The sequence below is a fragment of the Rhinolophus hipposideros genome (genome assembly GCF_964194185.1).
Source record: "Rhinolophus hipposideros genome assembly, chromosome: 19".
NCBI classification, from domain to species: Eukaryota; Metazoa; Chordata; class Mammalia; order Chiroptera; family Rhinolophidae; genus Rhinolophus; species Rhinolophus hipposideros.
This window is the reverse complement of record NC_138065.1, coordinates 8,431,962-8,576,140: the sequence shown is the minus strand read 5'-3', so window position 1 is coordinate 8,576,140 and position 144,179 is coordinate 8,431,962. Positions and strand designations below refer to the sequence as shown.

The following is a 144,179-nucleotide window of genomic DNA, read 5'->3' as shown; positions in this document are numbered from 1 at the left end:
CACACACACACACACACACACACACACACACACACGGTCTGACAATTAAGTTCGCGAACTTGTTGCAAAAATGTTGCTAAACTTTTTTTTATTAGAGGGATTATTCATTATGAATTTATACCAACTGGACACACAGTTCACCAAGTTTACTATTTGGAAGTGCTGAAAAGGCTGCGTGAAAAAGTTAGACGACCTGAACTTTTCCCCCAAATTCAAGGCTCTTGCATCACGACAGTGCACCAGCTCACACGGCACTGTCTGTGAGGGAGTTTTTAGCCAGTAAACAAGTAACTGTATTGGAACACCCTCCCTACTCACCTGATCTAGCCCCCAAAGACTTCTTTCTTTATATGAAGATAAAGGAAATATTGAAAGGAAGACATTTTGATGACATGCAGGACATCAAGGGTAATACGACGACAGTTCTGATGGCCATTCCAGAAAAAGAGTTCCAGAATTGCTTTGAAGGGTGGACAAGGCGCTGGTGTCGGTGCATAGCTTCCCGAGGGGAGGACTTCAAGGTTGACTGTAGTGATATTCAGCAATGAGGTAGGTAGCACTTCTTCTAGGATGAGTTTGTGAACCGTGTGTGTGTGTGCGCGCGCGTGTGTGTACAAATTGACATCTTTACATTATTCAATCGTGTGGAGATTCCGTTTCTTCATTCATATAATGGGGTTGATACTTGGGATTATTTTATGAATATTACAACTAAATGAGATGATATATGAACAGGATCCAAATCATGAAAATTTTTTCCAAGCTAGTCAGAAGTTATAATTTTAAAAAAATTGTTGACAGTTTGACAGATTTAAAAATGCTATTTTATTTAGATTTACATTTCTTTGTACTGATGAGGCTGAAATATTTTCAAAAGCTAATTTTGCAATTTGCATTCATTCTGCTGTGATTGGTCTGTTTCAGTCCTTTATTAAAATTTATTGGCATTCTAGATTTAGTATAATTCAGGTGCTCTGGCCCCACCACCTTGTGACTGTAAAATAAAGTCCCATTTACTTCAATATCGAAATTATCACTCTGAATCAGCACATTCCAAATTCATAAGATATTAACTCTTTTCCAGTGTTGTTCTCCCCAGCCTTCCTGAGTCCTCTGAGTGATTTAAATGCCGGTGCTCATTACTTACTGCCCCCTGCTGGTAGATCAGGAACTTGCATTCACTCCACACAAGAGGGGCGGCCTGGTGTGGTGGTCAGAGACTGTCGTTTCTGCACACCCTCCTGATGGCCGCACCGGCTGGTCTCCCATGCCTCCCACGCGTGGCGGTCACTGGTGTGCCCGACACCATGATGAAACCTTACAGGCCTGCAAAGATGGAACCCAGCTGGACACTTCCCTCTGCCTCTCCTAGAACCCCCTTTTATTCAGTTGCCTCCGGTGCGGGAATTAGGCAACCCTCCCTGGAGGAGATGGATCTTTGAAATAGGACAAAGACCTTCGTATTCAAGTCAATGAAAATTGTCCCACAATGAAACTCCAAAAATCCAAGTGAGCCAGCTCTTTAGTGATACATGTATACTTAGTGATTTTGTATACATATCATGCATTGAACCCTTACTGTGTAGCAGATATGGTGCTCAGGACTTCATATAAATTATTTCATGTTTATTCCTCATAATAATTTAGGAGTTAGACACGTTCTTATTATAATTCCTATTAACAGATGAGGCTTAGACAGAGGGATAGATAATTTGCCGAAAGAGATGGAACCAAAAATCGACTTAGAACTATTAGTCCTCAGTGCCTACATTCTGCATAACTAAGGTATTTCTTTTGTCAGTTGACATGTACTGTGGTCATTTCCTCCACTGCATACTTGGATAGAGTAGGTAGCATCTAGGTGCAGACCCTTTCCTACGATTGGCTTAGGAGCCAGCATAGTTAATTCCGTCACTCTGGTGTCAATCAGAGCCGCTGAAATCCATCAACACATGTTTCTATTTTTAAACTTCACAGTGGGGTGGGGAGGACGGAAGAGTCAAGGTCCTGATCTTCTCCTAACAGAAGACACTCCCACGCTTAATAAATCCTGTACCTAAATGAGAACTCTCCACCTCATTCCCTCTGCTCTGTCTTTCCCAGGATCTCACAGCTGGGTGACCTGTGTTGGCACCGTGTTGCCACCCACCAGCCCTTTGTGCCCTGAGCCAGTTCCTGACTGAGATCCCGTGTGTCAGAGACCTCAGCTCTCTGTCTGCCTCCCGAGCTAGTCATCAGGGAATTTCCTTCTCAGACCTCATCTCAGAAGTAGGCATTGGCTCCTGGGCTCTTCCCCCACTTTCTTCCCAGCATTCACTCCAGGTCTTCTTGACTGCATGTCAGCAGCCGGGTGTCCAGCTCCCCCTGCACCGCACTGAGACGAGGACTGAGCTCTCACTGTCACTAAGGAGGACGTTTCTCCCCACATCTGCCCACCTCCCCACATCCCCACCTCGTGGACACTCAGGGAACAGGACCAAGTCTACAGACTTGGCACCTGGTTCTTAGATCTGACTGGTTATGCTTCCTGGTACCCTCATCCCTGTCCACAAGGAAAGCATGGGTTGGGGATCTGGGGGTCCTCAGTGCCCTATTTTACTATTGCCATCTGGGCCTGGATCCTTGCCCTATTGTCCATGGGTTCTCAGACCTCTGGATGTCAGCTGCCCACATTCCTGACGTTAAGGACTGACCACTGTAGCATCTCTGGTCTAGCTGCCCAATGGAAATCCTAGTTCCCAATGGAAATCCTGAATCTATTTCCTGATCACACCTCAACTCACCCCATCCTTCAGACACTGTGACCTCCTTGTTTACTTACTTACTTGTGCCTATGACTGGGCCATCTGCTTTGCCCTGGTACCAGGTTCTGGCCTCTTCCCTGTTCTGTCCCATCCTCCTCCAGTTGCCCTTCCTGACTGAACCTCACGTTCTGATGTGGACGATAGTTCAGTTAAGGGGATTCCAAGGGGCTGGGATAACCAGGTCCAGAGAGTAGACCACACCAGATAAATGTGTGAATTCCAGATTGTGATTGAAAGGACCAGGTTTTCCTCATCTTTGTAACCTGAGTCCTTTGTGCGTTCACTGGATAAATGAATATGTATTTGATGAGTGGGCATAAAAACCAATGAACAAGCAAAGCTGGGGGAGCTCACTGTAGACGGGCCATGGGACTTTCTCTCCTTGACCCTGCCCCGTTCAATGTTTTCATCAGTGGCTGCATTTTGTGAACACCCAATAAATGGTGCTATGAAGGATATGATTATAAAAATGCAAATGACGAATGCGAGAGTTTATTAGTACCATATTTCACTCATTCTAAAATGCACATTTTAACATATCTAAATTCAGATACACCACACAATCAATCGCACGTCATAATTTCATTAGTAGTATTTCTTTCTCTTCATGGTAGTAATTTTGTTTTTAATGGTGCGTCTTACAACACAAGCAGTCTTGTAATGGATGAAATATGGTACATTGGTTGATGTCATCCAAATCAAACGCTATCAACAGGATAGAACATATGAGAAGGACTCTGGCAAGATGGAATTTTCTAGTGATAAACAACTCAGTCCTGCACTTAAGTTCAAAAAATCAATTGCCCAAGTAAAAGATGAAGTCAACTTGGCTTAAATTCAGTTCCTGTCACAGCGGCAGGAATAGGTTTGAGGACAACTCCTAAAGAAGAGTCAATAGCCAAGTCGCTGCCCAAAAAGCTAATGCAATTACAGATTAATGCATTAATAGAAATACAGTGTCCCAAGGCAGGCAGCAATATCTTGTCATTTTCTCTGGTCAGATTGAGTCGGAAACATTTTATTGCTGCATTTTAAGAGGCACATCAACAAACGGGAGTGTATGCTTGTATTGAAATTGTGCTTTGGAGGAAAGACTTAGATCTGCATAGAGAGATGACTTTATAAGAAACAGCTTGAGTGAATGTGTTATGGAATTTATCAGAAGAAAATTGTTGGGTGCATTGTTCTTTAGGACTCAGAAATTTTCGTTCATTTCCAGATCCAGGAATGGCTGTGTTTCCTGTTTGCTCTTAGGGATACTAAATTGTATAACTACCATGTCTCCCTTATGGCCTTGGTTGCCAGTAAGTTCAAAAGGCAAATTTAGGGCCTGTGTCTAGGCAAGGTCAGAGATCTCGTGGCATAGGCCTGTGTGCTTTGTTAGCCTTTGGCTAATATTTCCTGCATTTATTTTCCCTTCTCTAACATTTCCTCCTTTCTTCTTGCTCCTGCCACATCATTTATGCTTTGCAAGGTCCTTCAAGACTCTTTTGAAATAAATTGGGGCTATGAATGCATAAACACCGAAATAACTATGTGAACAATGAATGCTTATTCAGAGGAGAGCAACCAGGAAGGCTAATGAGGAGGAGAATTGTTCCCGAGTGACAGGACGGAAGAAACTGGGACTCTTGGAAAGCCGAAGACTTACTGGGAAATGAGAGCAATCCTAAAAACCTTTACAGGCCTGTCATATTGGAAAGTGATCGAATTTATTCTGTGTGACTCAAAAGTAGTAAAATCAGTGGAAGTTAGAGATAGATTTTTTTTTCTCAATTATAAGAGAAAAACTTGTTAAAAACTCAAGCTGCCCCTTATGAGAATGGCTGCCTTGTGAGGTAATGCATTCCCTGTGTTGGGAAATGCTCAAGTGGAGGCTGGATGGCCACCTGTCAAGGATGTGAAGGGTAGGATTCCCGAAGGCTCTCGGGAAGTCCCATCTGCCAGTGAGTCAGCTTTTTGCGACACGGAAGCCGAAGTGAGGAAGAGGAAGCCACCTGCCAAGGGCCAAGGAGTATCCAAGAACCTTGTGCTTGTGGGGTGGGATTCAGGAAGGCAAGGGCCTGTAGGGAGAGAGGCCACTTCCCAGGGAGGGCTGTCTGCCAGCCGCATGGGGACATTTTCCCAAGCACACTGAAAACTGCACAAAGGGAAGTTCGGAAGACAAAGATTAACACTGAGCAGCGTGGGCTTCCAACTGGCCTGCTCTCTGCTGTTCTCCGAGTCTCAAGCGGGGTACAAGAATGTGGCACTCTCAGTTCCCCAGGGGTCTTTTCTCTTCTCTTTCCTCAGTTCAAGTTCCATCCTTCACTCTGATTGGCCAACAATTACCTCATTGTTCCCTCACTTGTTAGGAAATCACATCTGCCCTCTCCAGGCCTCCCTCCTTTCCCAATTCTTCTTGCTCCAAAATGACAGAGAGTATTTCCCTGGCTGTGTATTCCTCCCCGCAAGTTCACAGCTCCCCATTGTCCTCGACCTGATGTCCCAGGGCTCTCAGCGGGCTCTGTCCTGCTTCATTAGTCATGCAGATTTATGCGGCGCTTCTCTCAGCCCTCCACCGTCTTCCCTGCTATGCTAATATTCAATGTTTCTCTTCTCTCAACTCTGCTTCTAGCAGATCTTATTCCAAACTGCCTCAGACCCTTTCTCCCAGCGTGGTGGGGCAGCCGCCTGGGGTAACCACAGGACAGTCCTGTGGACAGACTGAACTGGCCTAGGGGACAGGAGAGCCCCCCACCTGGGGCCAGCTGCTCAGATTTTTAGCTTAGAGTAGGAGGAGGAGGAATGAGACAGTCCCACCAGCAGAGACTAAAAACAGACCTGGCTGCTTCCGAAGGTTCCAAAGACTAAGACCCTCTTCCTCCCTTCTCCATTCTTGCCATCACTCCTCAACAGCTGAATTGCAAATCACACAGCTCTGTGTGGCTTCTTTGCCCATCAAGGCCACTCAGGATGTTGATCTTAATTTGATTTTGACAAACACAAAGAAGAGGGGGAGGAGGGAGCCCACAGTGCTATATGACCTCTGCCCACCTCCAAGGGCGGCCTGGGCCCAGTTGCAAGATCTACAGCTTTGGGATAATTTATAGCCTGAGACCTCAGAAGACCGGAACCAAGCCAAAGCCATAAACTTTGTTCAAAGTGCTGTTTGATAGTTCACGGTGAAGGGCAAATGCCACTTCCTGGCCCTGGAACTGCCCCTTTATTACAGGGCACCCCATCTGCCACTCTTCTCAGTGTTCACAGGCAGGTGGCAAGCAGACAGGGTACCTGTGTCCCGGGTCCTCACACAGCCAGGTTCACGCAGACCCAGGTGCTCACACATCCAGATCCTCGCACACCCAGGTCCTTACCTCCCGGGCTGTCAGGTACAAACAGAGGACAGGGTCACAGAGTGGGCACCTAAAGCTGTACCGGAGTAGGGCCATCAGGAAGCATGGAGGGGCCTTCCCTAACCCCCATTTTATCTACTAGGAAAATGGTATGCAAGTGAAATTCAAGAGCGCCTTGTGGGAAAAAGACCAGAAAATAAGAAAGGGTGGGGAGGGAGAGGCAGGGGTTTGTGGTGGTGAATGGACAAATTGTATGCCAGAGTAACCAAAAAGTGCTTCGCCAGCATTTGTCTAAACAAAAATGTCACATTTCTATTTTAAAACTAGTTATTGAAACTATCCCCACTCTCTTTGGCTACAAGACACTGGTTTCCCCCCACCCCGCATGACCCCCATGTATTTCTGAGAACCCCTCAGAATTCTTCCCTGGTTGGCCCAGCTGCCTTGGCCAGGCCCCTGCCTCCAGCCATGCTTATTTCCCTGAAGGCCCCTCAACAACCCCACCGCCGCCACCGAGGCTGCTTTATCCTGACTTGGTCCCTCATGCTGGGCGCAGGCCCCCCCTTAACTCCCCACCATGAAAGCAAAAGGCAGACTGTAACCCTGAACAGATTCTTATCTAAAGCTGAGGTTAATGGCATCACAGCCCATCCCCAAAATTAACATAAGCCTCCACGCTGGACTTTGTGTGTGTAGGGGGGAGGACACAGAATCTACAGGTATCCTTACTGGATACCACCTGCCCACCTTCCAGCCTGATTCACTCAGGAAGAAGCCAACCTTTCTCTCTCCAAATCTGAGCTTTGAAGTCACCGCCCAGCTCAAGCCTGTCCCCTGCCCCACCCCACACACACACCTTTCACAAAGCCTGGGGTGTGATCCCAACTATATAACGTTCTGGAAAAGGCAAGACCATAGACAGTAAAAAGGTCAGGGGTTGTCAGGGATTAGCGGGAATGCAGGGACAAATAGGCAGAGCACAGAGGATTTTAAGGGCCGTGAAACTATTCTGTATGAACCATAATGGCGGACATGTGTCATTACACATTTCTTCAAAACCATAGAATGTACAAGACCAAGAGTGAACCAGAGGTAAACTGCGGACTTTGGGTGATAATTAGGTGTCAATGAAGGGTCATCAATGATAACAAATATACCCCTGGTGCTGGGGGGGTGTTGGTAATGGGGGAGGCTGTGCATGGAGGGGTGGCATGGGGGGATATGGGAAATCTCTGTCCTGTCACCTGACTTTGCTGTGGATAGAAAACTGCTATAAAAATAAAGTCTATTTTTTAAAAAATCCCAACTAACTTCCTGTCCTTCCTTCGCACCTGCGCTAGTATGCTCTCGGCTACAGTTCCTCGCCGACACTGAGACACGGCACGTCTCACTCTTCAGCAGCCCTTCCTCTCTTCACTTCTCTCCTCATCCAAGGTAGATCCCAGAGCCCAGCCTGATACACACTCCCTCACCAACCACTCCACCCCTGCTCCTTTCTTACCTGGCAAAACTCTCTCACTGTCACTGAACCTCTGTATCTGCTTTCTCCCCACCTCTGCCTACGCCGCTGGATGTTTCTAGAGAAAATCTTACACCAGGCTCATCTGTGCCGTTTAAATTCATGACCACAAGCCTGACCCGGGGTGCTCAAAGCCACCCACCATGCCTACTGTTTCCCACTGTCTGGGTAACTACCTCGTATCTCCTTGTTCTTGTCTCACGCTTTGCACACTTTCTGCCACTGCACGCTCCTCCACGTGTGAGCTCACCTCCTACTTCGTGAGAAAAGAGAAGCTCTCAGATAGGAAGGCCCTCATCCTCCCATCACCACATCTACAGTCCTACCTGCATTCCCACCAGCCACCCATTCTTCTGGCCGGTGGAAGGGTTCTTCCTCTAACCAAAGCCAATCCCTTGGCTTGAGGTCTAGACCATACCCCTTCTCACTTCTCTTTATGGGCTTTGCTACTGTAGAGACCCCCAATTACCTCCTGTATCATCGAGCTGTTTCTTTACTAGGCCATTGGCAACACTTTATAAACATACTCTTGTTTCACCCACCTTTAAAAAGAAAAAAGACAAGATAAGATACTCAACGTTATCAGCCATCAGGGAATGCTGATCAAAACCACAATGAGATACCGCTTCACATCTACTGGGATGGTTATAATCAAAAGGACAGACAATAACAAGTGTTGGTGAGGATGTGGAGAAATTGGAATCCTCTCACACTGCTGGGGGGAAGGTAAAATGGTACAGCCACTTTGGAAAAAAGTCTGGCAGGTCCTCAAAAAAAACTAAACATAGAGTGATCATATGGCCCAGAAATTTCACTCCTAGGTATAGAGCCAAGAGAAATGAAAACATATGTCCACACAATAACTGGTACATGGATTTCATAGCAGCACTATTCATAATTGCCCAAAAGTGGAAACCGCCCAAATGTCTATGAAGTGATAAATGGATAAATAAAATGTGGTACATCCATACAATGAATATTATTTGGTAATGAAAGAAATGCTGACTGCTGACACATGTCGCAATGTGGATGTACCTTGAAAATTATGCTAGCTAAAAGAAGCCGGACACAAAGGGCCACACATTACATGATTCCATTTATATGAAATGTCCAAATAGGCAAATCCATACAGAAAGAAAGTAGATGAGTGGTTGCCCAGGGATGGGGGAGATGAGGAAATGGGGAGCGAATGCCAATGGGAATGGATTTCCTTTTGGGGTTAGGAGAATGCTCTACAATTGATTGTGATGATGGCTGCACAACTCTGTGAAGATACTGAAAAACACTGAATTGTGCACTTTAAATGAATGAATGGTATGGTGTATGAAGTCTATCTCAATAACGCTATTATTGAAAAAAGGAAAATGAAAATCTGCTTTGAACCCTCATTCCCCGCCATCTACTACCCCATTCTTTGTTCCGCTTCATAGCAAAACTTTTAAAATTGTTTTTATCTACTATCTCTACTTTCTCAGTTTCATTCATCATTTATCACCATTGTGATTATTTGCTATTATTGTCATAAAATTGCTATTTACTTATTGGGGGCTACAGATGCAAAGAGTTGAGTCATTCCCACTTCTCAACTATGTCATTTTTAGTGTGGCTAAGGCCCCTCTTGTGTCATTACATGGTCTTCCCTTCATTCCTGATCCCAACTCTCCTTTCCCTCTCCACCAGATACACACACACTCAAATATGTTCTGCCTAAGTCCTTGAACAGGCATTACTTTTGAAAAACAATGGTATTCTTTTGTGTTTGTGTGTTTTGAAGGTACACAAATGGTACCGTGCTGTTCTATTCTCACTTATAGCCAGTGAGTGCAATGCTGAGCTCGGCCACTAACTCACCAGCTAACTTTACACAAGTTATTTGATCCTTGGTGCTTCTACCCCATGATTGTAAAACGAGGACTCATTCACCAAACAATCATGGAGGGCCTCGTATGGGCCAAGCACTGTTTCAGGCACAAAATCCCTGCCTTCATGATACTTCCACCTAGAATTGCTGGAAGGATGAAGTAAATTAGAACAGGGAAAATCCTGTGTGTTATGTTTTCTTTTCTTTTTTTTTTTTTAACTCAACATCATATTTTAAAGTATCTGTGTATTATTGTATGTACCTCTACCTTTCTTATACTGGCTAGTAGTGTTCCAAGGTTGACATCCACCACGTGTCAGAGAATTGCCTGGTGGTACTGGAAAACACACACACAAACACACTCACACACACACACACTCACTCACACACACACACACACACACACACGTTGGAATTGGGTTTAGAATCCTTTACAGTGGGAAAAGATATCTGCAACAAAAATGATTGACAAAGGGCACAAATTCAGAATATTTAAATGCCTACAAATCAACAAGAAAAAAGTGGTAGAAAAAAGTACGAAAGACTTGATTAAGCACCTCCCCTCCAATAAAAGAAACTCAAATGGCTAAAACCATGTGAAAAAGATGTTTGAACCAGACTCAAAGAAGGATACATAGAATCTCAGTTTGCTCCTTGAGATTCATCAAACATCCCCTCTCTGTGGGGAGTCCCACCAGAGTTCAGAGAAAGGAGGAGAGTGAGGGCAGGGTATTTTTCTCTTGGTTTCCTCCCTGAGAGTACTTATCTTGGACTAAGGTACAGTCTCCTGTGTAGGTGGCCTAATCGATGGGAGTCTATGGCCATCTTTTTGGCCTAAGGGTAGTAATAGATTCATTGCTGCTAGCCTGGAATTTCTGTGGTACCTTCAGTATTTCCCTACACTAGCCCACACCTATATTAAACTAGTGTACACACACACACACACACACACACACCACACAATGGAGCAGAGTATGTTGATTATGCTGTCTTTTTCCTGTTGGGGCTCTGTCTTACACATTGCTCTATCTTATTATTGAAAAGTAAAATGCATGGAACTACCATGCAATCCAGCAATTCCACAATTCTAGTTTGAAAAGATATACTCGTATGCTCCCCTTTGTTCATTGTAGCATGCTTTACAATAGCCAAGATATGGAAGCGACCTAAGTGTCCATCAATAGATGACTGGATAAAGAAGATGTGGTGTGTGTATACACACACACACACACACACACACACACACAGAGGTGAGTGATATTCCATTATTATTCAACCATAAAAAAAGAATGAAATGTTGCCATTTGTGACAACAGAGATGGACTTAGAAGGTATTATGCTAAGTGAAATAAGTCAGACCGAGAAAGACAAATACTGTATGATCTCACTTATATGTGGAATCTAAAAGACAAAATGGAAACAGACTCATAGATACAGAGAAACAAACTGGTGGTTGCTAGAAGGGAAGGGGTTGGGAGTGAGCAAAATAGGTGAAGGCACAAGCTTTCAGTTATAAAATAACTGAATATAATGTACAGCGTAGGGAAGATAGTCAATAATGTTGTAATAACTTTATACGTTGACAGATGATAACTAGTCTTATTGTGATGGTCATTTTGTAATGTATATAAATATCAAATCACTATGTTGTATACTTGAGACCAATAGGATATTGTATGCCAATCATACATTATTACATTTTTTAATAAAAAAAAAAGAAAGTGAAATGCAAATTAAAGCCAAAACAAAGTACCACTTCTTACCCACCAGAATAGCTAAAATAAAAAGACTGACAAAACTAAGGGTTGATAAGGGTATAAAAAAACAGGGACTCTCATGCAGCACTGGTAAAGTGTAAATTAGCATAATCACTTTGGAAAAGATTGATTTTATCTAGCAAACTTGAATGTGAACCCAGCAATTTCATCCCAAGATATATATCTAGAGCATGGTTTTCAAACCTTATCCTGCTATTAGCACACCTTTTGGGGGAAGAGGGAGAAACTTGTTGAAACAGATTGCTGGACTCGTCTCCCCACATTTCTGATTCAGTAGGTCTGGAGGGGGAGTCCAGATCATGCATTTCTAGAAAGTTCCCAGGGGATCTGATGCTGGAATCACATTTTGAGAACCACCACTGTAGAAAAATTCTGTCACATGTCCATCAGGAAACATGTACAAAAAGGCCATAGCACCAGTGTTTTAATAACAAAAAAATTAGAAATAACCCAAATGCCCATCAGCTGTAAATTGGACAAACTGTGGTATATGGAATACTATTAAGCACCACAAAAGAATAAAATACAGCCAGAGACATCAATATGGATGAATCATGGATCAAAATAGCCAATCAAAGAAGGATACATAGAATATGATTCAATTTAATTAAAGTTCACAAACAGGTAAAACTACGAAAATGGCCTTTAGGGACACAGATGTTAAAACTATAAAGACAAGCAGTGAAATAACTGTCGCACGATCGTGATGGTGGTTCCATCACTGGGAAGGGAGGAGCCATGATTAGAAGACCCGTAGAGTACTTGATCTTGAAATCACTGTTCTATTCTAATAGACGATTACATAGATGTTTGTTTTATACTCGTAATTATTCTTTAAAGTGAATATATTTATCCTTGGACCAGGCTCTGAAGAACACTACTTTAGAGCTTCCAAATGAATCCATCAAAAGCTAAAAATTCTATACCAGTACTTCCCCCACGTCTGGTTCCCTTATTCCTGGAAAGGGAGAGTGACATAAATAGCTGTGTCTCCAGCTCAGGGTAAAAGCTGGCTGGCCTGGCCCTATAGCAACTGTACACATTTATGCCGCCACAAGGACAAGTCATAATATTTAAATAATGCTTGTAGTCTAGACCCACATTTAGGAAAGAAACGTTTTTCTCCCCAAAAGATAATTAATAAAGATGAAACTTTTCCCACAAAAAAATGAAAAATGTTTGTCATTATTATGCAACGCAGTTTAGCTCTGGAGAGCCAGGTTCTGAAACCTGTTATTCTAGAAAAGGGTCATTGCTCCATATTTGCATAACCAGAGTTTCTTTAAGGGTTTTTTTTTTTTTTTTTTTCTTTTCCCCACAATGAAGCAGTCTGCTTCAAAATTAACCCACGGCAGAAAACTTCCAACCCTCAAAAGAAACCAGAATATGTTGTTACTTCTGTAGAGAATCCTCTGGTTTTTTTCCTTTCTTCTCTCCCTCTCCTTTCTTTGTTTAAATAAGCTGTAACTTCCTTCTTCACATGAGAGCCACCTCCATTTGTGAATACCTTTGCCCTGTTAGAAAGTTCTTTCTTGATTGAAATGTTTCTCACCTGGAGCGTTTAGCCAGTTGGTTCTGTTTCTACCCGGTGAGGCCAGAATATAAATCTACTACCTCTTCAACATGACAACCTTTCAACTAGGTTAAGACATCTACCACATCGCCCCTGAATTGTCTTTTGCTCTCGTCCCTGGGCCATCTCCCACATGGCACTTTTGAACCCCTTCTTTACCTTGGTTGATGTTTTCTTAGGCTCCATGTTGTCTCTCCCCAACATAAAGGGGGAGCCCAGACCTGAAGGCAAGTTCCAGTTGTAGGGGAGAAAAACTGTTTTCCCTCTACCTATCGTAGGCGTGGCAGGCGCCCCGTTCAGAGTAGACTGAGGAAAGACCAATTCACAAGAGAAAACCAAACAGAAGTTTAGTAACATGGGCATCGTGCAAACACGAGGGAGAGCTGCTCAGTGGTGGGTAACTCTGAGGGGTGGTTAGAACTCAGGCTTCTCGAGCATCTTAACAAAGAACAATATATTTTTAGAGAAGTACTAAGACAAAGGAAAAGATCTTTGAGCTTCTAGAGCGGCAAATATATGGGAAAGCTAATGGTAGATAAGGGCCAGTTTTAGCAAAATTTTGTTATGTAGAGATCCCTTTGGTGCTGGTCTCTGGGCTGATAAAGGTCTGGAGTTGTGTCTGGTGATTGACTTCTATCTTTCCTGGCAGAGAGGGGAGGAGGGACACCTTTACAGATTTATGTCCTGCTTTTAGGTAAATGGAAGAGGGCAGAGAGATTTTTCTCGTTATTTCCTTCTTCTCCGTTGCTTCAACTCAAACTAATTCTTGTGTCACAGTGGCATATTTTGCTACCCTTCGCAGTTGTAACACGACCAGCCTAGATTGCCGCAGGATTATGGAGCCCCTCATACTAGATATTATACGCCTATTCATGCCACAGTTTTAAGGATGATAATGTGCCTGGCATCAGAAGCAATTTTTGACTGCCAACTGTAGGTACTGGAGGAGAAAACGAGCAGGCCATTCATTTGTCTTTTATAAAGCAAGAGCTAGTGCAGCCATTTTTGTGAAATGTTTATTATTGATGCCTAGTTGTCATGCAGCACAATAACAGATGATGTCAACCCTAAAGGGCTGCCAAACAAATAGAGATTTGTCAGATTAGATTAGCCATGCATGGGATTTGACAACAGGAGTTAACCCCAGATAAGTGGCCTCGGTCCTCATCAGGTAGAGCCCATTGTATTAGTAACAGATAGACCACAGAGGCTCAGTGATTTAACACGATAAAAGTTTATTTCTTGCCTCTTGATATTCAATGTGGCTCTCTCCCAAGCAGGGATTCAGAGATCCAGCCTCCTTTCCTGCCGTTGTCAATAACCTGTTCCCAAGATTGTCCTAGGGAAGGGGAGCCATTTTCATTCCAACCAGCCAGAGGGGGAAAGAACACGGATGGGCACCCTTTGGGCCAGGTTTGGGAGTGGAGGGCATCACTCCCGCCTATAACCTATGGGTTAGAACCTGCTCACGGGGCCAGCCTAGCCACAGGGAGGCTGGGAACTACAGTCTAGGCATATACCTAAGAAGAATTTATTTCTTATCTCTTAATAATCCAATGTGGGGAGGGGGAGGATCCTCAAGTATTAAGGCAAATAGTGTCTTAATATTTATGTGAAAAATTGTTTTGACCTCATGGGCCCCTGGGTCCTCCAGCGGTCTCCAGACCACACTTTGAGATGACCGCCTTAAATGACCCTTAGGTGGCCTGATTTCACGATACTGCGGTATGACATTGAAAGGACTTGCCGTCATCTTTTGCCTTCCTAAACATTGCGTAACCCAGGTTACAAATGCCCTTCTTCCGTTTTCTGCCTTCCCCAGGCTCCATCCTATGGGACTTAGCTAAGTGCCTCCCCTCCATATGAGGGGCCTCTCCACGGGCTGGGAGTGACCTCAGTCCTTGATTATCTCAGTGCTACGCTCGTGTCTGCAGCCTATGACCTCTTCCCATCTGTTTCTTTCAGCTCAGACAGCGTATGGCCCTTCCTGAAGCAGACCTTGGCAGCCTGGCCCTGCCGACGCAGCTCCCATCTCTCCTCCTTGAAAATGACCACAGAGGAACATCCACGCTGTCCTCTGACTCCCAACAGGACGTCCACCCGGTACCCCGTGGACCAGCATCCCTTCTCCTGGGCTTTCCTGACAGGCATGGCCCTCCCACTCGGCCCCAACCAATTGGTCCGGTCCCTTCCCTCACCACTCAGTTGCCTGGGGTGCCTCATGCCTCAGTAGCCTGTGCAACCCTCTCTCCCCTCCTCATGCCCACCTGGCACAGGTATACCTGTGCAGCTTCCAGCACTCCAGACAGGAGGCTCCCCACGCGCCAAAGCATTTCCACTTTAGATCATGTCCCTCCAAGTCCTTCTGGTGGGGGAAAAGGATGGGGCACGCCGTATAGCTCCTGCACTGTTCGTGGAACTTCCAGAATTCTCTCCTTCTGTTCTCCTGCCAGTGATCTTTCTGGAGGTGTGTGTCTGAGGTGGGGAGGGCACTCTGGACAGAAACCTGTTCTGCCTATTTGTGCTTCTGTTCAAAGTCTCTCAGTCTCACTAGAGATAGTGCCTTTTGAACCCTGAAGTCAGGAATCGGGCACGTTTTCATAGGTCTAATTCTTGCCTGACAACCATCCCCCACTCCCACCCTGGGGCAAATGACAGCCTCGTAGCTCAATGCACCAATGCCAGTTGTGGGGGAGAAGAAAAACTAAACACTGTGGTTAATGTCCCCACTTCTTAGTCTGCTGTGTACTAACATGAGCACAAAATGGGTTAAATGGTTTCAGGCCAACAATTAGACTTTCGGGCACTTTTGAGAGAGAAGGACTTATTCCAAAGGCATGGCTTTCAAGTGGGCACTTTGGGTTGTTTGTACCAGCCTGCTGGCAGCCCGCGGGGTCAGGGGGCAATGTATTTAGAGAAGGCAAGGAAAGAAGTAAGCAGTAACTCTGAAAACGCCTTGTGTGGGGAGATGAGAAGAGCTAAGTGCCCCCGAGGCCATTTTGATCTGGAAAAGTCTTTGTTCCCAGTCCCAGCTCCTTCCCTTAGCTCCCCATTTTGCTGAAGCCCAAGCAGGCCTTCTTCCTCCAGTCCCCGCCTCCTGGGGTTCTTCCTTAGTCTTGACAGGGGCAGCTGTTAGGTAGAGGAAACCCAGGTAACAGAAAAGCACCCCTGTCCTCATGTACCACGTGGGACTCAGGCCCAAGGCCAGAGGAAGTGTCAGTTAATGTGTTGTCATGAAACCCTGATTTCTGAACACTAATCAACACCTGTTCCCTGACATATTCTCTCCTGGACCAGACTGTAGTTAGGCTCCTCTCAATGCTCTTCTCCACTAGGCCCTGAATTTGGGGCTTCCATGTTTGTCTCTGCGTTGTCCGATTTTAGCAAAAACCCTGCTAAATCCGTTTAGCAAGAACCCCTACTCTCAATATCTGATCAGGTTTCTCACCGTTCACCATACCCCAGGGGACGTCTGATCACGCTGGCTGCCCTCAGCAAAAATCCTGACATCGTTCACTGAGCATAATACCCTCTAGGTCCATCCATGTTGTCACACATGGCAAGATTTCATCCTTTTCTTGGCTCAGTAATATTCCATTATACAGATCGATAACCACATCTTCTTTGTCCAATCATCTATTGATGGACATGTAGGTTGCTTCTACATCTTGGCTATTGTAAAGAATGCTGCATTGAACATGTGGTGCAGATAGCGTTTTGAAATCGTGTTTTGGATTTCTTTGAACAAATACCCAGAAGTGGAATTGCTGGGTTACATGGTAGTTCTATTTTTAATTACGCTAAGTGGAATAAGTCAGACAGAGAAAGACAAATGCCATATGATCTCACTTGTACGTGGAATCCAAAAAAACAAAATAAGTGAACAAACAAAACAGAAACAAACGCATAGACACAGAGAACAGACTGATGGTTGCCAGATGTGACGGAGTTTGGAGAGCTGGGTGAAAAAGGTGACCAGATTAAGAAGTACATATTGCCAGTTATAAAAATAGTCATGGGGATAGAAAGTACAGCACAGGGAATATAGTCAATAATATTGTAATTACTCTTTATGGTGTCACATGGGTACTAAACTTATCGAACTGATCACTTCGTAAGGTATATAAATGTCCCATCACCGTGTTGTACACCTGAAACTAATATAATATTGTATGTCAACTGTAACTGAAGAAATTTTTTTTTTAAATAATAAGAAAGAATCCTGGTATGTCAGTTTAGCCAGACCCTCCCTTACTTCCGATGTTTCCTCATAGCGATTTTCTATCCCCGGACTCCCCCCTGCTCTTTGGCTATAAATTCCCACTGCTCCTTGTATTCCGAGATGAGCCTAATCGGTCTTGCCCACTGCAAAACCCCACTGCAATGTTGTCCCTACCCTGTCACGACAGTCCCCTGAATAAACTTTGCCTGACTGTGTGCTAACGAGTGTCACGAATAATTCTTTCTTTAAAAGTTAGAATAATGTTTGTTCTTCAGCATCTCATCCCCAAGAGCAGAAACCCTGAAACCCAGAAGGCCCCCGAGGACTCGCAGGGAACATACACATGAGCTCAAAATAAGTCTGCTCCGAGGAAGCAGGTTCTGGGTACACACTCTCGGGAGCCCTGGGTGGCTTTGTCATAGCCAGCAAGACAAACCTCAACACTGTCCACCAGGAGGCCACCAGCTCTGCTGCCCAGCTCCTGGACCCACCAGGAGCAGAGCCTCGGGGGAGAGGCCCAGCCTTTTGGGGAGGCTAGGAGGTCCCAAAGGCTGCAGGGAGGATTAAGACAAAGCCATACACAGTCAACCTGTGGACACGACTTCTGTGTTGCCCACACGGAAAGGAACTTAAAAGAGTAGAACTGGGATTTCTATGAATACGTCACAAACACTGGAGTACCGTATACCCTTCCTAGCTGTGCCACCAAATACAGAGTTATGTGTAAAACTGAGTTATCATAAAACCGACAATGTGTTTTGTAGCAGCAACAATACGTGCGCGTGCGAGGGAAGGCTGAGCTGAGCAGGTAGTGGGATGTGGGGTAAGATTGAGTACAATTTGCTGCAAAAAAAAAGAGGCAGAGAGCAAGGCTGTGGTGGAGACAGTTCTCCTTTGGATGAGAACAATAGATGCTGCTACCTCCTGCAGAGAGGGGTCCAAGCAGGGCAGTCAACAGTTGTACTCAAATAGTGACCCACGATAAAGGACATCAAGGGATGAGGGCAGGAACAATAGATGCAACTGAATTTCTCCGTATGTGTAGCAACGCTAGTATTTAAGTGTGCCAGGCTGCTGACTCGGGTGTTATAGGGATGAAAACAATCAGACGACACTGACATTATCATGACCTTGCAGCAGACAACTTGCCGCTTCAGGAAGCACTCCATACTTGGCAGCACTGTTCTGAATGAGTGAAGAATGTCTAATAAATGCATATTATTACTCAGTTTTTCTAAAACAACCAACAGAGTAGTCAAAAAAAAAAAAAAGACTAGAAGTAAGTAAATCAAGATGTTAACAACGGTAATTCCCAGTGGTGAAACTATAAGCGATTGTTCTTTTTTTTTTTGTACTTACTTTTTTTTTAATTTTCTAAAAATAAAACGAAAAGGCATAAGAAATAATAAAAGAGCTCAAATAGGTTGAAACCCCTAGGTTTTCATAAGTGCGATCCTATTGAATCCTTCTAAGATCTCTATGGGACACAATGATTTTTCCATTTTCAGATGGGGAAACTGAGGTTAATGCTGTTCAATAATTTCCTCATGTTCACACAGCTAGAATGTGGATGAATCTCAACTTGAAACCAGGGCTTGTGACTCTGTATTCCATGCTTCCTTCTGCCACTTCTCCCTGCCTCTCAAGAATAGTCAATTCCTCGGGTGGCTAAAGCAACAGGCTACATTAGAAGGAGACCCACTGGTCCTCTCCTGCTATAATATTACCCAGAAGGAGTGACACAGCTGCAAATCCCAGTGAGTGACCAGGAAAGTGGACAGGTCCATACCAGACTAGGAGACACTCAGGGGACGTAATGCCTATCAAGCTATGACTGAGGCTTGCCCGTGGACTCAAGGAATCCTCAGACCAGAGCTTAGAAGTAGGCCCCCATCTTTGAAATCTCTGCAGAATCCCTGTAATCCATAGGCCTACACACAATCCTGATTTGTCACCTGAACAGAAAAGGCTTCCAAGGCCTTTATTTCAGTTACTACTGCTGAGTTACAAATCATTCCAACACTCAGCCCCTTAAAACATCCATATTATTTCACTTAGGATTTTTTGGCTCAAAAATTCAGGAAAGGCATGGCTGGGCGGTTGTCACGTGGGGTCTCTCTTATGGCTACAGTCAGATGTCAGCTGGAGCTGCAGTATCTGAAGGCTCTGGGCTGAACAACAGAATAGCTCATTCACAGGGTTGGTGGTTGATGTTGTCTGATGGGCTGTTCACAAAAGAGCCGAGGCACGGTCTCTCCGGCACCGTCCACGCGGGGTAGTTTGAATTCACACCTGGTGTCTAGCTTCCCCCAGAACAAGCTTCCCAAAGAGCCAGGCAGTAACTGCAGGGCCTTTTCTGACCTAGCCTCAGAAGTTATGCAAGACCTGTGCACAGCGAGTGAATCATTAGACAGACTAGATTCCAACGGGGAATCAGGCTCCGTCTCTTGATAGAGGCATGGCAAAATCACATTGCAGAGAAGCACGGAGGGTGAGAGAGATCGTTCCAGCCAAGTCTGGGAAATAAAATCTGCTTCAGCCATTAAACCCAATGCTTCCCAAACTTTGTCACCTCGTAGCACACACAGAAAGCATGAATATGTGTGCGGCTTATGGTACATCAACAGGGAGGTTAGGACAGGCTAACCATTTATAATTAACAAAGCTTCCTTTCCCTACTATACAGCAAGGTTTCCCTCAGGCTTCATGGTCATTTTGAGCCAAAAGAAAAGAAACTCCTAGTTCTGATTCCTCTGTCCTATAGATGTCACTGCTAGGAGGATTTTTGCTTCCAAAAGCTTCGCGATAGTTTTTCATCGTACGGCTCCTAAACATTAAAGGAGAGAAAACATGGATTCCGTATGCATGGCATCTGTTGAAAATATATGCTGCCAATCAAAAAGAATAATAACTGCAGTGGATGGAGCACTTCACATACGTTAAAATTCATGAGTTTATAATGATTTCCAAACAACAATGACAACGATAGAAATCATTATGGCAATCTTCAGAGGTTTCTAGGGCACTAACTCGTTCAGAAAAACTGGAAAATAAAGGGAAAGGACAAAGCGTTTATCCTGCCTGTCCTACATGAACTGTATTGCACAGTGGGAGGGAGATCGGTGTATTGCGTCTCAGCTCCCAGCCCACCCTTCTTGGCCCTGCGTTGTGATACTGCAGCTGGACCCTGTCAACATTTCTCCTCTTGCCACCTGTGAAGCTTTTGTCAGCAGAGGAGGCCGGAAGGACATTGCAGGAAGAACGGGCATCTCTCTCTGGACCTGGTATCCTTTCCTACTTGTTCCTATGAAGCTGTGGCCAAGAGTGGAGGGCATGCCAGTGAATTTGAACAGCACAACTGTATACAGCTTTCTACCGAGCTTTGTCAGCACTCCAGGGGACAGCTGCCTGCTCTCCAATCTTAGCCGAGAGTACTTCAGTGAACTTCCTCGCTATCCACTGAGCTACAGGCATGCTCTCTCCACCCCTGGTGCTGAGGACACCCTCTTCCAGTTGGTCACTCCCTTGGGTGCTGTGACACAGCTCCAGAGGTGTGGCTGTTCTCTGTACCTGCGACTCCTGCATTCTTTAGAATTCCTTAACCCCCTATTAGTCCACCCGATATTACTGGTTAATAATTTTTTGTATTACAATTTTTTCTGTTCAGATCACTGTGTTGTTTCTGTTTCTTGTCTAGATTTTGACTGATAATCAAATAGTTGACAAGAGAAGCTTCCTTTATATACAAGAAGACCAGTTAATGCATATGCAAGGAATGATAGACTTGGAATATTTTACAGTGAAAAAAACGAGGTCTAAGCAATGGTCCTCAATGGATGCTACAGCCATTCTTTGAAAGGTTCATGGGGAATCTAATAACGGATGGTTCAGGCTGATTTTACCCAAATCCAGAGGCGGATTTTTGGGGAGCTAACACAGTGTAAGCTTCAGCGCCCCTCCCTTGCACGGTCCCCTTCCAAGAACTAGAACCTAATTTTGTATTTGTAATTTTTATTTCTTTCTCTTAAAGGAAGCTCCTCAAATTGGAAACTTCATTCTCCACCTACCTGGATCATGTTCAAGCTCAAGTTCACAAAACGAGAGACAACCAAACGTGATGTGTCTCCTGATGTGAAGGAACAGGAAATGGCACCATCCGTGAAATACATACCTTTGCCAACAATTTAATCTCAAACTGACTGAACCTCCAGATACAATCACTAATTTATAGAAACACTCAGGATAAAAGAACATATTAAAGACACCAAGAACATATTAAAGACGCAAAATCCAAAATATGAAAGATTTTTATACCCAGTTTTTTTAAAAAACAAATAAATAGCAAGTAAAAAAAAAAACACACACAAAAAAGTTAGGGCAGGAAGGGAGACGGCCATGGGTTTTAAAAGACTGGAAAAATGTCACCAAAAGCAATGTGCGTACTTTGTTTGGATCCTGATTCAGATCAGATAACCACGTAGGAGATCATCAAAACGTCTACGCTGACTGGATCTTAGATGGTATTAAGGAATTACAGTTAATATCTTTTAGATGTGGTAATGGTATTGTGGGTGTAGATTTTTTTTGAGTTTTAAAAAAAGATGATAGTTTCTTGAAAGCAAAGAGTCAGAGTGCCCTTATCCCTTCGATATACATATTTAATTATTTTTGAATGAAGTGATATAAAGTCGGGGATTGTCTTAAAAAATAATCTAACAAAGGGTCCGATAGTAGAGGTTATAGAGAGAGTGCAATTGATCTTATGTTGATAAATGATGGAGCTGGGCGATGGGAACATGAAGGTTCATCATAATATATTCATTATATTCAGACACACTTTCGGGGATGTATGGAAGTGTCATCATAAGAAGTTCAATGGAATAAAATGTAAGCTACCACAGGTGGCGTATTATCTGCATATTAATAATAACCAAATTAATATTGTATGTTACAGTTTACAGAACACTTTTCATACATAATTTAATGTAATCTTACCCTCAGGCCTACAAGATAGGTTTTATTGTCTTCATTTCTCAAGGAACAATTTCAGAGTGGTTAAGTCAATGGCTCACAGGCCCCAGAGCTCAGAGGAGGCAGAAATGGGATTCAGGTCCAAATCCTTGATTTCTACATCCCCTACTCCTCCTGATGAGGTAGAAGAAAAGCTGAGTGATCCGGGTTAAGTCACTTAACTTCTCAGCCTCAGAAAAATGGGAATAATAATACTTGCCTGTCTTCTTCTCAGTTGTTGGGAAAATTCAAGTCTGATGATTTCTAGAAAAGTGCTCTGTGAATTGTAAGCTGCCTTATAAATTTAGATCGTCATATATAGACCAGTTTTCTTACAGGGGCCTCTACAAAAATGGAAGAAAGTAGACAACTCGAGGGCTGGTCTTAAGCAAATACAACCTCCTGTCCCTTCTCTACAGACCTCCTCATATTCCCAAATCCGTCTCTCACATCAGCACTAACTGGTAACGTGGTTAAGATGTTTTTCCTGTGGCGCATTTGAATGCTGGCTTATCCCTGGCGTAGTGTGTTGTTACAGAGCGTGTGGGAACAGAGGCTCCACAACAGCTGTTTATAACTTAAAAGTTTTATGGCTTGTTTCGGGGCTAGTAAAATGGGTATGAGACTGTGTGGCATTTTTCTGCTGTTGTCCAGAAGTCTCTATTAGATTATTTACACGAAGTCATCGTTACCTATGAATTTTCATCAAGCAACACTGGAAAACAAATGAGAGACACTTTCAACTCTCTGGGAAGGGGGTGGGGGGTGGAAATTGAGAGGTACAGTTAGCATGGCTGACATTAAACAACAATAACAACTACAAAAACAAAAAAACAAAACTGCTTTGGAGACTCGGTACAGACGTCAAAACAACCATGTCGAATGGCAGCTTCCAAACAACCACTCCAAATCACCTTGTCCTAAAACACACATTCAATGCTTGCAACCTAATTCTGCCAGTACATTCTTTAAATACTATCAAGAGCACTTAAATACAACTACTTACTTTGTTTTCAATATATTCCACCAGCTATTTCATTTGTCAGTATTCCTTTTACAGTAACAGTTTAGCCATACATAACTTTGGAAGCCCCATTACCTCTCCGGGTCTCAATTTCCTTAGACATAAGTTAGGAACAATAATAATATTGATCTCACGGGTTAATATTAAATAAAGTGTTCATTGTGCATTGCTCAGGGCCTGGCACAAAGCAGGCACATGTTAGTGTCTCTTTGAATAGAGTTACTTATTAAATTGTGCATGCCAGTCTATAATCGCCACAGGAGCTCAGGAAAGGAGGGCTTTGTGGACACCATGGTACCAGCGTGTGGTTGCTGAGCACCCAGTGATACTGGAAACAGGGGGCTGAACATGTCACAAAACAGTGTGGAATGTCAATTTCAGCACCTCGGTGCTGAGTATATGACTATTCACTACACATTTTTTTCAACTTTTATGGATGTTTGAAAATTGTTATAATAAAATGTTGGGAGACAAAGTTAAAAATAAAATCTGGTTGCCCCTCCGAGCTGTCACAGCCACGAGCAGCCTCAGCACAATAAACAGAAAGCAACTGTCCAGATCTATAAATCCAGGAAAAAGGGTGGGAGAAATGAAGGTGGGGGGCGGGGCACTGGGGGTGGGGAGCCCAGGAAGTAGCTCCTGCCTGATGGGTGGACAAAGTGATGGAACCCCAGCTCACAGAGGGTCTAGCCAGGAATGTTTGCATGACTTGGAACTTCTGTGCGAGACTTCTCCCGCCAGACAAGCCGTGACCATTTCCAGTTCTGCTTCCAGCCTGCCTGGGGGAGCAGCATTACAAACAATGACTCTGCTTTCAAAATGGAAAACTTCAGTCCCAGGATTTCAACAGGAACTTCTGGAGCTTGTGAAAGGTACCCTGCTCCTCAAGAGCTGAATTCAATGGTAAAATTTCAGAATTGCTGCAGAAGTGAGTCACAAATGTCCTGAAAATAACGTATGTGGGTGATTTGTTGGAACGCGAATGTCTTGTGTTGGTTGAAGGGATTGCACAGGACATTGGTTGGAAGGGTCTGGTACAATACTTAGGCCAAACACAGAGTTGGGGGCTTGCTAGCTACACTTCACAATTGACTGGGTGATTAAATTAAAATTTAGTCAACTGAGAGTATACACATATATCTTAACTCTGGACAAAGGTTTAAATATTTTGAGTATTATTGAAGCCAGTAAATATCCATTGAGCACCTCTTATCCACCATGTGACTGTTATGAAGTACAGCAAATATTACTGTTTCTATAATGCGTAAATTATGGAATTCCAGGAATATGTCACATTCAAGCCTTTTGCAAGCACGGTCTAGTCACGTGTGCTTCTCTGTGAAAATATCGTAGTCTTTCTAGTCATGAAAGTATCCCATTAGGGGCAAAGTTGAAACTGTACATTCAGCTGGTTAGGAGACATCATTAACGATATCATTTTTTAAGATAATTTTTCAAGTAAAAATGCCAATGGTTTGAAAGGCCATAAGCTGAAAACAAAGTTCGCCTCCACACAACACCCCCAACCCACTCCCCAGAGGTCACTCTGATAACAGATCTTTGCATGCACTTCTAGAAAATTTTATACATATGCAAGTCAGTATGTATGGGGCGCCAATGCTGGCTGCCCACCCTACCGGCATGGCTGACTCTCTTTGGGTCCCATGTCTTGCTTGACACAAAACTCAGTCCCTGGATCAGCATTTACAAGAAAGCCAATCATACCAAATGCATTCTGATGTTTAAAGTGTTATTACAGACCGATGGGGAAATAGATACGGCGCACTTTCATGAACAGGACGCTACTGGCGACATTCTGAGGCAGGAGAGAACGTGCTGCAGTTGGCCCACCCAAGAGGCAAAGATGGAGTAGTATTTATCCACCAAATTCTGTGTGCCATTCCTCAAGACCACATAATTCACACATTATAGAAACACTAGAGAAGGGTCACATTGCCCAGCATCAGCGTCTCTCTCCTAAATAAAACTACAGTCAACAGGCGTCTCCTCAGTTGTCTTGCCAGCCCAGACTGGGCATTCTCCTTTTTGGCCCCTGTTCACTGCATCCTGTCAACACACACACACACACACACACACACACACACAGCCTCAGTAATTCTGGTCAGGCCTCTTCCAAGAAGATTCATGGGTCCCTGCTGCCAAGGTCAACTTTCTGTCGTCCTTTCCCAGCCAATTGCTTCAGGATGGTTTGCTGCAGCCACACCAGACCCACACTTCCCTGCTGCCCCATCCCTCTGTAGCCCCTTCGCTCAGGACCTCGTCATTTCTTGTCCAAAATGTCACACATTTTCTAAACTACTCTCCCTGCCATCAGGGCGCCATGCATTCGAGTTTATCCCTTAATCATTACCACCTCAACCCCTATCTTCTACCAACCATCCCAGTTCAAATGTATTTACCCAATCCCTTTTTGATGGATTTTTAGGTTGCTTCTAGTTTTCTCTTGCTGTCTGTCATAGTTAATATCATTGAAGATACAACTTTGCACACATGTGAATTTGTTGTGAACTCTCAGAAGTACAATGTCTGGGTCGAGGACATATGCATTCACAATTTGGATACATCTTGATAAATTAATCTTTTAAAAAAGACATGACGGTACATAAATGTGTGCTTCCACCGTGTCTGGAAGCACCTGTTTCCCACACCTGGGCCCACACAGAATATTACTAACCTTTGTCATCTTTACCAACCTAATTGCGGAAAAATAGTTCCTCGTTATTATTTTAATCTGCACTTCTGTCATGATGAGCGAGATGAAGCATCTTTTCATATATTAATTTACCATGGATTTTTTTTTTTCCTGTGAACTCATCTCAGTATTGATACCAGCAAAACATCTGCTCCTTCTAGAAAAGATCTTTTCCCTTTGCTTCCAGGACACTTCCAGCTTTTGATTCTTTAGAACTTCTTTCTTGTCCCTTTACTCACTTCTGGAATGTTACTGTTCTCCAAGGTTCCTGCCTCATCCTATGTCCTTTGCCCTGTACACTCGCCCCCATGATGTCATCTACTCACCCAAGACTAGTTACCTTTTATTGACCACTTATTATGTTCTAGACATTCGACTAGGCATTCTAAATGCTTATCATAACTCTATGAGGTCATCTGCAAGTTTACAAATGAGGAAAGTGAGATTACAGATGGTCTTGCGTAAGGCCATACCACCAGTAAATAATGGAGCTGGGATTTGGTGCCAAAGCTGTTCCTCTCCAGTACCCAAACTCTGTCACTTGGCATAGCTTCATCAACAGGGAGAGAATCCTAAGTCTATATTACCTCTCCCGGCCTCTCCCCTGGTCTCCAAACCCATATACCTAATTCCTCAATAGAAATCTCTACCTGGACATCTGTAGGAACCTCAAATGTAACATGCTCCCTCATGAGCCTGCCCTTCCAGTGGTCCCTTTTATGTTTAATGGAGTATTTCAGCCTCCCAGCTCCAGCCAGTCAAGTCCCATAGAAACAGCTCAGACATTTGAACTTTTCTCTCCTTCCCTCTGCTGTCCCTTAGCTCAGGGCCTTGTTATTTCTTGCCCCGATGTCACAGACTTCCTACACTGTTTTCCCTGCCATCACACTATTTGAATTCTAGTTTATCCCCAACTCTGCTGCCAAACGTAGTGTCTCCAAAAGGCATAATAATCCTATAATGCTGTTTATCTTATAAGCGTCTTACAAGGAAGAAGTGAAGTCATCTATGTAAAATATATACCACATATTAATTCCTCAAGAAACATTAGGACTCCTACCTCCCTCCGAAAAAGTGAATCTGGGAATATAATCCTTTGGCCTGCATAGTAAAGTCTAAAGGCCCAATGGCGTCCAAGAGTCTGATCTACCAGCCCCATTCTGGCCTCACACCCTCTGCTCTAGTCAACCAAGTTCTTTACTTGTCATGTCTCTGTGCCTTTGGATAGACTGTTCCCTCAGCTTGGCATTCCCTTCCCCATACTTACTCCACTAGTGAGCATTTTTGATTCTTTAAGATCTATCTCAAACAGACCTTTCCCATGGTGTGGTGGCCCTGATTTCCTCCGGTCAGATTTCTGGGCCCCTTCTCTATGCCCCTTTATTGACTTGCAATATCGCATGGCAATTGCTTGTTTACCTGCCTATCTTGGTGGTACGGTTGAGAACAAGGGCTGGTTCTCATCCATCTTTATGTCCTCTGTGTGTGGTACACAGGAGGGGCTTTAAAAATGGGTGTTGAATTGACGTGTTCCATACGTTAAGAAGCACCTGTCTTACCCTCCCCTCTTCTGGAGCTAGCGTTATGGAGAAAAGGAATAAAATCAATGCAGCATCCTGACCGTTCTCTGCAGGCAAGACGCACAGCCCCACCTCTCAGTCCCTGCCCGGAGGCGTGGAGCTGGCTGAGTGACGTAAGCCCTCTGAAAGCCCACCTTTAGATATCTGTGGAGTCAGTCTCAGCAGTCGCCTGGATGATTGGCAAGGTCAAAGGACATTCCCGAGAGAAGACAGAATGCAGTCAGGATGCAAGTTAGAACTGGTAGCCAAAGCCAGGGGAGGAATAATCATTTTAAGAAATGGAGTGATGCCTGGAAGGAATGCAGGCATCGGAGTCAGAAAAACTGAAACTCACTGTGTTATCTTGTGGTAGCAAATTCACCTTAAATGTTGTTGACGTATCCCAACAAAGGGCTTGTTTCACTTACCGTCCATGTCCACCATGGACGTCTGTCCTCAGGACAGGCTCCTGAAGTCTCAGTCCTGGGGATCCATACTGATGGCATGTGGCAAGTTGGGGTCCCCACAAAGCAGACTCTGAAAGGAGATAACACACAGAGGGTGTTAGGAAGTGCCCTTGGGACCAGCACCTGTGGAAAGTACAGTGCAGAGGGAGGAGATGAGCTGCACTGCAGGCCTAGCAACAACCTTGGCCTAACCGATGGGTCGCTGCAGCTTGACTAGCCCTTCACAGCCATCCCGAATTGGGCCAAGAGAACTGGATCCTCATACCTCGGTGTCAATCAGGGGTGGACCACGCTGAGGTGGCTCTCTGCAGTGGAGGTAATCCCTGCAGGGACAGTGTCTGCAAACAACACTCCCAACCCCCAGGACACCAAGTCTTTTGTGGAAGGAGACACAAACAACGCGTGACACAGCCCCCCTCCCCCCCCTGTGCAGAGGATTATATAGGAGTCCACCTTTGGAACACACGCCAAAGTATCTCAACGTGCGTTCTCTCCCAGAGGCCGAACCTCAGCCTGGGACGTGAGTGCAGGCAGCTTATTGGGGAATATGGATGTGAGACGGGAAGGAAAGGAAACCAATACGGAGTGCTGTCATGAACAGCATGCTGCTGGCGACTCTGTGAGACAGCAGAGAACGTGCCCGCAGTTGACCCACTCAAGGGGCAAAGACGCAGTGGTATTTACCCACCGAATTCTGTGTGCCGTTCCTCTAGACCACACCAAGAGGCCGTCACCCCCTGACAGTTCCAACCTGCCTGGCCCAGTTGAGCAGAGTCACAGGGTGACTGCAGGAAGAGCGGGAATGGTGAGCGCCAGTGGGATGTGGGTCGAGCGCTCTACCTGGGAGCAGAGAGCCTGGGCAGCCTCTAGCAATGTTACGCTGCCTGAGCCCAGAAGTGACACAGTCATGCATCCGTGGGGAAAGCTAGACATGGCCCATGTGAGGGGCTGGGACGAGGAGTTCGCCTTGACACCAGGAGGGAAGGAGAAGTGGATATGGCTGAGCTTCTGTGACATTTACCACACCACCTTGCCCACCTACCAGCTGTGTGTGACTGAGACGTGGCTTTACCTTTCTGAGCCTCAATTTAATAATCTATCCAGTGGGGAGAATAACGCTTACGTCATAAGATGCGAGAAGTGAAACTAATCTGCCACAATGCAACAGCACTGGGAACATTCTAGTTCTACTAGTCTTGAGTCACGTGATAAGTAATGTATTACCTGTATTCTTTCTATGCACCAACTACACCATTAAAATAACAAAGGACAGTTGCTTGACATCATGTATTGTTGCGATTCTAAGACTAATTTCAAATATAATAAACATCTGTATACATTCATATATGTATCAACAATCTGTCACAGTTTCTAGTACCTAGCAGGCAATTAGTAAATGGTAACTATTATTACCTGGGAATTACTGACAATCAGTCTCATTAATCACAAGCAAACAATGGGTTTGGAATGTGAGTTACCCAGACAAATCATCAGCTCAGGGTTCTACTTGGAGAGGAGAGATGACCTATGCCTGTTGACTCACTGTGTAAACACAAGCCACAATTTACTAACAGCAAGACCTCTTTCCTGCTGAGAACTTCCAGCCCAGGCTCCAGAGCCAGACACGGGGGAAGAGGTCAAACGTGGTCGCATGGAATCTGTTTCCTTTTCCATTAACTTCTGAGCCTGCGAGAGGCTCGCAGGCTCGCGTGTAGCAATGTCATCAAAATGAGACATGGAAATTCCTCACCTGCCACAAGCTAGACAGAGCTTTTGAGATGCAAACCATATACATTCTCAGAGGAGAGGATTCAAAGGGAAGAGAAAGTCACTTTCAAAGAAACAGCCCCCTGCCTTCCCCCTCCACACAAGCGAAGTGCACAGAATTTTTGCAATCTGCAACGAAAACAGAATTTTAAAATAAACCCTAGGCTGTACTCTCACATCAGAATTTAGAGGAAAATGGATTTCTGGAAGGCGAATTTGTTCTCCTACATTAGTTTCATACACAAACACACACGAGCGCGCACACACACACACACACACACACACACACGTCCATAAGATGCAGCCTTCGTTCATAGGGCAAACAGAGAATGAGCAAGTTCACCTTCAGTGGGAGAGAGACATTCAATAATTACAAGGGCAGGCTCAAAGCTGCACAAAAATAAAAACTCACAGAAGCCAGCAGATGGCACTTAGTCATAATTTTTCTGATGATTTCTATTAATTGTTAAACATTCTTCATTCTGGCTTCCCAATAAGACAAATGATATGCTACGATGGCATCGTAAGTAATGTTTACCCTTTGAGACATTAAACAGGCCTGTTACATAAAACCTCCCCACCTACATAACCAGCCCAAGACCCGTTTTTCTCTCGCCCATGTTTATCCTACGTGCATCACAGCGGGCATATGCATGCCCATATATCTGTGTGCTTCCAAGCATGCAGCACATTTGATAAATGTAGGAAGTAACAACTAACACCTTCAGCCATCTCCAGAAGCAAATCCAAGTCAAGGAATTGTTCCTGAAACAGTCACACAAAACCATCTAAACCACAGTGTCTGCCAGAAATAGAACTGCAGAAATACCTCAGGGAGGCCACTTTGGCAGTTTCCGTCAAGGCTTCTATTACAAGCATTAACAAGGTCAGTGACCCTTCTAGCTTGTCCCACCTCACCTAGCCATTCCTTTACTTTCTCCCCGCTCCCCAAGCTTCCCTCCACCACGATGCTCCTCTCCTTTCTTCTCCCCACTCTTCCATGTTGTTTCCCCTCCTCTGCTGCTTAATTCCCTTCCTTTATTCTGCGACTCCTGCTTTCGTTCCTCTCTCTTTCTCTTCTCCTCTCCCCCGAAGCACTGGAGTCGGTTGCCTAAGTCTTGCAGGGACAGATGCTGTACCAGTCAGGGTTCCTGGTTTCTGACACCAGAAATTGACTCTGTTAAGCAGGGAGAAAAAAAAAATTGGAAAGAGATCAAGTAGTTCACAGAATCGACAGGAAGCCTGGAGAATCTGGCTCGGCCAAAAGGTGAGAACCAAGGGAGATTGGCAGCACGGAAGACAGCTAGGGTCACATCGCCGAAAACGACTCAGCTGGGACAGTGCCAGCGGTTCCAGGTGCTAACAGCCACACTGCCCCTTGACTCTACTGAGAAAGGGTACCCTCGCTCAGAGGGCTTGTTTCATTCCCTCCACATGCCAGTCCAGGCTGAAGAGCTCCATGCCAAGGCTGGGAGAGTAGGTCTCATGTGTTGCTCTCCAAGGACAGAGGTGGAGTTCTGGCTCAGACTAAAGGACGGTGGGCATACAAAGCCAGGGCGCTGGGTAGCCTGTCGAGAAAGGAAGAGAAAGCAGATCTCAAGAAACACTTGAGATGAGGAAGCACCACATGTCACAGACACCACTCGTTTTAAACCTGCCTTATTCCTGGGGCACAGATGGGGAGGTTTGTACTTCCAAGCTGAGTGGGAATAACTTGGGGAAAAGGAAAGCTGTGGGACTATATACAAATCGATCACGCCAATTCTAGAAGGACCAACTATCAAGGTAAATTGACCTGATGCCGTAGTCAACTGTTTATTTCATGAGAACTTGGTCCGAGACAAAGCTAGGAGCTGCAGTTGCTAATGTGAACGCCCTTTGTTTTCGGGTTCTATTTAGCCAATTTAAATTCCAGCTTCTAAACCGTATTCCTTTGACCTCCCACATCTTAACCCTTCATGGAACGAGACGAACTACTTTCTAGGGATGAAATTTGTAACATGATTCCTGGCTTGGTGCAGGAGCCGCTGTTCTCATCCTGCCAGCTGGTCCCAATTATGAGCCGGTTTGGGTAATTTGAGAGTGTGGCGGGTATTTGTGCAGTAGGAGCGTTTTCTAAGCACTTAACTTCCCTTCAGGTCCCAAGCCCAACTAGAACTAATGGATTCTTTAATATTCTGAATTATGAGGTGATTTTTGCTGGTTTTCCAAAAAAAAGAAAAAAAAAAGGAAATACAATATATAAATAAAATCACTTGGTGGTGTGCCTGAAAACCACTGCCAATGCAGAGTGGAAAATGAAGGCAGCTGCCTGTGACATTTGGGCAAAGCTCCAACTCGACTTACATATCTAGGTGATTGCCTCCATTTTCCTCCATGTTTTAACACAGTGGGGCTGTGTTGCTGCAAGTTTTCTTTGTAATGGGTGGTGACACCCAGGCAACTGTTAGGGAGAGCTCCAGCCCAATGTTACAGGGCCACACACGTATCTGAGTCCAAGTTTCTGTTTTTTTCAACTTAATGTTTCTTGAGCGTCTGTGATACCAAGGCACTGCAAGTTCTGGGAGTTGAAAACTGGGTAAAGTTCACTCTCTAGTAAGATGGATCTCATCCAACCAGAGGCATATCAAGGTGATGGAGAATAGAAGAGTCAGCCCTTGGCTGGGAAAAGCATTTTGTCACTGACATTGTTTAGAATCGCCATGGTGCATGGCGTTAATACAAACCAGATGGCTTTTAGTTGTTGTTGTTTTTTTAACTCTCTACAGACTAATACACCCTATTGCCTGCATCTAGGCTGACTTCTACAAGTGGTACCTTCACCACAGTTCTCAGCTCCAACCTCTCTCCCAGTCTGGGCCATCATAGGCACGGAGAAAGTTCAGGAGAAAAAAGTTATAGTTGAAGATGTAAATGTCACCGGAAGACAAGTGCCCATAGCTGAGTGGGCTTCAGTTCCATTGGCAGGTTAACAATGCCAATCTTAGGTGGGTAGACTTGATCTGTGGGGAGCCAGTCAGAGGCACTCTTCTCACCCTTATCCCTTGAATCACATTACCAGCATTTACGAGTATCAGCCAGCTCCTTTTTCTCACTAAGTTGTTATTTTATGTCTTTGGACCCAAGGGTCCTCATGTGTAGAGTGTGGATAAGAAAAGTCCTTCCTAGAAGAACTGATTGTTTTAAGGATTAAATGGGAGAACACATGTAAACCATCCGGTACAAGGTAAGCGCGCAGTAAATGTTAGCTGTTATTTTATCATTATTCTATTAGAAGATATTATCATATGGTGCTTAATTCCAAGGAACAATAACAAATCATTCTACAAAGTTTGGTTCAAGCTCATGAATTAGAAAGATCATAAGCAACACAGAAAGAGACAGAGCCCGGGAAATGGATGAAGGTGTGCACCCCAGTCAGCCATATCAACGCAGATGCAATTCTGAGGGTCCCTTGCCTGACCACTGCCACCCACATTGATCCAGGAATGCCCAGGAGATGGGGTGAGGGAGTGGCTTGCGCCCTTTCCTTACCCCACTTTTACCCATACTTACCATCACCTATTGATGTTTCTTGACTAAATGATTACACTGATGATTGCCAAATGGTGACTTTCTAATACCATTATTTTTAATGCATTAATTAGTTAACTTTCTACAACAAGAAATAATTTTCTTCATGTTTTTTTGTATGACTCTATCTATATGGACTCATAGGCTTCTATTTTATTCAATGGGTTACCAAGATTTATTTTTATACTTAAATTGTCCCAAATTTGTTCATAGAAGTCCCTTTGAGATGATTTTTGGGTCCTTTTGATACATCCTTATTCTTGGAGAGAGTCTGTACATTCTGGTATAATAATATGTTGCAGGACCATCTTTTTCTTTCCCTGTCTCCATCATGAAATCAGCCATTTGTTCAAGGAAACCAAGGTTCCCTATAGTGGAGTGTGACGATGGGAACCCACAGATGAGCACCAAGTATACTTGTTGCTACTTGGGGTGTCAGACTTCCTAGTTTCTTTCACTGGACAGAGCTAGAAAATATATACACACCTATCTCTTGTTATTTATCCATCCATCCATTCATCCATCCATCCATCCATTTGTCCACCCAGCCATCCATCCATCCGTCCGTCCGTCCATCCGTCCATCCATCCATCCATTCATCCGTCCACCCAGCCAGCCATCTGTCCGTCCGTCCGTTTGTCCATCCGTCCGTCCATTCATTCATTCATCCATCCACCCAGCCAGCCAGCCAGCCAGCCAGCCGTCCGTCCGTCCGTCCGTCCGTCCGTCCGTCCATCCATCCATCCATCCATCCATCCATCCATCTATCCATTCATCCATCCACCCATCCATCTATCTATCCGTCCGTCCGTCCATCCATCCGTCCATCCATCCCATCTAAATCATAGTTGACACTGATAGTTCTAGTTTCAATCCAATACCATAAAGTGTATTCTTTTTTTCCCCTTGGGATGCCATATGTGCTCATCCCTTCTTGCATCCCTGGTAAACCTGGCTCCCAATCTACCTGTATGTAGCCAAACTCCTGACACCACTGAGTCGTTCTCCCTGGCTCACTTCTCCTTGAGCGTCCAGCTACCAAAATGGCTACCTACCTCATCCAGGCTTTTTGATGAAGGAAGAAATTAGGGAAGCCAACAAATATACCATATTTTGCCATGTATAATGTGCACTTTTTTGACCAAATTTGTGAGGGAAAAATAAAAATGCACATTATACGTGGATAGTACTAATTCCATCGCTACAAAAATGTTAATTTTTTTAATTTATGCTTCTGAGTTAAAAGTGTAACTCTAGAAATCAATAATGATATCCGTATGCAAAACAATATCCTGGAATATGATCATCGGTTTTGTTGAATTTACGATAAACTTGCAACAATGAAGAGTTCTTGGCCTTCTATGATGTGTACATATCGTAAATTTGTTAAACCGGTACATAAAATTTCTTGGACCTCATATCTGTTCTTGTGTTTTGTAATTATTTGTTACATAAAATTTCTTGTACCATAATATGTTACAAAAATAAATGCTAAAATTCCTTTATAATACAAAAACAAGTACCTAAATATAAACAAATAAAATTTTGAATTAAAAAATTAAAACCAAAGACTTTTTCCCTGAAAGTCTGGGCCAAAAATGTGGGTGTGCATGATACCTGGCAAAATATGGTATTTCAAAGACAGGAAGAGAAAAGAAAAAAACGGAATGTAAAAGGAAACGGAGGTAAAGAGGAGAATTGGGTTACCTTTTGATTTGCATTTTTAAAAGAGAATGACAAATTTGTAGAGAAACAATTGAATGGGGAAAAGAATGATCCTCCTCTTACTTGTCTTGGCAGTCCTAGCCCTTGGTAGCACGCTTCAAGAAAGCTTTGATATAAATGTTTAGAGAAGGAAGGAAGGGTGGGGTAGGGGGAGAAGACAAGAAGAAGGAGACAGGGAGACCAGAGGCTTCCCCAGAGGGAGACACCACAGATCAAACTCGTGTTTTCCTTTTCTGCAGTGGGAGTTGCATGTCTCTATCGTCAAGCACAGAAAATCACACTGAAGTGTGTCTTCCTTGTTCTGTGAAGAACCTCGTAAGTGGCTTCCTGCCGTTGCTTACATAAAAGTAGTAGTATTGGATCTCTTGTCCTGGAGAAGGGTAAATCATCGTAATATTCCTGGCTCAGCAACAAGTCACTTACAATCTTTTTTAGTTATATAAATGTAGGACAAGTCGGCCCTTTGTCCTGGGAGGAGTTGTACGTAGCAGGATTGTTTTTCCTTCCCCTTCTCTCACTCCCTGCCTAGTAACAACCTTTCTTTCATAGGCCGACCCGGATGTGTGGATGACCTGTTTGCCTGAGAGCCCAGTGCCTCCTGGGAAGGAAAAGAATAAAGTGTAAGTCACTACTCCCAGAGGTTCAAAGTTAGAAGTACAAAGCATGCTGGCATGACTCAGGGGCTAGGCAATAAAATTCCCAGGAGGCTAGAGAGCGCTGGCATGCCTAGCCCTCAGTATGGAGATTTCCCAGATGGCCAGATCTTCATTAAGTCAGACAGGTCCACCAGGTGGCAAAGGCTGGCACCAGGGAAATGGCTGTGTGTGTGTGTGGACAAAAGATTTGGCTGCTAAGATCTGTAAACCAGTGGTGTGCTAGAGCTGGCTCATACTGGCTTGCAAAAACCAACCGTTAACTTTTTTCAGGAGTTTTGCAAGCCAGTGGTTGCATAGAGCCGTTATTAAATATCGCATTACGTAAACTTTCCATTAAAAATTATATTAAAAACGAAGGTAATAAATACTCAAAACTCATCACCTACTAATTATTTTACCACATTTTACTGTTGTCTATGCTCTTGAGGTTCTTTCCATCTATTGTAGCTACGTATGTGGTGGAAACTGTACATAACAATGAGCTACTATGCATTCCTACCTCTGCCTCGGTGATGTCCTGTTGGGAACCTGAAACTGGTCATGGAGAGAGTATGTTTACACCACGGGAATTGGCAAACTCTTAATCACAACTTCCCACCCAGCCCCCACTCCTCAGGGGAGCCAGTTGTTAAACACTTAGCATCAAGAGCCTGACTGTAACCTTCAGACTTATTCTTTCCTTCAGTCTTTACTAGCTGAGACCTGCCAAGCAGTGAGGTCCTCATGATGGAGCAACCATCGAAGGATCCAGTGGATTGTGGTACTACCTCTACTCTCCAGGCTGGAAGGATTTGGGAATTGCTTCAACTTCCTGACATTCTTATCTCCTGCTGGAACGACTCAAGCACCAAGAGGTTTTTGACCCACCTTTTATTGTACCATGTTTTTAAGTCACCCTGTGGCAATATTGTTCCTCAGCCCGAATCTCTATTGTTGTGTGTCCACGAGGTGCCTAACATCCCTCGGGGAAGTAACAGAACTGAGGGACCCCAGAACCCTTCTTCTGAGCCGTCCTGGCCATTGGGTTGAGAGTCTCTATTACTGAGCATAACTCTGGTGAGTGGGCCAACCCTCAGGAAGACGCTGTCACAAGGCGAGGCAAGCCACCTAGAGCCTGTGGCTGTTACAAGAGGAGACCGTACCATGTCCCTATTTTGACCATGACCCATGTTGGCTCAGCAAGCATCTCTCTGCTCAGTGACCACACTGATAGAGAACCCAATAGGGCTGGATGGTTGTTTGTACTCTGGAATCCCTGGACGTAACATGCTGATTACAGATTTGGAGGGTGAAAGTCTGGCTTCTCCTTTGGACTTCCTGCTCTTACCAACACACGGGGTCCTGAATGATGCCCTCTGAGAACCAACTGGGCACAACACTTGCATCTTCAACTGGGTAGAGAAACAATCCACTTCAATAGGAAAGAAGGCCGGCGAGCAGGAAGGGAGGAAAGAAATAAATTAGGAAATTAGAAAGGAGTGCCCAATATTCTCCCTCAGATTACTCCTTCCACAGTATACTCCATCTTACTTCATCGTATCTTCATTTTCTGGGGGCTCAGGTCTTGGTGTCTCTCTTGACTCCTCTTTTTCCCAACCCCAATTCAGTCCATCATCACCTACACTTTCAAAGTAAACCCAGAATTCCATCTGTCCCTCAGCATTTACCACTGTCACCCCCCAGACCCAAGCCACCATTATATCTGTCCTGCACGGTCAAGAAAGCCAATTTCTGCCTTGACCTTCTTTGTTTTCAATATAACAACTGAATGCTCTTGTGAAGTCATAAACCAAATGACATCACTCTTGAGCTCAATTTGAGCTTCCAGTGACTCCCATCTCATCCGGGATGAAGGCAAAAGTCAGACCCACAAGGCCCTGTGGCTGGCAACGTCCCCCCGCCCCATCCTCTTTAACCTCCTTACCCGCTGCTCCCCCTTTGCTCTCTCTGTCCCAGCTATGTTGGCCTCTATGTTCTTCACTCTCCCAGACATGCCGCCACTTCAGGGCCTGTGGTGTCACTGTGGGTTTCCTCAGGGAGCCACATGGCTCACTCCCCACTGCTCTTAGTTCTCGACCAAAATCATCTCCTCAGCGAGCCCTAACCAAATTCCTATCCTCCCATTCTCCCCCTTTCCACTTTGTCTTCCCTCCTTGGCTTTTATCACTACCATTTGTGAAATTTTTTTTAATTGACGTTCTCTTCCACTAGCCTATGTGTTCATGAGGGCACAGAGTTTTGTTTTGGTCCCTCTTCAGATTCCAGAATAGTGCTTTGTGGGTGGAAGGAAGTCAGGAAGGGAGGGGAGGTGGTGGGAGAAAAGAAGTTGGAAACTTTAGAAGCAATGAAATGAGAAAGGGAAGGAGGGAGGAGGAAAAGAGGTAGAGAGGGGAAAATGGAATTTCACTTCCGTTTCTGAGGATGATGGTGGCATGATAGCCCTGCAATAAAACTCATCCTTCTCCTTCCTGAGTCTGCTTTCTCATCTCCCTCAAGTTGCACAATGACCTGGCTTGGAAGCAGAAATTCGTCTAATGCTGTGTATCAGAACTGAAGTACTCTTGGCAGAATCTATTATAATTTATACCCTAAGTTCAAATTTGAGCCAAGACATATTTCCAGGGGAAAGACAATACAGCACTTCATCTTGCCGCAGCTCTCTCCCCTTGGTAATTTCAAAGCAGTTTTATAAACAAGCACTATTATCATCCAAGAGAGGAAACAGAAAGGAAGTACTAATATTTAGGTGACCAATGGCAAAATCATTGAATCAATGTTATGCTGAGGTATAACAGGCGATTAAGTAATGTTGTGGAATCAGAGGCAGGCTTCAACTGCAGCAAATTAATAAAATGTAATTTGGAAAGAAGTGGAATATAACCATTTCTACATAAAAACTGAAGTCAATGGGGATATAAGAAGTTAAGGAAAATAGGTTTATACCAAACTAGATGGAACAACATTTAAACGTTGTTGGGAGGATAGATTTACTTTGTAAAGAATTTGGAATACTTTAGTCATTTTCCAGAGCCACAGGTATTCTGTGCCAGGTGGGCAATTGTTCCTAAACCAACCTGGCAGACAGTTGTCTAAGAAGGGGGCTTTGCAGACAAGTTCCCCAGCAAGAACCCAGAGAAGCAAATGAATTTAGGTTCCTGAAGCGCCAGTGTCTCAATACAAACAAACAGGTATCGATGTTTCCCAGAGATGATGATATAAAGTGTGATATAACAATGTGAATTTCCTGACCATTGGGTTCTCCCTTAACATATGTATCCTGGGACAAGTGCATCATATTTACCTCAATCCACAGCGTCTCTGGGCTTCAGCCTCCAAAATACTACTAATTTTAGGGAAATTGGGATAACTCAAGAAAGTAATTTTTCATGTATTAGTTAGGATTAGGTTTGGCAAAAGAGGTTGAACTCTCCTTACCCATCTCTCCCAGCAAAAAATAAAAATAAAAATAAATTGGTGGCTTAAACAACATAGAGGTTTATGTCTCTTTCAGATAAACTTGCTTGTAAACAGATTATAAAGCGTCGCACAGTATCAGGGACTCGGATTCCTTTTCTTTCATTTTCTGTCTTGCGTAATCTTCAGTTTCCCTATCATTTCATAGTCCAAAATAGCTGCTTATCTCCAGTCCTCACGTCCCCATTCCAGACAGGTGAAAGAAGAAAAAGATAAAAAGAAGGGAATAACTAACTCCTCCTTTTAAGAACTCTTGCTACAAGCTGTTCACACGACTACGTACATCCAATTGACCAGATCTTTAATCACATGACCTTACCTGACTGAAAGGAAATAAAAAAGATGCGAACCAGAGTCTTTCTAGCGGCATATGCTAGGTACATATTAAGGGCACTAATTGTATGGAATAGAGGGAAAAACAAATGTTTTGAGACAATTAAGCAATCTCTGCTACAGTCTACCTCCTTTGACTCTCCAAAAACATACGTGCACCCTTCTTTCCCCGCCTGGGACACACTCCTTCCCCAAAGGAAGAAATCCCAAAATCTTATGAAGGAACTGCCTCTAGCTCAAATCAGTATCTCTGGGTGATGTGCAGTCTCCAATTGGGTCTAGATAGATTCAGTCCACGATCTTGCAAACCACAAACTGAAAGACTAATTATCTTCCCCTTACCGAGCTACACATACAGTGATGGAGTAAGAACAGGAAAACCACAATTAAAACTCCCATTCAGAAAATGGGAAGTCACACAGTCCACAGCAATTATAAATCCCGCTGAGCAAGAATAGAGGAGACTGTCATCTCAAGCAGAGAAGGGCAGCCACCTGTCCTCTGGGAGGTTCATCTGTGTCCATTGTCTTGCACGGCTGTAGCCCGGGCAGGAAGAGGCCAGTCTGCCCTTTGGGGGCTGCACGGCTGTCATAGCCTGTTTCCTGCTGACGCAGATTTGGAGGCACAAGGGTTGCTTTACACATTGAAGAGTCACAGGCTTTTGCAGGTTCGGCTTATGGTTTCTTCGGCAATGAAATTCCCTTAGAAACTCAGGGGGCATGCCTTCCATTTGCCTTCTATCCATTCCATGCACAAGGAGCAACAGCCAAAGATCTCATCTAAAAATAGTTTTTAAATTTGAAGACTCAGGTCTTTTGCTTACACACCTTTGTCCTGTGCCCACCCCTCCCTCTAATTTAATGGCAGTAAGTTGAAGCTCTCTGAAACAATAAATTCTGGAAGGAAGACATCTTGAATTGAATACCAGCTCAGCTGCCACCCACTGTCTAATGGAGAGCTTTTAATGGCACTTACCTGAATGGAACTTCCTGCAGCTTTAGAGCCACTGCCTAGGAATAGATCTTTTGGGGAGTCAAAACATTTTTCTTTTTCAATTTCTAGTTCCCAAATCACTGGACTGCTAGTCAATTTAGATGGCAGGTCACAGGCAGAAAACATACCCTTATCACTTTTCCGAATAGCTTAAAAAATGGGGAAGATTTAGCTTTAGTTTCCTACTCTTCCTATCGCTCAAGGATTTTAGGAGGTCGTAATGACACTTGCTTACCAGCCCCCACACCCAATCCTGGTATCAATTTTGTTTTAGCTAAGATAGCAGAATTGCTACAAAAATAGACCTAAGAATTTTATCATGCTAATACAAAAGAAATATATTTTCCTTTCATGTAACTACACAGGATGAGGGCTCCAGAGACTCGGGGACCCAGACCACCTGAGGCTACGTCTTCATAAACAAAGCAACCCTACTATGGAAGAGGCTGGGGCCCCATATCTTACACCTTTTCCTGTAAAGAGGTGTTGTTGGAGCCTACCCGCAACCTACACTGCACGAAAATAAGTTTGGCGAAGTACTCAAAACTCAGGGTTTTCAACTAATAGAGTGTTGTGTGTGTGTGGCAGTAGGGAATCTCTAATCTGAATGTCCATTCTCTAACTGAGAGCTAGGCTTCTCTCACTCCCCCATATGAACCCACAGACCCAGGGAGCAACTATGCGCCTTGCACACACTTGACTTCAAATACCCCCACTCCCGTTATTTACTACCTATGAGGCTTCGGGCAATTTACTTAATCGTTCTGAACCGCAGCTTTCTTAACTGTAGAATATAGATTAAAAAATAAAACTACCCCCAGATTGAAAATAAAATAAAATAAAATAAAACTACCTATAATTTTAGGTATAGGACACGATTTTATATATACTTGTTAGATATTTAATTTAAAATATATTTATTTACATATATTGAAACATTTACGTTTACATATATATGTATATATACACAGATGTATATATATGTGTGTGTATAAATATACATATATATGCATACATATGTACACACACATACACACAGAGGGTACCAAAAAAAAGTACACACATTTTAAGAAAGGAAAAAACTCAATATACTCAATATACTCAATATATACCAATAACAAAAGATGGATACAAGTCACATTTGACTTCTGCAATGACAAGAGGTGCTCAAAGTGGTGACCATCAGTGTAATTTTAATAGTTTTCTCCTTTCTTAAAATGTGTATACATTACATTTTGGGGGCACCCTGTGTGTGTGTGTGTGTGTGTGTGTGTGTGTGTGTGTGTGTAATGTCTGGTACTTAGTAAGCGTTTAATAAATGGTAGCTCTACTTATCTGAGACACACGCAGTTAGGATGTTAGAATCCGCATTTAAATTCGGACATATCTGTGTTTGGCTCCTCATTCTGCCCCTTGCTAATTTTGTGACCACAGTTGCTGACTCTCTCCTTGTCAGTTTCCTCCCTGATTAAATGGGCATCAAAACACCCATCTCAGAGTGTGGCTGTGACGATTATACGCAAAAGAGCAATTAGCACAGGGCATGGCAATCAGTACATCACAGCCACTCAACATGAAGTTATCATTTAAAAAGTCTTTATTACTCCCTGATTAAGAAGGCTCAGCTAAGTTTGGAAACTACCAAGAGTTAGGAAGAAGAAAATAAAAATCTACTGAACTCCCACCACCCAGGATGACACTGTCGGCATTGTGTCTCGATGATTTCATTACAGTCTTCCTTTTTCTATCAGACTATTATGTCTCAGGCTGTAGACCGTGGGGTAGCCTTTGAGTCTACACACAGGAAGTTCCTCACTCTGTGTTATGAAAGAGGAGCCAGAAGTCTCTACCAGTCTGAAAATAGAAACAAAGGGCCCACTTAAAATATACCGAGTTTCAAGGGAGGAGAGGGGAGCTCTTCCGAAATTAGTCTAGATGGGCTGCCACCTCGGAAAGAACTGAACCCTAAGGAACAGGAAGCATGGGGACCATCAGGGGGTCAGGGAGTCCAGGGCTACTGGAGACGCTGGGCCAATTCAGTCTCGCCCGCCGCAGGCAGGTTCTGCTGGGGGACTTCCAGGGCTCATTCCAGTCAATAGCATATTCTAGTCACAAAGGGGTTGTAAGATTCAGCAAAGAGCACAAAGCAAGAAACGCAGACAGAAACACTTAAAACTTGCCACTGGGCACAGGGCAGAAATAAAACCCAAACCTCTGGATTTACATATTCTGACATATCCCGTCGAACTGGAACAAGGATCAAAGATTGAAACTGGACAGCTACCATCAGCTTTATTTCTTTCTCAATGGGCTGTGCGTAATTGGCACTCAAGGACTGTTTTTCTATAATAATCACTGATAATCTGATAACAGGAAAACAGACCAGTTTGTCATTTTTAATTTCTATGCCCCCCTCCCCTTACTATTATCGCTGCTGAGACGTTTTGCATTCGTCTTTAAAATGTAAATTTACCTACAGCTATTCATTCTGCTCTATTCTAATGCCTGTCAAACAGAGATGAAAGAAAGCTGTACCAAGGCAAGTCTGAGATCTTTCGTCTCAATCAGTAAAATCTTCCGTGGAACCTGGCACTACTCAAGCAAGACAGATCTGAGCTCTTGATACGGTTCGAAAAAGTGACCTACTTTAAAACCCAGCAGTGTGTGTGTGATGAAATGAAAGTGAATTGTTTTGCTGAAATCTGACACTAAAAATAGGGTACCAGATCCTTCCCCTGCTGGCAAAAAAAAAAAAAAAAAAAAGGCATTAAAATGAGTGTGTGTCTGTATGTCTGGGAATATGTCTCCATAGCAACTATTGTCCCACCTCCTCTATCAGCAGCATTACCCCTCTCTACAGAAAGAGGTCATATGCACGCCTTTCCCAGCACCCCTCCCAATCCCTTACTCCATGAAATCTAATTAAAGAGTGAAATGAATTTTCGCGATGCTTCTAGAAGCTGGGAGAAGTCCAAGGTGGGGGATGGGACGTTGAGGGCGGATCGCTGGTTGGGGGTCGAGAGGAAGGACAGGGAGACCTGCCCTTCCACACTGGAGCAGCAGCACGCAACTCTGCTCTCATTTTTTAAAAGAGCCACCGCTCCCACGCCGAGGAGCTGCAAGGGAGTGATAAACCTGCCATGCAACGCTGTTATTACTTTAATGGATACAGGACTGGTTGAGCACTTTATTTCCACCAGGGCTTTTTATGTTGTATCTTCTTCCCTTTACACCACATCCCGTTTTCCTCCGCCCCCCTCTCTTTATTAAGTAACGCTGTCCCCATTTCTAATCCCACTCTGGTGAGGGGGAAAGAAAGCATTGCTTGAGATAATAGGTCTGCCTCTAGAAGGAGGTGTGTCAGACAATCACACTTGTGAATAACCCTCACCCATCAACCTCAAACACCCCTTTTTGGATAGATTAGATGCTAGCAAAGAATGGGGTGGGTAGGGTAGGTGGTAAGGGTTGAGGAAGACACTGTGTGTAGGCTGAAGCCGATTTGTGCAAAGAAGCTTCAGGGCTTTTTTTTTTTTTTTTTTTTTTTTTTAGCATCAGCTGGGAACCTCCCTTCTTCTTTTCCAGCAGCTGCCGCCCTCCTTCTTCCCCACCCCCTCACCACCTCTAGAGTGCAGGCAGCAGTGGCCTCAGACACTTTCTCTCCCTCCACTCTGGCCATCCCTGCGCTCAGCTGTCTGCTCCGTATTCCTGTATCCAAATGTTTTCTCCAGGATGCATGGCAGTCTGGCTTTGTGCTGCTTGAGGTCCCAGGTGCAGCAGAACTGTCTTCCCATGAGGCTCTAGTCGGGTCTGGGCTTGTCCCGCTGACGAGGAGGAGGCGGGTGGCTGGAAGGCCTGGGGGGCCTCCTGGGAAAGAGGGGAGCGTCTGTCACACACAGTCTTCTTCCCGAGGGGGAGGGGAGGGGCAGTGGGAAGAGCAGCACCGTGTGTGTCACTCTGACTTGTCTGTGTCCCAGTGGACTGGGTGTGAGTGGGCCGCACACATGTGAAAGGTGAACGCCATGCTTCACCAGGACAGGGTGGCAGGGCACAGAGTAGACTGGCCTGAGGCAGCTGGCATGTGACTCTGGGCCTCCCCAGGAGACCACCAGCTTGGCATCTACAGTAGCTGCCATCTTAACTAGGTATTAGCCCTGCAGCTTCAGCAGCAGACACCTCCCTGTACAGGGGGAGACAACCAGCCTCTCCATGGTGGGCAGTGGCGGGGGGCTTCCCTTTTGCCAGCCAGCTGATGCCGTGAGGACCCCTCGCTTGCCAAATACCCCTGAAGCCTCTCAGAAAAAATTAGGGAAGACCTACAAAGATGGGTCATGGTCAAATCAGAGAAATTCCTGTGACTTCAGCTTTTTGCTCAGGCTGATGTGGCTTAGGGCACGTGGCTTATCCATTATATCATCACGAGAGCTAATGTTTACTGGCAGGTTAAGAAAAAAAAGCTACATTCACTAAAAGGTAGCAGTGGTGGAAGGCGATGGATAGACCAACCGTCTTGCCATGACCAGTTTGAAAGAGGAAGCTCATGTACTCCAACCAATTGCCACCAGGGCTTGTTGACAGACAAGAAGGCCAGACGACCCAAACCGTGACTTCAGGAAGGACTGTCCCTGGTGTTTTCCAGGCTGCTGAGAGAATTCTCATTTAACAGCTGTACGTATTCCCACTGCTGAATGCGTATTACACAATATTATCAGACGTTCCCCAAACAGAGCAGCATTCTTGGCCCACTGGGCGATTCACAAGATTCCAATACGAGAAAGGGAGCTAGCACGATTTTGGTGATGAGAGAAATTGTAGCACCTAGGTAACAGAGGAAGCCAGACTGGATATCTTTCCAGGCTGGATCAAGAAAAAGCTTTGACAGAATGAGACATGGTTTTCCTTTATTTGAGGTGTTGGGGGGTCTACAGGTCTCGGCGCAATTTGTTCCGTGTATGGAACAATGCAGCAAGTATTCCAACCCCGAACAGCTGGGAAAGGAGAGAGAGATGGGAAACGAGAAGGGAGCCAGGGGAGTTCACGCTTGAATAATACATTCTCTTGGTAACAAAACCACAGAGAGGACCAGGGCTAGCCCAGGTCTAGAGATAACGCACACCTCTTGCTTAGGTGTCTACCAGCTTCGAGTTTTCTCATATGCCCCCCTGCCCCAGGAACAAATCCCTTCAAAGCTTTCTCCCTGTCTGAGCCAGTGGCCTCCACCATGGGATGTGTGTTCACTGATCTACTGGGGTACAGAAAAAATATTAGAATCACCTTTAATATTAGGCCTCTGCCTTAATTCTAGTCTTCAAAAGGTATTATAGTGTACACCCTATATGAGTACAGCAGTGAACAGTATTCACTTCAACGAAGGGTTCTCAAAAAATGTACTAATGGGTTGCAGGATCAAAAATGTTTGGCAGCCACTGGTCTAAGGAAGAAGATGAAACCCCTTTGCCCGACGTGCAAGGTCTCCGCAGTTGACCTATTCAACCGCCTCGCTCACTATTGTCACTTCTCAGACCACCCGCTGCAATAAATGGATCTGGTCATCTGGAAATTCCTGGGCTATTTTATTGTACTTTTTACACTTTCTTGCTTCTGTATCTTGGCTCATGGAATTCTAGGAAATGAGACTGTGTTGACCTGGATACCTTGAGTCTCCAACCACTGTAGTAGCAGAAAATCCAGTCCATTCCAGGATACCCCTTCCTAACTAAGCTTTCCAAAGGTAACTACCATGCTCGCACTTCTCAATGAAACACAGCTGTCTGCTGGGGAGAGACGGTCACTCAGAGGTAATGGACTCTCACGGACAAACACTGCAATTACTGCCTCCCCCACTTGCAGCTGCCCCCACTGCTTGGTAGACTAGAGACCATCAACATCATAGGAATTATTAATAGCTATGTACCAGCCATACCAGCCTGGGTGATAAGACCTTGGCATCGTGAAGTAAAAATGGTTCCAGGAGGCACAGTATGGGGACAGAAAAAACACTTCCTCCCTCTGGAAGTCACTCAGTCAGGGGTCTCCCAGAGCAAAACTGCTAGGGTAAGAGCACTGCATGTATTTCTGTCCCGTGTGCTTTGCACAATCGTGCCCAGCCAGGCCTTCAATCCACTGCCTTTCCCAAGGTACCCACCGGCAGATTGTATTTTCCAAACATGAAAACCAGAATATCGCCCATCCATCATGCTCTTCCAATCATGTGACATTGATGCTCCTTCCTCCCTTTCAGTGGTGAGGTCAAAGTCCCCTCCCTTTAAACTTGGGTAGATCTTTGTGACTGCTTTGTGACTGCTTTGACCTACAGAGTGTGGCAGAAATGATGGTGGTGTGTGACTTCTGAGGCCAGGTCATAAAAATGCCATGCACTTCTACAAAGATCTCCCCCAAATACTTCTTTATTATCTGTGCCACCTACCACAGCATGTGCCAGATGAGCTGTGTGACTCTGGGCAAGCTGCCTAAGTTCATGGAACCTCAATTTCCTCATCCATAGAATGGGAATAATATTAATGCCTACTTCATGAGGATTAAATAAGGCAATCCGTGTAAGTGCTTAGTGTAATGCCTGTCATATAGTATGCACTCATGGTTAGCAATGATTATCACCACCTGGTATTTGGTGGGTGGTCAATTAACATTTGTCCATCCATTAATCACATCATGCTGTGCACAGACTGAAAAGAAAATGCATCTCCCATTCTTATCCAGAGCATACGTGTCCTGGCTCTGCCACTGTCGCCAGCCTTCTTTGTTCCAGCTTCTCTGTGCCTCCCAGCACATGCCATCCCCCCACCACCATCATCACTGTGTCCCCTACCCCAGTCTTCTCTGTATTTTTCCTCAAACTCCATATTTCCTCTTGGCATTGCCTTTGCCAGTTTCCTCTTCCTGAAGGATCCCTTTCAACTCCTCAGTCCCCTTTCAACTTTTTTTTTCTTAACTAAGACTTCAGTTCCCGGCGTCTAGGGCACCCCTTTGGAAGCCTTTCCTGACCTCCAGATTAGACCAAATCCCCTTCTCCACTTACCCTACCATGGCACTAGCTCACTGTATGGCAATTGCCCACGACTTTCTCTGTCTCCCCCCATCACCCAGAAGCTACTGGAAGGCAGGATTTCTGTGCTGTTCACCACTGTATTCCCAGTGTTTAGGAGTGTCTAACCAATAACAGTTACTTAATAAACACATGTTGAACAAATGGTTGCAAATGAATAGGAATTGTAAAACATTAAAGAAAGGCTACATAATGTTCATCATCATCCCTTGAAGAAAACAGAGCGCTGTGTAACACATTGTGAAACGATTTCCATCAAAACAGCTTTAAATAAAACCTTGGCACTTAATGGACTAAACTTCAGTTATCTGGAAAAACAATTTGCTTGCAGTGCTTTAACAGAAGATGGTAACTAAAGGAGAATGTGATTCGCGGATTTTTTTTCCATAGGCTTCTCAAACAGAGAAGCTCTTGGGAGGATGGGGGATTGGAAAAAAAGAGACCAGATAACTTCCACTGTGCCAGAGATGGAGGCTTGAAAACTTAGTTGCATAACGATTCGTTGATGACAGACTCGTAGAAATTTCGAGCTGAACGGGATCTTGATGACTGAGTAAAAATTGCTTGATTGAAAACTGTACTGTTTGTGACCGTGGGGCATGGACCACAAAGCAGCTGTCACCAGCCAGGAGAAAAAGGGAATACCTTTGCTGCTCCAAAGATCTGGCCCCCGCTTTCTACACTAAATGGCTTTCCAGGAACCCCAGTAGTCCCTGCCAAAATCGCATTTTCTGGTTTAACTGCTAAGGCTTTCTGTGTGGAACTAGTAAATATCAGCAATATTTTTTTTTTTTTTGGTCCCAATGTGATTAGTACAGAATTCTGTATTATTCCTTCCCAAGGAAAGCACACCCTACCTAAGCTGGGAGAACACCCCAAATTTCCATTGTGAGGCTAATAGCGACTTCTCACAGAACTGAGGCCACTTTGATTTCCCACAGAAAGGCTTCTACCACTTAAATCTCCACCTCGGTTCATGTGGCCAGAACCTGTTGAAGGACTACATGCCATAACCTGTGCTTCTCTGTATGTTGTCTGCCTATTATCAAAAAACCCGACTATGACATAATGGCAATACCCTTCAGAATGCTGAAGGAGTCTCCTCCCCGCCTGGGAAAGCCTTCTTTTCGACAGGACATGACATGCTGGTCTGGGAGCTCTCAGGTGACATGTTTTCTGCCACTACCCAGGATAATATAGAGATAGATATGTCCACTCCCAGACTATGTCCATTGTTTCTAAACCTTCCTTAGGTTCTTTCCCTGCCCCCCTTCCCCAAAGGAACCCTCCCTGACAGGCCAATGAAATCTAGAACAGGGGATTCAAACATGTAATCAAGTTTTAGCACAGCATGAAGAAATGTGGGGCTCCAAAGAGCCTGAGCTGCTACGTTGCACAACTCCAGGGGGCGCCACTCACACACAGCTCTTCTGCCAACAACCTGGAGTTTGCTGCCTCACATTGTTACTTAGTTCTCGTCACAAATGTAAAATGTCTAACATCGGGTTCCTGGGTGCCCCTCATTTTCTTCTACAGCCGCTTTTCGGAGGTTGTGACTCTGCCAGCTGACGTTTCTTCTGCTTAATAAAACCTACTTTCATTTATAGCAAACAAAACACTTTTGAGTACTATCACAGGAAACTCAAGGAGTTAGGTAGTTACTGCCTTGTTTTACAAATGAGGTCATTGGCTTGCCAAGGATCACCCAAACTAGCTGCATTTCCTTCCTAGACCCTGTGAGAAAAATCCATAGATAGAAATCCATCAATTTCTGCCAGACCATTTCTTTTTTCTTTTCTTTTCTTTTCTTTTCTTTTCTTTTCTTTTCTTTTCTTTTCTTTTCTTTTCTTTTCTTTTCTTTTCTTTTTCTTTTCTTTTTCTTTTCATCTTCTCCTTCTTCTCTCTCTCTTTCTTTCTCATCTTGTCTTGGTGGTCTCCTCCGCTCAGTCCCATTCTGCCCTGTATGTACACACATCTATATACACTTTATGAATACGTACATTCTAATGCAATCACTGACCTACATATTCATCTCCTCTCCTCGACTCTGACTTCCCTGATTCAACCCCATCCCTGACCCTAAAGCCATGAATGCTGTTTCTGTGTGTCAGGTGGAGAACAAGAGACGGCATTCGTTCTGAGTGCTACTCAAAGTGTGGACTGAGGACAAATAGCATCAGCGTCACCTGAAAGCTTAGCAGCAATGCAGGCTCTCAGACCCTGCCCCAAATCTATTTAATCCGAATCTGCATTTTTTTTTTGTCGCTCATTGTAACTCGTGTAGAAATACAATTTATATTTGTATGTTGCTCATGTATTCTGCAACCTTGCTAAACTTGTTTATTAGTGCTAATAGTTTTTTAGTAGATACCTTGGGATTTTCTATATGCAAGATCACATCATCAGCTAATATGATGATTTACTTCTTTTTTTTTCTTTAAAGATTTTATTGGGGAAGGGGTACAGGACTTTACTGGGGAACAGTGTGTACTTCCAGGACTTTTTCCAAGTCAAGTTGTTCTTTTAATCTTAGTTGCAGGGGGTGGAGCCCACCATCCCTTGTGGGACTCGAAGAGTTGAACCGGCAAACCTTGTGGTTGGGAGCCCACTGGCCCATGTGGGAATCAAACCGGCAGCCTTCGGAGTTAGGAGCACGGAGCTCCAACCACCTGAGCCACCGGGCCGGCCCCGAATCTGCATTTTGCTGGAATCCCCAGGTGAGCTGTATGTACATTCCAATTTGAGAAGTCCTGGGTTAGAGGCTAATGCAGGCAGATGGTGGGCATGTGTTTGTGCATGTGTGTTCACACAACTTTTTATGGGGTCTGATCATCCCCCAAAGGAGGGCTTAATTGAGAATCTCTGGAAGCATTAGTGATCACTCATTCTGGCTCTAGTCTCACTCATAACTTTCCTCTAAAACAGTGGCTGATTTACGTTTGTGTAAGAAGTAGAGGAAAACGAGCTGCATTTAGAAGATGACAGCCTGCTTGGGAGGGGGCTCCATTCCGCACAATGGAACAGTTGCTACTTCTTCAGATCAAATGTAATTCCCACCGCAAAACTGGCAGGGCCAAATCCCTTGCATACCGTAGTAAAAATTTCTGCATTCCAACTGACTGTCTACTTCTTTCAAGGAAAACACATCAGTTAGTTCATATGCTTGTTGGTGAAGAACAGGCTTGGAATTAGATGAACATTGCTGGTTGGGAAAAATCCTGAAAGGTCTCTAGAAGACAACCAAGAGACGAAGCCACTGACTTATTATTATAAGATCAGGCATTGGCAACTGCGAAGCGACTTCCTCAGGCAACTCCAAGGCTTCCCCAGAGCATGTTGATTGGAACAAAATTCAGGCTTGTTCACACAAGTCTGATGAACCTGTTCGCCACTATTATAATCGACTTCAGATTGTTTTCAAAGATAATTCTGGCCTTCCTTCAGATGTTGTTGATTCCACCTGAGTAGCTTTTAACGCCATGTTTATTAATGGGCTGAACTAAGACCTTTCTGCTTTAGTTCCAAAGGGCCAGGATGGCATGGGAGACCATGTCTACATTGGCTCCATTTGGCAAATCAGCTTGCTCACATCAGCTGAAAGACAAAAACACTAAAAAAAATTCTTAATTTTCAGCTCTGGCAAATGAAGGCCTTTCTACGAAACCAAAAACCTCCTTGTTTCTGCTGTCATTGCAAAGAGATTGTCACACACTTAAGTGCTTCAGGCACCTTCAGCCTTTCCAGTGTCCTCCGAATTCCCAATGCTGCGTCTCCGAGGAACCACAGGGGCTCTTCCCAACACTCCCTGTTAATCTGCTCCGAGAAACCACCACCCAGGTGGGGAATGAATCTCTCTCTGGCCCTGTTGACACGGGCACTGCCCTCTCAGTGCTCAATCCCTCTGCTGTAAAGCAGGCCTTCAGAATGTGGGGGTCTCTCATCAACCTCAACAGGACCCTGTCTCTGAGCCCATCTCTTTCTATCTGGGCCTTTGAGAGATACCCAACCTTTTCTCCTTCGTTCCTCTACCCTCTTTTCATTTGTTAGGCTGAGATTTCTTGGGAAAGTACCGTGACGGAATTTCTTTCTCCCCCAAAAGGGAAACAATTCTAGAATTTGACAGTAACCATCCAAAGAGTGAATAAGGTGAATTCAATGACCTTTCGGCATCTTCTGTTTGCTCAATTTCCCAATGGCATCATAGCTGAATCTGGGAGCCCTAATTACTTGCCCCTATTGAGTCACCTACCATCCTTTTTATTGGAAAAATCTTCAACTGATATTTACAGAATCCACAGTACACCTTCTACCAAGATTCAAACAGATCCCTCCAAACTCCTTCCCGGAATCAATCAATACCTCATCAGTAAAGAAGCCACTCAAGGTATAAAGCCCATAATAGAAAATTACAAGACTCAGGGCTTCGTTATCCTTTGCACTAGTCCCTGTAGAACTGCTGTGTTACCTGTGAGAAAACCCAAGGGCCGACAGTAAAGGTTTGTCCAGGACTCTGAGCAACAGACAACATCGTTACCCCTTAACACACAGTGGTTTCAGGCTCACACACTACTAACCCTCACACACGACAAGACTAACACCCATCAACTACAAGTCAATTCTTTACAATAACTGATTTATGCAGCACATTCTTTAGCATTCCAGTTGATGGAGCTAGTCCACACATTTTTGCCAGCATTTGGAAAGAAAAACAATGTACCTGGACAGTAATGTCTCGAGGTTTTCCTGGGAACTCCTCTTCTATCTCACAAAACCTGAAAGCTGATACAGGTGATACGAAGTTTCCAAGGGGTCCTGTTTTGTTGCAATATGAGGACAACTTGCTCTTGGCTCTTCCCCAAATCAAAGGAAGACAGCATCTACTTGCTAATAAAGCTTTTAGATTTTAAGAGACATAGGTTGCCAAAAAATTGTGCAATTCGCCCAAACCTAAGTTCAATACTTAGGGCAGTTCATATCAGAACAAGGGTGTCAGGCGGGGTCTCAGCTCCCGCCTGCCATATAAGAACGCAGGATACGGTGAGGCCAAAAAGGAACACCTGTGGAGCCACAGACAGGGGAGTCATGCCACTACATTCTTGCTGGCAGCTGGGTTGGAGACACAGGAAGCAGGAGCCGCAATCTGCCATTCGCTTCTCTGACACCCAACCAACCAACCCCTTAGTGTAGCCACGGCAGTTATATTAGTGGCTAATGGCTAACCGGTTACAGCTGACGGCCACCCAGCCACAGTGGATGACCATCTGATTACAGCTGATGACCATCTAATAACCGAGCCAGCACCTTTCCATGTGAGGCCGAGAACCTGGAAACTGCTCTCCGGGACTCTGTCCCCACGAAGGGCTGCACCCAGATCCAGATTAGGTTTACGGGGTCCTAAATTTCCCCAAACCACAAACTAAGTGTCAGCTGCGAGGTTTTCTCTGGCTATTTGGTTATGAACAAAACCAGATCCAAAGCTCTCCCTTACCGCCAAACCTCTGTGTCTTTTACTAAAAGACAATAACCCTGACCCAGTTTTATGGGAGGAAAACAGGACCGTGTAGCCCTTTAAAGCTGTAAAGGAGCATTTCGTAAACCCACCTGCCCTTGGGCATCTCAACTATCAGATTCTCTTATTCCTTTTTTTCATATGAAGAAAAAGGGAATGCCCTTGAGGTACCGACCCCAAAACACGAAAACCACCATCGACCACCCACAGGGTATCACAGCCAGTGACTGGACCCTGTGGCACAGGAATAACCTCCTTGCCTTGGGGCCATCACTGCCACTGCCCTTTCGGTTATGGCCTCCGAGGAAATCATTGTAAGATCCTCTGTAACCATCTTTGTACTCCATGCCGTAGAAGCCCCCCGAGTTCTCATCCCATTCCACACTTTGCAGTCAGCCGCCTCTCCTCCCGTGAAACCCTTTTGTTAACTGCTCCTCACATAGCTCGTTCACATTGTAATAACCTTAACCTGCGACTCTTCTCCCCTCCATTACTCACAAAGGCCCTCGGACCTGCTGAACACTGTCAGATCATCAGCTGACCCCTTGTGATAATCTGCAGGAAACGCCTTTCAGTAACTGGGACTTCTCCACATTCGCCGGTCGTTCTTATTTAAAAGGTAAACAATGGCTAGTACTGTACTGAATATGCAATGTCAACACCCTTGGGTGCAATTGAAGTGGCACCTTTGCTTTTGGACCTGCACCCTAGCCAAGGACACAACTGAACATTTATACTGATAAGAGATACGCTTCTGTAGTAACTCGTGACTTTAGAATGTTGTGGAAGCCACGTGGTGGCTTCTCTTGCTGCCAGCAGAAGTAAAGTTTGAGATGGCCGGCACATTCAGAAGCATTGGATGCTGTAATTTTACCTGCTGCTTTAGCTATGATTGAAATCCCAGGGCACCTAAACTTGACTCTCTGGAAGCTAAGGAAAATCACCTGGCTGACACTTTCACAAGGAATACTACCCTTAAAGGAACCAATAGCAGTCAACCCTTTGTCGTGGTCCAAAGGGATAATTCCCGAATGATAACTTAGAAAAACTGTCTAGAGAAGCCCAATAATTGGCCCCAGAAAAGGAAAAACAAGATTGGAAATCCAGCAATTGTTGTCTTGATAAAAAGAGAAAGCACTGGTTTGGGCCAAATGACAACCCTCTCCTACCGGAAACTCTAAAAACCTCACTCCTAACTTCGGTACATACATTAAACCACCAATCCACTGACATCATGAATTCCATAGCATTCATGAATCAGTATTGGTGCAGTAATAGGGCTGCAAAAAAGTGCCTACCTCACCTGTCCCACCTGTCCAAAGTGCAACCCAGGGAAAACTGTTTGCCTGGCTCCCAGACACTTTAAATTGCCTAATGGACCATTTGAGATTTGGCAGGTGGATTTCATACAGTTTCCCCCATCTCATGGATGGAAATGTTTTAGTCATGGTCTGTATGTGTTCTCGTTGGACTAAAGTTTTCCCCTGTACAGAGGCTACTGTTAGCCTCCACTGTGGCTAACGTCCTTTTGGAGAAGATTACCCCTAACTGGGGAGACCCTCTCAGACTCCGTAGTGATTGGGGAACCCATTTCACCGGTCAGGTGCTTTGACAAGTTTGCGCTATTTGGCCAGTTTTACAACACTTTCATTGCGCTCACCACCCTCAATCCTCAGGTTTAATCAAATGCATTAACGACATAACTAAGTCTCAATTGGCAAAATTTGTAGCGACCCTCCAAATACCTTCGCCAAAAACATTGCCATCGGTCCCTCTCACTCTCAGATCCACCCCCTTTGGAACTCATTAACTCTCACCCATTGAGATAGTCGCAGGGCACCCAATGCACCCAGCCCCGCCTCTTTTGATCAGCAGCTAATAAAAGGAGATATACTTCAATATCATAAAGGCATACTTGCTTCTATCAAAATTAACCATGTTTTAGTAGAGCAATCTTTTCACAGGGCACTCCAGGAACGTGAAGACCTTAAGCAACACAATCTATTGGAAAAGACACCTTCAGAAAGACTCTCCTCAACCTCACTGGAAAGGCCCCCATCAGCTACCGCTAGCCAACCTCGGGGCCACCAAACTCCAGGGAACAGACTCCTGGATTCACGTGACACAAGTAAGTAATGAAAGCGTTGAACCCTGACTGAACCTGCACACCACCTTCAAGGAGACTTGAAGGTCAAAATTTCCCAAAGTTGAACCGCACTGCACCCGATGAGTCAGCTTTCCCAAGATGTTCAGACCAGGCCAGTTGGAAAGTTTAAAATCCACAGACGCTTCTCTTTCATCTAGATTAGTAACGCACTCTGGATTCTTACCCAAAATCATAGTCTCTGAATGTGCAACCTACAGGCTGTATTACTCATAAGACATTTTGCTCCAAACAGCTTATTTTAATTGTTTCATGCTTTATTCCTGCATTGTGTCTTCCCAAAGCACTTGTTTAATTCTTTCAGATCTGAGTGTACCTTTGCTGTATTCACTAGTCTAAGATATACACTGTAGAGGAGCTGTGCCTAAGAGATCTCCCTCCTACCTCTCCTTGTCACTCAGATGTGACCACAATAGATTTCCAATCTCTTCACTTTCCCTCTGAGGTGGGTCATGCCACCCAGCAAAGATACCTTCCTGGTATTGAAGACAAAAGGCCACTGAATCCAGAAAAACCTAACTCTTGATCAGCAAATCGCCTGGAAAAAGATCTTGATCAAAAGGGGGAAATGGGAAAAATTAGTAAACGGAAATTTCATTTAAAATGGAGTTGGAAAGCTAGAAGAGAGAGCTCTCGCGCATGTCACTTAATGCACACTACTGACCCCAACAGGAAATGACAAACCACTTTGCATCTTCCGCAGGAAGTGATACTACATTACTATCTCAGCAAGAAGGAAAAATTCCTCCTTGCCCAGTTGCAGCTCAGCCAATGGGAGACTGCCACAAGTCAACCACTGAAAAGTCACTAGACTTTGAACTTTCAATTTCCTCCAATGGACTCTTTGTTTACATAAGTCTATAAAAAAGCATTTCTCTTGTTTCTCTGGATTTGCCCGTGGTGGTTTGCCATTAGGCAGCATGTCCCGAATTGCAATTGTTTGTTGTACTCAAATAGTCCCATTTTGCTGGAGAAATATCTGGCTATCGATTTGTTGAAGGTCAGCGTATTTCATAGTTCATTCAATTTTAAATTGAAAAAAAGTTAATCATGTAGTTCGGGAGATAAGCAGTTTAAGCATCTAGGCTCTCCTTGCTGGAAGAAAGGGGGAGTGACCTTCAAATCTGGTGATTTATAAAATCGGTTGGCCTTCCTGAACCTCTCCTACAAGCTGACGTGAAGGTGTAGGTGGAAGGTGGGACATAAGTCACATCAGTTTACCCAAGCTGGAGGGTCCACAGGACAAGGGGACTGTCAAGCCTTTGCATTTCTTGACTGACCAGCCCTGGCCTTTCCGGAAGTCTCTCTGCCTACTTTGCAGAGAGATGGCCCCACGGCAGTGTGGTGTGGCCTTCCTCCCACAGGAGAGCCCAGGGAAAGAGAAGCCAGCAAAGCTCCTCGTGCCAAAGGCAGGATGGTTTCTGCAACTGGTGACACTGGCAGTAACAGTTTCCAGGAAGCTGATCTAACGTAGAGACAGCCAAACCTTGGGGAACACAGGCTGCCCCAAAGCAGAAGGCTCTGAGGGTGTAGCTAAGGCTAATGCTTGGAGGTGCTGTCCCAGCAGCTGGAGGTCATTAAAATGTGGCACTGGCTCCCTTCTTTGTTGTCAGGATCAATTTAAAGTCCTACCAGCCCCTGGGGCAAGGAGTTAAATTCCAAGAACAGGGACTTCGGACTATCCAGACAGAATCCTTACTCTCAAGACAGGATGTCATTTTTAAAAAGCTATTTATTGAAAAAACAGACTTAAAAAAAAAAATCGTCCACAAGTCCACCCTCCCCTTGAAACGCATTTACTGTTTTCATTTTTCCACATCCTCCTCCAGAGCTAATGCAGTTTTTTATTGCTTTTTACTTAATCAGTCTTGCCTAGGTCTCTCTTGTCTCCTCCCCACTTCTGAAGGCAGTTCTATAAAAAGTATCGTCATTTTCAGTGTTCTGGGTTTGGTGGGGAGAAGGGCAAATCTCCTTCATTCTCTGTGTCTCTTGGCTCACTCCCAACACACACACACACACACACACACACACACACACACACACACACACACTCACACTCTCTGTCCAGGTGCCCTCGTTTCTTCTGGGGAGGTGTGTTCACTGACTCACTGGCTCACTGCACGTGATTGCCCAGCTTTGGTGGAAAAGGCACTAGTGAGGAACAGAAATGTGCTTTTTTAGCCTCATGCCCATTCTCGTCTTGAGTCTGTAGGGTGATGTACTCCAGTTGTTATACTTCTCAACGTCTTTTAAAACGAGGACTGTAGAATTCCTGTTGGGAACAGGGTGGGATTTAGGGGTTGTGGCTCTTTCCAGTAGCTCTAAACTAGCACCACTCAGGTTCCTGCCCATAGTAGGACCAATGGCACAGGAGTTGGGGGCTTTTCTCCAGCAACTTCTGTTTCCCATCTCCTGTGTCACTGACTCTTCCCAGGTGGCTTTGACGTTACTCCCTGGCTGCTTGTTGCAACTTTGCTTGATGCCTAGAACTGTTGCTTCTGGGAACCTCACTCTAATTCCCAGGAACTCGCTGGCTTAGGTTTTCTGTTGAGGTACTCTTGATCATGATTAGGCTAGCTGTCATGACTTAGCTGAAGGCACACAAACCTTTTCTCTCGGAAATGGGCAGGCAGGGGAAGTGAGGACTCAGGATTCAGGTTAGCACTTTCTCTTTGTCTACTAAGTCTGGGCTAACATTCGCGTGTCCTTTTTTCATTGAACGGTTTTTCTCCTTTTTAGTGAAAAGAACTATGGTCTCAGTTAAGTTCAGGGACAAGAAAACCTCTATCGGGAAGACTAAATAACTGTAACTTTGGAGTCAGAGAGGCCCGTGATTGGATCTTGGCAGTGCCACAGATCAAACTTTGTAAACTTGAAAAATGTGCTGTTCTCTCAGCCTCAAGTTCTGCATCTGTAAAATGGGGTTACTACTAACCACCTCCTAGGCTTGCTCTGACGTTAAGTGAGATAATATACGTAAAACTCCTAGCACACTACCTAGTTGCACACAGTGCTCTACAATTATATTTTTATAATTACTTACTAAAAATGACTGAGCACTTCCTATTTTCTTATTATACTAATTTGTACGAATGCATACTAATTTGGATATTTTTGACCTCAAATAACAAAACTCCAACCTAACTGGCTTAAAGATTAAGAAAAGTTGTTCTCTGGGTTTTTTTGTTTTTTTTCACATGTCTATTAGTCTCCTAGATGGGGGGCTTCAGAGCTGATTAGTTCAGAGGATCAACAATGTCAACAAGGACCCAGGTAATTGTCATCTTTGCCCCCTGCCATTCTTCTCATGTTAGCTTCGTCCTCAGGCCAGCTCTCTTCATGTCTGCAACCTGGCTGACATGCAACCATCATCACAACCAAGTACGACAGCCTCCAAGAAAGACACCATATGTGTATGTGGGTTATGTTTTCTTTTCTTTTCTTTTTTTTAAAGATAAAAGAGACTTTTCTATTTCTGGCCATAAAACTGTAACTTATGTTGGAATTGCCTTCCTGCCATAAAAAACGACAGAACTGGACAAAGCACATGAAAAAACTGTTTTTCACCATAAATGCAGGCAGTCCAGGATCATCCCCAAGAGAGGGGGGAGGGAAATAGATGATCCCTATAATTGCCCTGACTTTCTTCCTGGAGACATTTCTGGATCACAGAGCAAGAGGGGGATCGAAGCAGAGCAGGCAGTCTCTCTGAGTTTGGGAGACAGAGATCAGAGTTTGGGCATATGGAATTTGGAATGGGGGGCTGAGTACTGGAGAGACAAATCTACACAGAGAAAGGACCCCCAGCAACCTGCATAAGGGAAACCCTTGAGTCTTTTGTTGAATATTGGGTTGCATAAACTCAGAGTAAAACTGCACAAGGCTGGGCAATAAAACGACTCTTGAAGCCGCCCAATTCCTAGTGTTCACACAGGAATGATAGCTGTTTGTATTTGAGCCAGCTAGAGTGGAGAGACTTCTCTGCATACCTGGGCATTCAGGTGAGACTCCAGAGGGTCACGCCTTAGCAGGAAAACTACACTCACCCTAGAGTAAGGGCTACCTGCCTTGACAATGGTTTAAAAACATCCTCAAGCGAATCAAGCTGTTTTTACTTTTAATGTAAATATGTCTCATGCAATATGTAGACATGCTTGTACTAAATATTGCTCATGGTTTGAGGTTCAAGATTAACTGGGTGTTCTATGTTTCTATTTCCTAAATATGGAAACTAAATAAATGTACTGTGGTTATGGAAGATGTTAATATCAAGGGAAGTTGGGTGAAGGATACACAGGAATTCTGTGCTACCTTTGCAACTCTTTCATAAATCTAAAATTACTTCCAAATAGACTAAAAATTTAGTTTATAAAAGATTTTTAATGATACAAGAAAATATTGTTATATGAAAAAAAGGAGGAAACAGGGCTATGTATTCATTATGATATCATGTATATATATTTTTAATGAAATGTGTCCATAAAAAGTAAAAAAACACTGAAAGAAAACACATAAATATTAACAGTGGTTTTAGTGGATAATTATCTTCTGTGTTGTTTTCTTTTTTTATACTTTTCAGATTTGCAACTTTTGTATAATAAGCATACATTGCTTTTAATAATAAACAATTTTTAAATAGTTAAAAAAAGAAGAAAAGAAAGAATCAAGCTGATTTGCAGGTAAATTAATTGCTAGCTCATACAACCCCATCACTTTTTAAAGGAAAACAACAAAATCCAGATACTCAACAATATAATCTGTCGATGCCTAGTGTCTAATAGTTACTGGATATGCAAAGAAACAGAGAAATGTGACTCTTAATCAAAAGAAAAATCAGTAAACAGAAACAGACTTAAAAGTGACAGTTATGGTGAAATTCCCCCACCCCAAATTTAAATAGCTATTATAAAATATGTCCAAGAATTCAAGGTAAAACATGGAGATAATAAAGACATGAGTGAAAACTACAAAAATAATGAAGTGGAACTTCTACAGCTGAAAATAAAATATCTGAAATAAAAAAATTAACTGGATGGGCTTACCAGGATAATCAACACTGCAGAAGAAAAAGATCAATAAACTTGAAGACATAGGAAATAAAAGCCATTTAACTTGAAGACATAGGAATAAAAGCCATTTAAATTGATGTTGGAAAAGTTTCAAACAATGGGCAGAACCCTAGTGACCTATGGGATCATATCAAGTGACTAACATATGTATAATCAGAGTTCAGAAAGACAAAAAGGATAGTGGTACAAAAAATATATTTGAAGAAATAGTGGACAAAATTTTTTGAAATTCAATGAAAACTAAAACCTCCAGATCTTAACATTTTAATACACCCTAGAGAGAATAAACACAAAGGAAATCACAACAAAACACATCATAATAAAATTGCTGAAACCAGTAATAAAGACACAATCTAAAAAGTAGCCAGAGAAAGAGATACAGTAATGATCGAGTTCTTGTTGAAAACACTGCAAGCCAGAAGACAATGAAATGATATCTTTAAAGTGCTGAAAAGAAAAAGAAACCTTACAGCTTAGATTTCTATATCCAAGTGAAACAGTATCCTTTAAAAATGAAGGCAAAATAGAGATTTTTAGGCAATCAAAAAGCTGGGGAATTTATCACCAGCAGAAGCATACTACAGGAAATGTTAAGGAAGTTTTTGAAGTGGGAGGAAAACAATACCTGATGGAAACTGGGAACCACAAAAGGAAATGAAGAGCTCTGGAAATGTAACTATGTGCATTAATGAGACATTCTTTTTTTTTTTACTGTAAAATTTCTTTAAAAGATAATTGACTGTTTAGAGCCAAAGTAACAATAATGTTGTCTGAGATTTATAGCCTATGTAGAAGAAAATTAATGAAAACGATAGCACAAAGAAAGAGAAGGGGAAATTGATAGAGTGTTGTCAGGCTCTCATATTTACACGTGGTCGACCATGGCAAATTAAAGATACCAATTGTAAATACAGAAACCACTTTAAAAAGAATAGCAACGAGGTATCACTAAAAGCCAAAAGAAGAGATCCAATGGAATACCAAAAATAAGTAGATAGATAAAACCCAATCCAAATAGAGGTAGAAAAAGAAAAGACCAGATGAAACAAATAGAAAACAATGGTAGGATCATAAACTTAAGCTCAACCATACTGAAATTACATTAAATGTAAATGTTTCAAGCATCCCAAATACATGAGTAAGGCAGAGACTGTCAGAAGGGATTAGAAAACAATTATATGCTGTCTACTAAAATTGCACTTTAAATATAAAGTCATAGATGGGTAAAGGTAAAAGGATGAAAAAAGATATACCACGCAAAAATTTGATAAAGGACTTGTATTCAAAATATATAATGAACTTTTACACTTCATTAATAAGAAAAATAACTCAAGTAAAAATGGGCAAACTATTTGAATAGACACTTCACCAAAGAAGATAAACAGATGGCAAATAAGCATTTAAAAAGATATTCCACATAATTAGTCACCAGGGAAATGCAAATCAAACAACAATGAGATTCTGCTACTGACCCACTAGAATAGCTTAAATTAAAAATGACAATACCAAATGTTGACAAGTATGTGCAGGACCTGACACTCTTACACGTCTTGGGTAGTAATGCCAAATAATATATTTGAAAATAAGTTATTTGGAAAAGTTTGGCAGTGTCTTATATATTGAAACATAAGCTTAACATATGATCCAATAACACTACGTCCAGATATCTTCCCAAGAGAAATGAAAACATGTGTCCTCACAAATGCTTTTTTTGCAAATGTTCATAGAACCTTTTTTCATGATAGGCAAACACTGGAACGAATCCAGAATGTGCATCAACTGGTGAATGGATAAATAAATTGTGTTATATTTATGTCATGGAATACTGGTCAGCAATCAAAAGGAATGAACTGCCGATACATGCAACGGCATGGATGAATAAAAGCATTATGAAATGTGAAAGAAGCTAGACTAAATATACAAGACTATACCTGTATGATTCATGTTATATAAAATTTTTGAAAAGGCAAAACTAGAGTGACAGAAAGTGCAGTTGTTGCCAGGGCCTGGGTGTGGAGGGAGAGGATTGATTACAAAGGGGCATGAGGAACTTTTGGAGGAGACAGAAATAGTCTTTATCATGATTGAGGTGTTGGTGACATGACTGCCTACATTTGTAAAAGCTCATCAAACTGTATACTTACATTGTTGATTTTTATTTTTATTATATGTAAATGATCCTCTAACAATAAATAAAAAAAAAGAAAGAAAAATACAGTAATCATAAGAAAGTTGAGGTGGCTATATAAGAAAGAGAAGACTTTTCCAAGAACCCCACCCAGAAGACTTCCCCGCACATCTCATTGGCCAGAATTTCCTGACGTGTTCATGCTTGAACCAATCACTGACAACGGAATGAAACTTATGAGAATTCAGAGTTAGAGCTGTAGAGAGCTGTCAGGTATTCCTACTCCCTGGGAGAGAGGCAGCCATCTACGAGGTATATGGCCCAAGAGAAGTGGGTGGACTCCTCAGTATCTTGAGGTTCTAGGTATTATGAGGGTAACTAGCAGCTATAACAAATAAGCCCCTACATTTCAGTAACTTAGCAGCCTCGAAGTTTATTTCTCCCTAGCGTAATAGACCAATGCAGGTGTTCCTGGTTGGGGCAGCTTTCCTCCTTGTGGAGATTCAGGAACTCTTGTGTATTCCTCATCTTGTGGCTGTCATCTTAGGCTTGTGGCTTCCACTAGCAAAAGGGGAAGAGAGTCTGAAGAAGCCACATAACTGCTTCTTAACCTGCACCCTGCTTCTGCTCACACTCATTGGCAAGGCCTAGCCACGTGGAGAAGAAAAGGGAGCTGGAAGTACAGTCCTCACAGGACAGCTGATTCCCAGTGGTAAGTCCACACTGTGGAATGGGACACCCATTGTGGGAGGCAGCTGGTTGTCTGCCATAGTGGAAGTGGAGACACTCACTGCTGAGTTACGAACCAACAGCTTCTACCACAGAAACGTGTTATTTACCCTTCCTCAATTATCCCCCAAACAGTGCTTTGCCATAACTATTATTGTCCCCATTTTGCAGATGTGGGAACTGAGACCCAGAGAGGTTAAATAACATGTGCCAAGTCAGGTAGCTCTTGTAAGTGGCAGAGCCTGAGTGTTCACTTATGCTGTGTGACATTGGTTCTGTTAACCTTTATTCTAAAATACCCGAAGAAAAATGTCACCACTTCTTCTTCATCATTTGACTTTCAGAGCTTCTGACACTCAGCTGAGTGTCAGAAGAAAAATTTCTGAGGATGGGCCACACAGATGAGGAGCAGGTGTCTGTCTGACATTCACCAAGTTTCCTTTTGTCACAGTGTCACGAACACAGACTGTGGAAACACTACACCAACCCTCTTTTCTAGAGGAATGTTGACCCATGTCTGGGCAAATAAGTTTAATACAAGTCTGTCTGTTCAAATAAATCCTAACTCTCTTATTTTGCAGGAATGACTAACGAGTTGCCATGACTCATGCGCCACCCTCCACCCAAATAAAGTGTTTCACTGGATTTTTTTTACACTAGCATGCAGTGAGGAGTGGTACACTTTTATTTTTCTTGATTTTCATCAGAATCGAGGACCATCTTTGACCATTCTGTATATCACACGTGTGCTCAAGACAGCTGAAAGATGGTCTGGTGGTAGGAAAGGCGCAGAGGAGAAGCGGAGGGCCTACAGAAGGCTTTTCCAGTTTATTAAGATAATAGTACTAGCCACAATTCATTTTTTATTAAAAACAAAAATACCACTCTCCCTATAGCTACCACTGTCAGATGAACAGGTTGGAGAAAGAGAATGCTAAATAAGTTTATTCTGATTCCAAATCCTTAGTGCCTCACCTGAAAATGTATATAAGAGGGTGAATTTCTTCTAGAAGAGAGCGCCTCATTCAAGCCATTCACCTCTTTAATCAAAGCTCAGGAACTTTCCGTGTTAATTTATTTTAAGCAATTTTCTGCTGGAAATCCAGCACAGAGGTGGTCATACCTTCCATTTGAAATGCTAATAATTCACATTCTAACTCCAGTTGGCTCCCTTGTCTGCACTTTTCATACTTTGTGGAATCATTTTAATATTCGATAATCACTTTAATATACTGTGTAATCTTGACAAGTTACTTAGGCTCTCTGGTCCACAGATGCCTCATCTGTAAAATGAAGGAGTTGGACTAGATACGTGGTTTCAAGTGATCTTTTCTCCAATAAGATGCAATAGATAAGAGAGCTAAAACTATACTAGTTGGCCCTGAGGTATTTATGGAGCAGATCTATGTGCCGAGTGCATGCTAGGATACAAAGCTGAGTGGACCACTGCCTCTACTCTCACTACGGTGGGGGCTACAGACATAAATGCAGGACAGTTGTGTAACTGTAAGACACACACAATGAATGCAGAGCTGGAGACATGCATGGGCATTGGGTGGACACCAGCCTGGGGAAATGGGGAGGCCTTTTAGAGGAGGGAAGAGTAGATGGGGCAGACGCCCTGCATCACGTCACATCCTTTGGCCCCTCTCTGGGTTTCCACAAAGTCATGGAGGACAGTTCCGTGCAGGTTGGCCCAGCTCAAGCCCCTGTATCAGGACTCTAGGCTAGGACGGTGCACACCAGAGGCATGGAGGAATTCACTTGCCTGCTGGCCAGCCAACTGGGTGGGAATCAGAGAGGAAATGCTGGAGCCTTCTGTCTCCTGGGGGACAGCTGAGTGAGCCACAGTCTACACAGTTGGCCCTAGTGGTAACCCCTCCATAACACACGCTTTGTTGATTTCTCTCATTCCCTGACTTGCTCTCCGTGCTCCCTCACTGCTGCTTTCTGAGATAACTTCCCAAATAAATGACTCACACCCAACTCAGTGTGTCAGGTTTGCTTTCAAGGGAACCTAACCTAAAGGAGTGGCCACATGAAGAAATGTGAAAGGCCTTTCAGAAGGGGGACATGGCAGCAGCAAACGCTCAGAAGTGAGAACCTGCAGAGCACGGGAAACTGAACAGTTCAGTGCTGGCTGGACCATCGCATTTGATCTGTTGATTACTCAGCATCTGGGGTAAATTACCATCCATCTGCCCAGGACGCTCTCAGACCTCGGCAACCCCCGCCCCAACCATTGTGTGCTCAGAGAAAGCGAGCTAATTCTAATATTTGCTAACCAGTGCAGACAGATGAACAGTGCACTTTCCGAGGGTTAGGGAGGAGAAGCAGCTGCCCCGCTGCTGTTGGAAACTGGCCTTTCTGAGGAGCTCCCGTGATTCTGATGGGTCACGTGCCCTCTCTCAGCCCCCGGGCCTTGAGTTCAAGGGCAGCTGACACGGCCTAATGACATCCCACCCTTTCCCTGGTAGCAGAATTCACTGTGATTATTACCTCATTGTATTTAATCTGCAAATGAGGAGTTAGAATTTAAAATGTCTTTTGAAGGGCAGGAGGTGTGGAATAGAATTTTACAGGAGGGAGGACAGGAAACCGGTTCCTACATTGTGCAGCCGCAGGAACATAATAAAAGACATAAAAAGGTAAAATGAGAGAAATGGCAATGAATAGTGGCAGGGGAAGGAGGAGCTGAAAGCGAGGTTATTCAAAATCCATGCTTTAAGTCCTACTCATTTGCTGGGAGGGTGGGGGTGGAGGGGCACACATTTGACTATAAGCAATGTAATCTCTACGATGAAAAGAAAAACACTGCCAGTTATAATATTTACAGAGTCCATAAAGTAAAAAGAAACCGGTGGCTAAGGAAAAGCACAACGATTTGTAGTACTGAGACCAGAGTAGAATTTCTCCATGGGTCCTGCGTAGAGTGGCTGCTGCCTGATATAATGAAGAATGGCTGTAAACCTGTCCTTCCAGGAAACACAGTGACAAAGTGCATAAGGCTGTTTCTTAGGACATCCCTCAATATAAACTGATGGCATCATGACAAAATGCAATTCGGTAAAAGCAACTTTATTGGGAGCCAATATAATATAGCCAGATATCAAGCTTACTGATGGTCTACTTACTTCATAATTCAGGGGTAGGTCTTAGGGTATCTAGAAGAATGTACAGACTGCATGAACTTTAGGTAATCTTCCAAAAACATTGTTTCCCTCGGATGAGCTTTTAAAAATATTGGGAACAGTAGATTTGAAATCATCATCTAGATGCTAGTTAAGCACAAAAGCACCGCTCTGCGATCAACCAGCCCACCCGGGGCAGGTCTGACATCCTCTTGTGAAAATGCTGGGGCCACACCTGGACAGCCCATATGTCTCACGAGTGGACATCCAGTGTTTTCATGGGCAGGATGCGCAAGATTTTCCACAGAAAGTAACTTTTCGTTGTTCCTAACTCAGAGGCAAATGGGTCAGCAAGACCCCACAAGCAAAAAAAAGACTCCAGAAGCTTTATGTCATACAGCATGGATACAACAACATTAGTCCAGAAAAAGGTATTAAAGCAGAGGCTACAAACCTAGTTCTGGCTGTGAGGAAAGAAAAGCCATTCAGTGAAGTACAGTGGTTCCCCCTTATCCATGTTCCAAGACCCCCAGTGGATGCCTGAATCCGCAGATAGTACCAAACCCTGTATGGGCTATGGTTTTATCCCACACATGCACACCTACGCTAAAGTTTAATTTATGAATTAGGCACCGTAAGAGATCAACGGTAATAATTAATAATGAAACAGAACAATTACACCAATATACTGTAATACAAGTTATGTGAATGTGGTCTGTCTCTCTCTTGAAATATCTTAAGGTACGGTACTCACCGCTTTTCTGGAGATGCTGTTAGGTGCTACAATGTCTACATGATGAGACGAAGGGAGCTGGATGACAGAGGCATCATGACATAGCGTGTAGGCTACGATGAGTGTTGCATGAACACAAGCACTGCCACAGCACTACGGAGACCTGACAACTAGGATGGCTGCTCAGTAACTAGGGGCGGCAGCATCTACAGCATGGACAAAGGGGAGATTCCTGTCTCGCGGGATGGGGCAAGCATCGTGAGATTTCATCACGCTCCTCAGAACAGCAGAGAATTGAAAACTTACGAATTGTTTGTGTCTGGGATTTTTCCATTAATATTTTCAAGCCGTGGTTCATGGTGCGTTACTGTGACCTTGGAAAGCAAAACCGTGGCTAAGGGGGACGACTGTACCCATGCAGTGGCTGGCTGGCAAAATGCCACTCCCCAAGCACCTTCCCAAACAGACAAAGTTGCAAAATGTACCCCTCTGCTAAATGACTTGCTGAGGGGAAGTATGAGCTACAAAGTGGATAAAAATGGGGACACGTCTACCCAAAACGATGGCTTGGTTTGAGAAGAATTCATCTATGAGTCCTCTCCAGTAGAGAGTAGGTGGGTAGCAGGAGCCTGGTTTTTCAGAATAAAGCCCTGGCATAATAAACATGGGAGCTCGCTCCGTTCTCTAACACGGCAGGACACACCTCCAGCCCAGCCCTAAGGGGGGCAAGTTGGAAAAAAGGGAGGAACAAAGTTTGGAAGAGGCACTAGAAAAGAGAGTCAGCTGGATTTAGATAAATCACACAGCCTGGAGGTTGGAAGGACTTCCTTGAAGCTCAGTTTGTTTAGGGCCCCACCTAATGCAGGAATTCCTCTATGGCTGCCTTTATAGGTAGGCATTGAACCTGTGGCTGAGTGCTCTTTAGACAGGAGAGGATACCACTATCACTGAACTAACTGGATATGACAGACTAGGGCAATTCTGTCTCCTGGCAATTTTTACCCAGTGACACGGGCAACACAACACCCCAAACAAGTCTGTAAATCTTCAAAATCATCTGAAGATACGCACTCAGAGCTTCTTGTTGTCTTCTCCAAGTCTTCCAGAAAAACTTCTTTCCGTACAAAGTAACTTCTCGCTGGATGATCAAATAGATCTAGCAAATAAAAAACATAGGACGCCCAGTTGGAATTTGAGTGTCAGATAATACACAAAGAATATTGTTTCCGTACAGATAGGTTGCCTGTAGTATTTGGGACTACTAACAAAGGATTCCTTGTTTATCTGAAATTCAAATTTAACTGGGCATCTTATATTTTAGCTAGCAACTCTACTCTGGATGCATTTTAGTTTGCATATGTTTTTAAAATGGAGCACCTAGAACTTAAGATAATATTTCAGTTGAACCCAGAAGCAGAGCTCAAGTAGGTGAGAAAGGCTGGAAGGAGAAGGAAAAAGGATATGGCCCACTCCTTCATCCCCCCACCACCATGCTTCTGTGTGAAAACTAGAGTACAGTGCGTTCACGGAGGGCATAAAGCCCCCTCCCCCAGCTCAGTGTCAAGGCACAAGTGGGGTACCTCTGTGTACCACCAAGACTGGCAGCCCTGCTCTTAGGTAAAGAATCTCTTCCAACATCTCAAAGTCCCCTGTAGCTATTTCTAACTTCTTTTGCACAATCAACTCTGCTGTCTGTATTCATTGTGGGAGGTTATTTTTAGCTCGAGTGGGTAGCATATTTGCAGAATACTACACACAATGGTTTGTGCCTTTCCTATCTACTTACCTCCCTTTGAATTTTTTTTCTCTTTCCTGGCATCAATCCTTTGACTTTCTTTGCAGTACTACTGATCTTTTGATACATTCAACTAGAATATAAGCTCCTGTAGGACAAGGGCCAGGTACACTGTTAACATAATAATAACGCCTCCCTTTTGTAGAGAGCTTTAACTGCAAAAGCCTTGTCTCATTCCATTTTCTTATTTTCTCCTCATACTCTTCTACCCCAGGATCCCTGCAGGAGTAAATGCTACAGGGTGGGTGCTTGGCGACCCAGCTGGCCGGGTGGAAGTGAAATTAGGGGCAGTTCTAGTCGTCTAAGAACACTTTCTCCAGGAGCTCCCATTTCAGTCTTTTAAGGCCAGAGGTCACAGAGCACAGCCCAAACTTAACTCATTCCAAACAGATGAGACCCCTTGCTGTTTTTGAAGCTCCCGTCAGATGGATATTCCACAATTTCCCCCAAGGCCTCACCAGTATTGAATGACTCTCACTCATCAGGAAGTGAAGGCTTCCTGTCCCCACCCTTCCCTTTTTAACTCTTAATTCCATTCTCTAATTCTGTGATTAAATCTTAAATTTCTTTCTGATTAGTAATCCCCAGTGTAACTTCAATAGGGAACATAGACACCTGGAAACAACACGAGGACTATTTTCATGAAAACGAGTAGGGGAACGAAAGGCCACATGTGATGATACTCCATCTCCTGCCTCTCTGATGAATGATGTAGGGTCAGGGTCATCTGGAGACTGGGCTGGTGGAGGTGGCAAAGCTCACACACTAAGTCTGGGTGAATCTTGGGACCATCAGCCAATTCATTCATTGGGACCTTTCACATTTCCATTCTCAACTTTAAATAGTAAGGTGAATGTATTGATCTTAGCAGGAAAATAGCTAGCAGTGTGTGGGGGGAGACCCTTAAGAGGTTTTCAGGGGCAATGTGTACAGGCGGACATATGTAATCTGGCTGTTGTGACCAGAGCCCTCTGAGGGTCATTGTGACCTGGCCATGGAAACCTATGGTGGAACTCACCTCCTTGGGGATGAGTGTGGGTCAGAGTTGCTGGAGAGAGAGCGTTCCTGCACCCGGCAAACCCATAGACAACCAAACTAAGAACAGTTGACTGGGGCAAAAGCCTTACTCTGGCATAAAGACGTCTTTCATAATACAAGCATCATCAGATTCCGGAGTCATGAATGATAACAAATTGTGCTGGTCTGCTGTGGGTGCTGTTTCTTTCATGAGACATGTATTTTATCCTTCGGTCATCGGGGCGACCCAAAGGGTATGGTGGTTATGACCAACTGTCTGGAGTTATTCATTTATGCTCCTTTTCTGCTACAAAAACAGTTGTCGTGGGCTGAGTCTCATGACACAGGTGACTGCCCGCGACCAACAGGCTATCCATTTCAGTCCTCGTGCTACTCACCCTGCTTGAACAGTTTCATTTTATATTTCTATTTCAATTACTAAACCACTGTTATTTCCATGAGTGTAAGATGCACCATTCATTTAATAATACCTGGGGGTGGGCAGGGGAGGGGATAAGAATCCCGATCACATTTAATATACACCATCTATTGTCAGCTCATCCCTATGCCTCATAGCTAAAGACCTACCGATCCTTCAAGACTCACTTCACAGTCATCCCCTCTGAGAAGCTCTTTTGACAACCTTCCTCAGGACGGACCACTCCCTTGTGTCACAACTGCACCTTACACAGGCTGCCACACCTACTATAGTCATCATGCACAGACTGTAACCACCTCAAGGGCAGGAACTATCTTATTCATCTCTGGCTTCCCAGAGTCTAGCGCAGTGCCTGACATCGGCTTGCGTTATAAATATCTACGGAAGACCTACCATGTGCCCGGAACACTCCTGACTTGCACTTGTCTGTTAAACGAACGATTTTTAGCAAACATCGACTGTGCAGCACCATGGGAAATACGAAATGAGAATGTGACAGTCTCTCTGGCACTTCCACTATTACAGCGAGACGGGAGCAGGATGAGTGATGCGCTGTCCTAGTCAATTTGGGCTGCTTAACAAATGCCACAGACTGGGGGCCTTAAACGACAAACGTCTATGCCTCACAGTTCTGGAGGCTGGGAAATCCAAGATCAAGGTGATGGCTGATGCATTTCCAGGTGAGGGCTCTCTTCCTGGTTTGCAGACACATACCTTCTTACTGTATCCTTACATGGCACAGGGATCGTCTCTCTCCTCTCTTCTCGTAAGGCCACTAATCCCATTCAGGAGGGCTCCAATCTCAGGATCTACTTACCTCCCAAAGTCCCATCTCCAAATACCATTGGTGATTAGGGCTACCGTGTATGAATCTGGGGAGGTATAAACCTTCAGTCCATAGCATATGCTCACATGAACGTGATTAAGTACCAAAATGTGTGGTTCAGACGTTAAGTGCTGCGGGTAGTTAAGAAAGGGAAAGAGCTGAGCTTCTGCAGGGACCAGGCCTTACCCGTCTGTGTAGCTCCAGCGTCTCCCAAAGCCTAATGTGAGGCTTGCATTTAAAGTTAATTCAATTACACCGAAAAAGTTCCCAGAGAAATTCTCGAGGCTTCTAGGAGACGGGAAGGAATTGCAGGATGGGTGGACAGCATGGCAAAAGGCTTGGTGGCAAGAACGAATTAAAAACCATTTTTTACAAATTGTGTTATAGATGACATAGAATTTACCCTTTTAACCATTTTTTAAGTGACATTAAGTACCTGGACATGGTTGTGCCATCAAGGATGCAATGTTGAGTCCCTTTCAGAAGGGCTCATACCTGGGTGATCACACATTTGTTCGCGGAATAACAAACACTTGTTAGTGGACATAATAATGCCTCGGCGTAAAAGCGTGTTTCTCTCCCCAACGGAGGCAGTTTCCCCACCGACATCTGTGATTTGTTTTGCAGCTATTAATGTGAGGCTGTGGTGTTGGGGGGCAGGGGGCCCTAGTGCTGCTCCCAGTATGTTTGAATTATCCTTGTGAAGCTCTAAACAATGAACACTAAACATTTCGGCCCCCAATGCTGGGCCTTTTGTATTCCAATCAAAAGCACAACACCCTATTGTGTGTGTGGGGGGGGGGGGGACAAGGACTCGATGGGCCGCCAGTTGCGTCCACTTACCGCCCATTCCATACGAAGTACTGTAGCTATTCATACACTTGAGGGTTTTCTTTTGCGTGTGTTCTTTGATGGGGGGGTGTGAGACATGTTCTCAGCGTCCACGGGCACCACGGAGAGGGAAGAAGGTGGGCGAGGGAGGGCGAGGCCCAGCCAGCTGTGAGATCTGGCTCCTGGTTTGGTCACTTCGCTGTGAACCCTTGGACCCGTCACCTAAACCCTTCAGGCCGCCGTACCACAAGGTGGATGAAATCCACGGCCTTCACGGTGTTTCCGTGTTTCAGTCCCGTCTGGATAATGTTTCGCAAGGGCCACGCGGCTGCTTGGGGGGGGGGGGGCTTAGCCTGGGACCAGTGGGTGCCCGTGCGGGCAGTGAGCCGAGGGAACACGAGACACGCGTGGGTGGGTGCAGAGTGGCGGAACGCCGGGCGTCCCCAAAAACGAGCTCAAGCGATGGGCTTCCCAGACGAGCCTCTCCCAGGCCAACTTTTAAAGGTCGGAGGAAAGTTTGTCGCGGGGCGGGCGCCCGAGGGGCGAGCGGGGTGGGCTGCCCGCCTCCTCCCCTTTAAGCGGGCGGGCCCGGCGCGCGCTCCGTTACCTGCGGCGGGGAGGGGCTTGGGAAAGTTTGTGTTTGTTGCTGGCAAAGCGCCCGGTGGGCGGCGCGGGCGGGCGGGCGGGCGCTGCGGTTCCTGCCGCTGGCTTTCGGGAAGCGGCCCGGGCTGCTGGCGGGGCGCAGCGGGGCGGCTCTGGCGGCCGGCTCCCGGGGCCCGCGGGCCGGAGGAGGGCGCGGGGGCGGTAGGCGGCCCGGCGGCGGCGAGGGGCGCGCGTCCGGCCCGCGCGGGGATCGCTCGGCCGGCGCGGAGAGCGAGGCAGGCGCGCGGCCCAGGCGGAGCGGCGCCGACTCTGGAGCAGCCGGAGCTGGAGGCGGAGGAGGCGGAGAGGCGCTGCCGCCCGGCGAGCATGGGGCGCCCGGCGCCCAGGCCGCTGCTGCTGGCGCTGCTGTCGCTGGGTGAGTGCGCGCGGGGCGCGGGGCGCGGGGACCGCGGGGCCCTGGGGGGCGCGGCCTGGGGCGCCCAGGGGGCCGGGGCCACTCCCGGGAGACCCGAGCGGGGTGCGCGGGCGCCGCCCGGCGGGGCACGACCGCGGGGCCTCCGGGAGCCGGGCGCAGCGCGCGGGGTACCTGTCCCCGCGTCGCCAGGCCGAGCCTCGCCCCCCACACGTGCGTGGGGAGTGGCTCGTGACCCGCTGCCCCCAGCCCTCCCTACCTGTTGGCCGCCAGGAGCCGGGCTCACCTTGATCGGTCTCCGGCCCGGAAGGTGCCTGCGGTCCCCGGCCAGTGTCCCCGGCCAGTGTCCCCGGCCTGGCGGCGGGAATCTGCGCCTCGGATCTGCCCGGCGGTAGTCGGGACCCGCCGACTCGCCCCGCACACGCAAGCCCAGGATGAGTCGCCTTTCTTGGGCAGCCAGAGAACCCACCAACTTCCTTCTGCGAAGGTCACGAGGTGGCCCACAGCGCTACAATAGAAATCAGTGTGCGAGCCCTTCGGTCATGTTGGCTGGGGGTAGGTAGAGCTGCTGCCTCCGTCTTTTCCTGTATTATTTCTTCTGGAAACTGCCCAGCTCCATATGTGCACACAAAGACCTGGGAGGCTTGGCTTCTCCAACTTTCCCTACCTGTTACTTTGTCTGCCTTTCCTGTCCCCTGTCTTCCACCCTTCCCAAACCTCCGTGCCTCTTGATAAATTGGCCCAATGCCCTCCCCCAACCCAAGGAATCTTTGGTGGGTTTTTTTTCTCTTCGTGTTCCTTTGACTCTATACATACAGACACCATCTTCAAAGTGGATACATGTCGTTGTCTTAGTATATTAACATAACCATGTGGGAATCGGCCACAGAAATAACATCTGTTTATTAAGTGCCCACCGTGCTGCCCCAGGGCTGACCCTTATGGGCTTTGATATTCTTGAATCCTTTTGGTCTGTGTCAGAAGAGAAAGAATGCTGTTACCTGACCACCGGTTTCCTTCCCAGCCTTTGGAGAAGGCAGATCAGAATCTTTGGCAGAGTGCATGGCGTATGGTGTCTGTCCCAGCCAGGCCCCAGCTGCACACGGGGTAAATGACTACTCCGCACTTATGGTCTGAGGGTCCCAGTGGAGGACCTCCACAGCCGCTCCCATCCTGATGGCTCCAGGGCACCCACTGTCCCAACCCCCATGCCTCTTGCTGCTGGTGGGCCAGGCTTTCTGCTGCTACTGTGTGCTCTTCGCCTCCGAGGGGTTTTCTGGAACTCACTCCCCAAGAGAGCTTATCCAGCCACATTGTTTTAGCTGCGACCATTTGCAGAAAGCTTCCTGATCTTTCACTTAGTTTTGAAGCCTCTCTTCTGTGATTTCAGATCCTAGGGCTTTTATTCTTTTCTTTTCACTCTGGGACCCTTGTAAGATCATTTGTTTCATACTGCTGGTGATAGTCCATAATAGTTAATGGGCTCATGTGTTTGGGTCAAACAGGGCCATGGCTAATGGTTGCACAGACTGTGCACTGCACAACTCTGGGAACTGCTATTCACTTCATAGTCTATGTGAGAATGACTCCCCCTAGAGTTGTGCAGGTCACAACCTGTGTATCAGTAAAGGCAGACATTTGAAAAAAAAAATGCCCTTGAATGGCTATGATAAGGGAGAAAAAGGGAGAGAAGAAAGGGCAAAGGGAGAAAATAGAAGTGGCAACGCAAAAACAAGTGGAGGAAGCACAGCTTGGGGAGATCTTCATTATATACCAGTGTATCCTGCCCTGACTGGACATCTCATGTTAACTACACACGAGTAATGTCTGTGGTGTCACCAGCCAATGTCTTATCCCCTAACTTGTCCCTGAACTTGAACCTGATAACTCTGCCCCTACAGAATCTCACTCAGTGTGGCTTCAGTCTGACCTTCGCGAAGACCTCCCTACTGTACCACTCCAGCACTGTCCTGATTCCTGAAACGTGATATGTTGATAAGCAAGATCGTCTTTCCTCTCGTATTGCAACCTGGGCATAATCTTGCTGTCACTTTCTTTGACCTCAGTGTTCACTCTGTCCCTCAGTTCTGTGGCTTTTCCCACAGCGCAAACTCCAGCTTTTTCCCATCCTTCCTCTTTCTACAGCTACTATTCTAGCCCAAGATGTGACACTTCCCCACACAGTTCACTTCTGACATCTTCCTGGTTGACTCTTTCCACCAGCCTCCCTTCTAAGCTCATCATTTTCCTAAAGGATCAGCTTTGGGGGTCCTGCCTTTGTGTGCTGGTTTTCTTTTTTAGGACTTTTTAAATTTTTTTTTTTTATAAAGATATGCTTCCCCTTGTGTTCTCTCCCCTCTGGTCTTCTGTCTTGATTCAGACACTTCGTTCTAAGGAACCTGTTTGCTCTCCTTTACGTATGACATTTGTGAGCCTCCTGGCTCTGCCACGTCCCTTGGCCTCGGAATGCCCCTCCTGCTTCTCTCCTCTTGCCTGGGTATTTCCTTTGCCCCCTAAAACTCACTGCCTGCGTGAAGCTTTTCTAAGTCTACCTATCACCATCACGTCAGCTTCGTATGTCTGCCTATGTCTCACCTATCTTCTTTATGCATTCAATATGGCATTTCTCAAATACCCATAAGAATCCATACGGGTGTCCCATACAAATGCCTCACTGAGTGGTGGGGGTGGGTGGGGGTGGACAGATAATAAAACAGCTAACTACAAAGACAATGAAATACCTGACATAGAAACTATGTGCTGATAGGAAGCAAGGAAGAGGATGATTCATTTTGACTTGGGATTGGGGCTGATTTTCCTAAGAGGTGACATTTGAGCTGAGCCTTGAGGACTATTAGTATTTTGGAAGAAAGGGTAGAAGAACATCTCAGGCTCTGGGGAAAGGCATCAAGTGTGGATGCGTGAGGGTACATGGCTCCTTCAGAAATGACGAGGGAGCTCCATGTAACTCGAGGTGGAAGGAGGAGAATGTGAGGGGAGAGCAAGCTGAAAAGGTGGCTTTGGGTGGATTCTGAAAGATGGGTGTGCTGTGCTGAAAAGTCTGGACCACGAGGGGTGGGTTTGTGGGCCTATGGGTGTGGCCAGGCAGCCTGTACTTCATCATAGCACTTATCTAGCTCACTGAATGTAATTGTGTGTCATGGTCTAAATCCCCACTCTGATTATACCCCCAGGGGGCAAGGGCCATGCTGGTCTTGTTCACTGTGGTATCCCTATTACTAATAGGGTGCCTAGCACATAGTAGGTGTTCAGTAAATGTTTCCTGTGAAGCTATATATGAGGTTTGAAAATTAAGTTTGCGAACTCATCCTAGAAAACGTGCTACATATCTCATTGCGGAATATCACTACGGTCACCTTCGAAGTACTCCCCTTGGGAAGCTGTTCACTGATGCCAGTGCCCAGTCCACCCTTCAAAGCAATTTTGGAACTCTTTCTGGAATGGCCATCAGAGCTGTCGTCGCATTACCCTTGATGTCCTGAATGTCATCAAAATGTTTTCCTTTCAATATTTCCGTTATCTTCGGTCAAAGAAAGAAGTGATTGGGGGCCAGATCAGGTGAGCAGGGAGGGTGTTCCAATACAGTTATTTGTTTCCTGGCTAAAAACTCCCTTACAGACAGTGCTGTGTGAGCTAACTGCATTGTCATGATGCAAGAGCCATGAATTGTTGGCGGAAAGTTCAGGTCATCTAACTTTTCACGCAGCCTTTTCAGCACTTCCAAATAGTAAACTTGGTTAACCGTTTGTCCAGATGGTACAAATTCGTAATGAATAATCTCTCTGAAATCAAAAAGGTTGCACCACCATTACAACAAGTTTGCGAACTTAATACCGTGTTTCTCTAAAAGTAAGACCTAGCCAGACAATCAGCTCTAATGTGTCTTTTGGAGCAAAAATTAATATAAAACCCCTTCTTATATAGGACCCGGTCTTATAGTAAAATAAGACCTCGTATTATGTTATGTTATGTGATGTTATGTTATATTATGTTATTATGTAAGACCAGATCATATGTTAATTTTTGCTCCAAAAGATGCATTAGAGCTGATTGTCCGACTAGGTCTTATTTTTGGGGAAACATGGTAGTCCAACCTCTGTGTGTATGTGTGTGTCTACACATATATGTGTGTATATACGCATATAGGTATATATACACACATATGTACATGTACACAAATATGTGTATATATGTCTCCTTTTATCTGGGATAATGGGTAGCCATTGAAAGTTTTCAGGGTGAGATTAAGACAACATGGCAATCTGAGGAGAGTAAATCCTCACTGGGGTGCAGCATGAATTAGAGAGTGGAAGGTATGAAGATTGTGGAAAGGGGTTATGATATTCTAAAAAAATGTGTGTCTTTTGAAAAATATTTGCAAATCCATTGAAGTAGTTTTTAAACGACAAAAGCATTACATCGATAGTGTAAAATTCACATAACATAGATGGGTATTACATTAATTAGGCAGGCTAAACGGCTCCAACAGACTCAAAGCAAAGAGATTCAAACAATAGACGTGTCCTTCCTAACAGTCTCCAGGGGATGTTTTGATGAAAAGGTTGGTGGGATCCCTCCCTGCTCTCCACAGCCGCTTCCAGGCTGATGGCAGTTCTGCTGTTTTCAGCTGTGCTTTCTAAGGTCACTTTGGTTGTCACCATCGTCTTTCCAGCTCCATAAACGATGAAAGAGCATAGAGGAATAGGTATGGAGACTTCCTGGCCAAGCGTGGAAGTGGCACACCTCATTTCTGCACACATTCCATTCGAGAAAATTCAGTCCATGCCACACTAGCTGCAAGGGAAGCTGAGAAATGCAGCGTAGCCGGGCAGCCGTGTGCCCACTACTAAGGAGGATGAGAACAGATTTGACGGAATAGGTAGTAGTCTCTGTATTATAAAGGATATAAAGTAAAAAAAAAAAAAAAAAAAAAAAAGGTGCCCACCCTCCCACTTCCCAGGCACAGCACTCATAGCTAATGGACGTGTGTCTGTATACTGAATATTTGGTTTGTTCTTTTCTCAGAGCTTCTATGCAGGGCTCTGCGCTTAACAGGCACAGAGGTAAAAATAGCAGCTGTGTGTAGAGGATGTGCAGATCCAGGGTCAAGCTCGTACGTATATTCTCTTACTTACTCCTCACAGCCACAGTTTGAGAAAGGTACCAGTGTTTTCTTCATATTACAGATGAGGAAACTGATGCCAAGAAAAGTTAAGGGGGAAAAAGAGCTAAGGAACGTGTCCAGAGTCTGTTAGCTGCTCCATGGCCGAACCAAGATTTGATTCCAGGACTCCATTCTGCCTCTACTGAGGGAAAGTTGGTGGATATTCACCATAACCTTATGTTGTGTATCGCTTGAGGTTGGTGAGGTGGAAAGAGGTGATAGTGGTTTGAAAGCAAAAGTACCATTCTGGCTAAGAGGGTCTGGGCCGGGGGTGGGTGGGGTGACTGCAGCTCACTCACAATTCCTGAACAGGCTGTGCCAGGCTGCACCTCACAGATGGAGCGACTCTGCACCCCCTCGCAGGTCACCGCACCTTCTCTGAGGACAGGGACCGACATGCCGCTTTCTCCAGCCAGCGCTGAAGCGGGAAGCCTGGCAGCAGGAACCCTGGTGAATTCATCCAGCCTAACGGTCTTTGAAATGCTATGGCCTTCTGAGATTCCTTGGCCCTCATTTTAGCCTTGTTAACAGAATTCCTGGATCTGCCAAGCTGATTAATGCCTGCCCTGGCTATAATTATTCTTATTAGCCTGCTGAATAGGGGCTCTCGTTGTTGGTGCTCATTCCTTGCTGGGCATTCGGGCTAGTCGGCATTTATATGGCTATTTTGTTTTAGTGACGAGTGTGGAGTGGATTTTTACCCCATGGATTGAATGTACATTTTCATCTTGGCGCTGTGTCTGCCAGTTAAAGAAGGTGTGTGGTTGTCCGTCAGTGTGTGAGTGCATCTCGCTTTATCAGATGAAGTTGGGGGACGCTGTCACGGCCGTTCATAGCTATTCCGTTTAATTGCATTGGTTTCTTCAAGACAGGCGAGCAAGGCCATGTGACTCTCTGCTTTGGGAAAATAACTAGAACTGGCAAAAATTTTTCATAATTTATCTTCTAGGAAAGGGCAAGTGCTGTAGTTGGCACAGTCAGTGGTTTTTGAAATCTTGAATATTTTTGCCCCCCACACCAACTGGAGTCTTTGTGAAGCAACAGAATTAGACCCGGAAGTTAACGCTATCCCGGACCAGCAATGCGATTTTAGTCGACTAGAGATAATGGCTCTGCGCACACGTTTGTGTCCTTCGAATGCTGATTTCTCCACCGTGCTCCCTAAGTGTTTGTGTGAGATTATGGAATCACTAAGCAGCATGATTCAAATTTAAGTATGATGGCCTGGGACCTTAACTTCATCCTGCTTTGCACCTGTATAAGCAGCTGGAACGTGAAAGCATTATTACTCAGGACATTTCAGGGGACTGGCTAGTGTTGCTCGGTGTAGGATGAACTTGGCTTAACGGTTCAGGGCACATTTCAGAATGGGTGCTATCTTTGAATCCTAATAAAATAGAGGCACATGTGCAGACAGATGGGTTACTTCTCAGACCTTGAAAGTGACCAAGCCAAGCACGTCTGGTAATGGCTCGCCCTTGTTCTTATTTAGAGCTAGACTGGGCCAGAACTTCCTAGCTTTCTGGCCATGGTAAGCGACCCACATGGGTTACAGGTGGGTTGTAGGTGTGTCGTGATGCTGGTGTCCTCAGTCCCCGGATCCCGCAGGTCAGAGATGCCTCTAAACCAGAAGCCATGTTTACCCTGCAAGCCATACAGGTATGGTCACTTCCTGTGTGTCCTGTGATTTGACGGAGGTGGGCAGGTATCTGTTTTACCTGGTGAACTCCAGCCCTTTAGCCCCAACCTGGCCTTAGGATGAGCTGTTTGCAGATGGAAATTGAGAAGCTTGGTGAAATGGCGAGTAGCTCACTTACTCATTCAGGAAATATTGCGAGAGTGCTAAGTACCCCAGGCCAGGCATCATTCTGAGTGCTGGGGATTCTGTGGTAAACAGAGGTGATACATATCGCCCCTCCAAGGGCCTTATGGTTGGGGGTGTCCCCAGAAAGTGCAACACCACCTGGATGATTGAGGTGAGGGTCCAGGGCAAGTTCTGGGGAATGCGTACAATTAGGGGACAGGAAGTGGAAAGCAGAGATCTGGACGGAGTGGTCAGAGCAAGGAACCAGGAGAGCCTCTGTCAGAAACCAAGCAGAGAAGGGTGCAAGTAGATTTGTTAAAGAGGGATTGACCAAATGCTGCTGAAAAACCAGAATGGTAACGACAAACCAACCATGACACGTGTGTATCTAAACTATTTCTGCTCTTGAAAACCACCTATGCAAAGAAAGAATAGGGCTCGGGCTCTGGAATCGGCCTCCTGCCCTCCAGCAAAGTGAAACTTGGACAGGTTTCTTCACCTCCCTGAACCTCAGTTTCCACAGCTGTAAAATGGGACTGATACCTCTCTTGCAGGTTTGTCATGAAGACTAAAATAACATATCTAAAAGAAATGCAAACATTACACTTCATGTATGTAAATTCGTAGAACTTTGCTACTCAAAGTGGGGCCTGGGGGCCAGCCGCCTCGGCAGCACCCCGGAGAACCTCAGCGCTTGGTCTGCGTGGTAACCAGGTCTTCAGGGATTTCGAATGCATGCTCAAGTCGGAGAAACCCTAGTCTGGAAGAGTGCTTGACACACAGGTTATTTGGTGGCCTGGGCTTTCTGGGTGAACTCTGAGGCCATGGCCATGGTCAGAGCCAGAGCCAGAGGAGCATGGGGCTGGGCTGGGCTCTGTGGGAATGTGGCACGCGGAGTTAGCCATGAAGGAGGGGGTCAGCTCTGGAGTGGAGGTAGTCAGTCTGGTGTCCTGACTTCATCCCACCAAGTTTGGCAGCCTGGGAGCAAGGGAGGGATGTGGTGTGACCTCTCCATGCGATGAGGTGGAAGGATAAGGGATGTAGGAATCCGTAAGGAGCTGTGACAAGTGGCCAAGATTTGTAGGGGGGATGAGCAGGTGATGGAGCTGGAAGGCCTGATAAACCACAGAAGGTTGGAGGGACTAGAGGATGTGATGAGGGTTAAAAAGCAGATTCAGAGGCACAGGGAGTGGGTGGGCCAGGAAGGGAGGAGGGAAGGATCCAGAGAGGTAACTTGTGCGTCTAGGGTCTTGGAAGTGGAAATCTGAGGGGTTGTAGGCTGGGCGGGCAGTAGCCCAAATGAACACTTATCCAGAGTTATCACCTCTGACGTCGTTTTGGCCAATTTACCTCTAATATCTGACTGGGCCCAAGTGTGATAACGTTTGTTTCCTCGCCTTTTAAAACACTGGGCTTGGATTCTGGCCCTTGATCTTCCACTCATTAGTTCTGTGACCTTGGACAAGTTGCTGAGTAGCTTTCAGCCTCTGTGATGTAAGGGGCCGGGCCAGCCAATCTCAAAGGCCCCCTTCCATCTCAAACTCTTTGAGTCCACCGCTGACCCCTGCTGTTGGCCATATGGGCTGCTTGGTCCAGCCTTGGCGCCTCGCCCATCTTTCCCAGCATTCCTCCTGTCTGCAGCCTGTCCCTCTTATCTCTCACCTGCCTGGCATCTCTCCACATCAGGGCGGTAGGGGCCACGGAGGACTCTGGGAATTGTTTGTCATTCTGTCACTGTATCAGCAACTACTTCCTCCTTGCAGCCCATTTCCTGTGCCGTGAAACTAGCATCTTTCCCCATGGTTCTCTGGGTTATGAAGGTACCCCTGCCACCAGGCTAATTGTGCTTTCAGATGGACTTCTGGGAAAAGTCACAGCGATAGTAAAACCCAGAAGGTGCTTCTAGATGACAGACCTTCTTATTACTGATTTTTTGGCATGTTTTATTGAGGTTATCAAGCTGTGAGTAAGTGGGGGTCGAGTTATCAAGGCTCAGCCCCCAACTTGTGTTTTCTTCCACATTTAGTCCTCAAGTCTAGGGAAGAGTCTGGCAGACGGTGGTGCCTCACGGGCTGTCCTTTTCCTAACACCCCCAAGACCACAGCGAGAAGAGACACAGACGTCTTCGGATGTGTCCAAATGTTACCACCACCTTGGATTTGCTACCTCCTTCCTGAAGGGTAGGACAGTTGAAATTCAGATGTTTCCCATCAGCAGCCTTAACTGACTAAGAAATGCATTCTCAATGTTTGGGGACTTTCTTCCTTTTCATTCTCTTAGTCGGAAAGGGAAAGGTTCAAAATGATGTTGGACGCAATGCCAACAAAAAGGCTACCACCTGGAAAACCTCCATATTTCTAGGAACCTGTGTTTACGACGTTGGCCTTCACTGTATCATGGCTCCTTCAGGGTGCAGCCACTGCTGACCCAGGGATGCTGTCTCCCGTGTCTTGGGTGCAGACAGTTTTGAGGCTTTTCTAGAACCCTCTAGGAGTGAATGCTCGGCTGTTGGAAGTGGCTGTCTTTGGCTGTTCTGGAGGTGAACGGATGGACAGTGCTTTCTAAATGCACTGCCCCTTAGAATGGTCTACGAACAGACTCTTAGCTGCTTTGTTGTCTGTCCGGTGTGCTGCTGCTTTGTTTATGCTGCAGGGAGGAGTTAAAAAACAAAAACTACGTTTGGCAGAGCTATTCAGTTTTCCATTTTCTGAAGGCTGGCACATCCAAATGTTTTCTTATTTGTTAGAAGGCAGTGGAGTCCATCATCTTTGATCGAGACACCATACCGTAAGTTCTGAGTGGAGACCACAGTGCCTAGCCCAGAGCCTGGCACATGGTGGGCACTGCGCACTCGTAAGGTAACAAACTGGTACCCAACTGTTACCCTACACCGCAGGGCAAGACATTCCTCCTTTTCCTTGTGGTCATGTTTTTTAATACTTCCGCAGCATGGAGGGAGTATTGACTACGTTTCTGACACTGGGGGAAGTGACACAGGAATTAGGAAATGGAGTCCACCATGGAAACGGAAGCCCTTAAAACTGAACAGCAGAGTGGATCGTTGGTGCATTGTAAACATCTGAGTGGATGAATTACTGGATAGCTGTGCATATGGGGCTATCAGAATAATGGGGATAAAACTGGGGCCTGGAGCTGTTCTTATGGAAAGTCTTCGTGGAGCAGGTGGGACTGGAACGTGGTTTGAGCCGGGAGCAGGGAAAGCATTTCAGGTATGAAAATGACCAGCGCTGTTGCTCAGAGCTGGGAGTAGCTCAGTGTGTGGGGGCTGGCGTTTCATGTGGGGATTAGCTGACTTAAGCTGGAGCGGTAAGAGAGGCCTCGGGGGTGTGTGGATATTAAACTCGGAGGAGGGGAGGTTGGTGGAGAGGAAGAATGTGAGCAAAGTCACCCTGAAAGGTGTTGGCATATCCTCAGTGCCCGCAGAGCAGCTAAGAGCCCACACGTGTGAGGCTGGTGAGGTCTGCGGGGGCTCAGAGGAAGCTCGCCTGCTACATTAAGGTGATACATCAGGCCATCATCCTATTTTTGGTTGTTTCTTACAAGGAAGATGGCTCCTAAAACAATTACTGATGTTCCCCTTAGGTCGTTCATCGGAGCATTTCTTCAAAAGACTATTACTGAATAAGAGACACGGGAACGTTGTAGAGGAAGGATGGGGAATTTTAGATGTTTTTCTATGGAAACGAGCTTTACGCAATCATATGGTCTAGTCATCAGAGTCCCACTTTAATAACAATTTATCCCACAAACAAGTTTCATCCGAAGCGTCAGGATGAGTCCCAGAAAGCTCGTGTCATACCTAGCTCGTAAGAACCTGCGGGAGGTCTCTGTTCCCGCCCCTCTGGAGTGTCACAGAGGGAACAAAGTGGCATTACTGCCCAGTTGCACTCTCAGGGGTCCACAGGCCAAACGGGGTGGCCACGCAGCGGGATCTGAGTTCGATCCTAAGAAAACGGCAGTGAGAAGGCAAGGTCTCTGTTCTGTCCAGTATGTTCAGTGGCCTCAGCACAAGGAAATGGGAAAACTGAGCATATCATCAAATTTTGATGACTCCCCTTGAAGTTTTCCCAAGGACCCCTCGCTCCACACCCTTAGAAGCGACTGTACAACCTATGCCTGTGTTGCCCCCACCCCCTTTTGTTTTTCTGTTGTCTTGGAATGATTTCCATTTGGAGCTCAAGTCCAGCCTCACTTTCCCTGGAGAGAGGAGGACACGTTCAGACCCCGGGGTGCTGCCGCCTATAGCACGGACCAGCCTGTGTCCGTCCCTTTGTCGTGGGCTGTCATTGAGCCACGTGCCTTCAGAGCACAGCCATCGATTTCTAACGATCAGGTTATTAGAAGGAGTGTCGGTCCTTCTCACCCCAGACGGTGTGCGCCATGAAAGCAGGCTCGTGTCTATTTCTGTTTATCTCAGTGTCTAGGCATTCGTGTCTTGGAATGCTTAAATTAATTTATGTGGTGCGAAAACACTTGGGTGTATTTCACATATACCTCTACATCTATCATAGAGACAATGTCCAACATATATGCGATACCTATGTAAAATCTGTGTTGTGGCCCTTACGTCATGAAGGGGACAGAAGTTACTATCTGTGGTATGTGTGCTTCCTGTCCTTTTTCGTTACTACCGTAGTCTTACCGCACGAATTTCTTGTGACTTCATTTCTAAGACAGAGGTTTGCGGGCTAGGGTAGAAGGAAATGGAGTCTGCCCACGAAAAAGAAAGGATGAGAACGTCTCCATTCTTCCTCGTGTGATTTTTCTGTTTCTTTTCTCCTTGGCAGCTGGTGTGGGAGATAAACAAGTCACAGGTTCTCGTCACTGTCTCTCTCCACTCCCTCCACCCCTTCCTCCCTTTGTGGGGTTGACACAGCCTCTCCCCTCCCCAGCTGGCATCTGCTGCCTTCCCGGGCCTCCTCTTGCTTGTCCACAGTGTGGAGAAGCAGACTTCTGCACTTCCAGTGCATGCTTCGAGCGCCCTGTGGTTGAGCGAGTCCCAACCACAGATCTGGGGCTTGTCATCACTGTCCTAGCAAGCAACCTGTTCTGGCCCCGTCGGGAAGGGGCAGGGGTGCTGCTGCCTGCGGCATGGACCTCGGCCCACTGTCTGTCTAGTTCATAACGACTAGTTCTTATCTGCCCAGTGCCAGGCCTTGTTCTAGAGCTCTCGGGCGGCATAGACACAGTCCCTCGACTCCCGTAGTTGCCCGTCTAGATGTGGAGGCGTGACATACACACAGAAAGAGAGGTGGTTTCACAGAAGTGTCCAAGGATTGTTAGAAGACATGCTGAAAATTTAGAGAAAAGGGCGAACATTCTGGGCTGGTTTAGACAGAGGTGTTCTCGCAGGAAAGGTGAGACGCCTGACAATCCTCTATACCTGTCTGCGTACCACCTGTCTCTCCTCTCTACTGTATATACAGTTTTAGGCTTTAGTAGTATGTCTGGATTGGGGATCTTGTATAAGGATCCGAAGGACCTGGGTCGTTGGCTTCTCTAGCCCCAAAGAAGAGTGAGTGGGAATAAATCTGCTGTGGCACAATTTGAGGTTTGGGATATTGAGATTATATCACTTCCTGGGGTGCCGGGAACGGCATCTAGATGGATGTGTGTCATGGCTGCTCTCACCACATGCTGTTCCCTTTCTGTGAGGAGCTTAGCAAAGAGCTTTTTTGAAAATACATCGATGAAGGGCCATTTCTGATGTATAAGTGAGATTAAGTTACTCCTATTATCCCACCCAGATGCTGGTCCGAAGATCAATGCCGGCTCTAAAATCTGAGTTTGTGGAAGCTCAGTGGGACAGAAGTGGTGCGGTCATGACCTCACCACGCATGTTGCTGGTCTGTGAAGGTGATGATGAGCAGAGAGCCGTCTGCCCCTTCAGGGGACTCACAGTCCAGCGAGGGAGGCAGACCATCCCAGCTCGGGATGATCAGGGCAGCCATGCCCATGATCCTCAGCAAGCTTGTTCTGCACTCTGCCTGGGGCTGGGGACTGAGCCTGGGGGAACATCAGGAAAGCCATCTGCAAGGTGGTTACATCCAAGCTCATCAAGTCTTGACGACCAGTAGGTGTTTGTGGTAGAGAAGGGGTGGGTTATGTGTTTCAGGCAGAGGGAAGAAAGAGCATGGCTAAAGGAATACACCTATTTATAAAAGTGCTGGTTTTGCATGAAGAAAATTTGTTATTATTTTTTTTAATGGCTGGAGTACGGGGTTGAGTTGTAGAGTCTTCAGAGGGAAAGAGTTGAGACTGGAGAGCATGACCTAAGAGTATAAAGAGCTTCGACTGTCACCTGAAGGAATTTAAGCATGATGTTGTGGGTGAGTTGGTCTATTTTTTCTGGTTCTGTCTTCCCTAGATTGCTCTAAGTCCCTCATGCCCTTTCTTTCCTTGGTATTTTAAAAGATTCTCATTGTTGGAGGACTCATTCTTCCCACCTTCTCTATGAAGCTGCCACAATGTTCCATCTTTCTCGACTCTGACGCTTAGCTGGGTGTTGGCCTGTCACCTTGCCTGACGATGTGGTTCTGCACACAGTAGGTGTGCAGTAAAGAACTGCTGAAGGAAGGAATGAAATACCAGATTGATAGAGTTAAAGTCCTTTCCTTAAAGGGCACGTGCTCCCAGAGTCTTTTTCTGTTCAGGTCAAACTACGACACCACTCTCCTTCCTGGGCCTCCTGGGGGTAGCTGGTCATGGACCTCCATATTACTCATGGCAGCTGTAAATGTCAAAGGCAGGCGTAAGGCCTTGTTGGGGGGAGGGATGATCAAGGTGAAGAAAGAGAAGAAAATGGGCGTAGGAGACAGTAAACTAGGGGAGAGAGGACAAAGCTGCCCAAGGTGAGGAGTGGGGGAGAATTTCAGCACCAGTTATCTCAGGTGCCTTTCATGCCCAGATGCAAGTTTAAATCCGATCTGAATCCCGCATTCTCGTTAAACTAGAGGCTAAAAGGAGGACCAGGTGTTCCCACAGAACTTGGCAGACTGTGTTGGCCAAGTTCGAACATGGCGAAGATTGAAAATGGCTGAGTAGTGAGGGCTGCCGAGCAGTGCTTGGGCCTCTAGCAGCTGTTAAGTTTATAGGAAGCTCAAAAATAATCCTCTGGCTTGATCTTGCCTCAGCCTTTTCTGTCTCTGGTCCCTCGACAGAGAATTGTTTAAATCGTGTGATATTTGTTGAGTTATTTGGGTTACTCATCAGTTCAGATTGCCTCACAATGTTTTGGCATCTTTTTCTCGGCCTTTGTTTACCTGACATCTCAGAACCTCGGTTTGCTTATTTAGCCCTTCTAAGGTTGAGTATTAAATGATGGGAGCAGGATTTATAAACTGTAAAGCACCGCTATCAGTGTAAGGTGGTTTTCGTCAAGCACCGCGTCCTTGAGGGCAACGCTGTCTGTTGAATACTTGGGTTCCATCAGAGAAGCAGAGCCCCTATCCATATTATGGACTAAGGCATTTGTTAGAAGAATTAGACTTTACACGATTGGGAGGAGCTGGGGAAAGTGAAGGCCGGAAAAGGGGAGTTGGAGGACCCGGGAAAAGCCATTAGTCAGCCCCCCTGAAGCACCTTTGGAGGTGGACACTGTGGGGACAAAGCCCCAGAAAGCAGTTTCCAGGCTCTCGGCCTCACATAGAAAGGTGCTGGCTCGGGTAGTAAATGGCCATCAACTGTGATCAGATGGCCATCAGCTGTGGCTAGTTGGCCGTCAGCTGTAACCCGTAAGCCATTGGCCACTAATATAACTGCCGTGGCTACACTAGTGGAGGAATGGGGGCTAGCAAGAGCGGATTGCAGAGAGGCGGATGCCGCCGGCGAGAATATAGTGATATGACTCCCCGACTTATGGCTCCGTGGGTGTTCCTTTTTGGCCTCACCATGTCCTGCATTCTTCTGTAGGGAGCGGGACCGGAGACCCCGCAGGCCGTCCCGCATGACAGACACGTTGGAGGTTGCAGAGGAACCTGGGATCCAGGCAGAGAGGGACTACAAAAGGGGCCTGGCGTGGGAGTCTGTGGAAGGGGACTTGCCTTTTCGTAGCTACCACTTCTGATTTGCAGCCAAGCAAATGGTGGTCTGGGGGCACTGGTCAGTAAGGATAGCAACTGGGAAGAAAGAACAGAAAGAAGAGCAAGGTCACGCTGGTGCCCACTCACACCTGTGCGTCTGTCTCACCACCTTTAACCAGAGCATAATGGCTCCTGTTTCCCTTCCACTTCCCAAATCTCAAATGCACTACAGTCCTAGCGAACTGACCCGGCACTGCCTCGGGAAGAGGATTCTGGGAAATGTAGTTCCAACCTAGCCAAGTTGACCCAGAACAAAACCCCACAATTTTATAATGAAGACTTTGCATGGCTCTGGCCTCCGAGGAACTCTCAAAGGCCACAGAACTGGAACCGAAGTGATGGTTATATGATCTAGTGATTCACCGGTCAGAAGTCCAGTTAGTTAATGATCCGGTCTTTAAGAAGCGATGTGTTCCTGTGTTCCTCAGTTGCTGGTGGCCTTGGTTCTCTTCCTGTCTTCCTTGCCTTTCCTGTCTGTAGTGCCAGAGGCGATGGTTATGTCAGCAGCAAAAGCTCAGTAAAGTTGCACTAACCTTAAAGAGCCTGTCAATTCTGGTGGAGTGCAAAATCTTTCTTTCACCAGATTCTTGTTCGACCTGGGAGACTAGATGCTTACCATTCCTCCTTGCACTGCATGATGGCTAAAAGAGGATTTCTGGATGCAAATGACTACAGAGTAGAGCCAGAAACTGGCATGTACATGTTAAGTGAGAACAAGGTTCAGACGTCTGGGCCTCCCTCCTCACCCACATGATCTGTTGGCCCCAACAGCCCCTTCCTCGTGTTCCTGCAGCCAGCTCAGGCCAGCCGAGGACTCAGGGAGTGCCTTCTAAGGACTCAGGGAGTGCCTTGGTCCCTGGAAAAATAGCACACTTTGTGAGATTCAACAGTCACGCCTGGACCGTGTCATCTCTCTGAATTCTGTCACCTTTTTGATTGTCAAGACTGATAGTTCCCTCTGTGACCATAACCTCTTCCCTTTGCTCCTTTCCAATATCCTCGTGTCTGTCTCCATCGCCGCTGTGATCCCCCAATCTTGAACATTCCTTTTTTCTAGTCCACCAGGCCACTCTCGCTGTCCTGGGCTCTGATCCAGAGCTAACCCTGGTGGTCGGCACTTCAGCAGCGAGCTTGTTAGCGTCCTAGGGCTCCCCTGCCACATTTCTGTGTCCGTCCTCGTATCCTATTTGAGTGATCCACACCAACCGCGATCTCTGAGCCTAAGCGTTGTCGTCTTGCTAAGGAAACCCTCCAAACCTGCCCACCCGAGTTTCCCACCAAGTCAGGGTGTCTTCACTGCACCTTAGGCCTCCTTTGTGTTCCTTTTGTGATGGTTTCCTATTATAATCCTTCTAATGCTTGTTCTAAACCTTTCCCATGATTTCCAACATCTAACCCCTCTCCTACTTGATGGAGGAGACAAGGGAGACCAAGCTAAGGTTGCTCAAGCTTTTTGCCTCAAACATTTCTCTATTTTTACCTATCGTTTTCTCCTAAATTCTGAAAAATGTCATGGCTCTTTCTTTGGTTCTTTTTTCCTCTTTCTGTGTATACTCTCTCCCTGTGTGACCCCGGGCACCCTGTGGTTTTAAATACCATCTATGTGCTGATGACTCTTTAATGACCATCTCTGCTTGGACCCCCTCCCCAGCTGCAGGCATACGTATCTACTGCCTACTCCACTGTACCCCCCCACTCTCATGTCTAACAGGCATGTCAAACTTAAAACGGCCAGAAGAGAACTCTAGCTTTGCCTGATACAACTGACTCCCTCATCTCAGGAGATGGCTTTCCTATGTACCCAGAGGCTCAAGCCAGAGCTTGTCTGGGGGAGGAACAAACTTTCCTCTACCTTCAAGGTTCTTCTTCTGGCTGGTCTAACAATCAAATAGACATGAGGTAAATTAGTAAGAGAAAATGATCAAATTTAATACATGTGTAGGGACACCGTATGGGAACCCCGCATGCATGAGTGAGTCAGAGACCCCACATTCCTGAGAGGTTCAGAGATAGAAAGGGAACATGGGTTCTGAGCTAGGGAATGAGGCAGAGTGCCTTGGGGGCTTCACAGGGCCATTGCAGGAGGATAAGAGCAGATGTTTAGTAAATAGAGGTTTGTTCTGCTCTGTAGATGGGTCAGAAGAGGTTATCATTGATAATCTCATGAGCAAGGCCCCCTCATTCAAGTTTTTTTTTTTTTTTTGGTGGTTAAAGGGAGGGGCAGAACTTTCTCTTGAGCCTGAGGCTAAAGTTGCCTTTAGCTCAAAGGAATCTACGGACCACTGAGGCACATCTTGGGGTGGCTCCTTCTGAACCCCCACACCTGCTTTGGGGTCGTTTTCATGGCTGTGCCCTGTCTTCTTGCTTGCATGTTTCATTGTTCCCTTCTGGCTCTTTCTCTCCAAGTCCCACACCGCATCAGTGACAATGCACCTCTGTGGATGTCCCCAGTGACCACTTAAGTCATCAGTTCAGTAGGCTTTTCTCAGCACCCGTCTACCTAGCCTTTCCTGCAGGCTTGACATTGTTGTTCATGTTTCCTGCAGACTGAAACATACCAGTATAACAGGAGTCTGCTCTAGGAATGTGTGAGATTCAGATATGGGTAGGAAACAGGTTCTGCCTTCGGAGCTGGGCGTCTACCAGCAGCAAGCAGATGGGTTTGTCTATAAGTAAAACAGTGGATGTTACTCCCCACCCTTCCTCCTGGAAATTCTTGCCTTGGCTGCTAGGACATAGCCTTTTCTGGTTTCCTTTCTCACTGGCCACTATTTCTTTTTCTGTGCCAGCTGCTTTTCTTCTGCTTGTGTCTGAGATACAGGAGTTTGCTATGGTTTTGGTCTGTTCTCTCTTTTTCTGGACTCTGTCCCTCAGTCACCTCTCTGACTTCCACATCTTCTCTTCACCCCCCTCCCGCCATGCATGTGGTTTCACATTCATGTGGGGCTCAGATAGCTTTTCGGGGCTTCCGTTCCCACCGCCTCGTGGACTCTTCAACTCGTCTAAATCTCATGGACTCTTTTTCTCCACTGTGCTTCCTTCCCTTTGATGGGTCTATCTGTCGATCTTTCTAGCATGGCTCTCAGAGCTGCTGCCTTCCCATTCCCAGCATTGCCTGTGTTTTGATTCTTATTACCTCTCCGTCATCTTGTAGAGGGCTCCCGCCTGACCTCCCCTGTGTCCGCCCCCGTCTGCTCTAATCAGCCTCCTCTTCACCACCCCCGTAGGTCCTCTCCTAGGGCTCCCCCCCTTTAACTCTGGTCACCTTCCTCCTCAGTGTGTCCTGTCCAGCCTTCACTCCCCGCCAACCGTTTGCCAAAGGCCCAGTTCAAATGTTGACAGTGCCTTTTTAAATAAATTTTATTGGGGAATACTGGGGGACAGACAGTGTGTTTCTCCAGGGCCCATCAGCACCAAGTAGTTGTCCTTCATTCTAGTTGTGGAGGATGCAGCTCAGCTCCAAGTCCAGTCGTCGTTTTTAATGTTAGTTGCAGGGGGCGCAGCTCACCATCCCATGCGGGAATTGAACCAGCAACCTTGTTGTTGAGAGCTCACACTCTAACCAACTGAGCCATCTGGCCGCCCCTCCAGAAGCTCAGCTGCAGCTCGTTGTCTTCAGTCTAATTGAGGAGGGCGCAGCTCACTGGCCCATGTGGGAATCGAACTGGCAGCCCTGTTGTTCAGAGTTCGCTCTCTCACCAACTGAGCCATCCGGCCGCCCCATCCTTTCTTACGTTATAATTTTTTTGTACACTTTCTGACCCTTAACATATCATGTATAAGTCTCTTAACATATCAAATATAAGGCCGTTTTCCCTTTCTCTCTCACCTGTCATCTCGCATTGGTGCTTCTTGCTCAGTTGTTTGTTGAATGAGTAACATGTTTCCCAAGTGTATCTCAGTGAGGTCTTAACTGAACTTTTTTTCTCTTTTTTAATGATGATAAGGCCTCTAGTAGAACCTTATTTGCGTTCAGATGGGATTTTGAAGTACTGCCATATGTGATTTCATTACACGTTCTCTGCTGGCTGTAACTTGTTTAATGCTGCGTTTCACTTAGGGACTGTCTAGATGAAAGCTGGCACAGTCCCTTCCTGCCAGGCCTCTCAGTGTCAAGACCTGAAGAGACAAAGGTTTTTCATGTGTTGAGTCAGATACTGCAACATAGGCTCTAGGAGAGTTTGCAGGTTTCATTGTCTGTGTGTTCATTTCTAGTTCACATGTGAACTAGGAACTCCATGTGGAAATCTTTAGGCCCCCAGTCCTTCTTAAAGGCTTTGTAAAGACTCAGGAAAAGGAACTTGGTTGTCCTTTTATAAGGGAACTAAAATACCGTCAGCTGTTTAGTTTCAGCATTTCAGCTCCACCTGTACATTCAAAACTGCCAATCAATACTCATTTTCCAAGTGGCCCCAATTGGAAAGTCAGGCTGTTGGCTTCTAGGCAGCTCGGTGAGATGATAAAATTTGAGCAATAGTAGAAACGATTGCAAAAGTCCTTTGCTGTGTGCTCTGCAGGTCTTGATTTAGAATAATGTTGGTGATAACCCAAGCAATAAATCTATTTCCCATGGATATCATGAGGGGGTGGAAGACAGTAGATAAATACAGTTTAGTCTTCATTAGCTTGTCTCAATGATTCCTCACGGATAGCTCTTATTGAAATAAGCATTGAAGGGATAGCTTACCTTGAAAAACTTGCCTGGCTTTTCTTGCCTACCCCTATGCATTCTATATGACAGAGGAAAGTTGAAGGCATTTAATTATTTTCTTGAGTACCTCAAAGGTAGGCAAATGGTAATCTGCAAACTACTACCTCTTGCTTGTTACCTGTACTGCTGAAAAGTCAGAGCAGTGGGCTTCCAAAAAGCCCTTCCTATATGATTTTGGAATAAAGTTCCTTTGACCTTTTTTAGAATATGAAAGTCTGTGATGTTTCAGTTAGTATCACTTAAAATAATGAAGGTAGTAGGTGAGAAAAGTTTTGAAGAAACTGGAAGGTATCTGTAACAATCCCACTTCTCTACTTCTCTCTCATCTGTCTACTTCGTATTGAGAATATATATTTCTCTCTGAGGAACTCATTTCTGTTACTTTGCTGCCTGTCTGGTTTACACTGACCTTGGAGAATTTGAAATACTTTATGGGGAATTTCAAGCTTTCTTCTTTCTACTCAGAGCAATGGCAAAATCAACAGAAGGTAGCCGTATCAACGATACAGCTGAAGGCAAACCAACCCAGCCCATCTTTGTCTTGACCGTGCCATGTCTAGGCCAGATACGTGGTTTTGAGGCCCTCACTTAACAGCTCTTGTGACCTTGAGCAAGTTGTTGAACGTCTGTGAGTCTCAGTTTCAGTCCTGTTTCCTCCGTTCTATGATAGGGGTGGTAGGCTCTATCTTCCGGTTCTGTTCTGTGGATTAATTAAGACGAATTAGGAATAGTGCGAACCTCAGTGCATGGCACATAAGGGAGATACACCGTATATTATTACTACTCCTCTTCTTACTCTATCCCAGTTCCCTGGAGAGGTATTTGATGATGAATCACAGTGAACACATCACAAAATAAATACATGATTTTAGTTGAAATGATGGATGCTTTGATTTATCAAGTATTTTGTATTATTCCCCTTTGTCCCCCTCCCCCAATAGTTTATTTGTTATCCATTCTTTCACTTCTGTGGTTATTCTAGAGATTGGAATATCCACTGTTGACTGCTTGGCGTCTACTGGTGGCCCTTTTATCATTACCGGGATAATGCAAGACCTTAGAACATTTAAGCTCCATTTATTCCACTCTTTCTCTCACTTTTTGTGCTGTTGATGTTACATATTTTAATTATGCATATATTTTAAATTCCAGCAGACATTACTAATATTGTAGTATATCATCAATATTCAGTAGACTTGTCCACATAGATACCCCTTTTTTTTTTTTTTTTTTTTTTTTGCTCTTTATGTGTTTATACCTTTCCACGATTGCATCTGGGATCATTTTCCTTCTGTTTGAAGAACCTCCTTTAATATTTCTTTTTGGTGTTTCTATAGTGTTTCTTTTTGTTAACTCTCTCTCCCTTGTTGAGAGTTGGTTGAAAGCATATTTTGCCTTGTTTAAAAAGGATTTTTCTCTGTGTAAAGTTCTAGCTTGGCAGTTATTTTCCTCCATCACTTTAAAGATGTCATTCCATTGTCTGATGAGTATGTTTTCTGTTGAAAGTCAGCCATCAGTGACATCACTGCTTCCTTCTCTGCCTTTCAGCCGTTAACACTGTGACGTACCGAGGTGTGGTCTTCTTTGTATTTATACTGCTTGTGATATGTGGTGCTTCTTGGATCTGTGGCATGTCTTTCGTTGCTTTAAGAAACAGCTTAGCCATTATCTCTTCAAAAATGAATTCTGCCTAATTCGACCACATTCTTCCTCCTCCTGGAACTCCATAACACGTTTCAGCTTTTTACTGTCTCTCATGGGTCTCTTAGATTCTTTTCTGTATATTTCATCCTTTTTGACACCCCGGGCTTCCGTTTGGATAAGTTACACTGACTTCTTTTCTGCTGCATCTAATTTGCTATCAGAGCCATTTATTGAGCTCTTAATTTCAGCTGGTATATATACAAAGGGTGCCAAAAAAATATATACACATTTTAAGAAAGGAGAAAACTGTGTTAAAATTCTAATACTCAGTATATACCGATAACAAAAGATGAATGTAAGTCATGTATATACATTTTTTGCACCCCTGCTACACACACACACACGTGTATATATGTATATATGTATGTGTGTGTGTATATATATGTGTGTGTGTGTGTATATATATATATATATATACATGTATATATTTTGGTTCTAGAATTTCAATTTGATTATTTTAGTAGAGTTCAGTTAAGAAGTAAAACCCTGTTGTTTATTTCTTTAGTAACCTAATCACAGTTATTTAAATGTCCATATCTGGTAACACCAATATCTGGATCCCTGTGGATCTCTTTCTATTGTCTGTTTTCTCTCTTTTGTTTTCAGCCGTTTGGTCCTGTCATATAGAATGTCTGGTAAGTTTTGATAGGATACTGAAAAATTATAGCAGGTCTGTATGCTGTTATCTTCTCCCCAAGATTTACTTTTTCTTTTTTTTCTTTCTTCTGGCAGGCTTACAGAGTAAGAGAAGCTCACCATAACCTAATAAGGAATTGAGATGTTTTGAGACTGGGTTTCAGTCTTGATGATAGCTAATTGGGTCTTCAGCTTTGCTCTTCCTCCAAGGGCATAGTAATTGAGAGTCTGGGGTGTTTAGTCTGCCTTCCTTTGTAACTGGGGATTCCAGCCGTCGTTTCCCCAGTACCGAGGTGGTTGAACACTTTCTTAACCTTTTAGCCTCTTAGTATTTACTTTCTGCTGAGCTTCTCCTCCACTCGTCCCCCCACCCCAAGCCATTTTCATCATGTCCGTTGCTTCGAGGGGCAAAGCCGTGTGCTTGCCTTCCTGCTGTCACCTTTTCCCTAGGATCCTGGCTCCACAAACTATGACTTTCTTAGTGGTCCCAACTTCCGTGGTTGTCTTCTTGGCTCCGTGAGATGCTGGCCGCTCTGAGCTACTAACTTGATTTAAATCTGTGGCTCACGTCTCTGAAAATTGGCAGATATAGCTAGAGAAAAAGCAGTGAACATTGTCCGTTCTACTTTGGAGTGATCTGGACCCCGGTCCTGGATACCTGGATTGCTGACCCATGCATGCAGTCATCAGTTTCTTGTATTTGCGCATCTTGTTCTCAGGGCTGGAATTGATCTGATACAAGCTACTCTATCCTGAAGTGGAAATCTCAGTTACTGGTCTTTTGAAATGTATACCCTACTTACATCCCCTCCTCCCAAAAAAGTATTTGAGGCAGTTTGCAATGATATGTACATGTACATGCAATGAAAACTTTAAGGGTAAAAAAAAAAAAAAAATCAAAGGTACAAGGGTAGCTGGGAAGGCAGGGGAAGATGTAGAGACAGTAGAAGGAGATAATCATTAGAAATTTAAGCTGTGGGTAGTTTCCATAGTTACCATCATATTTGGTACAGGACTTCCTTGAAGCTAAGGTACAAAAGGACACAGGGATTCCATATATGTTGAAAAACAGGACTTGGAAGTTGGGATAGAGAAAAGAGATGAAACTAGCAATAACAGTTGTATTGGGCTTTTGGTGGATTTGGTTTGTGTTTTGTTTTTTTTCTTTTGTAGGCTTAGGCAAATTTTTCTTTAAAAGAGAAGTAGGAGGCAATGGAGGGTTCTGCACCTTATCTAAGAAGGTCTGAGCTCATCAGGGCATCACACGTGCTGGACCACTTAGTAATTGGGATTGCTAATGGTTTGGCATAGAGGCCTTAATACCACTGTACCACGTGACATTAAAGCCCCCTTATTTTGAGCATCAGCGGTCCTCTGGGCTGTGATAACTGGTTTGAGTGGGAAGGGATATATATATGGTTCTTGTTTTCTGGGGAAAGAACGTACAATGGTCCACCAACAGGTATTATTTTTTGGTACTAAATTCTAAGGGAATTTTATCATATGGATTCTTGTGTCATCAAACAGCACGACGTTGTCCTCGGTACTTTTAAGGGTGATAAAAAAAAATGTTTTTCATATGGAGGTTTCTTATGTTGACCCCTGAAAACAAATGAAAGCATTATTTTAAGTTGCTACTTAGTAGAGACTTTTTTTTACGGAGAACTAGTCTAGTCACAGTTCAGGTGACAAAGTGTTTGGGGCTCTTAATTTGAAATGCTGGTAGAATTTAGAAAACCGGAGGAAAATTTCATTCTTTCTCCTCAGTTGTCAACTTTTACAAGAGGTTTTGACAAAAACTGGCAACGTGTGGCTATGCAGATAATCGTTTTGATTTGAAAAGAGCCATATGCTTTATTTTTTTTACCAGTTACACTTATTTAAAAATATTATTAGCTGTTATTTAGCACCATTACAAGAAATCAGAGCTAAACACCAGATTGCTTGTAACAAGCTGAAATTCTGTTACCAGAGTTTAAAATCTTGATTTGCATGGATGAGGGGACAGCTCAGTTCCGCATGCAAGACACAGCCCTGGTTTATATCTCTTTAGATTAGATTTGATCTTTCTGGCATCTGTTCATATCTGCTTTACTTTTCCCGGCGGCACTATAACGTAGCCAGCATTGAAGGTACTTTCGCAGGTTGAGTTGGAACATGGAGGCGGGAGTGCGGGAGTGATCCCAGGGGAGATGGGGGGGGAGGCTTTCCAGGCCAGGAGGTGCTGGAGCTGCTTCTTGCAGGAGGATGAGATTGGTGGGAGGGTATTCCAGGAGGCATAGAGGCAGAGGCCACGGGGTGCAAAGGTCCCATGATCGCTCCCGGGAAATGCCCGGGGCCACCTGGGCGGGTCCCAGGACCCAGAGCACCACACTTCTAGAAAATGAAGGGTCATTTTGTTTTGTTGGAGCATAAGCATTACAGGGTGGGAGAATGGTGGGAGAAACTGGAGTGGCAGCCATGGGCCAGACCGTGAATCATCTTTCTTGCCTTTTTTTCAGTCACTCATTTAGCAAATGTTTATTGAACAATGACTGTGTACCATGCCCTGTTCCAGGCACTGCATTCAGTAGTGAACAAGACAGACAAAAACCACCACTCTTACGGAACTTAGATGCTCGTGGGAAGAGACAGACAATAAATAATTGTAAAAATAGTATACATGCATATAAAGTATATTAGTGATAAATGAGAAGAAGACAGTTTGGCCAGAAGAGCAAGAATGGAAGGGGTGGGGGTGCAGTTCGCAGGTGGTCATGAAGGCCTTGTTCTGAAGGGGACATTGGAGTAAAGATCTGAGCTGGTGAAGGAGCCGGCGCCAGGGCATCTGAGAGTGTTCCCGACTGAGGAAACATGCAGAAGCCCCGAGGCTGCGGCAGGTCTGGTTTCTTCTAGAAACTTTAGGAGGAAAGCATGGCTGACGTGTAGTGGAGCCATTGGGAGAGGAGCAGGAGGTTCGAGAAACACAGAGGGCCAGATTCTCTGAGGCCTTGATGACCTCTGTGAGGATGTTGGGTTTATCTGAGTGAGATGCTGAGTGACTGGAGAGTTTTGAGCAGAGAAATGACAGAATACAACTTGAGTTTTTTAAAGGTCCCTTTGCTGTGTTGAGAGCAGAGGTGGAGAGCGGAAGCCAGGAGGCCAGCTGGGTGGTGGCTGTGCAATAATAATTCAGGGGAGAGAGAAGGTGGCGTGAACCAGGGTGATGGCAGTGGGGGTGCCTGGGAGATGGATGGTACCCTGTAAGTGATAAGAAGCCATTACAGGCTTTGGACCAGGGAGGTGACACTTTATTTGTGTGTTAAAAGGGTGATTTGGGGCAACCATGTGGAGGCAGGATTGGAGAGCCGAGGCTGGATCTGTTTCCCAAGCTCCAATCACTAAGAATAAAGATAAGGACCCTACAAAGGCTGTCATCTCATGCCTGAGCGCCCCACTGGGCAGTTGTCAACCCTGGTCAACTTCTTGACAAGGGATAAGAATTGAAAAGACTTACACATGAGGAAACCTTGCCGAGGAAGTGAGGTCAATGATTGGGATCAGGTGGCCTGCAAAGCCGATAAACCACTTCCCCTTACCACGTGGCAGAGCCCTGTCTGGAGTTTTCCAGTTTAATCCTCAGACTCCTAAGGATGGAGTGTGTGGTGACTATTGTCTCCATTTCACAGATGAGGAAACTGGGGCACATGGAGGTTAAGTACGCGGCCGTGGGGCCTCTTTCGGATCTTCACCTTGACACTTCCTTCTGACAGGTTTCTTAGGAAGATTCAGAATGGTCTGAATCTCTACAGCGGAAAAAAAAGAGATCAGCTATTTCCCTTGGGAACTGGGGTGATGATGGCTTCGCTGCTGGGTAGTTATGTATTATTTCAACACCCTGTGCTGCCAGTGACGGAAATTAGATTAAGGGTCCTAAGTGGAGGTGAATGGAATTGCAAGAAACTAAAATGTCCTGAAGAGGGTGTGTGTGTGTGTGGTGTCTGGGTGAATGTGGAATGATCCAGAAGTCTGGATCCAGAGGCTCAGATGATGCCATCAGGTCACTAGGGTATGTGCTCTCTGGTTCTGGGGATTGTCAGCGTGGGTCTTCTACTGTAGACGCTTCCTCACCTCGTCGGGAGGGCTGCCCACGTGCAGCTTCAGAGCAAATCATTTGTGTAGTACCCCGTTTCCAGAGGAAAGGAAAGGTGTCTTCCTGAGAATTTTCAGCAAAAATGAGCTGGGAGGATTCTGATTTACTTGGTTTCAGCTCCAGTGTCCATCCCAGGATTGGGGGTGCAGGGTCAACCCATCTGAGGGGCACTTCAGGAATGCCAGGCGGCACATGCATGAGCGTTTGCTGGAAGTTCTAGGCGTTAGGTGATGGACGTCATCCTCTAGGCACTGCGTTGTCTTAGGAAGAAAGTCACAGCATGTTCCAGCACTACCCCTTGAGAGTAGCTGGGGTTGGTAGTACTATTCTCCATGGGAAGAAATGTGACCCATCGTTCTGAGTTCCCAGTACCAGTCCCTTTGTTTTTAAGGAAAGTGAAGTAGGGTGCAGCAGCTTTTCATAGAACTGGAGAACAGTCGGGACCTGCTCTGGCTGGGCTGGGAGGAGAAGGCCGCCAGCGCCCTGTGCTCTGAGTGCCTCCATCACTGTTTCTCCTATATGGAAATTTCCTTTTTCCTTCTCAAAGACAATGATAATGGGTGGAGAAAACAAGAGCTGACGTTGCAAAAGCCATCCTCAACATTCTTTTTCGTTTGTTTGTTTTTTTGCCCTGACACAAATTAGGATAAAAGATTTTCACCATAATTGGGGATACACATACCTTTGTTTGCCTAACAAAACTTAATGAGACACAATTGTGTCTTGCTAAGTGTAATGGACTCTAATATTTTCTATTCTGTTTAATGTCATTATAAAAACATACATGCTGTCGTAACTACTATAAATTCATTTTACAACCCACTAAATGGTGGCAACCCAGAGTTTGAAAAGCATGAATTAAACCACTGAAAAACAAGCAACAATTGTGTATTATTTTGCTGGGGCTCCTGTGACAAAGTACCACAGAGTGGGTGGCCTAACAACAGAAATTTATTGTCTCACAGCCCTGGAGACTAGCAATCGAGGTGTCGGCAGGGCTGGTTCCTTCAGAGGGGTATGTAAGGGAGAATCTGTTCCAGGCCTCTCCCCGAGCTTCTGGGGGTTTGCTGGCAATCTTTGGTGTTCCTTGGCATTTTCCTTGGCTTGTAGATATACTACCCCCTTCTCAGCCTTTATCTTCATATGCTGTTCTCTCTGTGTGCGTGGCTGTGTCCAGACCTCTCCCGTTTTAAGGACACCTGTCATTGAATAAAGGCCCACTCTATTCCAGTGTGATCTCATCACAACTTAAATAATTACATCTGCAATGTCCGTATTTCCAAATAAGGTCACACATCCTGAGGTACTGGGAGTTAGGCCTTCAACGTGAATTTTAGGAAGCAGGGGGACACAATTCAACTCATAGAGAAAACACAACATTGAAAATAAGTAATAGAAGTTCCCATTTTATTGAGCTCGTATTATATGAGAGACTCTCAGCTAGGCGTTTCACTTCATCAGCTCAGTGAGTCCTTCTTGCCCCATTTTATGGTTGAGGAAGCCAAAGCTGGGAGGTCCTTCCAATTTAAACCTACGTCTCCTTGATTTCAGACTCTATGCTTTTTCCTGTAGACCTTAGTGCTCTGCTTAATTATAGAACACCCAGGAGGAGCCATACAAGTCCGTTTGGTCTGAATTGCAAAGCTAAACACGGATAGTAAGCATGCTACAGAATTATGTTGCATTTCATTGCAATGAAGACATCTTAAGGGTCCCACAGGTGATGGTCCCTATGGGCCCTACCGGGGGCTTGGGTTCTGGGGGCAGGGATGTCAGTGAACGATTGGCTTTGTCCACTGGCTTTGTCCCCAGCAAGTTGAATTGCTGCATTCCTAACAATACCCAACCCAGCAACCCACCAGACGAGGTACTCTCTCCCTTTGCGCTTTCCCATCCTCGTTCTGAATTTAGATCAGGGTGAAGAGTAGAGAGAAAGAAATGAGCCAGAAAATAGAAAATTAATACTCGGTAGAGTCGTCATATTTTAAAATTAATTTATAGGCAATGTCAGATAATCGCAGTTAAATCATTTTATCAGCAGGCTGCTCCAAGATTTAACAATTGGCCTCCATCAATGTAAATCAGGTCTCAGGCGCCCCAGGGAATGGTCTCTAGGGATGAGGGCTGATACCCGGTGGACAGAAGTGTAAATACTTGATTAGCTGTGTCCGTTTCTTTCTCACAAAACCTAACATACTTCTACATCACATTGAGTGGTGAGTTTAAATAACAACGGGAGGGAAGAAGCCATTCAGGTTTAGAGTCAGCCTACTTTTCATGCTTATCTTCCTCCCTGTCAATCCTAGGAAACTGTTGAGTGAGAGGTACTCATTTCAGGGGTGTACCCCTCGCTCGTGGGTCCAGGGATGGGCTTTCCCTCCTTCTGTACACGCACAGGCAGGACACCGTGTTCCCCAGCTGTTCAGATGTCACGTTTCTGCCACGTGCCTGCAAACAGGAGCACCTGCGTTTACACCAACCAGGAAGACCTGGTGTGATCCAAGACCCACCTTTTGTCTCTTGTCGTTGCAGCTCTCTGTCGAGGGCGCGTGGTGAGAGTTCCCGCCGGCAGCCTGGCGCGGGTGGTGGGTACCGAGCTGGTCATCCCCTGCAATGTCAGTGACTATGACGGCCCCAGCGAGCAGAACTTTGACTGGAGTTTCTCGTCTTCGGGGAGCAGCTTCGTGGAGCTCGCCAGCACCTGGGAGGTGGGCTTCCCGGCCCAGCTGTACCGGGAGCGCCTGCAGAGGGGTGAGATCCTGTTGAGACGAACAGCCAACGACGCCGTGGAGCTCCACATAAAGAACGTCCAGCCCTCCGACCAAGGCCACTACAAATGTTCCACCCCCAGCACGGATGCCACTGTCCAGGGCAACTATGAGGATACAGTGCAGGTGAAAGGTACATCCTCACCGGGGGGTGGGGGTGGCCATGCCAGGGCCAGACTTTCCTCTGCCACTCGATGGTGGGTGCCTTTGTTAAGCAAATTCACTCCTCTGGGGCTCTGCTCCGTCCTCTGTCCAATGGAATAATCGTGTTTTACCTGCTCAAAGGCAGAAGAAGGGCCAGATGGCCTCGGAGGGTCCTTTCTCGTCTCTCCACTATGGGTCTGAACCGTCCCCTGGCTGGTGAGCCGCAGGGTGTGGTGGTAGAGAGCCCAGCTCTGCGTCATGTCTCTACCCCTTGTCAGCTTCCACGGGCATGTTCCATCAGCTTTCTCTGTAACAGCGCCTCGTTGAAAGGCGGTCGGGACGAGGTGAGTTAGCACGTGGCAAGCCTCAGCACAGTGCCCTGGGAGGCTGTATGCGTTATATGTAGAGACAGTGATGTGGTCACTGCCACCTTATGAGGACACACTGCATGCTTTGGCCTGGCGATGCAAGTATCACGCCTTACATATCTGCATTGTTTGGGGGTTTTTTCCCTTTTCTTTTTCCTCCATTTTCCCACGCCCGATTACGTTTACTCACACATGCAATTCTCCGAATCCAATGAAGAAAATAGGGCAGGATATTTCCTTAATTTACACATGAGGAAATGGAAGGGCATAAGTGAATTACTTACCTAAAAATCACAGCTAATTAGTAAAGGAGCAAGAACAAAAATTCTAATTTGGGCATTGCAAAATAGAAACAGTATTATCGTCTTTATTTTTATTATTTAATTATGCACTTATTTGTACCCTTCCTTGTTCCAAAAAGAATTCATGTCAGGATAGGAGTGTATTTAAGGATGGGGAAAGTAGACAATGAGCATGATGATATAAAAATGGTTTGTAGGACCCTGCCCTATCTCAGATACTGTCCCCTATTTGACTCATGAGGTGATAAAACAGCCATGTCCATCACACAGGTATTGAAACATCAAATCGACCTCTTCCTTTACCTCTTATTCCTATAGAAAATCCCAGATGTTTTTTAGGAAAAAGTCCCATAACACATTCTTGCCCTGCAGTTGAATGATGCGTTGCTTTTACAATCAGCATACACATGCTGTACTCTCAGGAGATTAGATGCGCCCTTGTGTCTCCTTGAGGAGTTACAGACAGCAGGAGAATTCCGCCCCGTCCTAGTGTCTTTCCATTTCTTCTCCAGGCATGAGAAACAGGAGCAAGGAGAGGCCCTTCCTTGGGTCAGGAAAGCAGGTGAAGGGCCCACGAGAGAGACTCGTTGGCTGCCCAGGTGGAGCCCTGGTGGCTGCCATACCTGGTCCAGGATCTGTCTGGCCTTGAGCTTCGTGGGTCTTGAAGCTGTTTATCTGTGCCCTGAGGGATAAACTGGCCTTGGGGACTGAGTCATGTCAGCTGGAATCACAGACTGATGTATATACTAGAAGGTCACTGTATTCCTTTTTGCAGTAGAGCTGGGTCTTGTCTAAAGATGTGGCAGTTTTTCTGTTATCCAGGGGAGTCCCTTCTCAAAGACACCAGATTAGTTTCTGAGTGTGGAATGGTGGTAAAAACCAAAGAGAGTGTGAATAGTGGTTGGTGTTCGAGGAATCTCTTGTCCAGCTCACAGACAAGCCTGGGAGACTGTCCTTGCCCCTTCGTAGAGGCTTCCTCTCTGGTTACCTCACTGTCGCTTTCCTTCCTCCATAGCACTCACCAGTACTTTGCTTTATCTCAGGTTACCTTTTTTAGATTCTGTGGGGGAGCCCCTCCTTTTTCCAGATGGCCCTGATAGAGCAAAGAGCTGAGGCTTCAGCTTTCCCTGATGGGTTCTTAACCTGCAGATGCTCTCTCTGCCCAGTCTAGTCATTCGTAGGCATTTCCCGGGCCTCAGGGCACAGGCAGGCATGCCTGGCTCTCCCCTCTGTGGATTGTATTGCTTTAACTCTTGGAAGATCCCTCAGGCTCCCCATGTCCTAATAAAGGAGTATTTGATGGTAATTACCAGTTGTTTTATTGTGATTGCTAAGTGCCAGCACTGCCCAAGGCACGTCCCTGGCTGGGAACGCTCAGTCAGCTCCCTGAAATACATCCCGTTTTCACCCCTTCTCAGGGATGAGGAAACTGAGGCACAAAGGGGCAAAGTAAGTTGCTTAAGGGTGGCAGAAGAACATCCCGAAGGCCCAGCTCCTCAAAGGGAGCACACACACACACACACACACACACACACACACACCCCAGTTCTAGCAGGGGGTCTTATTAGGACCTCTTTTTTATTTTCAAGTCAGAAAGTCAATTGCAATCACAGACGAATCAAAATGGGGAAATGTAGGCATTAGATCAGGAGAGGGGAGGAGGAAGTTGTTCCTGGTCACAGCTTGGTCAGGTCAGAAGGTGTTGGGAGTTTGCTGGGCTGGGGGCGTGGGTGGCCCATTGACAGTCTGTTTTCTCCCCGCAGTGCTGGCTGATTCCCTGCGTGTGGCCGCCAGCCCGCTGCGCTCCCCGGGCCTGAGCCTGCGCCAGGGTGAGCCCTTCGAGCTGCGCTGTGTGTCGTCCACGGCGTCCACGCTACACACGCACCTGGCGCTGCTGTGGGAGCTGCGGCACCGCTCCACCCGGCAGAGTGTCCTCGCCCTGACCCACGAGGGCCGGCTGCGCCCTGGCCCGGGCTACGAGCAGCGCTACCACAGCGGAGACGTGCGCCTGGACACCGTGGGGAGCGACGGGTACCGCCTCTCCGTGTCCCGGGCGCTGGCCGAGGACCAGGGCACCTACAGGTGCGTCGTCAGCGAGTGGATCGAAGAGCAGGGCAACTGGCAAGAAATTCAGGAAAAAGCCGTGGACGTGGCCACTGTGGTGATACAGCCGACAGGTGAGCTTCTAGAAAGCGGGTATTTTAAACTGTATCTTGTTTTCTGACCGATGACAGAACTAAGCAGGAGCCCGCCCCATCCTCTTCGGACAAGACTTCTGCTTCTCACGTGAGGCCAGGTGTTGCGTGGGGGAGGGGGAGGGCATGTTCGTTTTGTGCTCTATGCCTGTAGTTTTGCTTTGCAGCGGCTTTTCATCTGAATTCAAACCCAGGGGAAGCGGCAGTTTCCATATGACACGAAGACAGTTTTTTGACTCAAGGATTAAATCCATTTAAGTCCCAGAATGAGGTCCAGCCTGGTGTCCAGAGGGGCTTTGGGGTGGCACTGCCCCCATGTGGCTCCCTTGGCTTTCTCGTGAGTGGTGTTTCCAAAGCTCTGGATCTGCCATTCCCCACAGCGGTTGGGGATGTGTGTCTGGCTCACCCCCAAATCTCCCCTCTAACGTGGATTCTCTAGGCGTGCTTTTCAGGTTCCCTCAGATACGCCGTCCCCTTTTAGGTGAGGAGCTCTCTGGAGCTGGGCCTCGTCTCATTTCCTGTATGACACATACGCCAGGAGCATCCAGCCCTGGGGTCTATAAGCAAGAAGTTCTTTGTCCTGTCATGTGTGAACCAGCCTTTTGAAAAATCAAAGGATCAACCAGGCAACCAGCTGTGTCCTGGGCTCTGGGGTCGGAGGTGCTGGAGGATTGTTCCCAGGCCTCCTGGAGCTTCCCGCTTTGGCAGAGACAAAGTGTCCAGATCCCATTTCAGGATGATGTTGCCGTGGCTGAATGAGGTCCTTGGTTTTCTGGAAGTCTCACATCTTCTGATCTCAGAGTATTTTGCTGCCATAGTTGCTGCCTCCTGTTTTGTAAACTGAGAAGCCCTTGGCTGGACTTACTTCCTGAGTATAAAAGTGAGTGTGAGGCCACTCTTTTGCTCAGATGGGAAGGAAAGCAGGAAGCCGTGTACACGGGGAACATTTTTCCTCTGCAAGCTGCTGCACCACCACACAGGAGCTGGACTTGGTAAAAGCAGATCTGAGGTCCAGTGACCGTGGCTGTTGATGAGGTGGGAGGTGCTCTCGCCGAAGAGAGGGGCTGCCCGGCACGGTCAGTCTTGGTTCCGCCGGCCTCGGAAGTCACTTTCCAGATGGATTTGGGTCACTTTCCTTTTGAGAAGTCACCTGCCTGGAGTCTGTCCTAAGAAACCTCAGCTATTCAGCTTGCACCAAACAACGGTTTTAATGGGCAGAAGGCTGAAGACTTTCAGATTTGCCACAAGTTATCTCTTTATGCAGAAATGCCAGTCATGAAGGCGTTTTTTGTTGTTTCTTTTTTGTTTTTTGTTTTGTTTTGTTTTGTTTTTACCTTCAAACAAGCCACAGAACCCGTAATATCTAGTTATAAGACGTCAGTACTCTGAATCTGTTAGGCAGGGAATAGCATTTGGCTCTCGCCTGCGCCTGGGGGTTCATAACCTTTTTGTATTATGGGCTTCTTTGACAGTCTTTCGAAGCCCACAGACCTTTCTCAGAATTCACATGTTTCAATTCATAAAATATATACATAGGATGACAGAGGAAAGCAATTATGTTGCAATCGTCATCAAAATAGTTTTAGGACAGATTTGTTACATATATAGCAATATTGTGCTTTATCAATGCATTAAATAATAAGACGTAGTAGTAGCGAGCCTCACAACTACTGGGGTTTCTAAGTAGTGACGAGTTAAGGTATGTGCAACAATTGTAACTCGACGTGGAAATATCTGTGGCTTCTCCTGGGGCAAAGTCCTACGCACAGATAATACTATGCTGGTTTGTTGCTTAGTTTCATAATGAGAGGAGATGCTGTAGTAGAAATTTGTAAAAACAAAGACACAATTCTTTTCTCATCCATGTCACCGACTCTAAATCCTATTCGTGGACCCCAGGTTAAGAACCACCACCCTGGAGTGCTGGTGGTTTTCCTGCTAACACCTGCACTATCCATAGTTAGCTTCTTAAATATTGTTATTTTGCATAGTTACGATAAACAGCACAAAGCTACTTAAATGGTCAGGCTGTGTTACCTGTGTGGCAGTATGCCCCCATGTTAGGAGTGCTCAGGTTCATGCACATTTTAGTGTCTAGTTTATGGATTCAGTAAATATCCAGTAGGAGAAAGCCTGAACCGCTGCAGGCGTTGTCTGAGGTCCCCTCTTGCATTATGGGCCCTTAGAACTGGTTCTTTTTTCCCCTGTAGCCCGTTCCATCCTGTTTCCCACAAGTGATGCCCCACCCCCACCCCAATCCACAAGATGTGGGAAGAATGGACAAGATATTTAGCCTCTTAGAGAGAGAAAAGTGCAGTGTGAACTAGACAAGTATAGTCGAAGAGGTGTTTCTGCCATTATTCCTAAACGTGAGACTGTTTTCTCCATACGTACAGTCCACAGCCCCATACTGACCACTTCTTCACTCACCTGGCTCCCTCCTGAGCCTTCTTTTATCTCCAGTGGCTGGCGGCCGGCACAGAGGGCCTCCAGCAGCGGTATTCCAGGGTCTCTGGGCACAGGCGTTGTGGGTGGGAAGCTTCAAACCACAGCACAGGCTCGGGGCAACCGTTTCCATACTGACTTTCAAAAGATATCCTCCAATTACTTTTAAAAGAGTCAAGGTGGAGGAAGAATTTGTAGTGTGGGTGGAGGTAAGAAATTAGACTTGACATTCTTGTTTCTAATTATTGTGCCCACCTCATTTTCTGTCTTCGTCAAGGAGGGTCTTAAACTTGGCCCGAAACACTTGTTTGAAATGTTGTCAGGCTTTGAAATATTCGTATGAAAGCTATTTTGTCCAGAGGGCATGGGCTTTGGGGTTGGGCCTTTTCTGAACTGGGCACCAGCCTTTGTTGCTGAGCCTTCTCAGGACATCAGCTGAAGCTGAGCTACTCTTGCTGGAAGACCAGGGCTGTGCCTCCATTTGAACCCCTGGGAGGTGTTGGCTTTGTGTCATCTAAGCAGCTGTTCCCAGAGCATTACCACGAGTTAAATGTTTTTCTACTGATTACAGATGTTCAACTTCTTTTTAAACCTCCCCCTACCACCCCCCCCTAAATAAAGCAAAATGTTTCCATGTAAAGAACTGTGACAAGGCAATGCTGGAACCACATCTGCCTCGAGACTGTGGCACTAAATACTTCAGGGCTTCATCTAAATACAGTGTACTTTTAATCATCCACACTAATGAGAGAGCTCAGTGGCATGATAATCCGTAAATCATTGTTTTGGTTTGAGAATGTATGCTTTCTGCTTAACTTTAAGGTGGTCTGTCCAATGGGATAAATAATGTTCTAACTACATTGCATTTTGAAAATTTGACTCATAAAGCATATTGTCTGGTTTCACTTTCCTGGTCCTTCTGTTTAGGATTTTCCCCCCTTTTACCCAAAAGATGGTTTCACCCTCACCTCCTACACTCCAGCCTCCAACCTCTACCCTTAGTCCCCAAATAATAATATGTACCGGTCAGAACTGAACTGTCCTTTCTCTGTAAAATCTCCTAAGTCTTATTAGGTTGGTGCGACAGTAATTGCGGCTTTGGACTGTGAATTTTAAATCGTTATAACAAAGCTCAAACACATCTTTATTCATCAAAATAGGAACCATTACAATCAACACATTTTTGCCAATGGACAATAAGTTTGTTTATTCCTGTAACATAAAAATCTATGCTTCGGGATTGGAGGAATTCTTGGAAAGCGTTTTCTGCATCCTGCTGGATGTGGAAGTGTTTTCCCTGCAAAAAGTTGTCAAGATGCTTGAAGAAGTGGAAGGCGGTTGGCGAGAGGTCAGGCGAAAATGGTGGATGAGGCAAAACTTTGTAGCCCAATTCGTTCAACTTTTGAAGCGTTGGTTGTGCGACGCGCGGTCGGGCGTTGTCGTGGAGAAGAATCGGGCCCTTTCTGTTGACCAACGCCGGCTGCAGGCGTTGCAGTTTTCAGTGCATCTCATCGATCTGCTGAGCGTACTTCTCAGATGTAATGGTTTCACCGGGATTCAGAGAGCTGTAGTGGATCAGACCGGCAGCAGACCACCACACAGTGACCAGGACCTTTTTCTGGCAGAAGTTTGGCTTTGGGAAGTACTCTGCGGCTTCTTGTCAGTCCAACCCCTGAGCTGGTCATGGCCGGTTGTTGTATGCAATCCACTTTTCGTCGCACATCACGATTCGATCGAGAAATGATTCGCCGTTGTTGTGTACAACAAGAAAAGACAACACTTCAAAATGACAATTTTTTGGTTTGCGGTCGGCTCATGAGGCACCCACTTATCGAGCTTTTTCACCTTTCCAATTTTTGCTTCAAATGCCGAATGACCATAGAATGGTCGACGTGGAGTTCTTCAGCAACTTCTCGTGTAGTCGTAAGCGGGCCAGCTGCGATGATTGCTCTTGATTGGTTGTTGTCGACTTCCGATGGCCAGCCACTACTCTCCTCATCTTCAAGGCTCTCGTCTCCTTGGCAAAACTTCTTGAACCACCACTGCCCTGTACGTTCGTTAGCAGTTCCTGGGCCACACGCGTTGTTGGTGTTGCGAGTTGTCTCTGCTGCTTTACGACCCATATTGAACTCGAATAAGAAAATTGCTCGAATTTGCTTTTTGTCTAACATCATTTCCATGGTCTAAAATAAATATAAGATAAACAGCAAGTAATAAGTCATTAGCAAAAAAAAAAAAACAACCAACACCATAAAGCGAGAAATGTGCATTCACATGATGTGTAACATAACCACATTTATTTAAAAATGTATTCCAGTATCAACTGGCAGATTTCAACAATGCAAAAACCACAATTATGTTTGCACCAACCTAATGTCGTGCACATAGAGAAAGTATAATCTTAGTTTACGAAGTTCAGCAGACTTCTTTTCAAATGATAGTGTATCAGTTAAGAGCAGAGTCCCTTGAGGCGGGCAGCCTGGATTGGAGTCCCAGCTCTGCCACATACTAGCTGTGTGACCTTGGGGAAGTTACTTAAGTTTTCTGTGCTTCCGTTTCCTTATCAGTAAAATGGAGGTCATAATAAAGAGTACCTACCTCATAGGGTTGTTTTGAAGAGTAATGTTTATAATATATAGATTAATACATGTTCAGTACAGTGCCTGGCATATAGTACGTGTATGTATTTGCTGCTGTTATTGTAATATAGGAATGTGGCATATTACATTAATTTATTCGATAAATGTTTCTCAAGCACTTGAAACTGTAACAAAGCCTTCTAACGTTAATGCCATACATAAGAACGTAAAAGGAGATGATTCAAAGGGGAGGGGGTGTATGAAAGGGAAAAACATAATGCAAATTACCTAGACATGTTTGTTTTTAATGTTCAAGTTCTGCGAGCAGCCGTGGGCAAGAATACCTCTGTGGCTGAAGGAAAGGAGCTGGACCTGACCTGCAACATCACGACAGACCGAGCGGATGACGTCCGGCCCGAGGTGACGTGGTACTTCAGCAGGACGCCCGCCAACGCTCTGCCTGGCGCCCACGTGCTGGCACGGCTGGACCGTGATTCTCTGGTGCACAGCTCTCCTCATGTCGCTCTGAGTCACGTGGATGTGCGCTCCTACCATTTACTGGTTCGAGATGTCAGCAGAGAAAACACTGGCTACTATTTCTGCCACGTGGCTCTCTGGGCACCTGGGCACAACAGGAGCTGGCACAAAGTGGCAGAGGCCACATCTGTCCCAGCCAGTGTGGATGTGACCTGGATAGGTGAGTGGTTTGCAGGATGGCTCTTTGCCTCTCTGCCTTAATCCCTTCGCAGGGATGTCGGGAGGTGTGTGGGCCCTGTGCGTTCCGCTGTTTGGGTATTCTTGGTATCAGGACAAGCATACTTTAGCTTGGGTAGATCCCAAGCTGGGGCAGGGTCGGGGGGAAGCAAAACTGGCTGAAATAGCATCTGGCAGGCAAGGGAAATGTTTAGATAACAGGGCCCCGATACCCTCGTTTGAGGGGATCGGGTTTCCTTTTGCTGTTGAGATTCTGAGTGGCTCTTGGAAATGGATCTTTGTGGAGGGGGAGCGCGGCCAGTCTCCCTTTCCTTCTCCTAGACTCCAAGGTGCTCTAAGGCCCAGTGCAGAAAGAGAATTCCTGCACTTAATGGAAGGCCTTTTTTTTTTTTTTTTTCCGCTGAATGCCCTAGAATCCTAAAATGATTTTATTTGCAGATCCCAGTTAAACATAAGGGCCTTTCTGCTTCCCTACCTCTCGGGGTGGGCTCTGACCCGGGTACGGTTCCCCCCCTGGGAGAACAGGGAGGCTCCCAACTGTTGACCACCTTGCTACCCACTTATAACAATTGGTCATAGAGATGAAGATCATTGTCACGTGCTCTCCTTTTTACCGTCGTCATCTTCCCCATCTCTGAGTGTCCTACATGCTTGCCCTGCAGGGCTGACGTGTCCTAACTTTTGTTACTGTCTTGTAATTAATTGCGAGTAAACTGAGGCAGGATGGGGCCCCGTGGAGTGCGGAGTGCCTCACTTCCCACCTCCATTATCGCAAAGATGGAGACCGGCCTCCCAGTCAGACTCGTCTCTGTTCTGAGCTCGAGCTCTCCGCTGTCCCGTGACTCTCCTGAGCCCTGCTGGAGGCGTTTGGCATGGCTCTGATTATCAGGAGGTTGAACATCTTCAAAGGCCAGGAAATCATTTCCTCCTTCGTCCGGGGCCACACATCCTCCAGTCTTAGCTCTTAGCTCGACTCCCACTTAGCTCTTCCTTGTTTCCACATTGAAATCTCCTGGGTTTAGTGGATCTGTTTCTTCCTACTAAGCCTTTATTTGGCAAAGAGGGGGAGCTGGCAAGAAGGGACAGAGCCGGCAGGGACGAGAAGAGTAATAATAAGAGAGTATGCAGAAGGTACGTCCACTTCAGAGAGAGAGGAGGCAGGGTGTGCGTCACCCCTGGTAGCAGGCTGATTCTTTGATATCCGAAAAGTGAGAGGAGCAGGGTCTCTATCTGGCAAGCTTTTATGCTTGCCGTCTGCACCCCACGCAAGAGACTCGCTATGAAGTACTGAACTGGAACAATGTTGGCCCAGCTAGGACGCTCCTTAGCAACCTTCAAAATAAAACAGATGTTGTCAGCACCAAAAGAAGATTTTTCATCTCTGGAACTGAATTTGTCTCACGGCAGTGATCCTCGGTGCCTTGTGGGGTGCTGTCAAACCCCAGCGCTGGCGCTTGGTACCCCATCCCCCTCCAACGTAGAATCGCAGCTCAAACCATTTTTTTTTTTTTTTTTTTAGAAAGTACTGCCTGCACTCCAATTTGAGGGCCTCTTTGAAGTGTTGCTGCATTGATCCCGGCATGCCCAGGGGGCATGGAGGGACTGACAGAGAATGGGAAGGGAGCTCTGGGAGCGAACCCGGCCCTTTTAACTGAAAGGGATTTGCTGGTGTGTCTGTGTTCTCCAAAAGAGAGGAAGAAATGAAGAGACTAAATTGTGGGGAAAAGGTTCGGTTATTATGCTCAGGATCCGGTTGTTTGCTTTTCTGCCAAGTGCCAGCACCCTTGTCACGAAAGGGGTGGTGTCCTTTTCCCTGCCCGATGCTGAGGGTCACAGACCCCACGCCTGCACAGCACTTTGCACATAGTGGGCACTCAGTCAACACTGGCTGGCTGGATAGAGAACCTGGCACCAGACACAGGGGTAGTGGTAAAGTATGTGCATAGGAAAACAGGACTTGCCAAGAAAGCAATGATGTTTAGCTCGGAGGATATTCAGAGACCTCTGCACCCGCGGAAACCCACGAGGAGTGTCTGTGGTGTAAAACTGAGTGCTTTTTTCTCCTTCCTTCCTGTAACTCTCCTCCTTCCTTGTGCCTGTGACACCCACCTGACAGCTGCTTAGGCATAAGTCGGGCGTGAGTTCAGCAGCAGACCTTCTCCAGGAACTCGCGGTTGGATTCTCTGCCCAGAAACGGATGGGCCCAGCCTGACACGATACGATTCTCTCTAGCTACACAGCATGTACGTGTATGTATGTGGGTTCCATACCACATGCAACTTGGCAGGTGGCCAGAAAAGACAGGAAGACAAACGACGTGCCGAGTACTTTGTTTATATAGGTCGTCTTACATTGTGTGAGTATGGAATGGCGTCGCAAGAGAGTTCCTGAGAAAGTTGGTTCCCTCTGCAGGTGTTACACAAAACTCCTGAGTTATGCTCTTTGGCAGATGAATAATTAGAATCTTTTTTGTTTTTCTTTTTAACACTCACTGTGTGCCAGGCACTGGGCTGAGGCCTTTCCATGCATTAAATAGTTCAGCCCCACAGCAACCTGGTGACTGAGGTACTGCCCCATACCCACCTGAAAACCTCCGGTTTTTATTTTGCTTATGATTTGAAGGTCGGGAGTGAGGAAGGACTCAAGAGGGTTTGTTTGTGATCCACATGGCAACAGTTGGGACAGCCAGGACCAGGGGGTCCCTTCCGCATGAATTTCCCAAGCGCCTGTCACCATGCTTCTGGACCTCTCTTTCTGTCCTCACATGGCATCTCATCCCCCAGGCCCTTTCCACATGGCTGGGGCTTCTCACGGCCCAGTCTTCTCAGGGTAGTTCCACAACTTGCATGGTGACTGGTTTAAAAGAGGCATGAAGTAGAAGTACCCAACCAGTTACAAGCTATCCCTGGGACTGGCACATTGTCACTTCCACTGTTTCCTATGGGTCGAAACCATCACAGAGCCTGCTATAGTTGAAGGGGGTGGAGGAAAAGACCCCATCTCTTAATAGAAGAGTAGCACAGTCAGGTCACAAAGGGGCACATGGCTGGGAAATAGTTCTGGAGTCATCTTTGGGAAATAGAATCTATCACCGTAGTTCATGCTTCTGTTATTTCAAAATAAACGTTTAGGATGGTTTAGAGAGAATTATGGCCCTGGGTCAAGTTTGCTCCAAGTATTGTCATCTTACGTGGCGTTTGCCTCAAGTATTGTTATCTTATGTGGAAACATTTTCGGCTTTGGAAGTCCAAAGAGCAGGGCCGTTCTTGTCCTTTTTTGGTGGGGGTGGGAGGGGTTGGTACACTGAATAAATGAGGGATTGAAACTGATTGAAGCCCTCTAATATTCCATTGTGTTAACCAGACAGACCAGGGCAGTGCTGTGAATGGGCCTGGCAAGTCCAAGAGCAGCTGGGAGGCTCATGATGATTTCTTAGAGGGGAAGAAAAAGCTTCCTTTACGGAGGATCATGTCCTACTTTTGAAGGAGAAAAATAGATTCAGGTTGGCTTGCAAAATGGCTTGCACAATTTAAAGCAGGAGACACAAAAATAAAATCAAGATCAAAAGAGGTGAAAAAAATCAAAGAATAGGTATCGCAAGGTAGTTGGGATGAATGAGTTACTTCATTTGAGCACTGAATTTGCCTCTGACGTTTTGAAGAGTTGAAGCAAAAAGAAATGTGATTATACAGTTCTCCTCAGATGAAGGAAAACAAGCTCTTTCAGAGAGGCAAACTTTTTCTTATTCTAAAGAAAAATAATTTATCATGTGCTTTTTTTATTTAAGGGGCCCTGGGTAACATAATGGACAGTGCTTTCAACTGTTCCTTTACAAAAGGCCCTAAGTGATCGTTGAAATGGATGTTTCTTATATCCACTCTCTGTAAAAGCTGAGGGCATAAATCTTGAGCGTGTGGAGGAGTTTCTGGAAGACGCTGAGTTACTCTGGAGGACAAATGTCGCTTTGTGTTGAGCTGGTGTGGTCTATGGCTACAACTATGGAGAATCTGGAGCGATGGGGAGTTAATCTGCACCTTAAGCCATCTCTCTCTGCTATCAGATGTCTTAAATGAGCCATTGGCAAGAGGTGGGTCCTATTCAGTTCACGGCTGAGCTCTCTGCCCCGAAGTACCAGGCTTCTGTGCTGGTAATTGGTGAGGCTTCCACGGGCTTCAGATATGGGAAAGAGCAGGAGGAAGGAGGGAGCAGAGCCGCGTTCTGCTGTTCAAGCTTAAGAACCTGCTTGGCATTTTTCCTCACGAGAGGACCGTTGCCTCTTCCAGCCGTGTGCCAGCGAGGAAGGTAATTATTTTTCTTTAAAAGGAACTGTTAATCTGCTAAGTGCTTGGTGGAGACTTCGGGGTTCTATGCCATCTATAGGAGATACAATTTAGCTCTGCAGACTTTTCTAAGCAGCTGTTATTAGCTGTCTGCCTGGGAGTATGTCTGAAGGCAGAAGAAGAGCACGAGGGTAAGCGTGGAAAGCTGCTCCCCCACCTTCTAGGTGTGTGATCGTGGGCGTGTCGCTTAAAGTTTCTACGCTTTGGTTTTCTTGGTTTCCTGAGATAATGCATCCAAGTGTTTAGTACATGCGTGGGACTTACATACTCAGTATGTTTTCATGGTGCTGATGATGAGTTACTGGTGTTTGAGGGGGGCGGTCAAGGTGTGATGTACCTCTCCCCACCAAGGTCTGACCCAGGTAAGACATAGGAGTCCTCCTTAAGGCATGGAGGGACCAAGAATGACCAGGAATGTGTGTTCTGCAAACACTGCTCCCAAGGAGAAGGGGTTAACTGACCACACCCAGCCCCTTTCCTGTTCCCACCCTCAAATCTGGCAATTCATTCTTCTTTCTTTGGGAGGCATTGTTGCGTGAGGATGAGGGAAAAACCACATGAGCATTACTTTGTGTGGGGGGCATAGCTGTCCTGTTCCAATGATGTTATCTTTAGTGCTCTGACATCGCTGGTGTTGAATAGAATGTCACAATAATGGTTCTACGGAGGTGAGGTCAAGTGTCTCCCCTCACCCCCCCAAAACACGAGCTACTTATTTATAACTCTCTTAAGTTACATGTTAGCGAATAAGTTCATTGTTCTATACAAATGTGCTCTTGGCAACTCTTTGATAGTAGGTAACTCTTTGACAGTCACCGTGCTCAGCTGCCTCCATACACTACTTACCCAAGACCATTAAAACGCATCAGCAGAGACGCAGGTACGCCTTGTCCCGTTTCCTCTAATGCAGCATGCGTGCACCCTGTTCAGCTAATTAGCCCTGCCAAGTTCAGTCGGCTTCAAAGGGGGTATTAGGACACAGGAGTGTTGTACACGGTTCAGCATTAGTACCTCGGTGGATGTCATCACTCGTCTTCTGGGATGCCGCAGGCTTTGAGAAAGTTAATAACCTGGTGTGGGATGACGTGCGCTTTGGTCCTACTGGGAGCCAGGCCACAGAGCCAAAGCCCTGCCTCGATTTCTACTCATACACACGGGGCAAGACCTCACTTCGAACTTAACCCCTCTGGGCGTTGGTGTTTGTTTATTTCCACTTAGGAAATGTACATGGAAAATAGTCTCACTCTCATCAGGCTGTTAGATTAAGCGAGAACGCAAAGGGAGTGTATGGCATGGTACGTGGCTTCGATGAATGCCAGTTGTTATCCTTATTGTCAAGTAGGGATAATAATACCGTCCTTACAGAATCGTGGAGGTGAAAGGAGGTAATTGTGTGAAAACCTACAGTCGGGTCCCTGCACACAGTAGCCACAAAATACCAGCTTTTACAGATGAGCCAGTGATTCTGACAGCTCTTCCTTGTTTTGAAACCAAGGAGTAACCAAGGAGTTTCATGACCCATTTTCAAAAACATAGTCTTTCATTTGAAATGGTATTCGCACCTTTGGAGGCCGTGGTGTGTACACATATGAGCAGGCGCCATCCAGGGAGCCAGACTCAGGAGCAATCTTTGCTTCTCAGAGTGTTAGCGACATCAGACATCCCGCTTAGCCTGGCTTCAGTTCTGTGACGGGGCTTACACTGTGGGTGCAAGGGGTCATTTGTTGTTAACTTTTTGGACTAGAACTTACACAGAAATTTACAAAGAAATAGAAAGGCCCATCCACTTCCACAATTCCCCCCCACCCCACCCCCAGACATACGAGTACTTTTTTTGTTTCCTTCTGGAAAAATTTAAAGCACATGCCAGACATCCTGTCATTTTACCATTAAATATTTCGGTATGCATCTTTAGCTGTAAGCATTTTAAAAACATAACCACCGTTGCTTTCTTAGCTGATTTCTTGAGGAAATCAAGGAGAAGATAGTGATAATCAGTAGTGGAGTGCTTATGCCTGAAATGAGCATTTTTATGCAAAATGTTAAATTGAGTCCAGTTCAGCACGTGATATTATGTACAAGGCACTGCAATGCGTAGCACATGCAGATGAATAAGGTAGGTAGTCCTGACTGTGCAGAACCCAATAGAAGACCCGTAAGACACACTTACATAGAACCAAAGTTCAAGGCTACGTACAGATAAAATTCCTGGAGAGCCGGGAGCCTGGCAGCTGATAGGGTCTCCTTGAACGTCTGTTGAATAAGTAGAGTCTGTGACAGGTGAGGTGAGTTCAAAGGAAGCATTGTCTGCTCCGTAGCAGAGGCTCCACGGAAGGGGTATGTGCATGATGTGCGTTGAGAACAGGCACCATCTCTGCAAACAATTTTTAAAATTGCAAAAAAGCAAGAAAGGAAAGTTTCCACCCAGGCACAAGAGAAAAACAAGAGCCCACCTGTACTCCCACCATTGTGCCATGGTGGTCCTATCGTCTCTAGGGGCATAAGTCTAATTTGACCCGCAGAGCTGGTGGATGGTTCAGATGACCTTTGGACATCCTTGAAATCACTAGAACCTGCCCCTTGGAAGTTCCCAAGCCAAGAATCCACTCATTTTTGTTTGCTTTGGCCTTAGGGTCCTCCTATGTGGGCCCTAAGCTTTAGTTTCAACGGAGAATGAGGAGACCAGCTGGTCCATGAAGAGATTTTCCTGTCCTGCCAAGCTGGGATTCCTATAACTAGACACACACATGCTGCCGCTCCACCACTGTCCTTTCTCTGCGTCTGGATACATAGGATTTAACATTTCCATTTGGGCGTGGAGAATGGGGTGGAAGGGGACAATCCCTTCGGTCACTTATTCAGCACTTTGCTGAGCAGGTGTCCCGGGTGCTGAGGCAAAGGGAACGACAGGAAGGAAGGCAGAAAACGGAAGCGTAGGAGGCGCTTAGGGAGTGTTGAGGTTGAATGAGTCTAGAACGTACGCTAGAAGGCAGTGGGCAGTGGGGCTGGACAAGTGGGCTGGACTTGCACTGGGGAGGGCTTCCATACCAGGCCGGCAAGTGTGTTCTCGCCGGAGGAGGTGAGAGGAACAGCCCCGGGGGTTCACTGGACAGATGACCTGGTTGGTATCTGTGTCAGCCTGGAGGTGGGGTAGGAGGTTGTTATAACAGTCTCGGCTGGAGGCACAGAGAACCAGGATGAGAGGGGTTTTCACTGCTATTCACAAGTGTTTGTAGAGCGCCTACTGTGTGTGAGGCCTGGAACAGGATAAGTGGAAAAGACGCTGAGGAGGGAGAATGTATGAGACCCTCCGAGTGGAGGGCCAGATGGTATACAGTTCAGGCAGGGAGAGTGAATGGTGCGAGTGTGATGATGGGGACAGTAATTGGAAAGCGAGGAGGAGGAGCTGACTGTTGTTAGAGTGGGATTTTAGCTGTGTGTGTGTGTGTGTGTGTGTGTGTGCGTACGTGTGTGTGAATGTGTGTATGTATGTGTGCACATGCGCACACAGAGGCAGGTGGGGTGTGAGGTGAATTAGGTTGGGAATGTGCTACCCTTGAGTGCCATGGGGCGACCAAGTCGAGAGGCCCAGGGTACAGCTCTGTGCCCGGGTCTGGGTCTGGATACTAAGGAAGAGTTGGGGCCTGAGCAGGAGAGCAGCTGGGGTCCAGTATCCAGGGAGTGAGCTCTGGGGTGTGGCCGGGCCAGAGGGGAGGAGGTGGGGGGAGAGCGACTCCGGTGCTTGGTGCTGGGACTGCTTTTGACAACCTTTCCTGTGTGTTCAGTGGCCTGACCACTTAGTAGGTCAGCTGAGTCACCGCTTATCCACCATCTTTCATGGTAACTTTAAAAGCCTTTGTTTTCGACGTGCCACTTTGGAAGACTCTGCTCCAGGGCTGGAAATAAACCATGAAGGGTTGAAGGGTTTATTATGAAAAAAGTGGTAATCCGGAAGGAGACAGAAGAGACAACCACAGGTTGCTCCACGGTGAGCCAGGCTGGGGGGATGGCCCCCAGGGAGCTGTCTTCCCCGGTCAGATTCCCTGGGGCAATAACTTAGCGGTCATGCCAGTCGCAGCGTTCAGTGTGCCTAACAGTCATTAGGCCGGTCAGTGGTACTTAGCAATACGAAGTTCAGAAGACAGGAATGGGGGAGGATGGACTAGAAAAGTGCTGGAAAGGATACAGCACCGGGTTCTGCCACTTTTGAGCTGTGTGTGCCTGCCGCCTGCGATACGCAGTGGGAACTGTGAATAGTAGTTCTCAGATATGTATGTGTGTGTGTGCATACATGTGCATGTGTGTGCACACGTGCATACAGACACATACTTAGGCACCAGTCTAAGCACTTCTATGTATATTTTAATTCAATCCTCACAGTAACATTATGAGGTAGTTACTATTACAATCCCCATTTTTACAGGTGAGGCACCAGAGAGGTTAAGTCATCTGCCCAAGGTTACACAGCAAGTAAACGGCAGAGCCAGGATTTGAACACAGTCTGGCTCCAGATCCCTGGCTCTTCCCCATAGTTCGTTACTGTCTCACAGTTTGACGTTCAGGCTAATGGGGTGACACACGTGAAGGGTCTGCACATTGTGCTCTAAATGACATTGGGCCTCCGTGAGTGACAGCTGTCACTGCTGCTTCGTGAGGGCTCTTGATGTTGCGACATTCCAGGTCGGTCCTGATAGGACTAAGCGGAGTGCCATCTTGTTCTCTGCACAGCCAGTTCAAGCCTGTCCTTTCCACATTAAACTAACCTTGTCCCTGCCCGCACCCCAGCCGCGATGCCAAAATCGGACATGAGAAAAGGGTCTCCAACCTTGGATGTGAGGCAGTTTAGGATTACCTTGGCTTACGCACATGATGGTATAAATACATTTCGGTGGCATTTGTCCCTCAGTTGTTGAGAGGTGGTGTTGAGCGGTGGTGTGGTGTGTCAGGACCCTGCCCAGCTTCAGGAACCCCCAGCTGTGCGACTGGAGCACACTCGCCTGTGAGATGAGGAGACCAGATGCCATTCTAGAATCCTGTGGTGTTTCTCTGCAGCATCGTCTCGGGACAGGTTTTGCTCCCATGGCCGGGCAGGGCCACGTTGGTTTAACTCTACGGCCCAGGGTCCAGCCTCACTTGCACGTGAACGCTTATGAAGACGGCATTCGGGGGAATTAGGATTTGGAGTTCTTTCCATTTCCTGGCCCAATGAATCATTCTTGGAGAAGTCATGACGTTATGCATTGCATTAGAAGTGTAAATCACAAACTAGCAGTTCTTGGACCTCAGCAGTTCTTAATCTGAATGAGTCATAAATAAAAACAACGTTAAGTAAAACTCAGCTGTTTGAGGTGATATGAATAAAGATAGCACTGGCAAATGGGAAGTTTCGTGTAGGTAGAATGGTTTTTTCCTCCTAGAAGGCAAAGTGCTATGAAAGAAAAGTGTGGCCCTTTCTAAAGGCCTTACCATTAAGGCAGCAAACATGTATTGAGCGCCTACCACATACAGGGCTGTGTATTTGGAACTTGGAGACGGGACCGTCAAGCAAAGGGTATAACAGTGGGAAAGCGCTACACAAAAGTACATGCATGGCTTATGGGAGCACAGAGAAAGGATGTCACACTCTGGGGACCCCAGGAAGGGGGCACAGAGGGGGTGACATTGAAGAATGAGTGAAAATTTGCAGGACAATCAAGAGGAGAGGGCCACTACAAACACGTCGTCACATGGTGTGGGTCTGGTGACTGGAGAACTTCAGATAATTAAGTGTGACACGCAGAGGGGTGGGGGTAGAGGAAAGGAGGCGACACAGGGGTTCCAATACCACTTCCTTGGCAAGTGTGGAAGAAGGCCTTGGGGTCAATGAAGACAGAAATGTGGAATTGCAGAAATGGATTAAGTGGATGCCGTGGACCTTAGAAGAAGGAGGGGTTTTTATGTAAGTGAAACAGCAGGACTGTGACAGACGCCGAGAGCGCAGGCTTCTTTCACACCTTGTCAGAATTGGTGCCCGGCAAGGAAGTCTTAAGTGAGCAGGTTTTCCTAGGGCCAAGATCTTCAAGGCTGGTAGAGCTCTACGGGAGCGTTCCACATGGCAGTGAAAATGTCCTTTGGGCAGTTTGAGGATAAGGGTGTTTGTTGACCACTGAACACAAAATCAGCAGAAAAAATCCGAGGACCAGTAACGTGAGGATAAGACTCCAGGAGGATGCTGACATGAGGGCCTACGTGTGGGGCACAGCTAAGGACGGCAGGACCCCGAGCCACGGTGGGGGTGACTGGCCTCAGGTGCTAGAATGTTCTCTGGGATGGGGTTTTCCATTGGGGGGCGCTGCTTAGCATTCTAGAGAAAATCTTGACATAGCCTGGGTACCAAGCTTCTTGGATCCTTTTCAGAAGAGCTTAATCTCCCCAGGGAAACTGACAGCAGAGCACAACGCTATGGGAAGAGCAATATTCTGATCAGGAACAGTTGGCTTCTGGCCTTGGGAGGTGTTCTTGGGGCCACAGTGGGAGGAGCGTTGGACAAGTTTTGCAATAACCAACTCTTACAGGATCTCTCCCCTCCAACGCAGTGACTTTCATTTCTGTCCCTGTAGTTGGTGCGCTAGGGATTCAAATGTCAGGACGAGAGGAGCACGTGTGTTTCCTTGTTCTTTTTGCTAATCCTTGGTAAGTTGCTGTCTGATTGTATTTTTTCCTTTCTCTCCTGTTCAGAGCCAGACTATCAGGTGTACCTGAATGCTTCGAAGGTCCCTGAGTTTTCCGACGACCTCACAGAGCTGGAATGCCGGGTAGTGGACACAAAGCGCACGGAGGCCAGCGTCCGTTTCACGGTTTCCTGGTACTACAGGGTGAACCGGCGCAGTGATGATGTGCTGACCAGCGAGCTCCTTGCGGTGATGGACGCAGACTGGACGCTGAAGTACGGAGAAAGGAGCAAGCAGCGGGCCCGCGACGGAGACTTTATTTTTTCTAAGGAGCGTCCGGACACGTTCGGTTTCCGGATCCAAAGGACTACAGAGGAGGACCGAGGCAATTACTACTGCGTCGTGTCTGCCTGGACCAAACAGCGCAATAACAGCTGGACCAAGAGCAAGGATGTCTTCTCTAAACCTGTGCACATCTTTTGGGCATCAGAAGGTAGGCGCTTCATTCTCGATCGTGCACGGTTGTGTTTGGGCAGAAGGCATTTCACTGTGCGTTTTCAGATGCGCCGTGACTCTGCAGGTTTGCGTTTATACGAAGAATCCCAAGAAATGCCTGCTCCAACGACTAGTGCTTTTATCGACACCCCCCTGCAGCCCTGTAAGACAGTGATGTTGAAGAAGGGGAAGTCCGAATGAGGAGGCTGGGGCTTAGTTCATGGTGGGAGGTCATCATCGCTTGGGGACCCACTGTGCGCAGGGGGTCAGCCGCTGTCACTCTTGCTGCGCTGGGTGGTCTTACGCCAAACCTCACACAGCTCTTTGGGGGGGTGTCCATGCCTATGAGTTCCCGCTGGATGCAGGCACATTTGAGGTGCCACAGACGGAGTGGAAACCACAGGCCATGGCACCTGACCTTGAGGTGCTGGTCATCCATTCACAGAGATTATTTCTGGGGAGAACTGAGCAGAACATAAGGGAAACAGCTTCTTGGATGCATTTCCTCCTGCGTGCTTAGAGCACTGCCTGCCTTGGGATGTCAGATTCGTCAAATCTTTCATCCCTGTTCTTGCCCATCACACACACCTCCGAGGTCCTCCTTCACACCCTGGATGATAAGCACGACACGGCCCCCTACACGCCACTGTTAACTCATGGTCACCTCTTCTATATCCCTAAACCCCGAAAAGGCCCCCTGGAACTCAGCAAAATCTCCTGCTCCCTGAACAATCTCTGAATGTTCCCTTCTCCTCCTCTCATTACACGTTACCAACTTTGCTCTCCCCGGAGGACACTTCCCCGGAGCCCTCCTGAGTGGTGGTGTTTTCTTCCCACACTCGTTGTACAGATGGGTCTGGGTGGGACAGGGCCCTCCTGGTCCCTCGCTGCAGCTTCTAGACCATTTTCCCTTCTCCCTAAAAACATCCAGCTCCGATCTCCTGTTATCAGGTCATACCACCTCTTCGCATTGCCATCACCTGTCGATGCCCAGGTCCTCCTCGTTCATTCTTTGAAGATGTTAACTCTTGAAATACCAAAGTTTGAATCCCACAGGAGATTCTGTCTTAATTGGCCCGGGCGGGGTATCTGTGCCATGGGGCATTGGGATTTTAAATGCTCCCGAGGTGGGTCTCCTGTGCAGCCGAGGTTGAGGAGCCTAATGTAGCTAAACCTTTCCTCCTCAGCCCCTCCTCGTCCTCGCTACTCATCACATCCTCCGTCCTGTTTTGGTTATTCACTCCCCTCCTCACACCCGACGGTCTCACTTCTGACCACGGAAAGACTGGCATAGTCTCCATTCCAAATATCCTGTTCTCTAAGCACACCTGTCTTTCTAGATCACTCCCTGTCCTACGCCAAGAGCAACCCTTCAGCCCTCCCAGGACCGACAGCCCACTGATCCTACCACCTTGCGTTGTCCTTCATTCACTCCCACTGTGTCTTCACTGCGGTCTTACGTAGGGTGACCATTTGCTCAGGGCAGTCCACTCTGCACCTGCTGTCCGGGGTTATTTTTCATAGCACCCTCTTTCTTCTTGGATCTGCCCACGGGTGGGAGGTAGGACACGTTAGGGGTCACCCTGCTGTGACCTCGCTTAAGTTCCCAGTCAGTCACCACCACTCCCTGGGCGTACCCGTAGCTCTCTTACCCCGCTCTGCGGTTGGCATCATACTCTGGCTGAACCACACTCGAATGAAAAGCCAACTCTCTGTTGACTCCCTCTCTGCACCTGTAGAGAGCTGAGTGTGGTTGGAGAAAAACGCTTACACCTGTGGACTGGCCTCGCCGTAAATCTGTAATCATTCACGTCCAGTGGGCTCTCCACATGGCCGGGGAAGCATTCTGCATTTCCATAACCTGTTTACTTCCCTACTCTCTAAAATGATTATTTCATCATCACCGTTTCTCTCTGAAAAACTCCTCTCCCAGCTTCACTCTCAGCTCTTGGTCCTGCTTTCTGTTCCCTAAGAAAACCAGAAACAGTCAGGGGAGAATGCCCACACACCCTCCCCCAGCGGCTGAGCCCACCTGTCTTGGCTTCAGGTCCTAGCAAAGGCCAGCTCCTTTCACTCCTCAGCTACGTGGCTCCCGTCTTATGTCTTTAATATTTCTCTTTTCTGGACCTTTCCCATTGGCCTGTAAACATGCTGTTAGATCTCCTGTGTTTTTGTTTCTTAAACTAAACTAATCTTCATCTCACTCCCCTTCTATCTTTCTGTTCCCTACCCCCACTTGCCCACCTCTCTCTTTTCTAGTAGTCCCCCCGTTCCCGCGATTTCACTGAATGAGGTTTTAGTTACCCACAGTCAACTGTAGTCCAAAAACATTGAATGGAAAATTCCAGAAATCAAATGATTTGTAAGTTTGAAGTTGCATGCCGTTCTGAGCAGTGTGATGGAATCTTGCACGACCCTGCTCGGTCAAGCCTGGAATGTGAATCATCCCTTTGCCCGGTGTCTCCACGCTGTATATGCTGCCTGCCCCTCAGTCACTTAGTAGCCCTCTAGGTGATCAGATCGACTGTCAGTCCTTGTGTTCAGATACCCCTTATTTTACTTAATAATGGCCCCAAAGTGCAAGAGTAGTGATGCTGGCAATTTGGATATACCAAAGAGAATTCATCACCTTTTAAGTGAAAAGGTGAAAGTTATTGACTTAATAAGGAAAGAACGAAAATTGTATGCTGAAGTTGCTAAGATCGATGGTAAGAACAAATCTAGCTGTAAAACTGCATAATTTATAAATTGAACTGTATCATAGGTATGTATGTATAGAAAAAAAACACAGCAGTGTGTTTAGGGTTCGGTACTATCTGCAGGTTCGGGCATCCACTGGGGGTCTTGGAATGTCTCCATGTGGATAAGGGGGGACTACTGTATAGCCTAAGTATTTGATTTATCTATACTTGATGTCTCCAGTTTCTCTCCTCTCATTCCTTCTCGTACCTACTCCAATCAATTTGTCCCCCACCACTGCTCATGATACTAAGATTACGTGTGATCAACTTATTGCAAAATTCAATTGTTACTTATCTTACTTGACTCAGCAGGATTTAACGCAGGTGCTCAGGCCTTTATTCAGATGATGCCCATTCAGTGATGCTATCTGTGGCCACTAAAACTGTGACCCATCCATATCCCTGAGTCCGTACCTTTTTCTTTCCTTCCCTGATTTATTTTCTCTTAAACATTTATCACCATCTAACCATACCGTATATTTCACTTCTTTATTTTGTTCGTCTTTCTCCACTAGCGTATAAAGGGAAGGATTTCTGTATGTTTTGCTGTGACCTTCCCAGTGCCTAGAATGTACTTTTTTAGTTAGTGAATGGGTGACCAAACTCACAGGAGAATCAGGAAAGAATGGGTGCCTCAGTGGAACCTCAGGAATCAGTGGTTCTGGAGAGACACTGTAACATACATGTTCTCCTCGGGGGGTTGGTGGAACAACTATTCCCCCAAAAAACAACATAAAAATTCCGTTTTATAACTAGACAGATTGTAGCTCTAATTGTCTCATTGGAGGATAAAAAGAATGTTTTCGATTCATTTATTCATCCATTCAACAAATACTGAAATACCTTCCAGTGTCTGGCATCGAGCTATTCTAATAGCGGTAACTTCTAATATGTATATGGTTGGGGATTATGTTTTTGACAGAGAAGCATATAGACGTGGACACTTGCTCAAAATGTTAAAACAGCATCTCTGTGGAGGTGGGTGACTAGTTCTACGAGTGTATGCTCCCATCACTTGAGTAAAAATCTGTTCTGTAATGTTACCATCGTGATTAAACAGAGAACCCATTTCTCTCTTGCTCTGGTTAAGCTAAGAGTACTTCTCCTGCACCCAGCAGAACCTCAGGGGGAGGAGAGGCAAATGATATCACCTGGAGCCCGTCTTGCCCAGTTCACGAAGCGTGACCTCTCCCTCACATTCGGGGCGGAGGTGGGGGAGCCACACCAGTAGCTTCCCACATTCTCACTCTGGGTGAAACTTCTCAAGGACCTGAAAAGCCTTAAAACCAAATTTGCACCTGTCGATTCCTTCTTCCCTCACACCCATTAAGTCACTTCAGACTGCTGTGCTTCATCCAGCAGCGACAGTCTTTCTGAGTTTTCGGATTGTCTTAAGTGCTATTGTGTGGCCATTTGCAAATAAATGCCTAGTTCCTTGACATCGTACTTTCAGATATATGTCCGTTTTAATGGATGCCATTGGAAATCACCTGTTTTCTCATACTTCATTGCAGATTCCGTGCTTGTGGTAAAGGCGAGGCAGCCAAAGCCTTTCTTTGCTGCAGGAAATACCTTTGAGATGACTTGCAAAGTGTCTTCCAAGAACATTAAGTCGCCGCGTTACTCTGTTCTCATCACGGCCGAGAAGCCTGTTGGGGATCTCTCCAGTCCCAACGAGACCAAGTACATCATCTCCCTGGACCAGGATTCGGTGGTGAAGCTGGAGAACTGGACAGATGCCTCACGGGTGGATGGTGTGGTGTTAGAGAAAGTGCAGGAAGATGAATTTCGCTATCGAATGTACCAGACTCAGGTGTCGGATGCAGGGCTGTACCGCTGCATGGTGACAGCCTGGTCTCCTGTCAGGGGCAGCCTGTGGCGAGAAGCCGCCACCAGCCTCTCCAACCCTATTGAGATAGACTTCCAAACCTCAGGTGAGCAGGGAACCCTGTGGGATCATAGATTGAGCTAGAAGCGACCCTAGGGGTTTTTCTTTTTTTTTTTTTTATCCAATGGTTTAATTTTTAAGCAGTTTTGTTGAGATGTGATTCGTAGGTCATACATTTTACCCACTGAAAGTATACAACCCAATAGCTTTGAGTATATTCACAAAGTTGTGCGACCACCACCACAATCAGCTGTAGCACATTACACCCTAGAGAAACCCCACCCCCCTCAGATGACAACCTTTAATTCCATCCCCCACCCCTGCAACCTCCTGTCCCCCAGCAACCACTAATCTGCTTTCTCTCTGTGAACTCGCCTATTCTGGACATTTCACACAAACGGAACATATTATGTGGTCTTCGTGTCTGGCTTCTTTCACTTCAGCGTACTGTTTCTACGGGTCATCCATATTGTGCCGTGTGTCAGTGCTTCATTCCTTTTCATGACGGAGTCAAATGCCATTGTGTGGCCACACCACGGTTTGTTTATCCATTCATCAGCTCGTGGCCATTGCGTGATTCCAGTTTTTTGACTATTGTGAATAACGCCGCTGTGAATGTTTCCATACAAATTTTTGTGGGAACATACTACCCTCCTTTTGACCCTCATTTTTTTAAATAGGTAAATATCTGTTTCAGCATCCTGAGGGAACGTGACGGAGTATGAATAAAGAGGGGATAGAACTGAGTCTCCAGAGAGGCGAAATGACTTTTCACAACTGGAAGTTTCAGAGCTGAGACCCCAGTCATACCCAGCCCTGTACCTGTCTCTCTTCGAGGTCCCTCGGATTGAAGGTCATGGGCAATATCCTTGGCCCAGTTTATCAGAGCAGTATTTCCATACAGGGATTGCGTATCCAATCCTTATGCCTGACTTTGCTTTTGAACTGGAAAAAGATTTCCCATCAGTCGAGTGGCCAGAGGTGCAGTGATACGGGTGAATATATCTATCAGCCCTGTTGTTAAGAGCAGTTACTTAGGGCTGTTCATCTATGGGAAGGTTAGTTAAAACAGGGGCATTTTTATGTTGATTCCGAATTGGTTTTATCTTTGGAAAGTAAAGTGTTCTTGTGCTATAAGATGGAAAGGTCCACTTTTTTTTAATGACATAGATACATGTTCTCAAATAGAAATACTTCTTATTCATCTGTGTAATTCATTAAGCTTTTCTGACGTGTGTGTGTGTGTGTGTGTGTGTTTCAGCAGGTAGATGATTTAAAATATCCTTGATCCCCAATCCTATTTAGAATATCAAGATAAAGGATCATCATTTGTGAGTTTAATACTCAATGTTTTCACTAAATATGCCCTGAATCCCAGTTAGAAATTCCTGAATGTATAAATGCATCTGTAAAAATTCAGGTATACTTGAATTAGTATAACAAATGCAAGGTGTTTGTTGAATTAAATTATTACCAGTTATATTAAGGTAAATTAGACCTTAATAAAGTTTGTTTTTTATTTAATATTATTTTGTATAATTATAGTCTTTAATAGTATTTAGTGAACTAATCTTCAGGCATCTTTTCATCTCTTAGCCTTTAGATTAATAAAGAGTGAATACTGACTTAAATCTTTAGATTTGGAAAGAGCATCAAAAGCACCGTGCTCTTTTATTGTGTATCTGCTTGTTTGTTTTTTAAAAACAGCTTTGTTGAGCTGTAGTTAACATACTATAAAATTCACCCATGTAAAGTGTAATAACGTTCAGTGGTTGTTAGTAGCATATTTGTAGAGTTGGATAACCATCCCCACTACATAATTCCAGAACTTATTAACCACTCTAAAAATAAACTATGTACCTACATTAGTAATTACTCCCATCTCCTCACCCCTAGCCCCTGGCAACCACTAATCTACTTTCCATCCATGAATTGAATCGTATCGTATGTGGAATGTTGTGACTGGCTTCTTTCACGTACGTACCATCATGTTTTCAAGATCCAGCCACGTTATAGCCTGTTATCAGTGCTTCGTTTCTTTTCATGACTGATTAATATTCCATTGTATGGATACACTACATTTTATGTATCCATTCATCCCTTGATGGACGTTTAGGTTGTTTCTACCTTTCGGCTGTTATAGAATAATTTTGACATAAAGTGTACAAGTTTTGTGTAGACGTAAGTTTTCATTTCTCACCTAGGATTGATGCTGGGTCATATGGTAACTTTAGTTCTTTGAGGAGCTGCCACACTCTTTTCCAGCTGCACCATTTTACATTCCCACCAGCAGTGTATGAGAATTCTAATTTCTCCACTAACCCTGTTATTCTCCGTCTTTTTTATTGCAGCCAACCTAGTGGGTGTGAAGTGGCATTTCATTGTGGTTTTTTTTGCATTTCCCTAATGACTACTGATGTTGAGCATCTTTTCATGTAGTTGTTGGTTGTATGTACATCTTCTCTGGAGAAATATTTAAGTCATTTGCCCATTTTAAAAAAAAATTGTGTTTTTTTTTATTTTAGTTTATTTTTATTTATTTATTTATTATTATTTTTTTTTATCATTTGCCCATTTTTAAATTGAGTTAATTTTTATTGTTGACTAGTAGAGATTTTCATAGAGTCTGGATGCAAGTTTCTTTTTTTTTTTTTTTTCTAAGATTTTATTGGGGAAGGGGAACAGGACTTTATTGGGGAATAGTGTGTACTTCCAGGACTTTTTCCCAAGTCAAGCTGTTGTCCTTTCAATCTTAGTTGTGGAGGGTGCTGTTCAGCTTCAAGTTGTTGTCCTTTCAGTCTTAGTTGTGGAGGGCGCAGCTCAGCTTCAGGTCCAGTTGCCGTTGCTAGTTGCAGGGGGCGCAGCCCACCATCCCTTGCGGGAGTCGAACCGGCATCCTTGTGGTTGAGAGGATGCACTCCAACCACCCGAGCCATCCGGGAGCTCAGCGCAGCTCAGCTCAAGGTGCCGTGTTCAATCTTAGTTGCAGGGGACGCTGCCCACCATCCCTTGTGGGACTCGAGGAATTGAACTGGCAACCTTGTGGTTGAGAGCCCACTGGCCTATGTGGGAATCGAACCGGCAGCCTTTGGAGTTAGGAGCATGGAGCTCCAACCGCCTGAGCCACCTGGCTGGCCCTGCAAGTTTCTTAACAGATACATAATTTGAAAATATCTTCTTCCCCTCTGTGGGAAGTCTTTTCACTTTCTTAATGATGTTCTTTGAATCATCCAAGTTTTTAACTTTGATGAAGCCCAATTTATTCTTTCTTTTGGTTGCTTATATCTTTGATGTCATATCTAAGAAACCATTGTTTACCCCAGGGTTCTGAAGATATATGCCCATCTTTTCTCCCAAGAGTTTTATAGTTTTATCTCTTACATTTTGGGCTATGACCCATTTTGAGTTAAGTTTTGAGTGGTATGAGGAAGGGATTCAGTTGTATTCTTTTGCATGTCCTAGCACCATTTGGTGAAAAGTCTGTTCTTTCTCTCATTGACTTGTCTTGGCACACTTGTCAAAAGTTATTTAACCATAAACGTCAGGGTTTGTTTCTGGACTCCCTCTTCTATCTCAGTGATTTATGTCTGTTCCTATACCAGTACCTCGTTGTTTGATTACTGTAGCTTTGTAGTAATTTTTGAAGTGAAGAAGTGTGAGCCTTCCAACTCTGTTCTTTTTCAAGACTGTTTTAGCTATTCTGGGTCCCTTGCATTTCCATATGAATTTTGGGATCAGCCCATCAATTTTGCCAAAAAGACAGCTAGGACTTTGATAAGGGGTGATGTTGAATCCGTAGATCAATTTGGAGAGTGTTACCATTTAACAGTATTGTCTTCCAATCTATGAACATGGGATGTCTTTTCATTTATTTGGGTCTTTAATTTTTGTCAGTGGTACTTTGTAGTTTTCGGTGTACATTTTTCTCACTTCTTTCATTAAATTAATCCTAAATATTTTATTCTTTTTGATGCTGTTGTAAGTGCAATTGCTTTCTTAATTTCCTTTTCAGTTTGTTCGTTGCAAGTGTGTAGAAACACAACTGATTTTTGTATATTGATTTTGTATCAAGCAATCTATCTGAATTTTTTAGTTCTAATAATTCTTTGGTTGATTCCTTAGAATTTTTAAAATATAAGATTATGCCACCTACAAGCAAAGATAGTTTTATTTCTTCCTTTTCAAACTGAATACCTTCTATTTCTTTTTCTTGTCTAATTGTCCTGGCTAGAACCCCCGGAACAATGTTGAATAGTAGTAGCACAAGTGGCCACCATTGTCTTGTTCCTGACCGTAGTGGGGAAGTGTTTGGTCTTTCACCATTAAGAATCATGGTAGCCATAGGTTTTTCATAGAGACCACTTACTGAGTTGAGGAAGTGTCCTTGCATTCCTTGTTTGTTGAGTGGTTTTATCATGAAGAGGTATTGAGTGTTTTGAAATGCTTTTTCTGTGTCTGTTAAGATTTGAATAGTTATGTGTTTTTTTCCCTTTAAATATCTGTTTTACTATCTGGAGTTTATTCCATGTTGTTTTACATTTCCTATTTGTTGTTTCTTTAAAACTGTTACGAGGAAGAGGGGAGACATAAAATCCTTTGTGTGTCTGGGTGAGGCACGGAGATTGAATTTATTTCTCAATTCTTTAAGTCTCAGCATAACAGAAAAAAACTACCATAGCTTCCAGGTTGACTGGACTGTCTAAGGCTTTTATGTTATTTAATCCCTGGAGTTGTGATGGTCAGTTCACAGTTTCAGAGAAGCTGCCATCAAATCCAGCACCCAGCAAATGCCATAGGCCTGAATAGATCCCAGCAAATATTGACTTGATATGGGAGAGCCATGGCTTCACAGCGCACTGTCAGGCACGTCGAGCAAAGAGGCCCTTTTTGGCGTCCACCTTTCTCTTCCCTGGTTCCAGGACACTTGCCTCTTGGTATGAGGACCATTTCCCATGGGGTTCTCTACTGAGTCATGACTTTCACCATCGAGGGGAAAAAAATAGCGTCTACATGTGATGATGTTAAAGATTGTGGTCTTTTAAAAGAAGAATAAGAAAGGTTTTCTTTTTCTCTTTAATAGAGAAAATGTTAAAAAATACGGTAAGGTAGAAAGAAGGACAAGAGAATCACCTCTAATCTGTTCACTTGTGGTGTTTGTCTTCCTAGGATTTTTCTCTTGTATGTTGTCTTCGCGAGTTTGAGGTCGAGCTGTACACACAATTTTATGACCTGCTCCCCCCACTCTCCCCTTTAATGTGATAAGATAAGCCTTTTCCAGGTTTTAACATATTCTGGGGAAATACCAACTTTAACGACTATACCTACTAGAATTTGGTTAACCGTCACCCTCTTGATGGACATGCAGATGGTCTGTAATTTTCCCTTTCACAAAACTACTGCTATTAGCAGCCTTTGTTTAGGGGCTGGAGTTGGAACCTGGCTTGTGTCGGTGTATGTAGATCAAAGCTAAGTGGTCGATCGGAGCTAAGTGGTCATGTCCTCTCTGCAGACTAGGAATCGGGAGACATCTAGTGACTCTGGTCGTCCATGTACAGGCTCTGGGCCGCAGTCTGTCACCTCTGCAGTTAACCAGACAGATGCCCTCACAAAAACAGCATTACCACAGAAATGGACCGTAATAGAAATATTTCTAAGCACGGGATAAGGACCCACGTTAATAGTGAGTGAGTTGTTGATTTCATGAGAAGGAAATCCACGCTGTGAAGAGTTCATAACAGAGGCCTTTCCCCGGGTCCACGTCTGCTTGGTGAGCCGTAGCACAAACGCTCTGTTGTTCCCGCAGCCACGGCCACTAGGGAAATGAGAACGGTACCTTGTGACCTAGAAAGCATCTGGGGTTTTCTTTGGAAATATAAAGGAAAGGAAGTAAAATTGGTCCAAATTACGTTAAGTCTCTATTTGCTGGTTTAAATTAAGTAAATGAAAACCTAAATCCATTATGAGGATCTCTTTATGTTTTACCATTTTATATTCTCTCAGAAGGGGCCTGGACATATTTTTTTCCCCCCTTCTTCCACCCTGCCCCCCGCCCCACTCGGGTTCAAGCCGTTATTTCTCAGTCTAGTTTGTAGGACACAGTTCCCTGGCCCATGCTGGTATTATGAGTCTTGCGCTCCCCCTGGCTGAGGCAGTCGGTTGAGGGTCAGCTCACGGCAGCTCTCCGGCCACTTACACTGGCCACCAGCTGCTCATGGCAGCAGTTGGCAGCCCACAACAGGCAGCCCACAGTAGCCCGTGGCGACCTCCGTGGCTGCTCTCGGCAGCCCAGCTCCAGGGAAAGCCATTGTTCACAATCTTAACTGCAGAGGGCGCAGCTCACTGGCCCATGTGGGAATTGACCAGGCAACCTCCGTGTTAGGAGCACGGCTCTCCAACCACCTGAGCCACCGGGCCGGCCCCCGGACACTTTTAGAAAACCCCTTAATGTAGCTCTATTTTATAGCCATGAAATTTCTAGTCAGAGAAAACAATAAGTGGTCCCATTGCTCACCATGGGTGCTACCAACCAGTACCCACAGATGGGCATATATGGCATGAAGTTGTCCCCCCAGTCATTGCCACCAAGCCAGCTCAGAGCACCTGGGTCAATCCTTTGCCACCTCCCTGCTATAAGCAGAACAAATCCAGGGTGGTAAGAACCTGAGGGAACGATGGCGGAGAGCCGAGTGAATTGGAGGGCATGACGTCCAGCAGTAGGTAACGTTGCCTTGTCCTCTTTGCTTTCCCCATTTCTGGATGGGGAAATTCCCCCCCCCTTTTTTTTTTTTTTTGGCCATTCTGTTATGTTCTCGATTCCCTAGAGTTAAGTCCCCGCCTGCTACTCTCTGGCTAATCTGAACTCTCTGCAGACCCCGCCCAGGGCGGCCTAACCTCTCTATGTTCCACATGCTCCAACTGCCTTTCACCTTCCTCCCAGCAGAACACAGTTACTCATGTACTTGGTATTAGGAAAGCAATCTGATGAACTCATCTTGCTACTGATGCTGAAGTGAAAATGCAGCCTTTTTGATTCTTTGTCTCATTGGTTCCATGATCTTTTACTCTCTTTCTCGTGGTCATTTCTTTTAGATACTTTTTATTTTTAAAAAAGTACTTTTTCTTTCTTTCTGGTAACCTGATTAAAAAGGAGCGATAACACTTGTATTCTTAGCTTCTAACGAGTTTCAGAATCAATGTTCGGGGCCATCTATCTTTGCTTCCCAGGAAACCCAAGGAAAATCCCCTGGCGTTAGTATCTTGGAAACTTCTTTAGGGTTTGCCTGTTCCTAGATATTAGGAATGCAGACCAGGTAAATGTTGCGTTCTTTTGGATCATGTTGTGCTGTCACCTAAAAGTGAGCTCTAAAGGGGTTAAAAAACAAATGCACTATCTGGCCCCTCTCTCTGCCCAAGAAGACGGAAGGCGCCCCAGATAATTCTCTTTGTGAGTTCAGTCTGTGCACTTCATATTTTGTTGCTCATATGTAGGCTCATTACCTTACAACTCAGAAACTTAGAGGGGGCACTTCTGCCTGGCAGTGAGAGATGGTACTGTGAGGCAGTTTTAAAGGAGTATCCGTGCCACCTCAATGTCCCCGGTAGATTAAAGCTGTGCCTGCAGTGGTCCCATGACAGTTGATGGAAATGTTGTCACTGTTGGTATGTCTGTTTCCTTCCTGGATTTCTGCCTCTTAACAGCAGGTGCTTTCCCCAGCACCCAGCACAATGCGGCTACTACTCCACCAAGACCCAGAGCGTCCCTGATTCAGCCCTGATCCCTCTGATCTCCAAGCCACCTGGCTTGGAAATAAACCATGCAGAACCAGGAACAACCCAGGCTGTACCTGGGTGGGAGGTCGGGGTGGCCTGCAAATGAGACTATGGTTGTCATCAGAGAAGAGGTAAAAAGAAAAGCCATAAGCAAAGTAATTCTTTTGAAGAGTTCTGTTTTGGTTATAATCTTCAGATGAAGCTTATTTGGATGTGCCTTGGCTCGCGTTTCTCTCTCAATAAAAGAAAAGCAACCTTGGCACACCTATTTTGTGAGTCTCTAGCCCGTTCCAAGGAAAGGGGAGCCCCATTTAGATGGCCATTCGAGCACCAAGAACGGAATTTAAGCAAAAGTGGGAAAGAGATTAATAAGGTGGCATCACTTTCTTGCAGGTCCTATATTTAACGCCTCCGTGTATTCGGATACGCCATCAGTCATCCGGGGAGATCTGATCAAATTGTTTTGTATCGTCACTGTTGAAGGAGCAGCACTGGACCCAGGTACCTCTCTCTACACTTTCCCCTTCCCTCCATGGCTTTTTGTAAACGTTTCTTACATCATCCCGTCTATTACACCGAAGTGGAGGTCGGGGATTGGATTGTCTGTTTATCCCCAAACTGCTCAGCCAGGACTTTGTTCTCAGTAGGTGTTTAATAAATCCTATTGAATGGACGCATCTGTCAGATGATTTGGAAACGCATCCAGACCTTTAATCTGTGTTGTCAAGACAATCAGTGGGCTACTTCCAGGGCTGACTGAAGCTGGTTTGAAACCCGCAGGCAGAGGGCACTTACACAACCCTAGGTGGTACAGCCTACCACTGGAATTGTCTGTGCTACACTTTTACACGATTGGCAGCACAGTTGGCTCGTTTACACCAGCGTCACCACACACATGTGAGGAATGAATCGTGCTACGCCGTCACTAGGTGCGAGGAGTTTTCAGTTCCATTATAATCTTATGGGACCAGCATCGTAAATGTGGTCTGTCGTTGACCAAAATGTCGCTGTGTGGCCCGTCACTGCTATGCCTGAGGTCCAGAGGACTGAGGGTACAGAGTAGGATTCGGAAATGAAAATGAAGGTAAAAGTAGGAGACTGCCACAAAGGGGAGGGACATCTTTATAAAAGCTGGAATAATATAATACCGTTTTTACCCCTCAAGCTCATTTGTGATACATACAAAAAATAAACCATTTAAATGCTCTTTCTCAATAAATCGTGGGTCACCAGTGATACCCTTAATAGCAAAACCTTTTCCTCCAGAGTAATTGCCAAAGCTATAGGTAGCTGTTAATCTTACAGATCACACTTTTTCCAGAACTTTGCACTCTTGGGCTGTGTGGGGGGAAGATTCTGAATAATTAAACACAAGTTGTAGTTTAGTTTTTCCTCATGCACCCTATGGGCTGTGCAGGAATTCTCTTCTGGAAGGGACACGGTGTGTAAGTGGGCCAAGGGCCAAGGTGGGCGGAGGGGTGGGGGCAGACGGTGGCCATTTCCAGGTGCCATCTTAGGTCAGGTTCTCCAGAAGCAAAGCCTGAGACCAGCGTGTGAGTGATTCATTGAAGATGTGCTCTCAGGGGAAAACAGTGAGGGCGCAGGGGAATCGAGATAGAGCAGGGAAAGAAACCAGGCAAAGATGTGAATTCAAAACAAGTCTAACTCCCCATGGGGAGCTCTGGAGTGTGGGTCGTACCACGGAATATGGCTTCCTTCAGGTAAGGCTTTTATGTCCCCCCAGTCATTGTCCACAGGCTGAATGACTGGGGAGCAAGGGTGTTTCTTCACTGCCAGGAGGTGGCTTCTGTCAGCAAAGGCCAGTCCCCTGGAGGACAGCCAGGGGTGAGAATGGTTGGGGGCTCAGTGCACCAGCGGGTCATGACAGGGCACCGAGAGCCCCTGCTACCGGCGGTAATGCCCCTCCTTTTAGCAGCACCTATTTGTAGGAAGTTGTATGTTGAGCTGTGAAGAGGAGGACGTTGTCCATGGCAACCAGCTTTTATTGAGCACTTACTACATTCCGGATGCTGTTCTAAGCATTCGAGAAAGATAGCTAACTTAACCTTGGTGGTGTCGTTATTTCCATCTTACAAATGAGGAAACTAAGTCACGGTGAATTTAAGTGACTCACCCAGGTCACATGGCTAACAAGTGCTGGTGCTGGAAGTCTAGCCCACGTAGCCTGGCCCTGCAGCCTGGCCACCACCCTGTGAGGACTGGGGTTAGAGTCTGGGTACGAGTAACAAGGACATGGTGTGACTTTTTGCCTTCAGTCACCTCCCAGCACCTGCTGTGACCCCAGTGACAGCAGCACTGAGCTAGAGTTTTTGTACATGACAGTGGTATTTGGGTGCCTGTTCTACTTGGGCACCACGAAGGTGTGACGACGTTGAAAGCACTCCCTCTGCCCCCTGGGAATTGTTCTTCCTGGCAAGACATGACCTATGCACTGGGAACAATCCAGTTTTATGCTCAAGTACCACAGTGCGTCAATGCGACGAAACGGAAGGTATTTTGAGCATCAGAGTAGAGAGCTGTCACCCTGCAGGTAGAGCTGAGATTTGCCGTAGCCCCTGATATTTTTAGAGCGAGGGGAAAAGGAATCGTCATGTGGATAATTCTGTAGAAATTCTTGCAAGCATCTGACTATGATTTATTTGCCTTATGATGTGCGTTTTGAGATTGTTAGCAGTGTAGTTTTGCTAAATGAGTAAGCATTAGTTGGTCTAACAAAAATTGTGTCATTTAACATTTATGTCGAAAGCCTGTCCAGCGAATGTAAGATAAAACTGTGGCCGTGCAGTCCTTTCTTGCCTGCTGGATGGATCTCAGACCTGACACAGCTAATATCAGTTGGTAACCGTTCAAAGAAGTGGTCAGGGGCTCGTGATGTACACTCCATTTTCACATTCTGTGAGAATTACCACTTGTGCCAAAGTCTTCTCTGTCTTATGCCCATATTAATTTATTTGAGGCTGTTAGAACCTTAATTTTGCAGAGTACTTTACGGTTCAGCAGCATTACTCCCTGGGACTGGTAAACTATGTTCAGTTTTCTCAGCTTGACATTTTTTTCCCCGTTGTTCTGAACTTAAGCGCTTCTGCGGGGTGGGGAGGGAACCTCAGCAAACCATAAAATCTAAACTGTTTACAACTCTACATTTTGTACGAGTCACTTGATGTACCTTTTGTTCCGTAACGACTTTCATGTCATGTCCAAGGACCCTGCTTTCTTCGGAGGCAGCGCGTGTGATGTCACCACAGTCCAGCTTTATTTACCTCTTGTGTCCTCCCTGAGAGATAGTTCAGGGTCCGACACTTCTTCCTGTGCTCGTTAGGCTGGGTGGCGTGGTTAAGAGGGTGGACTCTGGAGCCAGACTCCGTGGGTTAAGCCGCCCGCTCTGCTCTCTCCTGGTATTTGGTCCCTCCCGGGTAGGTGGAGTGGTGCAGGCCCATAGTGGGTGACATGCGTGTGAGCCGTCCATGGTATTTCTGCCCATGGCACTGACCCCAGCGTTTTGGCTTGGTGATCCATAGATGACATGGCCTTTGATGTGTCCTGGTTTGCCGTGCACTCCTTTGGCCTGGACAAGGCGCCCGTCCTCCTGTCTTCCCTGGATCGGAAGGGGATCGTGACCACGGCCCAGAGGGATTGGAAGAGCGACCTCAGCCTGGAGCGTGTGAGCGTGCTGGAATTCTTGCTGCAAGTGCATGGCTCTGAGGACCAGGACTTTGGCAACTACTACTGTTCCGTAACTCCCTGGGTGAAGTCACCAACAGGTTCCTGGCAGAAGGAGGCAGAGATCTACTCCAAGCCCATCTTTATAACTGTGAAGATGGATGGTAAGAATGACACACAAATAAATCTGTCGGGGTGTGGGCAGTGTCTTCTCTGCTGTGCTGCGGCTGGCAGGATGCAGGTTTCCCCCGTATGAGGTACGTGCCACACAACCAGCACAGCCTGCTTTCTCTCCAGACCTGGCTGGAGCCTGTATCGGACATCTGAGCAGACGCAGCCCGTGCTGTTTTCCCAGCTTTGGTGGCATGTACTGGAGGCACCACTGAGAAAGGATTTCTAAGACGTGCTGGAAAGATTTTTGATGCTTTCTATACATTCTATACCAACCCGCTGCAGTGTGTCCTGGGGTTGGCACAGATTCTGCCAGGCAGAGGCAGAGAACAGTTGAGAGAGCAGGTTCAGATCTCCAGGCAAGGCCGTGAATGGGTTCCTGCCACTCTTGCCTAAATGTTGGTTTTGCTTCTTAGAATGGGAGTCACTCCGGCTGTCACTAGTGTGGAGGGGGTCTTCACGGAACCCCCAGATGGGAAGGGGAACTGCCGGCCTTGGTGTTAGAGGGCCCTCTTCCCACCCCCTGTTACCTGAGCATCCCAAGTGGGGGTATTTGTTCCTTGGGTAACGAGAAACGTCTTCTCTGCACAAAGCTTCAGAGTAAACATTACTTGAAAAAACTCCATGGAGAGAAGTCTGGGTGCCTCCGGGGATGAGTAGGAGCCTTTGAATGTGTTTCCCCGATGAGATGTCAGTTTGGGGGTGAGACTGGAACGGAAACCCCAGCTCTTCCACAGATGACTTAGCCTTTCTGATCCTTTCTTTCTTCTCTTGTAAAATGGGATGCTAGCCTTTCCTAGGGCGGGTGTGAAAATTCGGCCATATTAAATGTCAGGCACCTCCCAAGGAGTGATGGTCCTTCTGGGAGGAGGTGATATGGATTTGGGGTGTGGGATCTAAACAGTGTGTCCCTCACACTCAGTCACTTGCACCGTATTTCCATCTTAGAAGTCCCTTGTTTGCGGTGACTCCATATGAAGACCCAGATTTACCAAACAAGTGAGGGAGTGATTATTCACTTTGCTAGATAATTTACTATAGTGTTACTTAAAATAACTCCCCGAGTACACTTCAGTTACTTGATGCATAGAATTGATTTGCGTACAGGTTTTTTTTTTAAGGAGGCATCTGCTGCAGAGTGTGTGGTGCCCTTATACTGACTTTTAAAAGCCAGTCTCCTGCCAAAACCCTAAAACGCAAATTGACATTCAAAGATGTCGGATACAATCTTTTTTCTGCATCCCTCCCCTTCCCCCAAGAACTGGGTGAGGAGGCATTTGCTCATTTTTTTGGACAGAGAAGACTGAGCTGCTCCTGTCTCCAGCGCAGTGCTGGGTGCAGGATGAATGAGATCTGCGTTTTGGGGGAGGGGGCTCACCCCGGTGGGGAGGCGAGGCGGTGGACTTCCCCGGGGCTGCCTCCCTGCCATCACTCACCGGCTTCTCTTTGCTCTCCCCCTCCCCCTACCAGTGCTGAACGCCTTCAAGTACCCGCTGCTGATCGGCGTCGGCCTGTCCACCGTCATCGGGCTTCTCTCCTGCCTCATCGGGTACTGCAGCTCCCACTGGTGTTGTAAGAAGGAGGTCCAGGAGACGAGGCGTGAGCGCCGCCGGCTCATGTCCATGGAGATGGACTAGGCCGGTGCCCGGGACGGGCAGTGACGGGGGGACGATCCAGGAGCGTTTGGGGCGAGACGAGGACAGTGATATTTTAACGCGAAGCGTGTTCCACTAAAACCCAGTCCTCTCTAATCTCAGGTGGGACTTGGCGCTCTCTTCTGCATGTCAAGTTCTGAGCGCAGACATGTTTACCAGCACACGGCTTTTCTTCCCACGGCACTTTTCTGAGAACCATCGAGTGTGTGTTTTTCCCACGGCGGCTTTTTTAATGGTTAACCTCTGCCTAATTTTTTTCTCCTACTGGTTTATAGATGTCTGACTTGTGTGTGTTTATAGCTTTTGTTTCGAGGGGTTGTGGTGAGGAAGGGGTGATGGCGTTCGGAGTTCTTTGTCTTGGGCGAGATGGTAACTGCCTGCTCGAGGGCCGGCTTCTGGGTTGGAGGCCGGCCCGCTCAGTGCCACTCTGTCCTCCAGCCCAGCAATGACAACATAGCCCTGTGGCGAAGGCTAATTTGTGGCTCTTACTACCCTGCCCCACCCCCTATTTTCAGGGGTGTAGACTACAGTTGAAATCTAAACTTGCAGTATGTAACTTGTTATTGAGCCCAAATGCGTATTTTCAGTTTTTGCTTCTCTGCCCCCTTTCCATTTCTTTGCTTTATGTGAGAGTGCTGAAATGGCGGCCCCTGGAATCTAGAATTTGGCTCTCCACCGAGCACCTTATCTTGCCACCTTAGCCTTAAGAATGAATTATGAAGAAAAAGACACAGCCACCTCTGTCCACGGTAGTCCAGAGACGGTCTGCATGGAAGAGGAGGCTGGGGACAAAGGGAGGAGCAGACACTCCCCCAGTGCTGAGGCCATTGTGCCTCAAGGGGCCCCGTGGAGAGCAGAAGACGGATTGTGGGAGTAGGTTTCTGCAGCTCGTGCCGGGACGGTCAGTGATGCCAGGGGCATGTCAGGTGGAAGAAGCCACCTCCGTTGCCCCCTACCGCCCTTCGCAGGTGGCAAACGTCTTGGCCACCAAGGGACTGCCAGGGGAACCCACAGATACCCCATGTCCTTCACAGGCTGCTTGATCTCCTTAACCTGAAGGGGAATTGCTGCTTGCAAGACTGACTGACTTCACGGAATCAGAAATTGCCTAGAAGAGCCATGCATTTTCTCTGACCTTTTCAGTCCTCCAGGTCTTTGTAAGCTCCCCTGCAGGGGGTTGGTGAGAAAGGGTATACTTTGTGGTACGTTTGCTTTCCTATTAGGAGCAGAAGGAAACCCCACCATTTATTACCATGTGAACAGCCTGCAGAGTAGATCTGAGAGCAATCCGTTTTGCTCCAATGCTTGTACCAGGAGTGGGACAATGGACCCAAAGAGATCCTGAAATGTCTCGCCCCTGGCACAGTGCTGGCCTTCCGGAAGCAACCCGGTGGGGTGTTCTGAGGCTTGCTGGGACTCATGCCCCACATTGCATCCCTCTCTGTTGCTGTCCTGGCTCTGACGGATCTGACACTGCTCTGTCTTCCGAAGGGGGAAAAAAAAAGATGCGTGTGCTTTGAGCAATAAAGTAATACAAAATGATGGCCATTCATGTGCGGCTGTTTCTAACAATGGGCCGGACGAGCCGTGCCCCTCCCGGCTCACCATCTTCCTGTCCACTTCTGCTGCCCACGATTCGTTCTGCACTTGTCACCGAGTCACCCCCCGGAGGCAGATTTCCATTCAGTTTTATCTTTTTTGTCTTGCCCACTGAGGGGACCTCTCATGTGACAGACGCATGCCAGGCCTGATGTCTGTGGTGGGAAGACGGGAAGCAGGTATGCCCCAGCAGAGCGTGAGTGACTAGAGGAAGAGAAGGCCTCGAGAGCTCTCAAGTTGGGTGTTTTCTACGTCTCGTTTCCGAACGGTGCTGTTTCAGAGGCGGTGGTCACAGGTGATTGATTGTACAAACCAGAGTTAGAGAGGACGCATGTCAGCAGGTGCTGTGTTAATAGCAGCCGGTGCCCTCGAGCCCTGGCAGTTATCACACTTAAGAAAAGAAGATTCAGGATTGTTGTAAAGCGGGCCCTTCTTGGTAGGAGGAACAGGTACTTAGTTTGGGGCGTGACCAGGTGGTCCCAGGTGTCTGTGAAACCATGGATGGGTTACACCAGACACTGTAGTAGTAAAGGTGATGTGTGCCCACCTTTTCCTTTCAAATTGCTGTTGAAGTTCAGGGCTGGGGTTGCTGAGGCATTGACCCCAACACCACCCCCTGGCCATTGGGCGGGCCAAACCGCAAGTCGCCTGGGGGCTGGTCCAAAGGGGTAAGAATTTCCAGGGTGTTGTGCCAAGGCTCCCCGTTCCTTCCAGGGACGAAGGGACGTTAGCTTGCCTGGAATGTGTGTCCTTTTAGAAGTGTGAGATGCACTCCCTTGTACCTAATGGGGCCCTCACAAAGTGCTCTTCTGGAAGAGCTTCCTGCCAGAAGTACCGGGGTGGATGGAAGCAGGACGTAGCCACGATTCATGGATGAAATTGCACTTCTTAACAAAAAGAAACTTTATAAGATGTTTGGGTTTTTCCCTAATCCTAAAAGTCTCCCCAAAAAGAGCCTACGCTATGTTCAGATAGGAGCCTCAAAATCACTTTTAAATTGTTTACTTTATAATGTTTACATACACTTTACACCTAAAAAGAAAGGAAAAATGCAAACTCTGACTTTTTAACAGCTCTTCAGATTTTTCATGGGACAGTGGAACTCTGACTCACCAACTGGATTTCAATCTTAATTTAGAAATTTATTTATTTGTGTCTTTTTCTCCCCTCCTGTCCACATGGCTTCCCCTAAGGTCCTGGTGAAGGAAGCCCCTTCTACCCAGACCCTTACCTGTTTTCCCTGGTGGCTCTTGCTTCTTGCTTTGCAGGCTGCCTGCAGCCATGATTTTGTCACTGACATCTGTGAGCCAAAGACTGAGCCATTTTGGCAAGAATAATAATAAGCAATACTACACAACTTGCTACTTTCAGAAAACTTTTTTTTAGCTTCACCGATGACAACAGAGGAAGAAGGGAACTGGGGTTTGGGTACGTTCTCCTCCACTGTTTGACCAAATTCTCAGTGATAACTATTGTGTGCAGATCACTAGGAGAAAAAAGTTGATTTTCTTTCTTTTTTTTAGCGTGGCACATAAGGATCTGCCGAATTTTATGTAGACAAAGAAAGGGTCTCGTGTATTTTTGTCCATATCCAATGTTATATGAACTAATTGTATTGTTTTATACTGTGACCACAAATATTATGCAATGCACCATTTGTTTTTTATTTCATTAAAGGAAGTTTAATTTAAATTGAAGTTGTGTGAGGAACTTGGTCTGGGCCTCTGTTATCCTTTCATCTCCTCTGCATGAGGAATTGTGGCTGCATTCTTGTTGCGGCGTTAGCACCTTCTGAGCTCATTGAATCCTATGAAAGCATTGTAGATGTTCACTAACGATAAAAGAAGAAATGGATTTAACGGGATCAATACTGAGATTCCCACCGAGTGCAAAGGTGAGGGCCAGACCTCATGGAAGGTCTCTTGGTGTTCGGTGAATTCTCATGACCTTGAGGTCTCCTGTCAGGAAAGAGAAGTTAGATGTTGTTCCTCTCTGCGGATGAGGAAACAAACACCAAAGTTGTGCGACCATATTGTGACTGGAACAGAGTGGTTTTTCTGACTCATAACCCAGTCTGGAGCCAAACCGGTTCAGAAGGTCAGGCCCCTGGGTTCAGGGACCTGGGCAGAAGGGAGCGCGGGGAACCCCGACTCCCCACTGGCCCCTGGAGCAGCCACTTGGCCTTGGCTGGCCTCCCACCATGTTCTGTCCTATAGGCCCGTTTGTGTCCTAGGCAGGGACCCCCTCACCTTGTGAGGTAGGTCTTCAGGGGCTGGGCCCGCGTCCTGATGACTAACCTGCCCAGGGATTGGCACCATCCCAGCCATGGTGAAGGTACTGGCGGTTTATAAGCCAGTTAGCGCTCTACTATGAAAAAGGGCCCTTCCCAGCGTGTTGTCAGTGAACCAGGAGGATTCTGTTCATGCCAGGATGCTGGCACAGTCAGAGCTGGTCTTTAGCAGTCCCCTACCTACTACTGACCCTGTTCCTGCCTCAGTTTAAACAAAACAAGACCAAAACCTGCTTGCACGCCCCGTGTGTGTGCCTAGGCACTGTGCTAAG

At 45.8% G+C, this 144,179-nt stretch overlaps 1 protein-coding gene across 2 annotated transcripts; it reads left to right on the top strand.

Moving 5' to 3' along the window:
• Nucleotides 1-72,683: 72,683 nt before the first annotated feature.
• On the top strand, nucleotides 72,684-143,312 carry PTGFRN (prostaglandin F2 receptor inhibitor). 2 transcript variants are annotated; one of them, XM_081024717.1, is made up of 9 exons: nucleotides 72,684-72,841; nucleotides 101,645-102,013; nucleotides 104,458-104,871; nucleotides 110,230-110,610; nucleotides 121,685-122,110; nucleotides 126,368-126,787; nucleotides 134,905-135,012; nucleotides 138,051-138,356; nucleotides 139,834-143,312. In XM_081024717.1, exons 1-9 carry the CDS (start codon nucleotides 72,793-72,795, stop codon nucleotides 139,998-140,000), a joined length of 2,640 nt encoding a protein of 879 aa, XP_080880843.1. In that variant the 5' UTR covers nucleotides 72,684-72,792; the 3' UTR covers nucleotides 140,001-143,312. The 2 variants fall into 2 exon arrangements, with proteins under 2 accessions (XP_080880843.1, XP_080880844.1); XM_081024718.1 differs by lacking the exon at nucleotides 72,684-72,841 and adding an exon at nucleotides 73,300-73,393.
• Nucleotides 143,313-144,179: the final 867 nt, after the last annotated feature.

Excerpts from the sequence above, each read along its gene's own strand:
- PTGFRN (XM_081024717.1), top strand. The coding sequence starts at position 72,793 with ATGGGGCGCCCGGCGCCCAGGCCGCTGCTGCTGGCGCTGCTGTCGCTG. Across the intron at positions 104,872-110,229 it reads TGTGGTGATACAGCCGACAG|TTCTGCGAGCAGCCGTGGGC; the intron begins GTGAGCTTCTAG and ends TTAATGTTCAAG. Across the intron at positions 110,611-121,684 it reads TGTGGATGTGACCTGGATAG|AGCCAGACTATCAGGTGTAC; the intron begins GTGAGTGGTTTG and ends TCTCCTGTTCAG.